The 144,179-nt window shown below is 39.4% G+C and overlaps 7 protein-coding genes across 10 annotated transcripts; 5 read left to right on the top strand and 2 right to left on the bottom strand.

The window, feature by feature from the left end:
* Positions 1-7,398: 7,398 nt before the first annotated feature.
* On the top strand, positions 7,399-19,804 carry zc3h15 (zinc finger CCCH-type containing 15). Its single transcript, XM_056241943.1, has 10 exons — positions 7,399-7,586; positions 8,211-8,312; positions 8,410-8,518; positions 13,072-13,224; positions 13,467-13,558; positions 13,691-13,876; positions 14,004-14,150; positions 14,451-14,570; positions 14,763-14,895; positions 18,788-19,804. The coding sequence occupies exons 1-10, from the start codon at positions 7,509-7,511 to the stop codon at positions 18,976-18,978; spliced, it is 1,311 nt and encodes a 436-aa protein (XP_056097918.1). The 5' UTR covers positions 7,399-7,508; the 3' UTR covers positions 18,979-19,804.
* A 26,401-nt stretch (positions 19,805-46,205) lies between these two features.
* itgav (integrin, alpha V) lies at positions 46,206-85,273 on the top strand. The gene is made up of 30 exons (XM_056241859.1): positions 46,206-46,828; positions 47,437-47,573; positions 50,718-50,809; positions 52,733-52,847; positions 53,183-53,244; positions 53,568-53,613; positions 61,058-61,180; positions 61,378-61,422; positions 61,772-61,815; positions 61,915-61,971; positions 62,392-62,444; positions 69,820-70,025; positions 70,292-70,483; positions 70,633-70,678; positions 71,502-71,609; positions 71,899-71,954; positions 76,154-76,308; positions 76,859-76,996; positions 78,146-78,213; positions 78,325-78,472; positions 79,610-79,702; positions 79,849-79,928; positions 80,407-80,487; positions 80,743-80,848; positions 80,962-81,120; positions 81,542-81,667; positions 82,794-82,907; positions 83,024-83,131; positions 83,217-83,336; positions 84,410-85,273. The coding sequence occupies exons 1-30, from the start codon at positions 46,662-46,664 to the stop codon at positions 84,506-84,508; spliced, it is 3,144 nt and encodes a 1,047-aa protein (XP_056097834.1). The 5' UTR covers positions 46,206-46,661; the 3' UTR covers positions 84,509-85,273.
* Positions 85,274-86,254: 981 nt separating this feature from the next.
* si:dkey-69o16.5 (Alpha-aspartyl dipeptidase-like) lies at positions 86,255-88,794 on the bottom strand. The gene is made up of 8 exons (XM_056241884.1): positions 88,609-88,794; positions 88,202-88,290; positions 88,022-88,096; positions 87,542-87,621; positions 87,291-87,464; positions 87,030-87,089; positions 86,483-86,565; positions 86,255-86,393 (listed from the first exon to the last, which is right to left on the bottom strand). The coding sequence occupies exons 1-8, from the start codon at positions 88,701-88,703 to the stop codon at positions 86,327-86,329; spliced, it is 723 nt and encodes a 240-aa protein (XP_056097859.1). The 5' UTR covers positions 88,704-88,794; the 3' UTR covers positions 86,255-86,326.
* Positions 88,795-89,855: 1,061 nt separating this feature from the next.
* On the top strand, positions 89,856-94,170 carry umps (uridine monophosphate synthetase). The gene is made up of 6 exons (XM_056241873.1): positions 89,856-90,060; positions 90,243-90,396; positions 91,479-92,150; positions 92,783-92,958; positions 93,525-93,639; positions 93,814-94,170. The coding sequence occupies exons 1-6, from the start codon at positions 89,893-89,895 to the stop codon at positions 93,987-93,989; spliced, it is 1,461 nt and encodes a 486-aa protein (XP_056097848.1). The 5' UTR covers positions 89,856-89,892; the 3' UTR covers positions 93,990-94,170.
* Positions 94,171-99,326: 5,156 nt separating this feature from the next.
* cryba2b (crystallin, beta A2b) lies at positions 99,327-102,245 on the top strand. 3 transcript variants are annotated; one of them, XM_056241914.1, is made up of 5 exons: positions 99,327-99,447; positions 99,693-99,875; positions 101,070-101,211; positions 101,367-101,509; positions 102,021-102,245. In XM_056241914.1, the coding sequence occupies exons 2-5, from the start codon at positions 99,715-99,717 to the stop codon at positions 102,166-102,168; spliced, it is 594 nt and encodes a 197-aa protein (XP_056097889.1). In that variant the 5' UTR covers positions 99,327-99,447; positions 99,693-99,714; the 3' UTR covers positions 102,169-102,245. The 3 variants fall into 3 exon arrangements, with proteins under 3 accessions (XP_056097889.1, XP_056097897.1, XP_056097904.1); XM_056241922.1 differs by having other exon boundaries at positions 99,342-99,443; XM_056241929.1 differs by having other exon boundaries at positions 99,370-99,443; positions 99,689-99,875.
* A 1,399-nt stretch (positions 102,246-103,644) lies between these two features.
* On the top strand, positions 103,645-107,695 carry fev (FEV transcription factor, ETS family member). Of its 2 annotated transcripts, none has more exons than XM_056241903.1 (3): positions 103,645-103,723; positions 106,371-106,442; positions 107,098-107,695. In XM_056241903.1, exon 3 carries the CDS (start codon positions 107,157-107,159, stop codon positions 107,643-107,645), a length of 489 nt encoding a protein of 162 aa, XP_056097878.1. In that variant the 5' UTR covers positions 103,645-103,723; positions 106,371-106,442; positions 107,098-107,156; the 3' UTR covers positions 107,646-107,695. The 2 variants fall into 2 exon arrangements, with proteins under 2 accessions (XP_056097878.1, XP_056097870.1); XM_056241895.1 differs by lacking the exon at positions 103,645-103,723 and adding an exon at positions 105,157-105,930.
* A 7,096-nt stretch (positions 107,696-114,791) lies between these two features.
* Positions 114,792-116,368, bottom strand: cdk5r2b (cyclin dependent kinase 5, regulatory subunit 2b (p39)). The gene has a single exon (XM_056242276.1). It carries the CDS (start codon positions 116,001-116,003, stop codon positions 115,098-115,100), a length of 906 nt encoding a protein of 301 aa, XP_056098251.1. The 5' UTR covers positions 116,004-116,368; the 3' UTR covers positions 114,792-115,097.
* Between the last annotated feature and the right edge of the window lie 27,811 nt (positions 116,369-144,179).

Genomic DNA, 144,179 nt, shown 5'->3' with positions numbered 1-144,179 from the left:
TAGCATCTGACACTTGGCCATTAAATACTAGGAATTCTTCAATAACTATCAAAGTAGCAAAAGCCTAGAAGCAGTTCTACAAGTTTTTGTTTTACGTTATGTATTACACATCAACAAAATTGTACATTTAAGGGCAACATGAAATCAAAATAGACTCTGATTTGCTTATTTACCACATGTTTTGGTCTTATTGTGAATTCATTGGGACAAACTCTTGGGACACCTCTTTCACCTTTTGTGTGTGTGTGTGTGTGTTTGTCTGTCAAAATGTCTCAGAAATCCTCTTCCTTGTGGGGACATTTTGATCTCATGCATTTTCCCATGAGGGAAACAGCTTATAAATCATAAAGAATTATGTTTTATTTAAAATGTAAAAATGCAGAAAGTTTTCGGTGATGGGAAGGTTTAGGGGTAGGGCATAGAATATACATTTGTACAGTATAAAAAAACATTATGTCTATTTGCGAAAGTCCCCATTAAACATGAAACCCCAACATGTTTTGGCTGATTTAGTAATGCCATGTTTTTGGCCATAGACCCTTTTTATATTTTAGAATGCAATGACAGTTATAGTCTGTCACACTATATTAGTGTGTAAAGTTGATGTTAGCACTGCTGGACATCAGTACAGAAAATATAATGAAATTAATAAAATAACTGGAGTGTACAGAGACAAGTCTGTTGGTTTGAAAAATGAAATTAATTGCATGGTTTGCTAATAAATATGTTAATACATTGGTTCTAAAATTATGAGTTACTTATAAAAGAGCCTGACCGCCCCCTAGTGGACATTGATGTTATTCAGAACCTAAACTGTTCAAAATCTACTAAGAATACATATTTCTATTGTATTTCTATTGAGGAAATATTTCTATAATAGAATATAGGCCTAGAACTGTCAAATATGTCGAACTCAGACACTTAAATTTAATAATCATGATGATTTACACAATGGCGGATGCTTTCTTGATGTTTTAACTATCTTCTGAAAATGTGATTTTATCAAACAAGATTAAATGGCCTTTCGTTGTAAAGTTAACTAACACCACAAAACATCACAGATTTCATGAAGTCTAGTACATTGCTAATCCCATTGATGTTTGTGTTATTTTCACTGGTCACTTCCTGAAGATGATGTTATCAATAAGCTGGCTTTTGTAAAAGAGATTATAAATGAGTTGTAGGATAGAAAGTGCTAAAAGAGTTAATATTTTGCGCAAAATTATTACCAAATAAAATTAAGATGATTTTAAATTATAAAGAAACATATGGAATCATTCAATTGTATAATGTAATTCATATGATATTGTTCTTATATATAATTTTCCATGATTATAATGGTGGCATGAAAATTTCAAAGTGGAAATATGGAGAAACTGCCACTTCAAAAAGGGTTAATATTTTATGCAATATATTATATAAAATGGTGGCATGTAAATTGGAAAATGAAAATATGAAGAAACATCCGGAATATTTCTAAATAAATTGCCACTCAAAAAATAGTTAATATTTGATGCAATACATTACAAATCATAGTTGGCTCTGAAATAACATAAATAAAAGTAAGATGACATCCTCATAACAGCAGAATGCTGCCTGATGTGTAAAATTTAAATTTTGTGACTGAGTACTAAAATAAACAAGTAGGCTTAAGTTCGTACTTACATAGGCTTAAATTAGAAATAAAACTTATTTTTAAAACTACAAAATAAGTCTAACAACATTCCAGATAACATCAACACAATTCCATCACAGCACATTTAAGCACCACTAATATAATGAATGAGCAGATTTATTTCTGTAGCTGTGATTTTCATTGTTACTCAAGTGTGTGTGTTTATCTCACCTCTCCATGTTGGATTTCTCACAGATAGAGTGTTGCAACATACCATCCATCTGCTGAATCGGCAGAATAGGAATGCAATGCAAAAGGTGAGACAGTCTATACAGTATGAGCTGCTCAGCACAAGACTTCTGCTTTGATTAAACTGTCGGACTGCACACTATACAAAATATGCCGAGATAAACAGAATCAACACATCTAAAATAAGAATGCACAGTGTTATAGGTATTTTTTGAGACTATAAGCCACAAATCCTTCTAAAGCACCTGAGGCAAAGTTAACTAACAGAAGACTCATCAACCTGCCTCTCTATTTGCTGTGGACAGGAGGATCTGATATGCAGCAGGAGGAGAAAGAGCATTTCTTGTAAAAACTGCCTGAGCTAATGATGGCTACTTACAGCAGGGTGTCCATTTGTGATTAGACACTATTCATCACACCGACAAGGGTTGTCAACAACACATTTGGTGTGATGTTGATAAATCAAATCAGCTCCTAATGATATCGCTCACGGCGCCTTCCTCTTCATTTATAGGTGTGCTTATCATCTAGTTAATCTCACCGAAACCTCTCTCCATCCTATAAATGACATTACTTTTAATCATACGTTGCATACGAGCATCACGCTCTGGTCAGTGATTAGGCCTAAATGTATTCACATAAATGTTGATATGCACTGAACCTGTTTAAATTGGATCTCTGTCCTTAATATATATATATATATATATATATATGTGCACTCTAAAAAAAGATGGTTCTAAGGTTATTTACAGTAACAGTTCAATTTAGTAGGCTACCGTATCGTCCTGAAGAACCCTTTATATGCTGAAATGGTTTGTGTTGGAGATTAGGGTTCTTTATTCCCGGCTTTTTGTTTTTCAAATCTGTAACTGTCAAAGCCTCCTCATTACTGATTTTCTGGAGCTCAGCTGTACAACCACAGTTACTACACAGACTGTCAACATACTCTCAACAGGTAAATGATTTCTTTCTTAAAATGTCTATAAATTATAACTTAAAAATTGCAACAATCATTTCCTAACAATCATGTTTTTTTCTCTTTTTAGTTTACATTTACACATAATGAAGGACGTAAAGACATCATAGGGGATTGTGAAAATATTTCCCTGAAACTTGGTCTTCATTACATCTATATCGTGTTCAATGTCAATTGTTACTAATGTATTCAGCTATCAACTGTTGTTAGAGAACGGTCATTTTTGCTACAATCTGCCATGTCAATAAAACATAAAAGTACTAATTGACACAACATGCTGTTTGTTTTTAAATGTAAAACCCAAATAGAGGCAACAATATAAGACCAGGCAGATAGAGGCCTAAACAAAACAATATTAATAAATAATTTATAAATAAATATTAATAATAGTAATATTTATAATATGAAGATACTAATATATTAATATTAACGAAAATAAATATTGTTGAAAAGGTTATTTATGAAACCGTTAAGGTCAAATATAGCACTTTCAGAGCATGGTTCTTTATCGAATCTTATAAAAAGGGTTCTATTTAGCACCAAAAAGTTTTTTATTTTTTATTTAACAGGGACAGTGTATGGCACTCAGCCATACCAGAATTAGCTACAAGCTAAATTTCATCTGTAGTCCCTGGGCAGGAAGAGGTAACATACAATTAACAATCCAACAAACACATATTTATATACCATAAAACGTCATCACGCAAGTAGCCTCTCAGACAACAAAGTTTCACATTCTTAAAAAAAAACACAGTGAAACAAAACAACAGAACAAAATAAAGTGCGATATTAATAAACACAACAATACAATATTAGGATACGACAAAAAATTAGTTTTTTTGAGTTTATGATTAATGAGTACATAATTGTATTTTAGCCATAATTTTACTTTAATTAATTTTACCATAATTTAGAATGTCCATTTATACTTAGATATAAACTTAGATTCGACCTTATGTAGCCCCGCCCCTTTTCAGCGCTGCGCTCGTTCCGGTCTGTATTTTCACAGCGATCTTGCATAGGTATGAATGAACGGCTTGTAAAAAAATTCCCGGTCGACATTTGTTAAGACATCTGCTTTACAATGCTTATGATAAACATTACAATGCTCATGATAACTTTCGTTAACTCTACAATAAGTAAATCCACTTCACCAGCTAATTACTCCTCGACAGCGATGCCATAGAAATATACAGAGTGACCGCAAAAACGGAAGTTCAAAGACAATATTCTAAAGATGACGGCGCGCTTGTTTCTCTGGCGCATAAGGTCTATAGGTTACTCCACATAAAAATGTGAAGAAATGTGAATGTGTAGATTGTTTGATGTAGACACATAATATTAACATTACCTCTGTATGCCTCTTTGTGGCAGCAGAAACTGTTTCTTCATCCCCATCGTCCTGTGAAGATGAGCATTTGATTGAGTAAACTTTATAATACTATTTGTCATAATTTTTGGTGTACTTACAACTGCCTGGGAGGCTCCAAAAGACAGATATTACAATCAGAATATGTTGGGACCAACAAAAAACCCAACCCAAAGTAAAATAAATGGAAATATCAAAAATAGCCTATATAAAAAATAACATATGCTCAGCACCTCTTAAATGTTATGAAGGCCCTTGAATCCTGGGGAGTGACTGGCTCTGATGAAGCCCCTCCAGGAATTCCCTCAGCCATTGGCCTTCCAGCATTCAGGCTCAGGGCCATCTCCATCTCCATCTCCTCTGCATTTGTGGGTGGTGCAGGTCCTCCCCCCGTTTTGCGAGCCTCTGCCTTCTTTCTGTTGGCTGAGTAGTAGTAAAAGGAAAATGAACATTTAATTGTGTGAAAACAGAATTAGACCTATGTCAAAAATGCTGCTGCACTGCTAAATGCTGGATGCTATTTAGTTATTTAATATGTCAAATGTTTGTAAAGTCAGGTAGCACACCTATGATATGCTCAAGCCTTACCTGATTAAATTATGTTTTTATATTTCATTTTCAGCTGCTGCGTTCTTTTAATGCCTGCAGGATTGCACCTACATGCAATTAAAATTAGGTTGAATAACATAGGCTACTATTCTTCCCGTTTCACCTCTAATATTATAACAGTTGGGTAAGTTACTCTAAATTAATTACTAACTACAAATGACATCTTCAACAGTGTAATTAGATTAATGTCATAATCTCTAGAATGTATTGGTCTACTTATTACTAATTACTAAATCCCATATCAACCTCAACCACTTGAACAATGCAAGGAGAGACAAGAAACTGCACTTTTAATGCTTTCAAATTAACAATATACAATTGCATGAATTATTCTTGAATTGACCAAAGTGTGTAGAGGGAGAAGGTAACATTAAAAATATACCTTTTAAAAATGTATGTTAAATCCACTATTGTTTTAAACAGAATTGTTCTATAGTCTATGCAGTATTTAATGCAATTACATCAGATTTTACTTTAAATCACAGAAGAATTAAGAGTAACCCCTGTAATTGAATTACAGTATTTAGATTACTTGGTAATTAATTACACCCAAAACTGTATAACAGTAATTAAAATGTAAACATAAGCATTGACTCCAGCAACTATTTTCTCCCAAGCTAAAACAGTTCTGCTGGTGAGAAATATGCAGACCTCTATTTGTCTGGCGCTGTTGCCATGGTGACTCATAATATCTGCGCTCCATTGATAATGGTTTTTTATAGTTGTGGTGCACGCGCTTAACTCAGAGTCAGTCAACTTAGAGTTGATTGAACTAACTCATTTCAGCTGTTTCTGTAACCGAAAACTCAGAGTTTCCCATCTCAGGGTAAGTCAACTCAGAGTTCAAGTTTTAACTCAGAGTTGGTTGAACCTCCTTATTGAAACGGGCCCCTGATGTCCCTAATCTCATTTGGGACTAATGCCACGTTCCAGGCAACCTGTAACCCGTGTTTTTCCAACCTTATACCCGTGAAAGTGCACTGGAACGGCAGTCAAACCCGTGACTTCCCACCCGTGAACTCGTACTAGATCGATTTACTCCCAGTTACGAGCTCTGACGTCACATAGCCCGCGAAACCATACAAAACAACTATGGTTTGTTTACATCTAGCTACCACAATTCCTTGCGCTCAGGTAGTTTGGCGTGACTGGCCTGGAACGCTACAAAGTCGTGAGTCGTGGTTTGAAGTCGTGATTTACGTGCTCAAAAACCTGCCTGGAACGCATCGATCTATACGAGTTCGCGGGTGGGAAGTCACGGGTTTGACTGCCGTTCCAGTGCACTTTCACGGGTATAAGGTTGGAAAAACACGGGTTACAGGTTGCCTGGAATGCGGCATAAGTTCCAGTACTTAGAGGCTCTGATAGATGCCGCGTTCCAGGCAACCTGTAACCTGTGTTTTTCCAACTCGTAACTGGGAGTACATCGTTCCAGGCAACCTGTAACCCGTGTTTTTCCAACCTTATACCCGTGAAAGTGCACTGGAACGGCAGTCAAACCCGTGACTTCCCATCCGTGAACTCGTACTAGATCGATGTACTCCCAGTTACGAGTTGGAAAAACACGGGTTACGGGTTGCCTGGAACGCGGCAAGAGAAAGGCTGATCTGCCCAACTCAGTACGTCTGCGCTGTACGGCACAGTGACCTCTACTGGTCGCCCTGGTTGTTCTCCGACTATCTGAGAGCAATATTATGAACTCCTCTAATGGGGCCGCAGCCAGATTATTAATTACTCTGTGTACACTAAACAAACATTGGCAAAGCACATAAAATTTTCAAAAGTCAAGAATTTATGCTTTCATTAGTTCTAAGAGACTGCATGGTCATACTAGGTTTTTATACTGTCTCTTTAATGACTATTTTGTTGAAAGGTTAAAGGTTGAAAGGTTAAGGAACTAAAAAATCATATTGTCAATTCATTTGTTTTTTAGAATTTGTATTTTTTGGCAACAAAGAACTTCCACAATATTTTATTACCATCGCGCCAAACCTAAAAAAGAAAAAAAAAGAAAACAAATATTATATATATATATATATATATATATATATATATATATATATATATATATATATATATATATATATATATATATATAGCCTATATATAATACACGGTAATTGTGTTAGAAAGTCTTAACAACACTTATCTAGCTTTTTCTATAAACAATGAAAATGTCCTCCTTACCAAATAATAAATAAATTGTAAAAAAAATAAAAATAAATTGAAGGCCTATCACATCAGATCCTTCACGTGCTATCGGAAATTCACTACTTCCTACTTCTGAAGTACTACTGACTACGAGCTCATCGCATTTAAATTTAGACTTGAGAGGCCGTTCAATGTCCTGTTTTTTTAACTAGGAAACTAGTATTTATGATAATTAGCACGTGAAGCAGCACAATAGCACGTGAAGCAGCATAATTTCAGTATAAATGAGATGAGACATTTTGACAAGATTTCAAGTAGTCAAGAGTGCCAGTAATGATCCACAAAACATGGACAGAATTTTCAGCAGCGACCGCTAGATGGCTCTGTTATGCCACGTGCGCTCACAGCATGCGCGCCCGCTCCTCCCAGAATGCATTTCGGCTGCTAGTGTGGTTAGCCTACGCGTACCTGTGAACATACGGCACTGTACATACGGCTTCTGGGTTTCTTAAATTTTATACTGGTTTTCATTAAGCGACATGCCTCCGAAAAAGCCAGCTCAAGCTACATCAGGCAATAAGAAAACTCAAGAGAAGAAAAAAGAGAAGATCATTGAGGTGAAATTTGCGGCGTTTAGCATACAGCATGCTGAACTCAGGGCCTTGTATTCTGATTCACTTTCTAGCGAATTCCAGCAGCTTTTAATGAAATGTTAAGTCTATAATGAATGGAATAGCGGGATAAGCAGTTATATATATGTTTAATAGGGTTAGACTAAGCTGTCAAACAGTTGTTGTCAATTTAACGGGGAGTAAAGAGGAAATTACTGTGAACAGAGTCAAAGTCTACTGCTAGTAAGACGCATCCAGGCTGTGTTTCAATCTAGTGAGCTGGTCATCTAGATAGCATTTTAAATCATCATTATGGGTCGTTTGTAATTTTGATATGAATGTGACTAAATGAATAACAGTTAGGGTGCTCATTAGGTTTTCAGACACCGCCTTAGTGATCTGAATATTCTTATGTGTCATTAACGTTACTCAGTCTTGAAGTAAATCGTTCGTTTATGCCTTGTTCATTAACAATTATACACATTCTTTATGTAAGGAAAGACTTGCTTGAAACAATATGGATGTTAGTTTTGGTTACGTGTTATCATCTGATTATGTAACTTGTTTGTTTTAATATGGTCTGATTCTATTTATTTCATTGTCACTGTGAATTTGAATCGTTTCTGACAGGATAAAACCTTTGGACTGAAAAACAAAAAGGGTGCTAAACAACAGAAGTTCATTAAAGCTGTGACACAGCAGGTCAAGAGTGGACAGCAAAATGCTCGTCAGGTAATGATCATAACGCTGATTTTAGTGTGCTTATCTTAAGTCTGCATTTCCAAGCCATTGTCCTGAACGTCTTTGATGCATTTTGTTATATTTGTAGGTCGCTGCTGAGTCTGAAAAGAACAAAAAGAAGGAAGACAAGAAGAAGGAGTTGTCTGAGTTGAACGAGCTCTTTAAGCCAGTAGTGGCAGCTCAGAAAGTCAGCAAAGGTAACTGGTCCTTTGAATGAGGGACAAACCCTTATTTTAAACCTTTTTTTTTTTATCTTGCTGCTTAATTCTAATCAGGAGTGCATTTCCCAAAATCATCTTTAGTCATCTGTGGTCGTTATCAACATAGTTTAGTGATTGCAGACAGCATCATAATTATGTATGTTTGGAACTAGTTCTCGATCTGTGGTTAGAAACATAGTTTTTATGACATGTAGACTTAAAATTGATCAGGTTCTTGAGCAAAATAATAAGCTGGCATGCAGTAAAAGCTGTATCTTTTATTATATAAACATATACAGTTATGTGAAAAATAAAGGACACCCTTTAGAATTTTATGGTTTTACTTATCAGAACATAATAAAAATCATCTGGTCGTTAACAGGTCTTAAAATGAGGTAAATACAACCTCAGATGAACAACAACACATGACATTACACCATGTCAGTATTTATTTAACAAAAACTGGGCCAAAATGGAAAAGCCATGGGTGACAAACTAAGTAGAGCCACTTTTAGCAGCAATAAGTTGACAGTATCAGTCTCTTGTATCATTCTAGAGGAATTTTGGCTCACCCTTTGTTGCTTCACTTCATAGATATGTATTTATACTATGGGGCTGCTGAATGCTTGAAACTGATTGGTTGACAAACTTTCTAAGGTGTGCCATTATTTTTAGGTAAGCGCACGGCTTAAATAGTTCCAGGCAGGTCTTGACCACATTACCGTTCCATATCAATTCGCGTAGATAACTGTAATAACGGAAAAAAGGATACAATTCATAACAAGAAAAAAAATGATGGACAATTTTGATTTTCTGGAAGTAAATTTTTATATTTATGGTGAACATGAAAATCTTAACAACTGGGTGATGATGGCAGTATTGGATAGCCAAGATGAAAAAAACAAATAAACGGAAGAGGACATCAAAGGCAGCCGGCAACAACAAAATACTTAAAACAATCAGCGAAGAACAGTTAGACAGACTTGAGGGCGAAAAACATGAAGAAAACCCCCAAAAAAACAACAGCTTGGGCTGTCAATGTGTTTAACGACTGGCATAAGGCCAAAAATACGTCTGTGGACAAAGTAGAGAGAGACGGGGCAGACGCTTTAAACACCCACCTGCGGGCTTTCTATGCCAGTGTCCGAAACGCATCAGCCGCAGAGTATTCAGTGTCAAGTTTTCTCTCCCTACGAGCTGGACTGAACTGCTATATATCCAAATACAACATCATTGGGCAGTCAGAATTCAAATCATCCAACAACGTATTCAGGGCCGTCCTCAAAGTTTCGCAAGGCTGGGAAAGACTCTAGTTCTCATTATCCTCCCATTTTGACCACTGAAATAGAGCACATTCGTAACTCTCCGTATCTGTCACCAGACACAGGAGCCGGGCTGGTTCGCTTCCGCACATCAGCGGGGCAGTCGGGTTATCCAAAAGATACACCAACCATTCATTAAGAAGCACTGCAGTTCAAATGCTGTCAGAGGCAGGGCTGGAGAGCAGGCAGATCATGTCTGTCACGGCACAAGTTTGAAACAAGCCTGAGAAGCTACTGGGCACCTTCGGCTAAAGAAAGAAAGAAATGGAGCTTGATTCTCTCAGGAAACAAAAGTACAAATGAAAATCAAGCCAAGGATCACCAGGAAAAAAAACCCCTCTGCTAACATGCAGCCCCATACGTTTGATCTGCCATTTTCGATGTCTAACTTCACAATCAATGGAAACGTGCAGTTTAATTTGAATAAATAATGTATATAGTCCTATCTATAATCAATAGAAAATTAAACTGAGTATACATAAATTGATAGTCCTGCTGCACGGGTTTTCGTTACTAGCCTATTGCAGATAATATAACAAATAAATAAATAGCCCTTTTAACAAGTAGGCCTATCAATAGGCTGTTTCATTTATTAGGCTACCCTACTGTCAATAATAGAAAAAAATAATTAACGAATGAATAAATAAATTAAATTATATTGACGCACATGCTTTTCTGTCTGTCTAATAATCAAAATGAAAAAAAAACTGTGAAATGCCAACGCTGAATACTACGTGATTCTGCAACAATTAAATGCTAAATAATACAAATATACTTTGTACATTTAATGTCACTTTATTAACCTATGTCTTTGCTGCTGACCTTCGATGACCCAATTCAACTACATTAAGCAAAAACGTTCAGTTAAACGTCACATTTGTGTCATTTTTAGGTTTTTATTTCTTAAGAGTCCTGATCTTTCTTCTGCGATCCAGAATGGCAGCACAGCTGAAAGGGTTTGATCTGTGGCCACTACTGTACAGGCATAACTTTCTTTTAGCCTGAGGCTAAATTCATTTCATTTCACTTTTGATCTGAAAGGGCCTTTACATTTGCCAAAAATAGATTTTTTTTAATTTATTAAAAACGAACAAGCAAGCCCAGCCCAGTTGAGAAAGAGGTATAGTAACACATTACTTTCCATAAAAAGTAACTAAGGGTGTATTCACACCTGCCTTGTTTGGTTCAATTGAATCGAACTCTAGTTTGTTTCCCCCCTTGGTGCGGACCTTTTGGGCAGGTGTGAATACAGCAATCGAACTCGGGTGCGGACCAAACAACCCGAACCGAGACCCAGCTGAAGAGGTGGTCTCGGTACGGTTCCAAACGAACTCTGGTACGGTTCGTTTACGGTGTGAACATGAACCGACCCAATTGCAAGAAAGCACTGCGCCTTTGAGTTAACAGGCTTCCGTAGTCGGAGTTGCGTTATGGGAAAGTGATTGTTGTAGCCTACTACATTACATCTGTTGCACGTCTTTCTGCGCGTTGTGTGTGCATCATTGGAATGGAATGAATGAATGAGTGTGTGCATCAGGACATTCACATACAGAGCATTCTCTTTAATCTAATCGCGCATAGATGCAAAAAAAGCATTTGCAGTTCAAATAATGTAACGATAGTTACAATACAAGGATGATGCTGCGTTAATTTACGTTAAGCCTTTTTTGCACTTCCTGATTTCCCTACTTGAGAATCCTTGTCCAATGAATGGACGACCTTAGCACACGTGTGGTTTTGTTTACAAATTTTGGTTCACTTGCAAAAAGAGCAGTGTGAAAGCGAACCGTACCAAAAAAAAAAAATTTATTTGGTCCGGACCAAAGCAAGTGAACTATCGGACTTTCCTAGTGTGAATACACCCTAAGTAACACATTAGTTACTTTTTTAGGGAGTAACAACCGAGCCGATCCTGACCTCCCTGGGGCCCTAAGCAAAATTCTGTTAAGGGGCCCTACCTGACCCATGAGCCATGTAAACCATTTGCCATTGCCACACAGTCTACCTTACATCCCAGTGCTCCCACTACAATCCTCCCGCTTTAAACTAGTACTAATGAAAATGTAATTCCTGATATCAGAAATAGAAATTGTTACTTGAAAAAGTACATTCTTAATATCAAGAATTCACATTTTAAATAGTACAAACTTAATTATTAATATCAAAAATGAATCCTGTGAATGAATAAAAGCTAAAATGGCTTGTCATAGCATGTCACTGTGTTTTAAATGATAAAAGCAATACTTGATGGTTATTATTTACTGAGGGATGTGCATCCATAATGACCAGTATGTCCAGCCAATCAACATTTTAAATGCAATATAGCCTATAAATCAATAGTCAATGTCAATACATTGCTTTCCATCTTGCTTTATTGCAGAGTTGTAACTAAACTGACTTGGAGACTAGATAATCATTGTCTTGTTTTAAAAGTATGTGGGCCTATAATGAGGAGTGCCATCACGCCCATTGTACTGGTCCCCACAGATGTTTTGCTGGAAAGTGCACGTTTCTGTGCACGCGCATATGAACGCATGTTGACGCGTGACGCGGTTATCTTTTCCGAGCTGCAGTTTAAACAAACTCCGTTGCCCTTTGTCGTTTATCAAACGTAATAAATAGTTGTATTTCACTCTCACTTTTTTTTTGTCAGGCACAAAGTCACAGAACACAGCCCTGGAAGTAGCCGGCATTAGCAAGCAAGACACAGAAATACCAAAAGATGCACTGCCCAGCTAGGTTAGCAAGACAGACAGACTACAGAGAGATGCTCATCAACTTAACTTTACTGTTCTCTGCTGACATCAAACTTGGAGAGGAGAGAACACAAGTCTACCTGATTGCTGTTCCCGCAATTCACTCTCATGGTGTTTTTTTTATTTTTTTTTTATCTTTTTTCGTGACCAGAAGGATAGTTCCGCTTAATCTTCTCATCGATGTTGTAAACTGATTACCTCGCTTTGACACGAGGGGGAGGTGGGGCCTTGAGTAATTTGCGTAGTGTGCGTATAGGGCTGATCAGCTCTGAGTAACAATATTGTAAATTAATTTTCCCCAACACTGTATGTGTGTGGTTTTATATATATATATATATATATATATATATATATATATATATATATATTTATATTTGTCCTGCTTTGATCATTGCCCATCTGTATATTTTGTTCTATTCTTTGTTCTATCTCTGATCATCTTAATTATTTCTGTTATTCTACTTAATTTCAGGTGTGGATCCCAAGTCCGTGTTATGTGCTTTCTTTAAGCAAGGCCAGTGTACCAAAGGTGATAAGTGTAAATTCTCTCATGACCTCACCTTGGAGAGGAAATGTGAGAAAAGAAGCTTGTATGTGGACGGCAGAGATGAAGATCTGGAGAAAGGTGAGTGCAACAGGACTTTCATGGGGCTACACATTTTGTATGATATTAAGTACATTAATACATTTGAAAAAGGATCTTTTAGCATGTTTTGACAAGTTTTCTTTTGGATTTTGGAATTGACCTAGGTGGAACTATTGTTTTTTTTTTTCAAGGGGTCTGTTATTTTGATGCAGTTAATCTCAAAAAGGTTTTGAACTATTGGTTGCCTTCATGTTAATTCTTTTGTTAATTTATGAATGCAGACACCATGGATAATTGGGACGAAAAGAAACTCGAGGAGGTTGTGAACAAGAAGCATGGAGAGGCTGAAAAGAAGAAAGCTAAGACACAAATTGTAAGTTCTGGCAGGAAATATAGTTGTACACTCAAATCATCTTGATATTACCATTGATGTGATTTGACTGGTTGTTTTTTTTCCCTCAATTGTAATCAAGAGGGAAATTAACAAATAATGTTCATTTTTTAGGTGTGCAAGTATTTCCTTGATGCTATTGAAAACAACAAATACGGCTGGTTTTGGGTTTGTCCCGGTGGAGCTGACAGCTGTATGTACCGCCACGCTCTTCCTGTTGGCTTTGTTCTGAAGAAAGACAAGAAGAAAGAGGAGAAGACTGAGGAGGAGATCTCGTTGGAGGATTTGATAGAGACTGAGGTGAGAAGAAAGCGAAGAGATTATTGAGAGCATCGCAGAACATGATTGTGAAGTAACAGTGTCCTTGGATCTGTTAGTGAATTATCAAAAATGTTCATGTTGTAATAAACCGCTGTTATGATTGTAGCGATGTGCCTTGGGAGCAAACGTCACTCGAATCACTCTTGAAACATTCTTAGCCTGGAAGAAAAGGAAAAGGCAAGAGAAAATGGCTAAAGCAGAGCAGGACATGGAGAAAAAGAAAGCCGACTTCAAAGCTGGCAGAGCGTTTGGAGTGAGTACAAATCTTGTCACTGATATTCCTCCTCAGTTTGCCTGATCAGTTAAAACGCTGACCTCAACATAGTCAACTGAAAAAAGGGACTTATTCTTCAAATGTAGCGTGCATTAAAAGCAGTTTTGGCTTGAATGAAATTGATGCTGTGGTTTGACCAGAGGGAGGCAGTAAAGCTCTCAGATCTGGTCTTTGCTGGTGTTTGACTGTGTCCTGGTTCTTCAAGACTCTTCCATGCTGTTCTGAAGCTGTCGTCTGTTGTGTGGAATGACCCTCATCTCATGGTTTCATGTCCTGCAGGTCAGTGGAAGGGAAGTGTTTGAGTTCAGGCCTGAGCTTGTTGACGATGACGATGAGGAGGCGGATGATACAAAATACGATAAAGAAGATGATGATCATTACTCTGAAGTTTCTTACGAGGTGATGCAACACCACCCCTTTAGCTCATAGCTATATAGACATTGTACATACAAATAATGGACTTTACAATTTAACATCATATGACTGATTTATGATATTGTCTGTTGCACATGCATGTAATACTCTGATTTATTTAGATTCACTCTCTCCTTCTTGAGTCTTTCAGCATTATTAACATGATTGTTTGTCCAGATGGAGGACCTAGACGAAGTTCAGGACCTTGACATTGCTGGATTTATCCTTAAAGAGGTGGATAACGCGGGTATAACGATGGCATCAGCGGACAGGTTTTCTGCCAGAGCTCTTCCTACAAATGATACAGATGGTGAGATGCTTCTGAATATCTTCTTTTCTAGTCAATTCTCCTTTATAGCTGTAGAAAAAAAACCCCCAGGAAAATGACAAATGATGCAAACTTCATTAAACATGAGACAAATTCTATTGTAAAGCTCTACAGAAGACAATGGTGTCATTATTCAGCTCACATAAGTTCAGAGTTGATTCAGTTCAATAACTGTAAAGTTTAATTCAGCTAAAACAGCTCTACAGAAGACAATAGTGTTCAACTCAAGTCAGTTCGATGTTGATTCAATTCAGTTCAATAGCAGTGTTGATGTTTCAAAATTCATCAATTTATGACTGAAGTCAATTCAGCTGTAAAGCAGCTCTAAAGAAGCAGGGTACCCGCGGGTCTTAAAAGCCTTGAAAAAGTCTTGAATTTGATCATCTCAAATTAAGGCCTTAAAAGCCTTGAATTTAGTATACAAAGTCTTGGATTTCGTTACAAAGGTCTTATATATTTTTTTTTTGCCTTTGCTAGGATTAAGTTCATACCGTAACAAAATTAACTGTTACTAATGTAGGCTAATTCAAAATGTATGCAGCGTTGAGTGCACCTCGCGCTCCACGTCATAGCAGAAAAAGCGATCGCGTGCGCACCCGTTACTATGGTTACTAGGCAAGTGAGGTACAGAACAAGATAGTACCTACCTAGCTTAATCCGCTGAGGCCACAAATGACATAATTTAAACCCCAAATAAGAGCTTTTCTGTTAAAAGAACATATTTCTACCCGTCTTTTCAATAGTATCTGGCAACCATGCGCGCCCTCTCTCTCTACATTGCTGAAGAAGCGCGGATGATTTGAAAACACAGACAAGCTGCAGTTCAGCGATCTTTATTTAAAATGTTGTACTTAAATTAAAGTGTCATTCAGTCGGTCTGTGTTCTGTCACGAGCCGCTTGCGCTGTTTGTGCGACTAAATCTGCGATCAAAATGCAGGCTGATATATCCACCAGTGTTCATACGAGCAAGAATGCAATGTTTCCCGAATATCCACACGATTTCAAATGTGACTTTGATTTTATACAACAGTAAATAAGAAAAGAAAAAAGGGTAACATTAAGTGATGTACTACATTGAAAACAGCATTATCGGGCTTGCTCTATTTTGCAACGAAATATGTGGCTTTGAACGAATCGTGAGATTCAATGAATGAATGACTCAGACTCACTCATAAAGATAGTGAGTTACTGCCACCTACTGGCGATTTTAATGTTTTTTATCATTGCAAATTTAATAAAAAAATGAAATGGAAAAATTTATTAAAGGGGGCAAATCTTGTCCCTTAATGGAAAGGGTGTGACTGCAGTCTAAGTGGAAGGGGGAACGGCACTCTAAAAAATTGGAGAACCACGGAACTTAGGAAAAGAGATCATTATGTAGAACTGCACAAGTGCTACTGCTAAAGAGTGCAATGTCAATAATTTCTCATCAGCTTAATTGAATTGGCCTAGAGAGAATAATTATGACATTTTCTGTCTAAAGACTACATATAAAATAACTACCAAAAATAAAGTAACTGCAGTTTGACTAAAAGTTGACAAAAAATGCAAAGACTTTTCGTCAACTACAACTATAAAAAACAGGATGACTCAAATGTGATTAAGACCAATAAGCATTTTCGTCTGAAGACTAAGACTAAATAAAAAATGGCTGCCAAAATTAACACTGGCCTACACACACATGCGCGCTACAATGCTGTTGCATATTAAATATGACTGATAATTTAAGTAAAATGTTTTATTTAATTCAAGTAGCCTCCTTGTACGTAATTATTTTCTAGGGTTTAAAATGTATACAGATTTGACATTTTTCCCTCATACTTCTGTCGGAATGGGTACGAAGTTGGCATTGAATTTCAGTTGAAATGGTATTAAAAAGGTCTTAAAAAGCCTTGAATTTAAGTTGGAGGATCCTGGGGGTACCCTGAGAAGACAATACTAGTGTCATCATCCAGCTCAATGCAGTTCAGGTTTTGTTCTTGCGTGTCTTTTAAACCCTTTCATATGACCTTCATATGTTTCATTTCTAATGCTTACTTGTGAGGTCAGTGTCTGTACAATTTTGTGCTTCAATAAGCACTGAAGTATAGAATAACAATATAAGAAAAAGAGAGACATGGAAAAATATTGAATAGAGATGCACCAATACTAAATTTCTTCGCCAATACTGAGTATTCAGAATGATAGCTGCGGCTGATTAGCCCAGAAATCTAGACTCCCCCTTGCGGCTGCAAAAATTATTTTGCAGCCAGTGTAGTCTAGCAACTCTCCGTTGACTTTCGAACTGGAAAAACCAAACTCTAGTCAGGCCAATCACATCGTGAATAGAGTCGGCGGGCGGGCTTAACATAATGACGACAGAGATGCGACGGTTCACTGCTACTTGAAAACAAAGAATGGCTGCTGCTGCTGCTGGCGAGCAGCTGTCTTTCGATTCGGCTTTGGCCGCGACTCTGGATGATTTAAAGTTAAGCTTTTCTTTGAAACATGAACAAAGAACGGCACTTGAGTCATTTTTAAAAAAGGAAGATGTGTTCGGAGTTGTGTGATGTGAAGAGGTGTTCGCTCTGACTACGTCACCTTCTTCGTTGCTCTGGTTGGTTGTAGCGCTATCCTATTGTGTGCAGAGGGAATTTGAAAGACAACCGTTTATCCCGCCCTTCGTATTGAGCCCTGTCAATGGTGAGTTCCTAACATCCTGATGTAGGTCTGGCATGCCAGGCTAGCGGCTGATACCAATAGTTTTGATTTGTTTATTCAAGATTTTTATATGCAAGAAAAGACAAGAAAACCTGAACAGTACAGTATATACAATACAGTCAAAACCCTAACATAACCCATCCCTCTACCCATCAGACATAAAGTATCAATTATATTGTACAAAGACTCAACTAATGCTGTAAGCTAAACAGGGAACAGTTTGGTACATTAATATAATATTGGAGGTTAAAATTAACTATATAGCTATTATATTCAATCGCTATTTATTTTCAGATATAATAATTACTCATAAAAACTGAAATGATTGAATACAACTCAGTTTGCACATAAGGTAGTTTTCATAAACACTTCTCAATGGCAAATTTAAATGTAAATAAGCTCCTAGTGTTTTTTTTTTTTATAGATAACTAACAAACTGTCAACATTGATTTACTTTCCTGAAGTAAATGCAACGTTAATGATATTGTTCACAAGCTGTTTATTGACGTCTTTACGCAGTTGAAGCACTGATTGAATGATTACATGAGACATGATACTTTTCAGTAAGTTGTCTTTCAGCATACCTTTTGATGTTCATGCATGTTTTTTCATGCTATAACTTACTGTATATTAAATTGGAAGAAAAGGTTTGCTGGGATCTGTGGCGTCACATGTTTCTTATTAGAAGTAACAAAGCACAAAGGTCTTTGCGATTTATTGTATGGGAGATGTGCAACAAATAATGTTTGGTGTAGGGGATATACCGCAGACCTGGCAACCCTAGCTTGAACTATGGTTGATTCATGGGGTCAAATAGAGCCTGCTTTAAATCCTGATTTCAGTGTCCTCCATGTTTACCTCCGTATGACCCCGTGCTGCACGCTGTCTTATTGTTCTTTTGCACATTCAGGTCATTTCAGGACTGTGATCCTTTTACATTAGAATCTGATATTTACCACAATTTTAAAAAAAAATAGTGAAAAGCCAAGCATAAAAGTCAGATCTAATGCTTGCAGTGTGAACGTAGCCTTAGAGTATCTGACCTCTTCATCCTAAATGAGTCTAATAACTCACAATCAGGTCTGGTTATTATCCATAAATGTCATTCTGATTCTTTTCTTCATGTCCACATGCTTCTTTCTGATGTCACTGATCTCTGTTTTGTCTCTAAAGACAATAAATTGAGCGAAGCCTCGGGCGGAGCCATGGAGAACGGAGAACACAGCCAGGACCAGTCGCTGGAGGACGGCGATACCAATGAGGAGGAGGTGGCAGAGGCTGTGCCAGTAGATGAAAACCTCTTCACTGGAGAGGACCTAGACGAACTGGAGGAGGAGCTCAACACACTGGACCTGGATGAATGAAGACTGGGACTTTTGCATTATTCATGAACTACACATGGCTTGAAGTGAATGACAATATTTTCACTAATAACTACCACCAGTATTGCCATGTCAGAAACCGCTCTGCCTGCAATATGCACCCTCATCATAAAAGATGTCCCGGGACGCTACAGGAGAGACTGGAGTAGGTGTTCTTGTTCTCTCTAAGATTTAACTTTTTGCCCCTTTTTTTTTTTTAAATGCAGTTTACCCCAAAAGCACAGTCAGGTGAGGGTCTAGTTCTACAGCGGGAACATACTCCAAATATTTATGAGGCTGTTGATTTGATATTTCTGCCTTCTCATTTGAAAGATTTGATTAAATGATCATCTTTGTAAGGTCATGCGTACGAAATGATCCAGCATAAATCCTCTTTAAGACGTTCAAGCACTATTGGAATCTGGTTTCCTCTTCTGCTGATTAAATTTTGCTTTAATGAAGACAAAGGATTAGTTGATCGGTATCATTACAGTTTTTAACATAACCAACTGCATGCCTGTATCAGGATCAGAATGTAAATGCTGAATAAGTGTGCTGACGTTCAAGTGTTCAAAATCAGTTGATCAGATTGAGATGTTGAATGTGAAATCTCAGATGCAAATCTGGCCTTACAGAAGGAGATGTGGACAACGACATCATTACTAGTCAAATTTGATGTTGAAAGTGTTTTCAGGAAGTGGGAAAGTAACAGAGATGAGCTTGTGAGATGAACTAGTAATGTGTCTGTCCTTTTGTATTCAATTGTTTTAAACTGCCCTCACACCAACACAACACAAGAAATTGTAAATAAAAGGATATCAGATACAGATTTTGAGTTTAGATGCCTTATTGTAGCTCTTAATTAAAGGGATCGTTCACCCAAAAAAGAAAATTCTGTCATTAATTACCCTCATGTCGTTCCAAACCCGTAAGACTTTAGTTCATCTTCGTAACACAAATGAAGTCGCTTATCTATGTGAATAAAAGCTTAAATTAAATCTGTTCATCATTTAAACTGATCGAGTCTCCTGAAAAAATTGGATTAAACCGCTGAATTCATATGGATTAGTTTTACGATATGAAAACTTTTTGATGAGTCAAAGTGTCAGTTTCAATGGAGGGACAGAAAGCTCTCAGATTTCATCAAAATATCTTCATTTGTGTTGCGAAGATAAATGAAAGACTTACTGGTTTGGACCGACATGATGGTGAGTAATTAATGACAGCATTTTCATTTTTTGGTGAACTGAGTGGGTTTAAGGCAAAGTGACAGATTCAGTTGCAGATTCTCTGGTCTAGATAGGGACGGTATTGTGCTATACCTGATAATGATTAGTACATTACGTAAAATGACATTTTAAAATATGTAACCTTTTCATGCCCTTTTTTTTTGATTAATTATTTTGGAGAGCTTAAAAGTACATGGATGAATATGGAAAACATGAGACACAATTACATTTAAATAATAAAATAACAGCAAAATAGAATAAACGCGTGACATTGCGCATATAAATATAAGAAAACTATCAACGTTAAATCACCTAATAGATTTTAATTTCATCACTATGTCTCCTCTCCACCAGTAAGCTGGTGTGTGGTGGGCGTTCTGGCGCAATATGGCTGCCGTCGCATCATCCAGGTGGATGCTGCACATTGGTGGTGGTTGAGGACATCCCCCCTTCTATGTAAAGCGCTTTGAGTGCCAAGAAAAGCGCTATATAAATGCAATGAATTATTATTATTAATAGAGCATTAAATATTTGGTAATTTTCTTATTGTTTGTAAGTCTGAGGAATAAAATTAGAGAATTGAATTCAATTAGACATAGTGGAAAACACAATAGAAATGGAACTCTTTGATTATGAATGAACAATTTAGCATATTACAATATAATGAAGTTGGCAGAGATAAATGATGCCCATTGAAGGCAAGAAAAGCAGCGGAAAATTCTTCTTGACGTCACCATGACGTTTCAGCAGGTTGGTGCTTTATTTTCACTTCCTGTCCATACCCGAGCCGGTGTTGTGCCGAATTTCGACCCCCGCCAAATTATTACCCCCCTAGCATTGGTAGGTTTAGGATTAGTTGTGGGGGAGGGGTTAGGATTAGGGGCGGGGTTGGGATTAGGCAATCAGGTACTGACTTCAACGAGGGGGGTAATAATTTGGCAGGGGGTCGAAATTCGGCACAACACCGGGACTACGTCAGTCATCATTACTGTACATCAGTTTTAGTTACCGACATTATTAAAGGGGTCATATAATGCCATTTTTGTACAAGCTAATATGATTCTTTAGGGTCTAAATTAAAAGTTTGTAATATACTTTAATTAAAAATTCTCATTAGTATTGTAAGAAAACACTTATTTTACCTGGTCAAAAACAGCTCTGTTTTCAGCACGCCGTTTCAGTGCATATGACTTTAAATGATCATGAGCTTTGCTCACCCCACCTCTCTGTTCTATGCGTACACCAATTGTAACTCAATAACCATAACGCGTTGTTCAGTAAAAACGTGGGATTATGAATTATATTGAGAACGTCATACATAGAAAACATGCCCATACATAGAAAACATGCCGTAATGTACCCTGAGTGTAAACATTAGACGCATTCATTGTGAAGCGTGCAGCTAGCGATTTGCAAAGATTAATATATTAATATAAAGTTTAATAAAACGTTACACTCACTTCCGTTCTTCTGGAGATTCAGCAGGAACACGAATAGCTGGTACCGATCCTTTTTTCATGAGCAGCTTATTAGCAAATCCAGCTTTATACTGATCCTCGTTTATAAAGCAGTCTGGTGAGTGAAATGATTCGCTCAAACATGAGAGCATTGACGTTGATCGTGGGGAATATTCCCTTCGAAAACAAACTCAGCCACTGCGTCTTCAGCGGTTCGGATTTAGGAACATTAAAATGACTGCTGTGTTCATTATTACACCCAAGAACAGAACACCACAATCGCTTAGACGCCATTCTGCTCATAGACAGTGCTCCAGCATATCAACTATGACCGCGCCGGTCGCGCCGCGCAGACTATGATTGACAGCTCCCTCATGAGCGAGGGCAGGTCTGTGTTGAAACGCTCCTGTCAATCAACAATCGTGGGAGGGGCGTGCGAGCTTGTGACGTCACAGGCTCGAACGGCTCGATTTGAGGCAGGGGAAAACATATAAGATTAAAGCTCCAGTCGGCAAGTCTGGCAGATTGAGTGGATTTAGGAAAATTTTGAATGTTTACAACTCTCATGCCCCTCCCCCACTATCAACGGATACCCTCCCACCCAGTTCATGCTCGTCAGTGCGTGTGCACCAGATTTTCAGTGAACGCCAGGGCTCTCAAATGTCACTCATTTCGGTCTTTTGTCACGCTCTCCCGCCACACATTGTATTTCTCACGCTGAAAAACTATTTGTAATATATTTAATATGCCGCAGCGCCCAAAACTCTGGCCGCGCCGCTCTCACTGTGGAACCGGCATGAATCAAGCGCGTTTCCTCTGGTGTTGTTCGTCGAGCTACATAATAGCCAATCAGAAAATAGCACTATTGTATCTGGGTAAGATTTAACGCAACAACCAATGACAAAAATGTATCCAACCCCCCGTCGGCTGGGTGTCACTCTTACCTGTCTTCAAAACTTGAGAGCCCTGGAACGCGCCCGTCTCATCAGCATCCATCAACACCATGGAGTATTTGGAGTTATGCTGTCCTGTCTAATGTACCGATAGATTGCAATTGCTAACGTCATTTATACTCTAAATGAGCTTACTTGATTTTCCGCCATCACTCTTCGTTACTGCGCGAACTTCAGGCGTGTGCATGTGATTGTAACGTGCGCGAGGGGTGGCGTGTGCCCGATCTGTGATTGACAGTCAGATCTCACACCCCCCTGCGCTGATTGGACATGATGAACCGGGAGCTGTGGATTTTTGCAAAACAAATAACAACCTCCAGGTGGAGTTAGAAGCTCGGGGTTTTTTCTAAAACCACTTTATTTATGTTGTTCTGTCAGATTATAGTGTCGATTTCACTGAATATGATCAAAAAAATGTTGCCGACGGCAGCTTTAAAACAAAACCACTGGATGGATTTTTATTATTATATGATGGTTGTGTACAGACACTGCCAACACACATTTCAGTACAATCAACTTGTAAAAGTGCATGTACCATTATATGACCCCTTTAACGAAAATATTTCTTTGAAGAATTTTGGTTTTGTCAACGATAACATGACGGTTTTAAACGGTGTAAATATAACTTGATATAAATTGGCAAGAAAGGCCTATTATAAATGCAATGACCATGTTTTTATGAGTAAAACTATAAATAATAGGATTGCTTCAAATCCAGTCTTTTTTTTTTTGTTTTTTTTTTTGTATTTTGCGGTTCTCTTTCATCATCTCGTTTCGAGATCCACCTATGGGAAGGGCATCCGTACCTGACCTCTGCAGAAGCATCCAATTGCACCAAGTCTGGCTAACAGACAGAAGCGCGCAGCCAATGCCAGGTGAGGCCACACCCCCTTACCTACGGGCATATCACAGCTGGGCGCGCTGCTATTCCTCAGTTGACATTCGCTTCTCGCGATCTCTGCATTGACACAGTTCGGTTGGATTAACGTTACGCTGCTCACTTTCGAGTCTTCAGGAGGACATATCGCCAGATCAGCCTCCGCCAGACGTGAGTGACAGTCGTTTCTTCAGCCTATCCGCTGTGTTTTTTGCATCCGGAGCCGCCCGAGCTCTCGCTGTCCTTCACCTGCTCCTCCTTTACATGGCTGCCCGCCACGGATTTTTCCGAGTTCTTCACCGCTGGCCCACCCATGGCTATGTGACCGTCTAAACAGCCGCTTCCCCCGGGGAACAGCCTATCACGACGAGCCTGCCCGGCCGCGTGTGGTGCTCTCATCGCCGCTATAAGGACCCTCTCGTTCTGCGCGGTCTGCTTGGGCTTAACACGCTCAAGCTTTGGAGAACCCAGGGAATTGCGGTCATTGTAATTGCTGCCCATGTAGCTTTTACTAAGCCGGCTTTTAGTTGCACGACACAGCGCGCCGTGCTCGGCCTTTCTGACTCGGAGGAGAGACACGGTGATGATGACGCGCTACCGGGGGACTCCCGGAGCGCCACCTCTCTAAAATATTTGAGCTGACATCAGCCCAATCCGCATTCCCTGAAGAGGACATCTTCGCGGGAAAACCTCACTCTCGTTGACGAACCGGTCGGTTCCGGCGACGAGGATGACGCGGTCCTTTTAGCGTTCCCTAGGCTAGCGTTCACGCGGCTTTGCCTCCGTCCATCCTCCTGGAAGTTTGTGAGCGAGCGGCCGTTCGTCTCAACATTGTGTGGCCAGCTCCACAGAGCGCCACCGACCAGGATAGGAATATGTACGACGGGTAAACGCTGGGACCACCGCCCAGTCTGAACGGCTGGAGCGTCCCGCTAGACTGTTAACACGGTCTCACGGGCCTTGATTTATTACGATTACGTGTTGAGGTTTTCAATTTATGCCTTCCTAGGAAGGCGGTCCTGAACGCAAGCGGCCTGCCTGTTGTTCGACCATTGGGAGTAACGTTAACTAACAGGGTCTCCCACCTACGGTCGGTTAATCCCCTCTCGTGGCTGCCCAGCCCGTATGTTAGTGGACGTTGTGTGTGTGTGTCCCCCTCCCCCCCACAACAACAAGTTACGGGGGAGGGGGCTGTCATGAGGAAAAGTACATAGCAGTGTTACCACACCGCACGCACTTGGTTCCCCTCACCCAGTTATTAAAGGCTTCGGCCCCAGTGTTTCCCAACACAAAACACACACATTACTAAAAAACACATTTAATAAACGTATCAAATGAATTCGTGCAGATTTATATATCTGCCAGCGGCAACATAGAGAGCAAATCTCTCTGATCCCATGCATGTCGCCCTGAGTCCGTCCACAAGAGGTCGCCATTGCCTCATAAATCAACCAACTGGGCTCACACAGCTCAGTTGCGGCTGTCCAGCCGATGTGTTTTTAGTGGACGTTGTGTGTGTAAGGCCCCTGTGTTCCCCAACACAAAACACACACATAACTAAATAACACTTAAAAAAAAAAAAAAACGCATTAAATAAATCCGTTACAGAGAGAGTATCTCTCTCCGCGGATATTATTTTTCTGCCTGCACTTGAGACTGCCCAGTTCATGTGTTCAGGACATATGTGTTTTTCCCACTTTTGGGGGCACCTTGTGAGGGAAAGTTCAGCACAGTGGACACCACACTATGTTTCCCTCACTCTGTCAATAAAGGCTTCGGCCCCAGTGTTTGCCCAACACAAAACACACAAAGCTACGAATCAAATGAATTCGTTTTGGAGAGAAGACCTCTCTCCGCAAAGAAAACTTCTCACTGCAGAGAGAGGAAATCCCTCCAAACCTCTGCATGTCGCCTCTAGTGTTCCCACTAGATGGCGCCTTTGCATCACAAATGAACCAGCTGGGCCCATACAGCTCCGCTCCGGCCCGAGCGTCACTTGGCAAGCCGTTTCAGCGCCCGAGTGGGTTTTTGCGTACTGTAACCCAGGGTTACAAGCTGCAGTTTGCAATAAAACCTCCGCATTTCAACGGCGTTCTCTCTTCTCACACAGAAGAAAACGCCTCACACATTCTGAAAGAGGAAATTTCCTCCCTCCTAACAAGGGAGCGATTCAGATGGTGCCACCCAATCTGATAAACCATGGTTTTTATTCCTGGTATTTTCATGTTCCAAAAGGCGTGGCGCCCCCCCGCCCTATATTGGACCTTCGAGTGTTGAACAAACATTTGAGGAAATTCAATTTCAGAATGTGACACAAGCCTCTCTCGCCTGTGCCATAAAGCAGAACGACTGGTTCACATCAGTCGATCTGAAAGATGCTTTCTTTCACATAAGCATCTACCCTCCACACAGGAAATATCTTCGTTTCGCCTACCAAGGCGTTTGTTACGAATTCACAGTTCTTCCGTTCGGGCGCAATTTGAGTCCCCGAACTTTCTGTCTGTGTGCGGAGGTGGGCGTGGCGCCCCTGAGACTATCAGGGCTGAGAATTCTGACTTACTGGCTCATCATAGCCAAATCAAAGGAGAAGGTGTCGCTGGACACCGGCCGGGTGCTCGCGCACATCACATCCCTCGGGTTCAAGGTGAATGCGAGCGAAAACAATCTGACTCCCAGTCAGAATGTCATTTTCCTGGGCTTGGAATTGAACTCAGTCTCCATGCGAGCGCGTCTCTCTCAAGAGCGCGTTCGCTCGCTGATGGACTGTCTGTCTCAGTTCAGTGAAGGGGCGAGAGTACAATATCGCACATGCCTCAGGCTGCAGGATCTCATGGCTTCATCTATCCAAGTTGTGCCATTGGTCTCCTGAGAATGAGAACGTTCACGAAATGGGTTTTGTACACTACATTTCAGCCCGATTTGCGATCTCTGCCGCTCGGTAACGATGACGCGCGCCTGCTCGGCGGCCTTGCGCCATTGGGAGAGCGAGAACTTTTACGCACGGGGAACCCCCCCTCGGGACGGTACGATGCGAAAAGTTTTGACGACAGATGCGTCCTTAACAGGCTGGGGAACCACCCAGGAAGGCAGAACGGTGAACGGTCTGTGGCTGAGCAGACTACGTTCAGCGCACATTAACTATTTAGAGCTTTTACTATTTGGAAAGCTCTGAATCATTTTCTGCCTTGCCTGCAGGGACATCCTGTTCTAGTACGGTGCGATAATACCACGGTAGTGGCTTATATCAACCGTCAGGGTGGCATGCGCTCGTCGAAACTCCACGCTCTAGCTTACAGGCTTTTGGTGTGGAGCAGACAGGTTTTTCTGTCATTACGTGTGACTCATGTCCCGGGCATTCGGAACAGAGGCGCGGATCTGCTATCGAGGGGAAACCCAATCCACGGGGATTGGCGTCTTCACCCGCAGATAGTGGAGAGGTTATGGATGAGATTGGACAGGCAGCCGTAGATCTTTTCGCCTCGCGCGAAAATCACCATTGTCCTATGTTCTTCTCGCTAAAGGACATGGACGCGCCCCTCAGGGCAGACGCACTGGCCCACCCATGGCCCAAAGTGCTGTTGTATGCTTTTCCTCCCCTGTGCCTGATAATTTTCACACTGGCCAGGGTGAGAGAGCACGGCCTGTCTCTCATTCTGATAGCACCCAGGTGGCCCAAAGCCCCATGGCTGGCAGAGATAATCTCTCTGTTATACGCCGAGCCATGGCGCCTCCCCCCTCGCACGGACATACTGTCCCAAGCCAACGGGGAGATTTACCACCCCCACCCGGGCAGGGTGGCTCTCTGGGCCTGGCCCGTGAGAGGACGAACCAAAATGCACTGGGGCTCCCGCCGCGTGTAATCGCCACTACTCAGAAGGCTAGGGCCGTTTCCACGCGATCCCTATATGGCTGTAAGTGGCAAGTGTTCGAAGGGTGGTATGATGGGCGTGGTTTCACATCTTATCAGTGCTCGGTGCCTGATATTTTGTGTTTCCTGCAAGACCTCATGGAAAGAGGCAGGTCCTTTTCCACTATTAAGGTCTACCTGGCTGCGATTTCAGCCTGTCATGTGGGTTTTGGGGCTCCACCGTCAGGCAGCACCCTCTAACCCGCAGATCTATGGAGGGTGCACGCCGCTCTTTGCTGGTCATCAGGAGATCTGTTGAATCTGTCCCAGAGTGGGACCTCTCCATGGTGCTGGAAGCGCGGTCTCTGTATCCTTTTGAGCCTCTGGGGAGTATTTCCCTTAAGCTGCTGTCCCTCAAGACAGCTTTGCTCTCGGCCTTGGCATCTGCTAAACGGGTCAATGAGCTACATGCACTCTCGGTTCACCCCTCGTGCGCCAAATTCTCCCTAAGTGGAGATAAGGTTTTCCTTAAGCCTAACCCGGCCTTCATGCCGAAATGCTTCCCTGCGTTCACGTCGGAGGTTTTGGAGCTATCCGCTTTTCACCCTCCACCCTTTGCCTCCCCGGAGGATCAGGGGCTGAATGCTCTGTGTCCCGTCCGTGCTCTGCAAGCATAATGACCAGGACCAGTGCTTTCCGCAAGAGCGACCAGCTCTTTGTTTCAAGGGCTCCCCTGCACAAGGGGAGTCCCATTTCAAAGCAATGCCTCTCACATTGGCTTGTGGACGCTATACTATGGCTTAGGAAGCAAAGGGAGTGCAGCCCCAAGGGGCATCAGAGCTCATTCCACAAGGGGCTTAGCCGCCTCTTGGGCTTTGTTCAGGGGAGTGCCACTGCAGGACATCTACTCCGCGGCCAGCTGGGCCTCTCCTCATACCTTTGAGCGTTACTACCGGTTGGATGTCACCAGAACTTCGGTGGCACACTCGGTCCTAGGGGTAGGGTCCTCTTAGCCCTTTCCCACAGCCCCGTTTGGTTAACCAACGAGGAGTGAATGGGCCGGCTGGCCATGTTCATTCCTGTCACCAAGCATTCGCATTCCTTCTTGGGTTTAGCTGTGTGCATTGGTGGTGCGGGGGCCATTATCATGTATGTGTCTCATGCATGTTTCATGCCCTGCTTGTCCACAGCAGTTATCGTGGCGGAGAACTTGCAGGGTCATGTTTGTGGGACGTGTCAGGCACCGCCTCTCTGAGGTGACCGTCCTTCTCTGGCCTTCAGAACCTCACTGTGAGTGTATTGGGCAATCGGGGAGCTGTCCATGTCTCTCCCATAGGTGGATCTCGAAACGAGATGATGAAAGAGAACAATAGTTTACTGTCGTAACCCCGGTTCTCTGAAACATCGAGTGGAGAGATCCACCAGCTTTGCCCCGCTTGCCGCACGAGAAGCGAATATACTTACTGAGGAATAGCAGCGCGCCCAGCTGTGATATGCCCGTAGGTAAGGGGGTGTGGCCTCACCTGGCATTGGCTGCGCGCTTCTGTCTGTTAGCCAGACTTGGTGCAATTGGATGCTTCTGCAGAGGTCAGGTACGGATGCCCTTCCCATAGGTGGATCTCTCCACTCGATGTTTCAGAGAACCGGGGTTACGACAGTAACCTATTGATTGCTGCTGTCATGAAGGCTGTGTCATCAGGTGAGTGTTATGCAACCACATTCAAGAAAGATCCGTTAGTTTCATTATAATCTGGGTAACATATGATTCACCCTGCCGCAATACAATTATGTTTTTCACAAAATAAGTTTCTGAAAAAATATAAATTTATGCAATATGCAAGTGGTCAACCTAAAAAATTACTTTGTAACAACTAAACTGCAAAGTCATTTTATAGAGACTTTATATACAGTCTAGTCATGTCTAAAGTGTCTTTCTTTGTCTGTATTGCGGTTATTCTGTAGCAGCCGTTTGACATCAGTAACTACAGGTTAGTGATGCTTTACACTGCTGTTAGATGTTTCCCCAGTGATGAGTTCTACACACAAGTTACCTCTTCTAAACTCTTTGAAAACATTCATTTGATGGTCTACTCTTAACATGACCTTGAAAATGTGTTTTAGGTCAATGTCATGTTCTGAATCCAGTTTGTGAGTCAAAAGCAGAGCACTCTTTAACTGGCTTTCAAGAAATGAAGCTCACAGACATTAAAGGAATAGTTCATCCAAAAATGCTAATTTTGTCATCATTTACTTACCCTCATGTCATGTCGTTCAAACCTGTATGCATTTCTTTCCTCTGCAGAAAACAAAATAAGATATTTTGAAGAATGTTTCAGCTGTGTTTGTCCATACAATGAATGTCAGTGGTTGAAAACAACATTGACTTATTAGTATGGATAAGAAAAAAAAACACTTTTCCAAAATAACTATGTGTTCGGTGAACTTTTCTTTTAATGGCAAACAGTAAGACATTAGAAATGAAATGACAACTTGGAAGATTTGTATAAATATCTTTATTTTATTTTTTTCACTTCAATTAACTACATAACAGCGGTCTGTAAACCCACAACACAGGGTTATTCTAGTTCTGAGCTTCCGTTGTTGTTTAGATAGTTTTGATACTGTACTTAGTTTTAGTTTTTCAACATGTAGTTTTTATTTTAGTTTTAGTGAGACTGCTTTAAAAATGCTAATAATAAAGAAATATTAAGTAAGATTCAAATTTTGATTAACTGACAGCACTAATTTTTAGGTTTAACTTTAACATTTACATTTTGATTATTGATGCACAAATAAGCGCATTACAGTGTGCTGTTTTATTAAGCTCCAGATTATGATATTAAGATTACTTTGATTTACCTTATAATTTATAATTATTATATTTAAATGATGTTTTATTAACAAAGTTCGGGAGGAGCACGTTCAGATAATTAACACAGGTGGAGAGTACTCAGCAGTCAATGATAAGAGGTGTATATACAGGTCCTTCTCAAAAAATTAGCATATTGTGATAAAGTTCATTATTTTCCATGATAAAAATTAAACTTTCATATATTTTAGATTCATTGCACACCAACTGAAATATTTCAGGTCTTTTATTGTTTTAATACTGATGATTTTGGCATACAGCTCATGAAAACCCAAAATTCCTATCTAAAAAAATTAGCATATCATGAAAAGGTTCTCTAAACGAGCTATTAACCTAATCATCTGAATCAACTAATTAACTCTAAACACCTGCAAAAGATTCCTGAGGCTTTTAAAAACTCCCAGCCTGTTTCATTACTCAAAACCGCAATCATGGGTCAGACTGCCGACCTGACTGCTGTCCAGAAGGCCATCATTGACACCCTCAAGCAAGAGGGTAAGACACAGAAAGAAATTTCTGAACAAATAGGCTGTTCCCAGAGTGATGTATCAAGGCACCTCAGTGGGAAGGAAAAAGTGTGGCAAAAAAACGTTGCACAACGAGAAGAGGTGACCGGACCCTGAGGAAGATTGTGGAGAAGGACCGATTCCAGACCTTGGGGGACCTGTGGAAGCAGTGGACTGAGTCTGGAGTAGAAACATCCAGAGCCACCGTGCACAGGCGTGTGCAGGAAATGGGCTACAGGTGCCGCATTCCCCAGGTCAAGCCACTTTTGAACCAGAAACAGCGGCAGAAGCGCCTGACCTGGGCTACAGAGAAGCAGCACTGGACTGTTGCTCAGTGGTCCAAAGTACTTTTTTCGGATGAAAGCAAATTTTGCATGTCATTCGGAAATCAAGGTGCCAGAGTCTGGAGGAAGACTGGGGAGAAGGAAATGCCAAAATGCCTGAAGTCCAGTGTCAAGTACCCACAGTCAGTGATGGTCTGGGGTGCCATGTCAGCTGCTGGTGTTGGTCCACTGTGTTTTATCAAGGGCAGGGTCAATGCAGCTAGCTATCAGGAGATTTTGGAGCACTTCATGCTTCAATCTGCTGAAAAGATTTATGGAGACGAAGATTTCATTATTCAGCACGACCTGGCACCTGCTCACAGTGCCAAAACCACTGGTAAATGGTTTACTGACCATGGTATTACTGTGCTCAATTGGCCTGCCAGCTCTCCTGACCTGAACCCCATAGAGAATCTGTGGGATATTGTGAAGAGAAAGTTGAGAGACGCAAGACCCAACACTCTGGATGAGCTTAAGGCCGCTATCGAAGCATCCTGGGCCTCCATAACACCTCAGCAGTGCCACAGGCTGATTGCCTCCATGCCACGCCGCATTGAAGCAGTCATTTCTGCAAAAGGATTCCCGACCAAGTATTGAGTGCATAACTGAACATAATTATTTGAAGGTTGACTTTTTTTTTTTGTATTAAAAACACTTCTTTTATTGGTTGGATGAAATATGCTAATTTTTTTAGATAGGAATTTTGGGGTTTCATGAGCTGTATGCCAAAATCATCAGTATTAAAACAATAAAAGACCTGAAATATTTCAGTTGGTGTGCAATGAATCTAAAATATATGAAAGTTTAATTTTTATCATTACATTATGGAAAATAATTAACTTTATCACAATATGCAAATTTTTTGAGAAGGACCTGTATAGACTCAGCAGGCTCACCTCAATCCATTGACAGTTTAGCAGCACCCCTCCACCGCCCCTTCTCCATACTTCTAGTCCTAACTACTTACATAGGGGGAGTACTCTGGGTTCGGGCCGAACTCCGGGCTCGGAGCCCTCCCCCCGGACAGCACGCCAAATACGCATTAAACTTTACTCCCTCTAATTCGCCTTTGGCTAAGCCACACCCTAGAATGTAGATTGAGCAATCACAGCGCAGCCAAAAAAGAGCTCCCACAGTGGTCCGACACTTTTTCACAGCGCTCCATTGACTTTAACACAGGCGTCTCATATTTTTGGTCTCGGCCGGCTATTACCGTCGTAGTTTTATAAAAAATATGGTTAAACGTTGTGCCTGGGGCATTTGTAACTCAGATACGCGTTTCCCAGAGAGGTTGGAGGGCGGTGTCTGTTTTTTTCCCTTCCCAAACCGAAGTCAAATCCTGACAAGTGTCGTCTAGCACACGCTGCTAATAAACGTTATACTCGCGTAGTCCGTTTGCTTTGTAATAACGATTATAGAAGTGAATAGAGACCTACCCAGCTTTGCATGAACAGTGTTGCTCCTTGATATTGTTAGTCCCAGCCTCCGTCTCGATTAGTAGGATATGCGGTGGTTCGTTTTTTGACTGTGACCGGTATGCTTTTGTTTTGCCTCTATTTGGATGCCTTGTTGTTCCTTGCGTTTCACCTGTATGTTGTGAATATAGCCTTCGAACGTATATTGCAGCCCCTTTTGCCTACTTCTATCGGACACTTTATTTGCTGCTGTATAAAAGTTTGATAAAATTTCAGCAGGAAGAGCTGTCACAGCATAAGCCATGTTGATACCAGAGCCCAGATGAAGTTTGTTTGTCGGACGTAGCAACAGTAACTAAGGGGGGCGGGGCTTAGCCAAAGGCAAATTGTATGTAAGTGTGAAATATATTTCACTGCTGTAATCTGCAATATTTATGTGATCATAATGGCCAGGCCTTTCTTATGTCCCGGTAATGTTGTTGTTATGTGATCTTCTGCCAGAAACATCAGGTTGATCTGCTGCTGTCCAGAATCAGGTGGTTTGTCTTCGTCTGGCATCTCAGCTGAGACCTGTCCTCTATGGGTGACCCTACCAGTAGTTGTGAAGTACCAGTGGCGTAGCTCTCAGCATCACTGATGCACACAAGCCCTCACAGCACGTCAAGCTGCAAACCGTGTGAGGGACCCTAACCTTCCCTAACCTACAGTAACTGCTTAAAAGCAACCGCATATCAACCAACCAATCTAAACATCCTGACAACCACATAGCAATGCACGAAAAACCAATAAGAAGAGTCTGCCAACCGCAAAGCAACATGCCAACAACCGCACAAAACATCCCTAGCAAATGCATGGCATGCTAAGGAAACAATTCAAAACATCCTGACAGCCATGTGGCAAAGCACCAAAAACCAATTGGAACAACCTAGGAACCGGATAGCAACACATTGACACTCCGGGCTCCATGTGACACTGTGATGACTCAGTGTCTGGGCTTCTTTCTTCGGGGTTCCTCAGGCAGGGGCTCTTCGCTGATGTCCACGTGGATTCGAGGAGCGAAGCTTCTGCTGGTTGTGGAGAAGCTCTCAGTGATCAGGACACGTCCATCAGGATGCTCCGTCTCCACCAGTGAAGGGCAGTTGAGTGTCTCCCACAGTCGCTGCTTGATCTTCAGTCCTAGTTTAAGACTGTAGGGACGCCGCCGACCACTGCGTGTCTTCATCATGGGCTCCACCACAGAGCGGTAGATGTCCTGGTAGGCCTGTACGCTGTAGCTGTGGATGGAGACAGGCTCATCCTGCTGACACACGTCCACTGAAGAGACTGAGACTGCTGGACGGATGTTCGGGAAGGACAGCAACGTTCTTCAGGTAGCGCTCTTCCAAACCTGTGGGTCTTTGAGCTTTGGCAGAGATACAGCTGTAAGTGTGATCTAACCTGACTGACATTACAGCTGCCAGCTGTGAAAGCTCACAGGGGTCTGGACTGGAAGAGAAGTCCTCCACCAAGAATCCCTTCAGGTGTGCGGGAAGAGCCCTGGTTCTTCTTGACCGACGCTGCTCCATGATAATGAATCAAGAAGAACTACAAAGACTGGACAAATCACTAAGACTTACCAAATTGTAGAGTTGTGAAGAGCTTGCAGCAAGTGTGTTCAGGCTTCAAGGCTTCAGAAACAGTTGTGTTAATTTCAAAAATCAACTCAAGCTCCTGGACTGACATAGAATGTTGAGGATCATTTAAATGTAAACAACACTTGATATCAGCAGTAAGTCAATTAGAGCAGCATGAGCTCTATGGTACATGTACTGTTATCTTTATATATATATATATATATTAATTGTAACTCTTTTATGTCAGTAGTTCGTAAACAAATCTGTGTTTTGAGCTAATTTTTTAATTGAACAAATGGCGTAGGTTTGATTTTGAAATTGGTGGGGACGGGGACATCAATGTATAAATATATTTTAAGTTTTGATTGAAATTATTGCTAGGGATATATCAGTGTCACTGGATATTGGTAGGGACACGTCCCTAGCATCCCTACTAAATTCTACGCCCCTTGTATTCTCTTCGGTTCTGTTGTCGAGCCGTGTTCAGTGACGATGCAGATGTGTTATCAGTGCGCCCGAGCTTCGTTTATAGTCTGAGGGAGACGCACGCTGTAAACAAAACAATCTTCGCAAACATGTCTAAGGATTTCGACACAGAGGAAGAATTGCATTTTTTTTGCCCAGCCATATTTATTTGAACCCGAATACACGGACACACCAGATACACGTCAGCAGCGTCTTACGTCATCAGCGTCACTGAGGACTCGTGAACGCGGCTTGACAACAGAACCGGAAGAGAATACAATGCTGAATAAAGTCGTAGTTTTTGTTATTTTTGGACCAAAATGTATTTTCGATGCTTCAAAACATTCTAACTAACCCACTGATGTCACATGGACTACTTTGATGATGTCTTTATTTCCTTTCTGGACAAGGACAGTATACCATACATACATTTTCAATGGAGGGACAGAAAACTCTCGGACTAAATCTAAAATATCTTAAACTGTGTTCCGAAGATGAACGGAGGTCTTACGGGCTTGGAACGACATGAGGGTGAGTCATTAATGACATAATTTTCATTTTTGGGTGAACTAACCCTTTAACAATTTTTTTTAATCTTCATTTTAAAGGCCCTATTTGATTCGATCCCAGATATATGGAGATCTTAATGTGGCTTCATGAGAAAATTTGAGCACATTTTCAGTGGTCAAAAACCAAATGTGGGTCACTTTGCATACAGCTGATAATTGTTTTATTTTGAAGAGGAATATCTGAACATAAAATAATGTTGAAACTAGAAATGTCTCGTTTTTTTCTATCAGCACAATTGCAACACCTGTCTGAGTGCCATAAATATTCCTTTTCCAAAGTTTGTGTGCCTGTAACTCTCAAAGTAAAAATATCTTAATATCCTTCTAGATTATCATTTTTAATACATTATTCTTTTGTAATCTTCATTTTTAAGGCTGTTTCTCAATCGCATATATATATATATATATATATATATATATATATATGGGGATCCCAATGTGACTCCATGTTCAAATTGTTGTATTTTACCCATTTCCAATGGTCAAAAACCAAATGTGGGTGTAAACAGCTGATACTTATTGTGTTTGAAGAAGAATGTCTGGAGAACAAATTCTGAAACTAGAAAGGCTTGTTTCCCTCTATGACAATAATTGCATATTGAAAATAATTTCAACCATTGAAAATGGGTAAAACTCAACAAATTGAACATGGAAAAAAAATAGATGCATAGTTTCAACATTATTTGTTGTTCAGATATTCCACTTTAAAAGAAAACAGTATCAGCTGTATGCAAAGTGACCCACATTTGATTTTGGCCACTGAAAATGTGTACAATTTACCCTCATTAAGATCTCCACATCTCTGGGATCGAACCATAGGGCCTTTCAAATTAAGATACCAAAAGAAAAGTTTGTTAAAAACCAAAATCTAACAGGATATTAACATATCTTTAATACTTCTTGAGTTACAGTCATGCAAACTTGGGTAAAAAAAAAACCCACAAGAAGTGCTTTTTCCCATTTTTGATCTTTCACTGTTGGCATATAGGAAGTGCAACAAAGATTGCTTAAGTCAACAGGTTTAACTTATAGACATACCAATCTCTCGTGTAAAAATAAAATAATTATCCTGCCATCTGTCTAAAGTCCTTTTTACCCCCTCTAATTTGGCTCCAAATCTCAGGTGAAAATTGTCATTTTGACCCCCCTTTACAAAATAGTGGATTACTCAGTAAATATACATCCATGGCATTTAATATTTTGGTTTTCATCACCATTTTTGTTTGCTTGTCTTCAGAAAAAAATCTCAACAAATTCAAAATATTTGAGCCGGGGAAGTTTCCAAAATTTGGTTGCTTTGACATAAAATGACCATACAAGCTTTTTTGTTGTTGTTTTTCAGTATTTCTTTTTCAAATAGATTTGCAGACAACAGACAAGCATTGCCCATCAGCATTGCTCATATTGATCTAGGTTCACTGTCTTGCTTGAGGTTGGTTGCTCATATCATACAATTCTGTTTTGTAACCTGGCTGTATCTTGATTTTGTAATTACAAGACGTCATGGGAAATTTGCATGAACAGAGACTTGAGGAGGTTATGAGTAAGAAACACGGTGAGGCTCAACAGAAGCAAGCAAAGACAATAAATTAAATATGCTAGTTATATTCAATCATTAATGCCTGTTGACATCCACAAATAATATTTATTCATTTTAAGGTGTGCACTTGTTTCCCCGACACTGCTGAAAACAGCAAATATGGTAAAACGTACTCGGTTACTAACGTAACCTCGGTTCTCTCTAGAGAGGGAACGAGTACTGCGTAATAGCTTTACGCTAGGGGGAAAAACTCTTTTCCGCGAGATACTGAAGCCAAAAATTATCCTTAATTTTTTATTAATGTAAAACGCTTTGCAGCAGCAAGCAGACATAGGCGAAACAGCTCGCGCGCCTATTGGTTGCTCTGCAGCAAATGCAGCAGCCTATCGAGAGAGACTCTGCGTGACGTAATGACCAATGGGGGCAATTCGCGCCCATATCGTCACGTCCCGCCAGAAGGGGCGTGGTCTCACCCTATAAATATGCTCGTTAGGCTGATACTAGCTGGTTTTTATCACTGAAGCGAACCAGAGCGTATTCCAAGCACGGCAAGATACGCAGTACTCGTTCCCTCTCTAGAGAGAACCGAGGTTACGTTAGTAACCGAGTACGTTCTCTTACGAGAGTATCTCTCGTACTGCGTAATAGCTTTACGCTAGGGGAACACAATGCAACACGCCGTGCGTACAGGGATCCAACACCAAAGTCCCGGGGGCCGAAGCCCAGGGCTCATGTAATGCATAATCACCATAAACTCACAATGGCCCTCATTTATCAAAAGTGCGTACACCAAATTTCCAGCGTACACCTGGCGTACACCCAAAACCACGGTGACTTTGAGATTTATCAATATGGACGTTGGTGTACGGCACGCTCAAATCCTACGCCAGCTCAGGAGGTGGTGTACGCACGTTTTGAGTTAGTGCGGAAATGTGCAGAAAAACAATTCCCAACACCACAAAACGCACTGACAAACTAAAAGATATTATATATTATGACCCACAGTAAAAAAAAAAAAACAACAACATAGTAATTATAAACTTCAGTGTTTATTTTTGTGCAACATGGACTTCAATGTTTAATTTGTGTGACTTTACCAAAGCATTTGATTTGTAGCCATATGTATTCCTTCAGTTGCGAGCCTGTGCGCTTTACCCTGACGTTTCATGGTTTGGATCGGCAGGTGCGCACGGACTGAGTTCGGTAACGAAAGGCTTTCAATGACCAAAAAATAATTCAGACTGACAAAATAATAAAAAATACATTCTTCTTCTTTTAAATAATAATAATAATACAAATAATAATAATGACATTCTTCTTCTAAATAACAAAAAGCGTCATTAATAATACAAATCATACTAATAATAAGAAGAATATTACAAATTGTCATGCAATTATTAATGTGAATGAATGGTACTCCACATCACATCATCATCATCACTGTTGTACACCCCAATACATGTAACGTGATTCGAAATTGAATGCAAATCATAGACTGTAAGATGCTAATTCAAAAGACGTGCTGTAAAATAATGCATTGTGATAGGTCATTTCGGCTCCACGTCAGAGAAGTTTCTCTTCTTTGCCGTCTTCCGTGTGTCCATGGCGTAAAATGAGGGCGTGGGGGAAGCGGAGACTTGAATACATAGGGGCGTGTTATTCTAATGACGATCGTTTTCAGCCGCGGGATTTATCAAGGGCAGGCATTGCGTACACCTGGATTTCAAAGGTACAGCTTCATAAATCAGGCGGTGAGAGGAGTGTAAGCATAATCTTACGCCAACATATACGCCCGTTTCTATGCAAGAATGATAAATGAGGGCCATAGAGTGGGGGAAGAGAGGCTGGAAGCGTCATTCCCTATAAAAAAGCACCCAGAGGGGCTATTATATGACAATAAAACGCGCAGCCAGGGTGAAAGCTTTCAGCCTGATCTGGGTGGCCATACGTTCAACACTCATGGGGCTGCAGTAAACTCAGCATCTGGGCCGCACAGCGGGGCAGATAGCACTGAATTTTAGACCGCCAAAAGCTTAGCTTGTAAGGCGGGTACCTCCAGGTTATAGTATTTTATAAATGTAGACGGCGAGGCCCAGCCCGCGGCCGTACAGATATCTTGCCGGGAAACCCCGCTCGACCACGCCCACGAAGAGGCCACGCCTCTCGTGGAGTGCGCCCTGACACCCAAGGGGCACTGTAGGCCCTTCGCAGAGTAAGCGAGCGCAATGGCATCCACTATCCATCTGGATAGGCTCTGTTTTGAGGCGGCGAGTCCCTTGGAACGCCCGCCAAACAAAACGAACAGCTGCTCCGTCTGTCTGAAAACAGACGAGCGTGACACATAAGCTCTCAATGCCCTGACGGGGCAAAGGAGACTCGCATCCTCCTCCTCACTGAGAACCGGAAGGGCGGACAGGGAAATTACCTGGGCCCTGAACGGTGTATTGAGGGATTTCGGGACATACCCGTGCTTTGGTCTTTCAGATCTATTGACATAAACCAGTCCCCGTGGCGCACTTGCGCGAGGATTTTCCTGGTCGTAAGCATTCTGAACTGGCGTTTGACAAGCACTCTGTTCAGCTGTCGTAGATCTAAAATGGGTCTGAGACCCCCATCCTTTTTCGGTACCAGAAAATATCTGCTGTATAGGCCCCCTTCGCTCTGAGCCTGAGATAAAGGTTCTATAGCCCCTTTGCTCAGTAGTTTCGCTATCTCGGCACGAAGTAGATGAGACACTTCGTTTTTCACCGTAGTTTCGACGCGCGTCGTATAACGACGCGGGCGTCGAGCGAATTGTAGCGAATAGCCTCTCTTTATAGTGTTCAGCACCCATTCTGATATCCCGGGAAGCTTTGACCACGCATCTGCATGAATAGCTAGGGGCAGAATGAAATCCGGGCTCTGGTCGCGGCAAAACGGCAGCTCGAGAGCCCGGGCATACTGGGAACACAACACCGTGTTTACAGCGTTCGAGGCGGGGGGCGCGCTGATCACAGCGGGCGGCCTGACCGCGCTCAGCTTTTTTATGGCAGATTGTGCAGAAAAAGCGAGCGGGGGAGATCCCGTAGGAATCGGCGTGTCTGTGACAAAATGTGGGCGCGGGGCTGCGGGCACATTTATTACACTGAAAACACTGTCGTTCATGGCCGACTGAATGTGTTTTGGTTTCGTTTTTACAGAAACCAAGGGACACGCAGCATGTAGTGTGAGCGGGCATGGTGACATGGGCGCGTTTACTACATTGTTTGCACAATCGACCGGAGTCGATTTTATTTGTGCTAGCCCTGCACCGTGGCGGGCTGTGTCTGTGTGTGGGAATGGGCACTGGGTGGGCATTCTTACAACACTTATAACACCATCGGCCGTGGCCGGAACACCAGAAAATGCACTCTTTATTGGATTTATCTGGGTAGCCGTAAAAACGGCTTTTGTGCGCAGGCAAACGGGCTGAGACACCGGCTGGCTCACTGCGAAATACACTGGGACAGTCGCGATGTTTGGAACTGACCGAGCGAGAAGTTTTGGTGAAAATCCGGCCGCAGCGGGATCTGAACACCGTCGCTTTCCTAGAATGGCTAGGAAGATTTTGAGGCCTCGGGCTTGATCTCAATCCTCGGCCGGGGCCCGCGCTGAGGGGGGCGGCGTCCAGCAGAGCGAGAGCACGGTCTTTGGTCTCGGGCGTGGCGGCGCTGTGAAGCGGCGGCGGCGGGCGGTGCAGGCTGCGGCTGAGAACTGCGAGCAGACGGCTGTTTTGAGCGGCCTGCAGCGGAGCTCGAGCGCTTCGGAAGGAAGTGCTTCATAGCCTGCGAAGTCTTTTGCACCTCCATGAATCTGTCCGCGAAATCTTTGACGGCAGATCCGAAAAGGCCCGCTTGTGAAATGGGCGCGTCGAGGAACACAGAGCGCTCGGCTTCCGTCATCTCGGACAGCGTCAGCCATAAGTGTCTCTCAGCCACGGTGAGAGAGGCCATGTTTCGTCCTATGGCCTGTGCAGCGGCTTTAGTAGCGCGAAGAGCGAGGTCTGTAGCGCTTCTCAGGTCCGCCACGCAGATCGCTCCGGGTCCTTCCTCGTCCAATTTAAGGAGAAGGTCGGCTTGGTAGATCTGCAGGATAGCCATAGTGTGCAGCGCTGAAACTGCTTGCCCGGCGGCGGTGTAAGCGCGACCGTGCATGGTTGACGTCACTCGGCAGGCTTTAGAAGGTAGCGTCGTGTGAGCGCGCCGTCCAGCGGAGGGCGGGCAGAGATGAGACGCTACAGCTGGTTCCACAGGAGGAACAGAAAGGTATCCTCTGTCCTTCGCGCCATCCACCGAGGAGAAAGCAGCAGAGGCAGAGGTACGCAGCCTGGCGGAGAAGGGGGCGTTCCACGATTTAGTTACTTCCTCGTGAAGTTCCGGGAGGAAGGGCGCGGGCCGCGATTTCGTCGGAGCCTCGTCATTTCCGAGAAAGCGTCCGTCCATTCTGTTGCGCGGCGGCTGCGCGGGCGCCTCCCAATCGAGGCCGATGCTTTCCACGGCCTGAGAGAGCAGACGCATCAGCTCAGTCTCAATGCCGGTTCTCTTACCAGTGGGCTGGCGGGAAACGCTAGCGGAGGGGAGACCAACGGAGCTCGCCCAATCCTCACTATCGGATGCCAGAAGAGAACACGCCTCGGAGGGTTCGTCAAACTCGTGGATGGACGCGGCGGCAGGCGGCGGCCGTTGTCCGTCAGTGAGCGACTCGAGCGAAACCGGCGAAGCTGGCGGGCGAACCGGCGAGCTTTGGCGGGCTGGAGAAAGCTCGGGAGCGCGCTGGGCGCGGCGCTTCTTGCGGCGCGGCACCACGGCGGGCTGCGGTGAAGGCTCGGAGAATGATGCCAGGCGAGTCCTCAGAGTCACCATAGGCAAAAGCTCGCAATGAGGGCATCCGCCGTCAGCGAGCGCGAGAGCCGCGTGATCCTCACCCAGGCAGGAAACACAGATGACGTGCCGGTCTCCATCGCTGAGCGGGGCGCGGCACGAGCCACAGGAAGGCATCTTTAAAAAGACGCAGCTCTTTTTGTGAGAGAAGTGTGAGTCGCGTCAAGTAAGCGAACACACACTCTCAACAGAGTAAATACACACAGAGTATGAAAAGGATATAGAACGCCGGAAAGCGCAGCAGGTACGGCAGTTGAAGGCGGCGAGGCCAGCGACTCCAGAGCTCGTCCCGCTGAAAGGCTTGCTTCGACGGCGCGGCTTCTCACTCCGGATCCAGCGATGCGTGTGCTTCGCTGAAGAGGTAAAAATCAGCTAGTATCAGCCTAACGAGCATATTTATAGGGTGAGACCACGCCCCTTCTGGCGGGACGTGACGATATGGGCGCGAATTGCCCCCATTGGTCATTACGTCACGCAGAGTCTCTCTCGATAGGCTGCTGCATTTGCTGCAGAGCCAGGGCCGTATTAAGACAGTGTGGTGCCCCTGGGCACTATACCTCAAAAGGCCCCCTATATTCAAATGTGTCAATTAAAAATGTACATAAATTAATTGACAGCGTCAATTCACGTTTGCCCAAAAATAATAATAAATCTATCAGGTTTCTTACCTCTACAGGCATGAAAAGGGGTCAGGGGTGAAAAAGGTGAGAAGGATATTACCCCTCTAGGGGGGTCCGGGGGCATGCCCCCCCGGAAGAATTTTTTTAAATATTCCATATTTTATAGCATCAATCTGATGCATTTTGAGATGCATTTTTTTGCCAACCTGGGGAGAGTTGGAGAAACTTAACTTCAGCCATGAGTCAAAAATATTATGGCCTCCGTAGCGTTAGCTAATAATTTCCCACCAGAGCTTTAGCTAGCTGGCTAATGTTGCGTTCTCTCCTGCTGTGTTCAACTCAATTCATCAAGCTGTAGCTAACGTTAGCTAAGCCTATGTCAACAGAGCTCCCGGGTAACTTAGATATAGCCTACCAGAAAATATTAGGGATGTCCCGATACCATTTCTTCTGAACCGATCCAATCCGATACCATACCGATCCGATACCAGCGCAGTAAAAAAAAAATAAAAAATCAAGTAGAATTTCTATAACTCTGTGTGTTGAACTGATAATCACTATTTTCTGTTAAACATAATCTACTTAATACAGACAACTTCATTATAAAGAAAAACAACAAATAAAAAAAAATATGATCATAACCTATGACAAAAATTCTATTATATAAACTAGATTAGTGGGTAACTCAGCAGTAAAATTTAGTCTAGAAAAATCACAAGTGCACAATAATTGTATAAAATCGAACATTTAGTGAAAAAAAAACCTTATTTAGTGAGGAACAAATAAGAGACAATAAGTGTAGCACTAAATCTGGTAAAACGTTTTCATGTATTAAGTTTAGCAGAACTGCTCCTTCCTTGATTTTGCGCAAGCAAAGGTGTCAACTACATCCCCAAAGTCCATTTCTTTGTTACCGTCTCCACAGTTAGCTCCGGCTTCGTCAGACTCAGCGCTGCTAGTGATAGCAATTCCCGTGATGTTCTCACAAAAAATCTTTCGATACCTGGAACATTGTGAATTGTAGCTACGTCTAGCGTCCTTGTCTTTCTTTAACTTTCTTTTTGCAAAACCACTCAATTGACGTCTGTCCAGTTTTGATTTTAATTCATTTTTTTGTAGCCGTTAAAAAAATGACACATTTGCACGTATTTGTTGTGGACCAACGCAACTCTGACAGATTGGGGAGGGGGGAGTGATAGTGGTCATGTAATCTTTATTTATTTATAATTTATTATTAAATCATTATTGTTATTATTATTGTTAAATTAGTGTTCATAAACGATTTATTTATGGTCTGTCAAGAATTTCAAGTTAATAATATAACAATTTACGAAAAATATTTTTAAAGCTTGACTCATGTGGTGCCCCCCTAGTGGTTGTGAATGGTTGGTGCCCCTGGGCACTGGCCCAAGTGCCCTTATGGATAATCCGGCTCTGTGCAGAGCAACCAATAGGCGCGCGAGCTGTTTCGCCTATGTCTGCTTGCTGCTGCAAAGCGTTTTACATTAATAAAAAATTAAGGATAATTTTTGGCTTCAATATATCGCGGAAAAGAGTTTTTCCCCCTAGCGTAAAGCTATTACGCAGTACGAGAGATACTCTCGTAAGAGAACCACTCTCTTCCAGTGGGTTTCGTTCTAAAGACAAGGAGAATGAGGAGATCTCGCTGGAGGATTTGATAGAGACAGAGAAGACGCGACAGAATAGTCACTAGAGTATACAAATCATGTCATTGCTATTCCTCCTTAGTTTGCCTGATTTTAAAAATTGTGACATCAACATTGTCTCCTGAAATAAAGGGACTCGTTCTTAAAATATAGCAAAAGCCAGTTTAGCTGAATTAAATTAGTATTTTGACGGTGATGCTGTGGTTTGACCAGAGGGAGGCAGTAAAGCTCTCAGATCTTGTCTTTGCTGGTGTTTGACTGTGTCCTGGTTCTTCAAGACTCTTCCATGCTGTTCTGAAGCTGTCGTCTGTTGTGTGGAATGACCCTCATCTCATGGTTTCATGTCCTGCAGGTCAGTGGAAGGGAAGTGTTTGAGTTCAGGCCTGATCTTTTTGACGATGAGGAGGCGGATGATACTTCAATACACTAAAGAAAAAGATGTGGCGTCAGCGGACAGGTTTACTGCAAGTGCTCCACCCACAAATGACACAGATGGTGAGAAGCTTCTGAATATTTGACCTGTTTCAATTGGACACTAGTCCTTTTTTCCCCAAAATTGTGAACAAATGGCAAGTAAAGCTAACACACTGAATGAAATTGTAAATTGCGTAATTGTGTAAAATTCTCAAGAAATCTAATTTAAATAAAATTGAGACAAAAAAATCGTGTATGTGTAAACATTTCCCCTTCTTAATTCAGTGGTGAGCTTGTCACCTCAAAGCAATCGTCTGTTTAATCTGAAATCATACAGTTATATAATGTACCAAGCATCAAACGAATTTGTCCATATGTTCAGCAACAGGTCATAAACATTCTTAACACTAGGCCTACTCCACTAATTGCTTGGCTTGGGCTGTTGAGAGATGGCCAACATGGTCAGAGGACTGGCATTTCCTATGATCTGCCTGAGAAAGTATGATCTCCCTTGCCTCGTTCACACAAATAAATAATATATTGCAGTGTATGTATAAATCACTTACAGTGCTATTAAGGTTCAACAAAAGAATCCCAAAAATTGTGCCAGTTGAGAAACCACATACAAAGCCCTGTCCTTATAACAAAAGCATTTAAAATATAGACAGACAAGATTTATTGCAGCGGCTGCAGAGAATTACTCCGTTTTTATAAGGACATTGACCTGAGGGTGGGCTATACCTTCCCCATCACCTAGCACCTTGTAAATGTTACAAATTATTTATATTTAAAAAAATGAAATTTCTATTCATCAAAGAATCCTAAAAAAAAATCAAAAAGTATTAAGCAGCACAACTGTTTTTAACATTGATAATAATAAGAAATGTTGTTTGAGAACCAAATCAGCATATTAGAATCATTTCTGAAAAATCATGACACTGAAGACTGGAGTAATGATGCTGATAATTCAGCTAATAAATTGCATTTTACATTCATATATATATATATTATAATGATATTTCACAAAATTCAATTTTTTTCTGTATTTTTGATGAAATAAATGATGCCTTGGTGAGCATTGGACACTTTTTTTCCCAAAAACACTTAAACAAATCTTACCCAACATTTAAATGGTAGTGTGATTCTGATTCTGAAAATGCACAACTTTCTGCTAAATAAGACCATGACTGCTTCCTGTTGAAAATAATTTGAAGGCTTTTAAAGCTACAAAACATTTGCCCTTGATGGCATTTTGATAAACATTTAAACATTTGCTTCTGTCCCTCATTCCTGTTCTTTTAAGCACCAAAACGCCAGGCTACCTTTGGAATGAGAAAATGACAAAAAATCATTCAAAAAGTGAAGAATGTTTTTAAGGGTTAGTGTTTAATGTTTTAAGTACTTTAGTATGTTTGTTGGATGCTCACCAGGCAAACATAATTATTCTGCCACTCTGCCATGCATCACATGATCCCAAAAGCCCCTTTGACCACACGCATGACCCGTCAGCTCTAAAACAAAAGTGACTTTGTTCCCCAGAGAGTGAGAATGTCGTTTGTGCTCCAATTTGCAAATGGTGCCTTTTATTTCCTCAGGAAACACAATCTTTTCAAGCCTTTTACTCTATGACATAAATGCATACTCTATACATAAAAGACCAGTTGTTCCATGTATACATTTGAGTTTACAGTATGTTAAGGGATTAAAATAATAGGCCTATGTCTTATAAGACAAGCCAGGCAGACATAAAAATCACCCAATGTTTCCTTTTCATACAAAATCTATGAGGGATCCCAGGGGGATTTACAGACTGCATTCTTGGAGACCTACTTCACTGCATTTAAGTCATGAATCACTGACAAGTCCATATAGCCTATGAATAAAATATCCTCAGGCTCTGAATAGTAATTTGTAATTGTCACAGTTATCTGGACCTTGTGGATAAAGTGTGGCTCAAGGACTCGGCTTACTGATAAAAAGCTGACAGCTTTTGTTCGCATTTTTAAAATGTTTACCAGTTCATGCCCATTTAAGTCATGCAGGCTATGCCCGCTGCGCGGAAGTTTCTCGTGACGTCACTGTGACGTTTCAGTAGGTTGGTTTATTTTCACTTCCTGTTCAGTGGGACATCCCGCGGCTCCATTCGAGCTGGACTACTTCAGTGTCCCTGTGTCCTACTTTACACTTTTGCTTCCATTTTACTGGACAGGCTAGAAACGAATGAGCTTTTATTGCAGCGGCCGGCCTGCAATAATGTAACGGACATTTCCGTGACTTGTTAGTGTGTGAGTGTTGCGTGTTATTATGGAGTGCGGAATCAGTGGCGATCATATGTAACTTAGGATAACGTTACTGCTGATCAACACATCCACCCACAAACCGCGCGATCTCCATCTACTCTCATACTCTACAGAGACACAAAACATGGGCAAACATCTCATCTGTTGTTGGCTTTGGGCTCTAGTGGCTCTTGTTTACTGGAAACGAGCACTTTCATTTAATCTGGACATTAGTAAACCCTCAGTTTTCTCTGGACCTCCAGGAAGTTACTTTGGATTTTCTGTGGCTTTCTTCAATCCTGATAATAAACAGTGAGTAGATGAAGTTGTGTGTAGGCTAAACCTAGTGAGGTGGCGAACTACAGACAAACTTGTTTGGATATCATAGGTGCCTAAGTTACTGTATTGCTTTTTATATGTTATTTTTTTGTGATGAAGATATGAATCTCAAGAATGCATGGATATTCTGAAAGAAACATGTATTAACATAACAATGCTCATTTTTATTGTAGGACTTACAATATAGAAGGCTCGGTCACCTTTTTTTGGCATATATAAAGTTAAATACAATATATATATATATATTAATTGTATTTAACTTTATATATGCCAAAAAAAAAAAAAAAAAAAAAGGCGAGCCTTCTCAGTGGTTGTTCCTAATCTCTGGAAAAGTAAGAACATATAAGAACAGCTCGGACTGCTGAAAATTTTAAGTCGATGCTTAAGACCCACCTGTATTCCTTCGCTTTCATTTCGAGTTGAGTTTTGCTACTGTGACATTCTCTACTGTTTGTTTTTGTTTATTTGTAATGAATAATATGCATTGTATATAATTGAAAGAAATATGTACATTTTAAAACTGTGTTTTAGTGTATTTAACAAAACAAATCATTAAAAACACATTTTCCCTCTGATTCCAGATTAAACATACTGGTTGGTGCACCCAGAGCAAACACATCTGATCAAACCCCATCGGTAGTCACTGAGAGGGGCGCTGTCTTCAGCTGTCCTTGGCAAAAAAGCGGCACATGCACACAGATTGAATTTGACAGCACTGGTAAGACGCAGCACTGTGTTTTTTTCAGACATCATAGTTTAATCTTTGCTCCTCCATGCTGTTATTTAAAGCTTTTTTGTGTGTATTGATTCACATTGCATGCTAGTGAAAGAGGTAGGGTTTGTCAGAGTTATTATAGGACCTTCTGAGTAGCCCGTGGCTCTTTAATGATTTATTGGGTCATATATCAGCTTTGCTCTAAATATTTTCAATAGGTGGAGGAAAAATAACAGGAGAGGGAGCCTGGGGTCGTTTCATGGCTCATCTAGGATTGTGCGATTGTTATTACAAAGTGTTTTGAATTTGAATTCACATGCTTGGCAGTGTCCTGCAACAGACAATGGAGTTGCTTTACTATTCATGTGCTGGCCTACTAACTAGATTGCAGATGTACACAAACAATCTTCACACTAACAGGACTTTGTTCAGGCTTATGTGTACTTGAGTATAGGCACCGTTTCTTGTGCCAGATCTCATTGGCATTCAGTGGCGGTTATAGACTAGTCTTGCGTGATTTACCCTGCCAGCCAAGCTGGATTGCTTCAAGAGGAACTACCAGACAAACAAAAAGATCTTCAGTTGGATTATCTCAGTGTGTTTAGAGTTCTCACCAACAACTGAACTATTCCTCTATGTGTTCTTTTCACCCTTAAAGAAGTTCTTGGGAAAAGAACCATGTATAGAGTAGCTTTAAATAATGCTGTACATCTATGGCAGAGTAAGCAGACAAGTTTGGAGTATATAATAATATTTAGTGGTATATTTTATGTATATTTACAATATTTGTATTTATTTATTTATGTATTTATTTATATTAAATACCAAGCCAAATGACAATGTAGATTTAGTATATGTATACAATTTAAATGCCAAACCAAATAGATTTGGGGAATTGTTTTTGTAAACATATTTTACAAATATATATTTAAGTTTTAGTAAATGCCAAACTAAGACATAGGCTACAGTTAAATGGACTGTGGTTACTGCCAAAGACTATAACAGTCTTAAAGGGACTTTGTTACTGCCAAGCTGTAAGTATCTGTTATAAGTGTCTGAATACTTTTTGGGGCCACCATATTTTCCATTTACCTCCAAGATTTTTATTAGTTTCCTCTTGCTTTCTTTGTGCACTTACTGCACTAGCGTAGTGTTTATATTTGTTACTCCATAACTAGTATTGCATGAAAGAAGCTTAAACATTCTTCTGTTAAATAACTGCCAAAGCATAACTGTGTCCTGACATGTTTTTACTGTGAATGACGTGTCCGTACAATAGTGTTCTCTGTGCTGGATGACCTGCTGGCTGTTTGAGGAGCAGGCACAGTCTAGATTAGAGAGAAATGTCTGAAGTATGAGATGGAAAACACTGTGTGGATCATGTAAAAACATTAATGCTGAACTGTTACAGCATGGTTGCACAACTGTGTTTCCACTGGGCCTTTGTACTGTCAACTCCCCGTTTGTGCTGTTTGGCAATAATTAAGTGCTTAATTCTAGTAAAGCCTGGGTGTTGTTGACCAGCTGTATGACTGTGTTGACCATGAGAAACACTGGGAAATTCCCAGCTCAGTAGCACAGACTGATGAGCAGCTGTGGCTTCCTGAGGCTGAGACTGTGGCTGAGATGAACCAAGGCAGCAGGGAAGGGATATCTTTTTTGGCTATATATATATATATATATGTGTGTGTGTGTGTGTGGCCTACTAAACCCTACATTATGGGGACAAAATGTCTCCACAAAGATGGCAATATCTGAAATACTTGTCCTTGTGGGGACATTTTTGGTCCCCATGAGGATAACAGCTTATAAATCATACCAAGTTTTTATGAAAATGTAAAAATGCAAAGGTTTTCTGTGATGGGTAGGTTTAGTGTAGGGAGACAGAATATACAGTTTGTACAGTATAAAAACCATTATGTCTATGGAAAGTCCCCATAAAACATGAAAAAACAACGTGTGTGTAGGATCTTGCAGACCTAGGAAAACTTTAGAGCATTTTTGGAAATGTTTACAAATCACATTTTAAAAGCTTTTCATTCATTTTGATTTCTAGGGCGAATATTATGGAACTAAAGAATGATTTCATGATTAAAATGACACCAGAATATTTTTATAATTAATCTGGTGCTCCTCATTTGGGAGTCACACTTGTTTATCTTCAGGGTCAAAAGTGACCGGACACCTGGAAATGAAACTTCCTCCTCCCCATCCTCTCCCTATTTTGAGAGGAATTGATGGCACTTATTAATATTTATGCAATAATTATGGTCCATTTTTGCCATTGAAAAAAAATTCTAATTTTTAGAAATATTTTTTCAATTAATGCAGTATTTCAGATTAATATAGAGACTAGGCCTTTTAAATCCAAAGGATTGGATAAAACAAAAATTTGATTTGAAGTGTACTGTACACGGTTTTGCATTATTATTACTACAGTCAAACCTGGGTACAGAGCATTTTATCTGCATCGTTGCCGATTTGTAGATTGTACCATTCTCAGATTCTTTGTGCTTTTGTCGATTTCCCATTCATTTTCCTATGGTCGGTCACAATTTTTTTTACGACCACTTAGCCTCCTCGAATCATGCCCTGCATGTTGTGTGTGTGTGTGTGTGTGTGTGTGTGTGTGTGTTCACATTCCAAATGCCATAAAAGTCGTACCATTCTGATGAAGCTGTGATTTTTAAAAATTCAAAACAGAAATATTTTCAGTCAAAAGTGACCGAAGAACACCAGTAAATCACTGACCTTTCTGCTGAAGCTCTGAAAACCCCTTTTTATTCACCATGTTCTACAAATATTCCATGCCTTGTTTGTGTTAATGAAGTTGTTTTGCTAATTTGATTATGTCATGAATAGATTCAGCTGTCCATGTTCATGACCTTGGATTGAACTTCAGATGGTTTGGTAATGAAGAGGATGAGAGAGTGCGGCGTTGCATATCAGCTCAACTTTTTGATCTATGAACTCAGATGCTTCTGTCCAGTCCTTTTGAAATCAGCTGGAATTAGAGGAACACGCCAGTGGATGAGATTGTAGTGATTGGAAGAGCAGTGTAGTCTACTACAAAGGACATGATGACAGTCTGACTAACTCTTATCTCTTCCTTCCCCATACCCCCTTCCTCTCTCATTCCCATCACAGATGACAGGAAGAATTCCAATGGACAGCAAATGGAGTTCAAGTCGAATCAATGGTTTGGGGCCACTGTGCGTTCCTCTGGGGACCATATTCTGGTGAGTCAGGGTGCACGTGTAGAAATTTGTTCTGAAATAAGATTGAAAAAAAAATTTGACCGCACTAATATATATATATATGTGTGTGTATACTACATACCGCACCATGTATACATATACATACATACTTTGAAATAGTTTAAAATTATGCAGCTGTTAGGTAACTTTATGATAGCTGTAAATTTATAAAGAGCGATGCTAATATTTTATTCGTTTGTTTGTTTAATTGTTTATTTATTTGTTAAATTTGAATCTACTTTTACTTATGCTTCCATAATCTCAGGAGAATCAATCAGGAATCAGGAGGAATCGCAAGTCATTTGCACAATTGTAACACAAACTCGTCTGTCATATTTATATTAGCAGCAAAATATCACACCTTTTTTTTTTTTCAAGTGACGTTCCATCAACTGGTCTTTTACACAGGGTTCCTTCACAGTTTGTAAAAGTCTGGAAACTTATGGAAAAATATTTGTTTCCAGACTATATCTCCTATTCAGTTGTCTAAAATATAAAAATTAAGAATTTGAAAGAAAAACGTTTTATTTATCATACAAGCAGAGTGATGTCATGGCAATAGTTTAGTGATTGTCAAACACGACTGAATGAATTCAACTACACTAAATGAACGTGCGTGTGCCACTCAAACAGGAGTAGATAAAAGAGCAAATGATCATCTAAATCAGACTGTACGTTACAGTTTTTTGATTGTGCAATGTTAAACCACGATTAATATTGTTTTAGGTTTCTGTAACCACGATTACAGTTTCAAAGCGATGTGTCAGGTGAATATATGCTCGTTATAAAGCGTTTTAGGTTTCTTTTCATCATGTTAAGCGCATGTCATCAGTTCGAGTAAACCAATGAAAAAAGCCTGAGAAAATATTAACAGATGATTGTACTATATAGTATACCAAATGAAATGCTGTATGAACCATTTATGTTAAAGGAGCCGTATGTAAGATTGTGGCCAAAACTGGTACTACAATCACTTTCAAATTACTGTAGAGCGGTGTATCCCCTCCCCCTCCCCCCTGACTCGAGGTTGCCAGATAGGCTGCAGGATTCGCAACGTTGGCGTCTTCAAATTCTTCTCCGTTTTCAGCCGTCTCCATCTTTCAAATTCATCTCCTATACAAATCCTTGTTTTATTTCGGACTTTGTCACAAAGTATTTCGGAATCACAACGAGTTTTTTTTTTTGATTCGTAACGTTAGACATTTGTTTATCCGACACGTTTGTGGTAACTACAGCAGAGCTGGCAACCCGGATGCCGCAACAGTACTGACTTCGTGATTGGTAGATAGGTGGTGGCGCATCAGTCCAAAACACAACATGACAACATCAACATCAGTTGAGGGCTGCAACTTCACTTTTTAAATGACAATATCCTGGCCGGACTACTGTTGTCAGTGATATAAGTATTTGAAATGAACATGATTTCTTCATGTCTAGTGACATATCAGGGCCATTTTATGATTAATTGAAATACATTTCTTACATACGGTTCCTTTAAGTATGGTTTGAAAATCTACAGAGATTTGGAAATTTGAGTCTAAAAAAGTATGTAATTTTGAAATTGAAAATGTGTAGGAAGGAACCCTGTTTACATTGACCCTGGGATGTCCTTATTGTTAAGCCCTGTTGTATATTATAAACACGATTCTATATGAAAGAAAATCCTAGATTAAAACAAGTCAGATATAAAATTGAAATTAAATATTCTTTATTGTATTGTTGTAAGAGGCCGCTTCCTTTATTTAAAAGTACTTTGATCTTGACTTTCAATGCTGATATGGCACTTAAATTAAATGTTTAAAGTATGTCTTGCTGGAATATGTAAGCAGATATTTATCAGCATATGGTTTAGAAGAACATAATTCCTACTCATGTACTGATCTGCACATTTTTCTCTCTCTTCAGGCATGTGCTCCTCTCTACCAGTGGAGCACGTATGGATTCTCAGAAAGGGAGCCTGTCGGGACATGTTACCTGAAGAAGGGCAATAGCATTGTGGAATATTCGCCCTGTCGCTCTAGTATGTACTTGAACACAGCGCTTTACCTCACCTCAGGCTGCTCATGCCCTTATTGGGTCATATCTAATAGCCTTCCTCAGAAATGTCTTGACTTAGATTTATGGGATATCATACTTGTGTTGTGTATCATCTCCTACACATATATGGTTTTAAGACACATCTGAGTTAACACGTTATTCAAAGTCGGTGTGCCAGTTGTCATATGGTCATGACAGTTCCTCTGTCTGAAGTTTGTCTTCCTCTTTCTCACCTTTCCTTCATGTTGATACTTCCTCAAAACTATATCTGCTAGTTCTGAAGACCTTAATGACTTTGAGTATTTCTTTTTTCATCAGAATCAAACTCACCTGAGGGACAAGGATTTTGTCAAGCAGGTTTCAGTGCTGATTTTGTGAAGGTATTTTTTTCCCCCACAGAAATTTTCTCCCTTATATGTTTGTGCATTTATGTTTTACATTTTCTATCATTTATTATATATATAAACAATTAATATCAAACCCCACTATATCTGATGTTTTACCATTTTTTTACCTACACATTTATTTTTCTGAAATGTTTTATTCAAAAAGTGTGCTGGTGCTTTTCTTGCCACTTAATTTTTTTTTATATTTAAATTTTGATATGCCGCTTTCACCCTGCTGTTTGTGTTTATTGTATTTCCCATTATTGCCCAAACTTGTGCCGAATGTACCAAAACATGTTTTTTTTTGTCTCCATCAGAAGAACCGTGTAGTTATTGGAGGACCAGGAAGCTTTTATTGGCAAGGTAAACTGTTTTATTTTATTATCCTTCTGTGAATTTGACACTGAAAGGCACTGAATGGGGAAACAACAATGTTGTCCTTTGTCAGGACTTTTTGGTGACTCAGAGAATGTCTGCTGTGTCTTGCTTCCAAGGGCAAGTTCAGATATAGCATTGACACAAAACAGGCCAGTGAATGTTTGCGCAACCTCGACAATACTTGTTAAAATTTACAAATGTGTCTCGGGTCCCCGCCTGTGAGAGAAATGCTGCTCAGAAGAGAGGGAGCTGTTTTGAAGTCAATAAATAATGCAGAATCATATGCTGTCTACTGCAGTGGAGATGAGTCTGTGGTTTCATTGAAATGTTTTGTGCTGTGCTGTGTGATGTTGAAATGCTTGTTTACTGAGTCGCAGATCTGTTATGACCTCATAGGGTGGGGTTATTTTAGGAACCGTGCCCAGAAAAGACATTTAAACACATCTTTCATGAATTTCATGACCTGCGGTGATCGTTTTTAAAAGTTCATTTTAAAGGTGTTTTTAGTTTTTTTGTTACTGTGTTTAGTTTTTCTGCTGAGTGTCTCTTTTGTAATGGTATGATAATTATACTCCCTGCTGAGAGTAAAATGCTTTCAGAAATGTGAATGTGATGGTGTGATTGATAGTAACTTAAGCTAACCTTGGTTAGACTTGAAGTAAGTCTTAAGTGTTAGAAAAGTGATTGAAACTGTAAGCGGAATTGTTAGTTACTTTGTAAGGTACAAAAAAATTCTACATCATAATAACTTTTTAATTAAATAGCCTAACTTGTGAGTTAACTAAACTAAATTACTAAATTATTTTGCTAAGAAAAAAGTAACTTATGTGGGGGACTTTTGGAAAGTGCTTACTCAAATTTATGTTTATATATATATATATATATATATATATATTATTTAATCAATTTTTAGTGGTACATTTTGTGGTACACTGATTCCCTGAAATGAACTTGAGAGGTCATTTGAGGAAAGTGTGTTTGCTTCACTCTTGCTTCACCCTAAAGGTGATGATACACAGGGCAACTTTTTGAGCAATGTTGCCGTCAACGGGCAACCAGATGAGACACGGCCCACGCCCAATCTAAATTATCCAGATATAAATTTATTGCCCATTTTCAATGGGAAAGTGCCCAAGCAACAATCGCTCGGCAAGATTGCCCAGCAACATTGCTCAAAAAGTTACCCTGTGTATCATCACCTTTAGGCTGTGTGAGCAGTATAATGTGACAATTTTTTTGATTGATATGCTGTGTTGTTAAATCTGGTCTTGGTAAAAAGATAGATAGTTGCTTAAAAAAGCTACTTTGTTTGAACAAACTGAGCTCCTATTCCACTACTGAGGGTGTGTTCACACTTGACAGGTTTGGTTTGATTAAAACGAACGCTCTCGCTATGTTAGTGCGTTTCATTCGAAAGTGAGAACTCTGCCATTCGAACCCTGGTGTGCACCTAACAAGTGGATCAAGACTGCCGAACTCTGGTGTGGTTCGTCAGAAATATGAATGCAACACGGACCAAAGACATCTAAACGAACCAAAAACTGGATGTGATGTCACAAATTGTGACCCTAAAAAGGATGCTAAGGCATACCTGGTTTTTCTCGTCATAGGAGCTTCGTTGTCCATTACAGTTCGGTACAGGCGTCAGAAACGTTGTCTTCTTGCAGCAGATCTTCGTTTTATGTTACTCCTTTACACATCTTATAGCTCTTCACGAGTTCTCAGCTGGTCAAAATGCCATCATATGTACGTACGCACATACAACAAGGGCATTTAGCCCAGTACACAGCCTTGTTTTAGATGTTTGGTAAGTTCCATCACAAAATTCTTTTTTTGTATCTTTAGGTTCATACGTAAAAATGACAGTGTGAATGCTAAGCGAACCAGGACTAAATGTATTATTTTCTTTTTTTGGTTCGGACCAAGAGAACCGAACTACAAGTGTGTGAACAACACACCCTGAAAGTAGCATCATGACTTGTAGTTAGTTATTCCCTAACACTGAAAGTCTGTAAAGATTACAGACCTTAAACAAGACCAATATTACCAACATACAACCATATTAAAAATAATATTACATGATTTTACTTTTTGTTGAATGTTTTTACTTTAAACGTTTACATGTATGCATGTACAGGTCCTTCTCAAAAAATTAGCATATTGTGATAAAGTTCATTATTTTCCATAATGTAATGATAAAAATTAAACTTTCATATATTTTAGATTCATTGCACACCAACTGAAATATTTCAGGTCTTTTATTGTTTTAATACTGATGATTTTGGCATACAGCTCATGAAAACCCAAAATTCCTGTCTCAAAAAATTAGCATATTTCATCCGACCAATAAAAGAAGTGTTTTTAATACAAAAAAAAAGTCAACCTTCATATAATTCTGTTCAGTTATGCACTCAATAGTCAATCCTTGGTCGGGAATCCTTTTGCAGAAATGACTGCTTCAATGCGGCGTGGCATGGAGGCAATCAGCCTGTGGCACTGCTGAGGTGTTATGGAGGCCCAGGATGCTTCGATAGCGGCCTTAAGCTCATCCAGAGTGTTGGGTCTTGCGCAGAGGTGGGTTGAGTATCCAAAAACTGTACTCAAGTAAAAGTACAAGTACTTATAGAAATATTTACTCAAAGTAAAAGTAAAAGTAATAATCTTAAAAGTTACTTGAGTAAGAGTAAAAAAGTATCCAATGAAAAAACTACTCAAGTAGTTAGTTACTAGTTACTTTGGAACACATAGGCCTATATATATATATATATATATATATATATGTATATATATATTGTATATGTAACATGATATTATTTAGATTTTTTTTTTTTCATTTAAATGACTATTATTATCATAATTAGATAAGCTATCTTTGCAACAAAAACAGAAGAGACAAACATTATTTCTGTATATCTGTACCCTGAAAACCATTGCCTGTCCTTTGGTTTGTATAATAGTATAGTAATACTTAAACAACTACATTTGGATTATTAGACAATGTCGGAATAAAGTGACTTTATGGAGTTTTGCATTCAAGGGATGGGAACCATTGACAGATTAGAAAGAGTTAAAACTCTGCATATGTGCTCGCAGTCATGTCATGCCCAACATAAACAACGATCAAATGCACGGATCTTCTTCTGTCTGTTCTCCAAAATGTATTTAAATGTAGGCTATATTTATGAAAGCATCTTTAAACTGGTTAACTGAGTCACATAAGGCAGGCAAAGGCATTCGTTTTCAAGTCGAGTTCGCACGCCACTGCGCAATACACACTCATTGTGTGTGTGCACTGTGTACAGTACACACATTCATAAACTGGACGATGATAGCTTATTTAATGTATAAAGTAATGTATATGTCCGAAAAAAGGGTAATGTCATACTTTGTAGTAGTGCTATATGGCGTAATAATCTGTTTGGTTGTAAAATGTATTACCTGAATGAAATCGAATGTATCGTCGTGTGGAATCATTCATTCACAGACAGCTTACGAAGTAGCTAACATACGAAGATGTTCAACTAATAAAGATCTTCATCGCTGGCAAAAAATATGATGCATTTGCAGATTTACTTTCTAGACTGTACTGTAGACTGCCACTTCATACAACGCTCTTGATGTTCTTAAATATTCCTGTTACGACTCCGAGACGATTCAGATTCAGTGCGTGCAGTAAACTGAACAGATCATTCAAACTGATTCGCGAACCGATTTAGACAGATCTGCCCAACTTGTTTGATGAAGTCTTTGAACAGAATCGACTCAAAAGAGTGATTCATTTGTGAATTGAGCATCGCTCATGCCCAGAAAAAAGAGAGAGCGCGCGCTTAGAATAAACTACGCTTTTAACAACATATTGCATTAAAATAAAGTAACGAGAGGAACGTCGCCAAACGTAACGAAGTAAAAGTACAGATTTTTCATTAGAAATCTACTCGAGTTAAAGTAAAAGTACCCACAATTAAATCTACTCTTAAAAGTACAAATTTTCCAAAAAAATACTCAAGTAAATGGAACGAAGTAAATGTACTTCGTTACTACCCACCTCTTTTGCGTCTCTCAACTTTCTCTTCACAATATCTATGGCGGTATTATCCTGTCAGATGTCGAGAGCGCATTATTGTAGCGCGAAAGTACATTAATATTATGCGCGAGCGTGAAGCTCGTGCGCGGAATATGATATGCCGAGCGCGAATCTCTCTGCTCGCGCGCGGAATATGATATGCCGAGCGCGAATCTCTCTGCTCGCGCGCGGAATATGATATGCCGAGCGCGAATCTCTCTGCTTGCGCGCGAGAACTGGGCGCGTGCTCTCAGATACACTTCTCTTGTAAGAATTCTCTCTCTGGGCTGAGTGAGCTCGCTGCCTCGCTCAGAGAATATGCCTGCACTTAAAAACGTGTTCAGTGCAATCGCGAATCGCTCCTCTTCCCCAGCTAACAATTTTAGGTTATAAGAACGTTTTCATAACGTTCCCATTAAGTTATAAAAACGTTATTTCTGAATGTTCTAGGGAATTTCAAAAAGTCCCGTTTTTTAGACGTTGTATTAACGTTATTTCTTGGTTATAAGAACGTTAAATTCTCCCGTTATGTAAACGTTGTATTAATGTTATTTCCTGGTTATAATAACGTTAGAACGTTAAATTCTCCCTTTATATAAACGTTGTATTAACGTTCTTGCTTGGTTATAAGAACGTTATTCAAACGTTCAATTCTCCCATTATATAAACGTTCTCTTAATGTTTTTCTAAGATAATGAAAAACGTTTCATTCAATAAAAAACATTAAGAAATGTTTTAATAATTATTAAAACCTTTCTTAATGTTTTTAATATAACAAGCCTATATAATAGGCCTAGCCTATATGAAGAACCTAAAACAAGAACTTTCAGATTTTAAAATTAAGACAAAATTTTTAAAAAAGACCCATGAATCATGTCTATAATATGTGTAATGTAGTCCACTGAAGTTGAGTTGAATTGAACCCAAGTATAGTTTATTCCAAAAAACCGATTTGGGTTGAAGTGACAATATGAAATTAACATGAACATAAACTTGGACTAAACATAGAATCACCAACAATGGTACAGGGAACAAAGCTAGACAAGAGACAATGGGAACACAAGGACAAGGATAATGACCAAAAACAACCAATGACATTCACAAGTTAAAGTTAATTTAATTTATATAGCTCATTTTTACAACAATTTCCAAGTTTATGTTCATGTTAATTTCATATGGTCACTTCAACCCAAATCGGTTTATTGGAATAAACTATAGGCCTACTTGGGTTCAATTCAACTCGACTTCAGTGGACTACATTACACATATTATAGACATGATTCATGGGTCTTTTTTTATTTATTTTTGTCTTAATTTTAAAATCTGAAAGTTCTTGTTTTAGGTTCTTCATATAGGCTAGGCCTATTATATAGGCTACATTGTTATATAAAAAACATTAAGACAGGTTTTAATAATTATTAAAACATTTCTTAATGTTTTTTTATTGAATGAAACGTTTTTCATTATCTTAGAAAAACATTAAGAGAACGTTTATATAATGGGAGAATTGAACGTTTGAATAACGTTCTTATAACCAAGCAAGAACGTTAATACATACAACGTTTATACAAAGGGAGAATTGAACGTTCTAACGTTATTATAACCAGGAAATAACATAACGGGAGAATTGAACGTTCTTATAACCAAGAAATAACGTTAATAAAACGTCTAAAAAACGGGACTTTTTGAAATTCCCTAGAACATTCAGAAATAACGTTTTTATAACTTAATGGGAACGTTATGAAAACGTTCTTATAACCTAAAATTGTTAGCTGGGGAAGAGGAGCGATTCGCGATTGCACTGAACACGTTTTTAAGTGCAGGCATATTCTCTGAGCGAGGCAGCGAGCTCACTCAGCCCAGAGAGAGAATTCTTACAAGAGAAGTGTATCTGAGAGCGCGCGCCCAGTTCCCGCGCGCGAGCAGAGAGATTCGCGCTCGGCACATCATATTCCGCGCGCGAGCAGAGAGATTCACGCTCGGCACATCATATTCCGCGCGCGAGCAGAGAGATTCACGCTCGCGCATTATATTAATGTACTTTCGCGCTACAATAATGCGCTCTCGACATTTGCTAGGATAATAACGCCATAAATATCCCACAGATTCTCTATGGGGTTCAGGTCAGGAGAGTTGGCAGGCCAATTGAGCACAGTAGTACCATGGTCAGTAAACCATTTACCAGTGGTTTTGGCACTGTGAGCAGGTGCCAGGTCGTGCTGAAAACTGAAATCTTCATCTTCATAAAGCTTTTCAGCAGATGGAAGCATGAAGTGCTCCAAAATCTCCTGATAGCTAGCTGCATTGACCCTGGCCTTGATAAAACACAGTGGACCAACACCAGCAGCTGACATGGCACCCCAGACCATCACTGACTGTGGGTACTTGACACTGGACTTCAGGCATTTTGGAATTTCCTTCTCCCCAGTCTTCCTCCAGACTCTGGCACCTTGATTTCCGAATGACATGCAAAACTGAGCAACAGTTCAGTGCTGCTTCTCTGTAGCCCAGGTCAGGCGCTTCTGCCGCTGTTTCTGGTTCAAAAGTGGCTTGACCTGGGGAATGCGGCACCTGTAGCCCATTTCCTGCACACGCCTGTGCACGGTGGCTCTGGATGTTTCTACTCCAGACTCAGTCCACTGCTTCCGCAGGTCCCCCAAGGTCTGGAATCGGTCCTTCTCCACAATCTTCCTCAGGGTCCGGTCACCTCTTCTCGTTGTGCAGCGTTTTTTGCCACACTTTTTCCTTCCCACAGACTTCCCACTGAGGTGCCTTGATACATCACTCTGGGAACAGCCTATTTGTTCAGAAATTTCTTTCTGTCTTACCCTCTTGCTTGAGGGTGTCAATGATGGCCTTCTGGACAGCAGTCAGGTCGGCAGTCTTACCCATGATTGCGGTTTTGAGTAATGAAACAGGCTGGGAGTTTTTAAAAGCCTCAGGAATCTTTTGCAGGTGTTTAGAGTTAATTAGTTGATTCAGATGATTAGGTTAATAGCTCGTTTAGAGACCCTTTTCATGATATGCTAATTTTTTGAGACAGGAATTTTGGGTTTTCATGAGCTGTATGCCAAAATCATCAGTATTAAAACAATAAAAGACCTGAAATATTTCAGTTGGTGTGCAATGAATCTAAAATATATGAAAGTTTAATTTTTATCATTACATTATGGAAAATAATGAACTTTATCACAATATGCTAATTTTTTGAGAAGGACCTGTATTGGCACTGCTTCTTTCTGTTTTGCTTAACATCACATGCAGGTTCAAGACATCTATTGCTTGCACACTTCATTTCCCAGTGGAATAAAAAAAAACTTTTGCTGCTTGTGTTCTCCTAACTGTTTTTCCCCATTCTTTTTTCAGGTCAGCTGATCTCAGATGACGTCACTGAAGTCATCAATAGATACAATAAGGAGTTTTTTACTCCTTACAGTAACCAGTTATCAACCAAGTCAGCCGGGGCTCAGTATGATGACAGTTATTTGGGTAAGCCTTTTTGCATCTTTTGTTTTTCGTGGTGATTTATATTTGCACTGTTACTTGTAAATCAGGAGCTCAATATAATTTTGGGTTGCACATGTAATGAATGTTTGTGTGCTTTGAGTTGCAGTGATCAGAATGTAAAAAGCAAACAAGCAGAAATGCAGTGCAGATATTTATGTCATCGTTTAATTCTGTCTTAGGTTACTCTGTGGCTGTTGGTGATTTTAATGAAGATGGTGAAGATGGTAAGACATTTCGATATGTTTCATTTTTTGGAATTACATTATTACTGTATTTTGCTGATTTTTAATTTAATTTTTTATTTGAGCCTTAGTGAGCATAAGAGATTTTTCAAAAACATAATAAAATTATTATTGACCGCAAATTTTTGAATGGTAGTGCAATTTTAAGCAGCCCACAACCATGAGTTGGTCTGACCTGCTCTAAATACATTGCATTGCACTGCAAACTGAAGCAGTGCATTATATGAGTGGCTTAAGTCTGATTTTTCTATGTAAATGGATCAAGAAGCTTCATTGCTGAATGAAAGCATTGTTGTGTCCAACTCATTTTTAATTCTTCCTGCCTCTCTAGATTATGTCACAGGAGTTCCTAGAGGGGAGAAGGCTCTTGGTTATGTGAGTTTAATATTATTTTTGGTCAGGAATCTGACAAAAACCCATAAAAGTGATGCAACCCTGCTTGAAGCAGCTCTTTGTCTGGTTTTGTCTTGTTAGGTCAACATTTTCAATGGGAGGAACATGGAGTCTATGTATAATTTCACAGGCACACAAGTGAGTGTTACAAAAATCTTTACACCACTTAAACGAGCAGTCTTGCCTGTGAGCAGCCTGCAGGTCACATGACATGCCAAATCTTGTGGTCATGGCACAGTTATGTTCAACATTTGTTTACGAGCAGAGAGTTCAGGTCCTAAATCCACTCCCACATCTGGAAGCTATTGACCGCAGTGTCGCCAGCACTCAAGAGCGAGAGAAGAAAAGAGCATGAGGTGTGGCATCGACAGGCCCGGGTTTTTGGCTGCTTGTGATTGCTGCCGTTGTGATACATCAACAGTTATCACATGGTTTAACAGAGATTTATGAGTCTTAAGCTCAAAAAATGAATCAATATACTGTAGGCAGCACCACCAAAACCAGCCATAATAACAATTAAGAATAATTATTTCCTTTTTCCTTTTCTGTCCACATTAGATGGCTGCTTACTTCGGTTATTCTGTAGCAGCCGTTGACATCAATAATGACAGGTAAGTGATGCTATAAACTTTGCTGTTTAATGTTTTCCTCACTGAAGGGAGGTTGAAGATGTCTACACACATAAACAAGCTTCATTAAAGCTCTTTGACAATCTATTCCTTCAAGAAAGTCCATTCATGGACTAATGGATACTTTAAATAAGTGTTTCTCAACTGGCATTTCTTGGTCATGAAAATGTGTTCAAAACTGACAACTGACTCTTAACCTGGCCTTAGAGAAATCAAGCTCACAGACATTAAAGGGACAGTTCATTCAAAAATTAAATCCTTATGTACTCACCCTCACCTGTATGACTTTTAACTTTTTTTGTTCCACAAAAGAAAGTATGTTTCAACTGTTTGTGTCCATTCAATGAAAGTCTGTGGGGTCTAAAAGAAATTAGACCAAAACATACTATTCCATTACTGTCCCTTTAAAAGTTAAGATAATAATATCTTGCCCTTTGTCTTGCATTAAGTTATAGGATATATGTATGTGTGTGTGTATGTATATATATATATATATATAATAAATCAGACATTAGAAAAGAAACTCAGAAAAATAACAACTTGATAAAATGTGTATTTTATTATTTTTTCACTCCAACAATGCTCTGGAAACCCACAACACAGGGTTATATTATAGTTCTGAGCTATTGATTTTGTTTAGATAGTGTAAAAACTGTGATTGTTTTAGTTTAAGTGTTCTATAGCTTGTTTTTCTGTACATTTTAGTTTTTAATTTAGTTTAGTAAAACTTTGTTTGGAATTTATTAACTTTGTTTCTAATTATTTAGTTTTCTTTTTCTTTAGAAACAATGCATTTTGACATGAAATGAAAAATTCATATTTCAGGAATCTTTTATTAACTGTGAAAAATGCATTTTATTTTAATTATAATCTTTAAAGTAATTTAATCAACTGACAGCTCTAATTTTAGTTTAAATTGACTTAAAGCTGCAGTCCGCAGTTTTTCCTCTTTGTCGCCATCTCTGTTCGAAATCTGCAGTTGCAGTTATTTGCGGAATTATTAACCCTCTGGGGACGGATTGGGCGGTACCGCCCAAAATGGCATACTTTTACAAATGTGTAAATATCTTAAAAACTATTAATGATAGAGAGGTGCGGTCTTTTTTACCGTCTTCCTCAGATTCCGCTGAAAACAGTGATAACTTACCCGGCTTGTAAATATACACACTTCCTTGTTGCGCAATACCACTATGTAAAGGGCCAATGAAATCGATGTTGTTTGGCAGATTCCGCAAGCAACAACCAATGGAAAAATTGCCGATGGCGAAATATTTTTCTTATCCAATCAGAGGAAGGTTACCATGACGTATCTAGCAAATCAGAGGACTCTGTAGCCTTGCAAGGGGTGGTACTATATAGTTAGGGATATGACGCAAACAGCGTTGAATGGAGAGGAGGAGAGAGAGCGAACGGAGGCTTACGGAGCGGATTATCAGAGAAATATGAGAGAGAGACAGAACAATTATAATATATATATTTATATACATACAATTATAACATTATTTATTGTTTTAGCACTTTTATGATGGCAAGCAGTAAAGATTTACGGTGGAACAAGCTTTGGAACAATTACTGGAGAGAGACGAGGAGAAAGCATTGCTTAGAAAATTCTAAGCATTCCTAAGAAAAACGCCTAGGACTATTTGTAAATAAAGTTAAATTTTTCATTGTTCTTTACACATTTTATTTAACAATTACACATGTCTGTCAAGCAAAGGCTTTGACAAATATATTTTTTGTTCAAAAACTGTTCACTATTGTTGTGTGATGTGTGATTTTCAGAAATAAATGACAAAAATCGAATTTCCGTTTTTGAAATTCTCTAGTTTATTGTACATTTTTCACTCATACTTCCTTTATAAACACATTACATGCATGCTTATGTTAGCTTAAGGTCTTCTGAATCCATAGATACCAAACACATAGTGTTCCATCTACATTACATATGGTTTATAAGCCCAAATGTAAAAATAGAGAATACAGACCAAAAAGGGCTTAGTCCCCAGAGGGTTAACTCTACGTGAGTTGTAGTTCGACACGGCACAGCACGGATGAACACAATGTTTGAGGAGACTGTGAGGCTGTCAGTTGGTGTGGACTCTGGCATTCAGAATCACAGATTATTCTTTTTGGAAGTATGACCAACATAATAATTTTCACCGGAAAATGTCATCTGAACAAGTAAGTAACATCCACTTTTGTTCTGGTTCTGACATTGCAGTAAATCGTGCTGATTAAATCTAAAAATCGCTTATCATATCATGTAAAACCGTGCAAATAATACTTTGTTCTCAAATTGTTAATGTTAACAACGTCAGCATTGCGTGACTACATGTAATGTCCTTCCGATATGTATCCTTGTTTTCGCATGGGTCCGGTTGCAGTCTCTTTTTTTCTGTAGCCACTCCGAAGTCCGAACGAAGTCTTTCGCATTTTACAGCGGGTAAATCTGTTGTCACTGGTGATTGTCGTTTGAACCTTTCTGGATCCGCCATCAAATTGATAAGTTTAATTATATCAAGTGCTGTGAGAAAAGGCTATAAATCTCCACCTCCAACATCCTAACACTCATAGCCTACTAGCCGAGACTCCTTCTTTATGTTTACAGATGTGACGTAATGACGCAAAGACATGCTCGAATCTCCCGCGGAAATCCACCAGTACCACTGGAATTAAAAACATTATTACAAGCTTACCGTTTTGAATCGAGCTAAGGCAAGCAGATAGTTTTGAACACTGGCTGGTTATGTATTTTCTCAAATATGTACTTTGGATAATTTTAACTCAAAAAAGCTACGGACTGCAGCTTTAAAGGCACACTATGCAGGAATTCCGTTTTTGTCAAACAGCGACCCCTAGAGTCGCTGTGGAGTACTTGTATTTAACGTTACTGTCGTAAATGCCACTCATGCAGAGCGTCTGCCATAGACTGGTCTCTGCACTCACGGCCTGATACCCCTTTGAAGCTGTTATATTAAGGTACAAATCTTGCATAGTGTGCCTTTAAATAAGAGATCTAGCGCTAAAATGTGTTTTTGAACTCAACCGGAGCGCTCGTGTCCGCTGCTATCAGTGTCATGGATACATACATAGTAGGGGTGGAACGGTACATGTATTCGTATTGAACCGAAACGGTACGGGCGTCACGGTTCGGTGCACGAATTTGCACGCAGAATACACGGTACAAATAAAAAAAAAACCCTCTTAAATAGCGATAAATTTCGCTCTATTCGCTTTTGGTGTGACTGTTAACGCAGCAATGAACAGGCTGCGATCAAGATTGCAATGCAGGAGTGTGTGTGTCTGTGTGCGCGCGCGAGAGAGAGAGAGAGAGAGAGAGAGAGAGAGAGGCGCGATGAACAGTGTGTGTGTGTGTGTGCGAGAGAGAGAGAGGCGCGATCGAACAGTGTGTGTGTTTGTGCGCACGCGTGCGAGAGAGAGAGAGAGGCGCGGGCGCGAATCGCGCGATGAACAGTGTGTGTGTGTGTGTGTGAGTGCGCGCGCGCGAGAGAGAGAGGCGCGGGCGCGAATCGCGCGATGAACAGTGTGTGTGTGTGTGTGTGTGTGCGCGCGCGTGCGAGAGAGAGAGAGAGGCGCGGGCGCGAATCGCGCGATGAACAGTGTGTGTGTGTGTGTGTGTGTGTGTGTGTGTGTGTGTGTGTGTGTGTGTGTGTGAGAGAGAGAGGCACGGGCGATCGAACAGTGGAAACGTAAAAACATACTCCGTCATTTTTTTCATACAGGACATCATTAAAACTGCAAATTGTTTACTTATATTTGTGTACACTGGCAATAAAACACAACATTGTGCTTTTGTCACACTCTAAACTCTTGTCAAACTGTAACCTACAACTGTTAACAAAAGTTTTTATGGTAGTATTATTTTATACGGAAATCAATTATTTATAATTCAGATGAGAATAAAGTTAGTTAATTAAAATGAAGGAAAACAAATATCTTGATCTGAAATAGCAAATTAATTTTAAATTCATTCAGGTACAATTACCAAACATATCTCAAGGTCTTTTCGTCTTTTTAATAATTTAATTAATAAACTAATTATATAAAACTACTGTCAGTGCACTACAAATAAACTGGTTCTATGCCTTTATTAATAAAACTTATTTAAAAAAATACAAGGTTTAAGACATTTATGAAAATGCCTTCTGCATTTTTGCTTTGCTTTTCACTCCATTGTACCGAAATCGTACCGAACCGTGATGTCTGAACCGAGGTATGAACCGAACCGTGACTTCTGTGTACCGTTCCACCCCTAATACATAGTGTCTCTTGTGGCGGCACGCGCGCAGTCTTCACTCGGACGCGCTCTTCAATCTATCGCCGTTGCGGAGACTCTCTATTCATTCCGGTGAAATCACAAAATAAAATGCACACAAACTTAGAAAGATTTACTTACTAGTCCATCAACAAGATCGCCAGGTAAGCATCACTGTTGCATCCAGTGCTGCTTTTTAGCTCGCGCCAACGAGTGAAAGCCCGACCGAGTGGGACTCTTGTCCGGTTCCTCACGCGGTCAGATTCTCTTTTCCTTTTCCTAGTCTCTTCCGACCGCGTTTTCTTTGCTTTTTCCATCGTCGAGTATCACGTCTGAAATGCGCGCAAGTGTGTTCGTGCTTCAAATGTTGCTGTTGATGTGTGTGACGTCGTTGTTGATGTGTGTGCCGTCGTTGCCGTAAAGCATGTTGTCATTCTCGCGAGATTTGTCGGGGGCGCTCCTCTCAAACTTGCATTGCTGGTTTTTCCAGCGGCGTCCCCCCCCAAGCTTTACTACCAGAATGATTCGCCCTACTATGAGTTTGTTTACCACCGAAATGACTTTGAAGCTGTTATATTAAGGTACAATTCTTGCATAGTGTACCTTTAAACATGTAAGTTTAGATTTTTCTTTTAATTGAAAAATACAATATAACATAAAGAATAAAATGCTTAATTCATTATGTTACCTTATTCTGTTCGAGTCGTTTTTACTTGGAGGATGTTGTTGCAAGACTGATCTTCTGCCAGAAACATCAGGTTGATCTGCTGCTGTCCAGAATCAGGTGGTTTGTCTTCGTCTGGCATCTCAGCTGAGACCTGTCCTCTATGGGTGACCCTACCAGTAGTTGTGAAGTACCAGTGGCGTAGCTCTCAGCATCACTGATGCACACAAGCCCTCACAGCACGTCAAGCTGCAAACCGTGTGAGGGACCCTAACCTTCCCTAACCTACAGTAACTGCTTAAAAGCAACCGCATATCAACCAACCACTCTAAACATCCTGACAACCACATAGCAATGCACGAAAAACCAATAAGAAGAGTCTGCCAACCGCAAAGCAACATGCCAACAACCGCACAAAACATCCTTAGCAAATGCATGGCATGCTAAGGAAACCATTCAAAACATCCTGACAGCCATGTGGCAAAGCACCAAAAACCAATTGGAACAACCTAGGAACCGGATAGCAACACATTGACACTCCGGGCTCCATGTGACACTGTGATGACTCAGTGTCTGGGCTTCTTTCTTCGGGGTTCCTCAGGCAGGGGCTCTTCGCTGATGTCCACGTGGATTCGAGGAGCGAAGCTTCTGCTGGTTGTGGAGAAGCTCTCAGTGATCAGGACACGTCCATCAGGATGCTCCGTCTCCACCAGTGAAGGGCAGTTGAGTGTCTCCCACAGTCGCTGCTTGATCTTCAGTCCTAGTTTAAGACTGTAGGGACGCCGCCGACCACTGCGTGTCTTCATCATGGGCTCCACCACAGAGCGGTAGATGTCCTGGTAGGCCTGTACGCTGTAGCCGTGGATGGAGACAGGCTCATCCTGCTGACACACGTCCACTGAAGAGACTGAGACTGCTGGACGGATGTCGGGAAGGACAGCAGCGTTCTTCAGGTAGCGCTCTTCCAAACCTGTGGGTCTTTGAGCTTTGGCAGAGATACAGCTGTAAGTGTGATCTAACCTGACTGATGTTACAGCTGCCAGCTGTGAAAGCTCACAGGGGTCTGGACTGGAAGAGACGTCCTCCACCAATAATCCCTTCAGGTGTGCGGGAAGAGCCCTGGTTCTTCTTGACCGACGCTGCTCCATGATAATGAATCAAGAAGAACTACAAAGACTGGACAAATCACTAAGACTTACCAAATTGTAGAGTTGTGAAGAGCTTGCAGCAAGTGTGTTCAGGCTTCAAGGCTTCAGAAACAGTTGTGTTAATTTCAAAAATCAACTCAAGCTCCTGGACTGACATAGAATGTTGAGGATCATTTAAATGTAAACAACACTTGATATCAGTAGCATTGGCTCTATGGTACATGTAGCCTACTATATGGTTCACCAATTTTCATTATCAATTTCGTTTACAGTTTCATATATGTATATATATATATTCCTAATCTGTGTCTCTGTGTAGTGTCTGCTAGGCCAGCATCACTATTTGGAACTGCTCTGTTAGTGTTTCATTAAAGAAACTGTGCTTTTGAATGAATCTTTCAAGGGAACATACCATTCTTGTACACTTTCTAGCACTCATAATTTATTTAAGTGTCTTCCCAATGAAGCATACAACTGCTTTGGTGGCTTTTTCCCCTGCCTCCAAAGACTGACTTTAGTGTAAGCAAATAGGCTACTCTCTTACTATTTCTATCTTTTTATAAAAAAGTAGAAATGGCAGTAGTATGCTTTTCTGAATTATGCCAGTGTTTTGAGTCTGAACGAGATTTCGAGTGGCATTGAATGAACAGATTCATGAGTGAATTGAATTTGTGACATGTCATTTGTGAATAAGAATGTGACTGAATGAAAGCAGGCATGTCATTCACTCAGTAAGTCAATCTTGTTTATCAAGGAGAGGGAAATATTTTGTGTGCATTCACCTATGTTTTGGACATTTTAATGTTTTTTAAAAAATGCTTTTAATGCTTAATGCTGCTTTTTTTTTTTTTAACCAGTTGAGAACCACTGCTTAAAATTATATTAGTCTACACAATCACTTTTTATGACCCTGTGCCAAGTAAACCTACCCTAAATATATGCACAGCAATGGTTTGAGAGTGTTTGTTCATTCTCTGGCAATATCTCCAAAAAAAAAAACTAAAATGAACATTGTGCAACAGTGAAGATAAAGTTTCCTGATAAGTTGCTCTGTGACTGAACTTGTTGACCATTTTTGTGTTCAGAAAGGCCCTGTTTTTATAGTGAGCAGAAATATGTGTTGTGATCAGCTTATCTGTTTCAGTACTGTGCGCTTATTACGATCACTTCTGTGACATATTCAGCGATTATTTTCAACATGAATTTCCCCGCTGGTGAACTTGCTGTGATCTTTTCCAATAGGATAAACCTTTTATTTCCGTCCTGCAGGAAGATGGATTTGTTGGTGGGGGCTCCTCTGTTCATGGACCGTGGCTCAGATGGGAAACTGAGGGAGGTTGGTCAGGTCTATGTCTACCTAGGAAAAGGTGGCTTCACCTTCAACAGTGTCATCAAACTCACAGGCTCTGAGATCTATGCTCGATATGGAAGCTCAATCTGCAGTGTGGGAGACCTCAATATGGATGGATATAATGGTACTTTTTTTACTCTTCTCATTTTATTCTTTGTATTTGTGTGCTGTGTTGTGTGCAACATCAGACAAGACAGAACATACATAGTCATTTGTGGTCATGGTCATGCTGCTGTTGTCATTGTCTTCTTTTCCTCATTGTGCAACAGTAATCATGACTCATGAGCTTTTTGAGCAATGGCTGTACTAGCATATATACAAACAATACTGCCCATGGCATTTATCAATAACCAGACCGGTTTTATGTTTAATCCCTCTGTATTTTCTCAGATGTGGCTATTGCTGCCCCATATGGTGGGCAGTTCCACCGGGGCCTGGTGTACATCCATAACGGGCGTCCCACAGGGCCGAATCCTGTGGCCTCTCAAGTTTTAGAAGGAACATGGGCGTCTGCTTCCATGCCTTCTAGCTTTGGTTACGCCATGCACGGAGGCACAGATGTTGATCAGAATGGATATCCTGGTTAGATTTCAACACTCATTGCTGTTTTACACATTCACTCATCTTCTGCAGTGTTTCACAACTGATAAGTTCCTGTCACCTAAATTCAAAGTTACTTCCTCTCGTTTACTCTTCTCATTCTCTTTCTCCCACTCTCTGTCCTTTTGTAGACCTGATTGTGGGGGTGTTTGGAGCTGACAAAGCTGTTCTGTACAGGTACAGTATGCTTATTCTGCACTTTGAAATCACACGTGCGTTTGATAGAATTTTATGATCAGGACGGATAAGCTATTGCAGGTGGTCTCATTTAATTCAGCAGCATTTAATTTGGTTTATGTGCAAGTAGTGAAGGCAATTACGGCCTGAATTAAAAGAAAATAACAGTGGAACATTTCCCATCATCTATATTTGTACATGGAAGACCACCAGGCATTGATTGACTCTGTACTACACATAATAAGCCATATACTGTATATGCATATGCATAATAAGCCTGTAAAAGGCATTATGGTACAGTCAGCTGGTCACTGTTGCAAAATAAGCTCTGAATAATGATAAACAGCAGTCAAAAGGATAGCGGAGTCACACTCTGATGTTTACAATGATAAAACTCCCTTCCCAGTCCAGGCCATTAATGCACACTAAGCTCCAAAAATGGGTGATTCAGAATCCGTCACAGTATTGATGTCACAAACATAAACATAGTTATATTACCAACCACATTTTTATATCTATGGTGCTTTAGTATTTTGAAGCTTGACCCGCCCTCATGAATGGGTCTGTGAATTAGGCAGTGATTTATATGCAGTGTGGATAGCCGATCATAACATAGGTCTTTTACATATAGACTTCTTAAAGGTACAGCAACAACAAAAGCCTGTTTAATTCTCAGGGAGTCATGTAAAGCTAAACTAAAATGATCCTTTAAAACTAAATTGCAGTGTTTTAATGATTTTTCTGTGATTTTTCTGCCATCTTACACTTTAAGGAGCCTTCTAAAATGGCAGACTGATGATACCTGCTTGTTTTGTGTTGTTAGGGCTCGTCCCGTCATCAGTGTGAACACCACACTGGATATCAGCCCACAGATCCTGAACCCTGAAGACAAAAGCTGCACCCTACCTGGAACAACCACCACAGTTTCCTGGTGGGTCAAGGTTTTTTCATCAAACAATTTCAACCAAACAGCCATCGTAGCCATTTAGATGCAAAATGTTTCATGAATGATGTAAACATAATGGCCAAATAAAAGTGCATTACATCACCTGCAAAATCATAGTAAAAATATTTTAAATATCCCTAATATATCACTAAACTCAACCTTTTTCCTGTTTTTTTTTTTTTAAACACGTAGTTTATGCCTTGACTATTATGCATTGAGAATATCATGGAAACAATGTGCATTAACACAATTCTACTCTAATTCTTTCCCTTAGCTTCACTGTGAAATACTGTCTGAAGGCAAATGGAAAAGGAGCAGAGTCTTCCCTTCGTAAGTACTTACTTTTTCATATATGCAAATTATTGAAACATATAATATTCAGGGCAATGGAACCTATTATTGCAAGTAGCAGAAGCACATTGCAGCTGTAAACAGAGTCCTGCTGTTGCGGTGTGTGTTATGAGCATCGCTGCGGGGGGAAACTAGAGCTCGTAGTGTCAGGCATCAGTGTGTTTGGAGCCGGACATACGGTGCAGAGCCATTAAAAGTCCAGCGTCCGGTGCTCACAAAGCCTTCACATGGATCTCACAGTCTGGGGTGTAATGGCTACCAGACCTGCAGCCCACTGTTCAGAGACCACAGACCATGATTCCAATTCATTATTTCTCTGTGTGCTTTGAACTTCTCCTATGCTCTGGTTAAGCTAATGGCTGCTGTTATGCAAGTTTAAGGTGCGGATGTGTATGGTGCAAGGCTTGCTATAAATGGATCTGCTGCTTACAGTTGAAAATCACAAATTGTGTGTCAGTTGTTTTGATTTGAGAGTAGGTAAATACACTACTGTGCAAAAGTTTGAGGTCAATTTTTTTTTTTTTTCAGCAAAGACATTAAATTGATCAAAAGAGACAGTAAAGACATAATACTTCTATTGTAACTAAATGATGTTCTTTTAGAGCTTTCTGTCTATCAAACAATCCTGGAAAAAAATGTATAACTTTCCACAACAATTTTAAGCAGCACAACTGTTTTCAACATTGATAATTATAAGAAATGGTGTAATGGATGCTGAAAATTCAGCTTTGCCATCACAGGAACTTATTGCATTTTAAAATATATTCAAATATGGTTGTCATGATTCCTCAATTAAATTCGAGTCCTCTATTTTAAAAAATCCTTGATTGCAGTTTACCCGCTTCCAATTAACAGCCAAAATACCGGAAGTGAGGTATTCCATGAACAAGAATCCATGAACCGCATTATTAGGGCTCGTTCACACAGAACGTGTTTTTGCTTTGAAAAATGCAAGACGCGGGCAGTGGAATGGGAAAAAACTTAAGGTCTCGAGACGCGTTTAAAAAAAAAAAGTTGACTTTATTTTAACTTGAACACCATGTTTTGAGAACGCTGTGTCATGCGCGAGACGCTAAAAAAAACACACAAGATGCGAGCGCAACGGTTATACACGTCAGTCTAGCGCATGTTTACATAGAAAAACAATGTGAAAGTAGCATTTTGTAATGGAGCCCTGTAGACCATTTTCAAAGGCTGCATGATATATAAAATCCAATTATAAAAAAACATAATATAGCAACTAGAGGTGGGCATAGATTATTTTTTTTAATCTAGATTAATCTAGATTAATATTGAAATTAATCTAGATTAATCTAGATTAAAATGGCTAATTTGAATTCTCCCGAAGGCATTCAGAATATGTGTGCTACCCAAATAATGACTAAAAGTAAGTCTTTGAGAATAGTTTGCCTCGCGTAGGGATGTGCATTTCTGCCAAAAATGCCATTCGACAATCGAGGAGCAAAAGTCGAATATCGTAAAAAAAATAAAAATAAAAAAACGCAATGACAGAAAGGGAGGCCAATTTCATCTTTAGCGATTTGTCATCAAACACACTGTTTATTAATTGAACAAGTAACATGTTTTCGTCCTTTTTTTAACATAGTAGGCTAATTGGAAGAAGAAAAAAAACAATACGCACGACAGTCCGTTTTTGCATCGCCAATGCTCGTTAGATCAAAAAATAATGTCATCATATGTCATAAGAATTTTATGTGAACCTGCCTTGTTACTGCAATAGCCTCATTTTTAAACAAATTAGTTTCAATCAATGTAAACTATTCGTGTGATTATGCCACTGCGCAATAGCCTACACGCGCAATACACACACAATGCTGAATGAAATGAAATCGAATGTATCGTCCTGTGGAATCATTCATTCACAGACAGCATACGAAGATGTTCAACTAATAAAGATCTTCATCGCTGGCAAAAATATGATGCATTTGCAGATTTGCATTCACTAGACTAGACTGTAGATCGGCCACTTCATCCAACGCTCTTGATGCTCTTAAATCTTCCTGTTTCGACTCCGAGTGTGAATTGAAAGCGCTTCAGACGATTCAGTGCGCGAGGAACTGAACAGATCAACTGATTCGCGAACCGATTTAGACAGATGATCTGACAACTTGTTTGATGAAGTCTTTGAACAGAATCGACTCAAAAGAGTGATTCATTTGTAAATGAGCATCGCTCATGCCCATACAAAGGACACAGCGCGCTTGGAATAAACTCATTTAACAACGTATTGCATTAAAATAAAGTAACGAGAGGAACGTCGCCCAACGTAACAAAGTAAAAGTACACCTTGTGTCCCTGACAGGAAAATACCCTACTGCGCGATCTGTGACAGTAGGCGCGGCGTCATACTACACATTAGAATTGCGCGAAAATATAACGATATTCGAAAAAGCTATTTATGATCCCAACCCAACTTTGATTAACGGCGATATTTTTTTTATCGCCCGATAAGAGTCTCACGTTAACGCAGCACGTTAACGCCGATAACGGCCCAGCACTAATAGCAACGCAACGTGCCTGTGATCAAGTACTTGCGTGGAGCGCATCTGTTGCTTATATCTGGGAACGCAATGTGTGCCATTTTACTAGATTTGTAACGCAAATCATTTATAAGCCTATGCCAACAGAGCGAAATATCCAAATATGCTAATTGTTGTTCATCATAGTTTCAAGATAAAAGTTTAAACCCTCACCCAAAAACAATTATTTTCATTTTTAATAATCATAAATATTAAATATTTAATAATAATAAAAATAATCGCCCAATTACTCGATTACCAAAATAATCATTGGTGCCAGCCCAAAAACGTATCCGATTACTCGATTATTTGTCAAAATAATTGACAGATTACTCGATTACCAAAATAATCATTAGTGACAGCCCAAAAACAATTATTTTAAGTTGTAATAATATTTAATGTCATAAAGGCAAAGTCAAAAAACCACCTGGCACCTACAGTATGTAAACTCCTGTATTTGAAATGAGTATCAGTGATTATACATGCTTATACACAGGATGTGGAATAGCTGTGTAGTGCAATATTGTAGAGTAATAGATAGTCACTAGTTCTGTCCTATTTTGATGACCTCACCGTGACTAGGCAGACCAAGTTTCTGAATACTTACAGTAAAAAGCGTTGTTGACCTGCTAGTGTGGGTGATCTGTCTTATGTCATTAAAGGGGTATGGTTCACCCAAATGAAAATTGTCATCATTTACTCATCCTCATGATGTTCCAAAACTGTATAACTTTATTTATTTTGTGGAACACAAAAGAAGAGATTCTGAGAAATGTCTCAGGGTTTTTCATACAAAGCAATCAGTAGGGTCCAATATTGTTTGGTTTCCAAGGTTCTTTAAAATATCTTCAGAATAAAGATTTATTTTTATTTTTGCATGACTCTCTTCAAAGAAGGATGTTTTGAGTTTTAAAAGTGTTTTTTCAAAGCCAAATGCTCATATCTTGCTTTTAAGTTCAGACATGTTTACGTAAATGTGCTTGTATCTCTCAAAAGTCCCTAATTAAACTCCATAAGGGTTGATCCAAGAGCCATAACTCTTTAACCCCAGGTTATTTCAGGCAAACTGAACCAGAGTTTAAAACAGCTGAATGCTTTCAGAGATTCAAGGGTATCACAGCATTTAAAGGTTTCAGGGTTGACTGTTCTAAGCAGTTTAATTTACAGAAAAAAAAATGTTTGCTTGTTGCCTTTAAATTGCCTCTTTTCTTTTTAAAAGAGAAGCTCTGTTATGTAAATAAAGCCCTGTTCACACCAAGAATGATAACTATAAAGATAACTATAACTGTAAGTATATTAGCGTCAACACCAGCGGACGATAACATTATTATGAGCGCGCTGCAGTTCTGTTGTCTGGTACTTTATATACTTGAGCTCTGTAAAGCTGGATGGATTCTGATTGGCTGTCATTGGTTTTATTGTTCATCAGCTCGAAAAAAACATTCTGAAAGTAATTACAACGATATTGTTACTTTGTCGTTATCGTAATAGTTATCATCCTTGGTGTGATTGAGCCTTAACTCCTGCATTCCTTCTGAATGTATTGCTTTTTTTATTAGTATTTGTGTTTCTCTAACTCCCATTTGGATTGAAATGAAAAAGGGTACTGACTGACCTGGAAAACCCTTTCATTCACAGTTTTCCAAGTGGATCTGACCCTGGACCGCCTCAAACACAAGGGAGCCACCAAACGGGTGCTGTTCCTCCACAACAAGATGTCTCATTATTCAAAGAACATGACCGTCTCCAACAACCAGGGGCCGGCCTGTGAGGAACTTCAGGCTTATTTAATAGTGAGTGAATCATTCACATTCATGCATTTGACAGATGTTTTATCCGAAGCATCTTGCAGTGCAGGCGAGGTATACTCTATAATTTATAGGAAATCAAACCCATGGTGTTCCTAACGTCATGTTCTACCAGTTGAGATACAGGAACACAGAGATTTCCTGTGTGACTCTTTCCTCACTTTTGCTGGTACTGGGCTGTAAAAAGTTTAGTGTAGTTTTGCTTTTCTTGGCCAGCTGAAGAAGTGCTGATGCCTTTATGTCATCAAATATGTGTTTGCGCTGCATTTAAAGCTGTGGTGGCAGATAGCCCAGATGTTTGGCACTGTAATATGCCGTTATTTTGTTTTTAAAAAGGAACAATGTGTTACAGAGCTAAAGAAGGATTTGACCTGGGAAGCCAAAGCTCTCTTTTCTGGACATAAAAGAGCATGTTGTAGAGCTTGTAAGCTGGACTGAAATTCCCCAGCCTTGAGCTCATTGATATAGAGGCCCCATTTCTCTCTCCGTCCACTTTTGGCTCTCTACCTCTCTCTCTCTCTCTCTATCTTAACAGGATGACTCAGAATTCAGGGATAAGATCACACCCATCTCTGTTTTTATGGAGTACAGCTTGGATTACAAAACAGCAGCAGATAAGACCGGCCTGTTGCCTATCCTTGACCAATCTGCACCTACAAATGTCACCAAGCAGGTACAACAGTTTCCCATACTAGTTCTGGTTACAGGGGCACTGCATATACACTATCGTTCAAAGGTTTAAGGTCGGTAAGATTTTATTTAGGTTTTTGAAAGAACTCTCTTATGCTCACCAAGGGTGCATTTATTTGATCAAAAGTACAGTCAAAACAGTAATACTGAGAAATATTATTACAATTTTAAAAGAATGGCTTTCTGTTTAAATATATTATTCCTGTGCTGCAAAGCTGAATTTTCAACATCATTACTCCAGGCTTCAGTGTAACATGGTCCTTCAGAAATCACTGTGCTAATTTGGTGCTCAAGAAACATTTCTAATTATTATTATCAATGTTGAAAACCGTTAATATTTTTGTGGAAACTATAATAGATTCTTTGGTTACTGGAATGTTCAAACGAACCGTGTCTATTTGAAATAAAAAATCGTTTGTAACATTATAAATGCTTTAAATCTTCATATCTATTACTTTTGATCAATGTAATGCATCCTTGCTGAATAAAAGTATTAAAATCTTACTGACTTTTTTGAATGGTGTTTGCTCAATGGGTGGGGTGGTGGGGGAGATGCATGTTTCATATATTCCAGAAAGATCTCAGTGTCTGTTGGAAAGGATGAGAGTAGAAAAGATGAATGAGGTTCATATACTATATATGGCTGCCATGGTTGAGTTAATGATTAATGTCTTTCAGGCTTTTAACAACGTTATATTTCTTTTATACTAGCAGTGTTCCCACAGGCATTGGCAAACAGGGAATTTTAAAATGGTGTTTTCTAGGTTTGGAAAAAAATATGAACATTTTTTATGCATTTGAGTCACTTCTTTTCAAGGAATTGATTGAAGCAATTTGCAAATTGATCTTAATGACCCAAGTCTAAATATGTCGTGAATCGATTTACGTTATTTTAGTTTTTGTTTGTTATCCATTTATCATAAATGACTGGAAAACCATGGAGATTCATTGAGTACGAAGTTTGGGAACCAAGAACTACTAGACGATATATTGTGCAGCAGCCACTCAAAAGATTAAATCTGTCTCTAACCAAAGACTTGCATGCTGACTCCTCAAACAATCACCATAAAATAGCATTGGATAAACATAGAAACTGTCTTTTAATATTCCATAATCCCTTGTGATTTTCCAGGCCCACATACTCCTGGATTGTGGCGAAGACAATATTTGCAAGCCAGACTTAAAACTGTCTGTTGTGAGGTGAGTCATTGGTTCATCTGAGCCTTAAATTCCACTGTGTTGTCTGGAGGCGTAGAGCTGGAGATTAACTCTGTGTGCGTCTGTACGTTTGATTGTTGTTTTGTGATCCAGTGACCAGAAAGAGATCTACATAGGTGACGATAACCCCCTGACCCTGGACGTCATAGCAGAGAATGGAGGAGAGGGGGCTTATGAGGCCGACCTTATCGTCACCCTACCATCTCAGGCAGATTTCATTGGGGTTGTGCGTAACATTGAGGTTAGCAGAGTCAGATCACTTAACTCTTTCCCCGCCATTGACGGAATTTTGCGGCTTTCTGTGTTTTCACTGTTATATGGTTATTACATGGTTACAGGTTTTCACTGTTATATATGCGCTATTACCCATCTTCTGAAAGAGTAGAGAATCTCCTGATCAAGACAGACAAAAAGGATCAGAAACAAGTGATAAAAGCATTGCTTATGCATGTTGTAGTCATTGAAAAAATAAATCTTTTTTTTAAAAGTTTTTTTTGTTGTTTGTTTGATTGAAACCAGAGGCTCTGTTTTTTTTTTTTTTTTTTTTTATGTATTGAATGTTTAGATATTCATACAACAAAATATTCTGGGGCCATGACATTTTTGTGAAAATTATCAAAAATACTGATGGGGAAAGAGTTATAGGAAGATCTATGAGTGCTTTAACCAAAATACAGAAAGCTTTTCCCCTTTAAGACCATTTAGTGTAATTTTAACTTCAGAATTATTATTGATGAATTATTTGATGTGGCAATCAACAGCATGTTGATGAAGCATACTTTTCTTTTCTTTTTTAAACCAAAAGCATTTCTTTGAATGTTAATGCAGAAAAAAGTTTGGGGTCAGTAAGATTAATACATTTATTCAGTAAGGGTGCATTAAATTGATCAGAAGTGACAGTAAAGACATTTATAATGTTATAAAAGTTGTCTATTTCAAATAAATGGTATTCTTTAGAACTTTCTATTCATAAAACAATCCTGAAAAAAAAAAAAACAGTTTCCACAAAAAACATTTCCACAAATGTTTTCAACATTGATCATAATAAAAGTTTCACCAAAATCAGCATATTAGAATGATTTCTGAAGGACCACGTGAGACTGAAGACTGGAGTAATGATGCTGAAAATACAGCTTTGCATCACAAAAATAAATTACATTTTTAAAATATATTAAAATAGAAAACAGTTATTTTAAATTTTAACAATATTTCTACAATATTACTGTTTTATTATTGTTGTTGTTGTTTTTTAATCAAATGCAGAAAACATTTAAAAAATCGTTCCACCCCCAAACTTTTGAATGTGTGTGTGTGTGTGTGTATATAGTGAAGTTGTTTAAGATACTTTTAGGTTTCATCTGTTATTTATGTATCTCAGACATTGTCTAGACTGTCCTGTGCATTCAAGAAAGAGAATCAGACCAGAGTGGTGGTGTGTGATCTTGGGAACCCAATGAAAGGAGGAACTAAGGTGACCAACAGACTTTCCGAGCTAAATTATCTGCATATTTATCTGTACCAAACGTTATTTATTTTATTTATATTGTTGCGTACTGTAACACATAAATTAGCTGTTTTATTTCATTTGGAGTTTTTCTGTAAAATTGTGTGGTTTAGATAACAGCAGGCTTGCGCTTCAGCGTGCACCAGCTCTCCGAACAGGACACAGAAGTCAAGTTTGACTTGCAGATAAAGAGGTATTTTAATTCATGCTTGCTATTACAATAGTACAGTTGAGAGAATCTTTGCTTTGTGCAATACTAATTAAAAGTCGTCTGTAACCCAACAAGGGCCATTAGAAACAAATGTTAAGCAAAGGTTTTCTAAACATACAAGTATTTCCACTTCCTGTCTTTTTTATTTAAATCAATAAAACTTCAAGCAGTTCCCTGCTGACTGCCCGTGACTTTTTTTCACATGTTAATTACAGGGAACAGCTGTCTTTGTCTCTCTTTGAGGACATCCTGCTTTGCTTCCTGTCTCTCACTCTTTCTTCACACCCTCACATCTATCTGAACCTTAATGATATATACTGCATATTTATAACTTAGACTAGTCCATGGTATTATTTCATGGATTTTTGTCTCTGAATGAATGAAATGTCTGTCAGTATTTGAAACAACAGCGCCACCTTCTGCTCAATTGTGAAAGTAAATAAATCGCCTTTGTTTTCAGCTCAAATCAGTTCAACAAAACCAGCAATCTGGTCTCTGTTGTCACAAAGCTTGCGGTGTTGGCCAGAGTGGAATTAAGAGGGTATGATGCTTTATATGTTATCTCGGTTACATTTATGTGACACATATTATGTGAACTGTTTATTTTATTTTATTATTATCTCAATTTTAAAATCAACACAAAATGCCATTCAGCACACATTTTACTTTGCAGTTGCAGTAAGTTATTAAATTTAGATCAAAGTTTAAAAAGGCTGATTTAGAATAACGTGGAATATGGAAAAAACTGACTTAATAGACTTTCTCATTGTGTATGTATTGGCTCTATCTTGTGCAGGGTGTCTGCACCAGAGCAGGTGTTTTTACCCATCGCTAACTGGCAGCCAAAAGACAGTCCTGTTCTGGAGGATGACATTGGACCTCTTGTACAGCACATCTATGAGGTAAAAAAATGCTGTGACTATTATTGGTAAAAAGACATTGTACATCTATTAAGCTTCTGCGGTGCATAGTTTACGATTTTGTTCCTATCTTCTGTAATCACTGATCGTCCCAGCTAAGGAACAGAGGACCCAGTACATTCAGTAAGGCCATTTTGGATGTGCAGTGGCCCTACAGATTCAACAACGGCTCTCTGCTCTACATCACCAAGTTTGAAGTGGACGGAAACATGAATTGCAGCTCAAACAGGGAGCTCAACCCTCTTAATGTCACTGTATGTATCCCACAATCGATTCATGAAAGTATTTTTTTTATATGTAATACTGTGGTTAATTAACAGGATCTAAAATTTAAAGGGGATTGTTCACCCAAAAAGTAAAATTCTGTCATGTACTCATCCAAGTTTCTGATTTACTATATGGAAGTCAATGGGCCCCATCAACTATTTGGGTTACCGACATTCTTCCGAATATTTTCTTTTTTGTTCAGCAGAAGAATTAAATTCATACAGGTTTGGAACAACTTGATGGTAAGTAAATGATGACAGAATTTTCATTTTTGAGCGAACCCTCCCTTTAATTACACAGTATTTTAACAGTGTGCAGAGACAAAACTTTGCTTGTTCACAATTCGATTGTATTTAGGATCTCATATAATATTCCAGGGATAAAAATTATGCTTTTGCTTTTACCTAGAATCCCAGATTAACTGACAAAAATGAGACCTCTGCCAGTGGAGACAGAGCAGAGGGGGGGAACAGACACAACGTCCACCGCAGAGACCTGGAGGACAAACAAGGGGAAGAAAACCTGGAGATTCTGGTATTGTCACACCTTTAACAGCTGCCACTGTCTGTGAAGTGTTTGCAGCAGTTTTACACTGCATTACTATATCATACTATTGTTCAAAAGTATGCGGTCAGTAATTACTTTCTCAGCAAGGATGCATTTAAATGACAGTAAAGACATTTATAATGTTACAAAGCATTTCTATTTCAAATAAATACTGTTCTTTTGAACTTTCTATTCATCAAAGGATCCTTAAAGGATTATCACAATATCCAAAATAATATTAAGCAGCAGCACAACTGTTTCCAACATTGATAATAAGAAGAAATGGGTATCACTTTACAATAAGGTTCATTAGTTAGCTACCTTAGTTAACATGAACTAAGAATGAACAATACTTCTACAGCATTTATTAATCTTAGTTGATATTAATTTCAACATTTACTAATACATTATTAAAATCCAAGGTTGTGTTTGTTAACATTTGTTAATGCACTGTGAAGTAACATGAACTAACAATGAACAGCTGGATTTTTATTAACTAACATTAACAAATATTAATACATACTGTAAAAAATGTATTGCTCATTGTTAGTACATGTTAGTTAATACATTAACTAATGTTAACTAATGAACCTTATTGTAAAGTGTTACCAAGAAATGTTTCTTGAGCAGCAAATCATCATATATGATTTCTGAAGGATCATGTGACTCGGAAGACTGGAGTAGTGTTGATGAAATTTCATCCTCTTGCCATCACAGGAATGAATTACATTTTAAAATATATTCAAATAAAAAAGTTTTTTTTAGATTTTAAATTGTAATTATATTTCACAATATTACTTTTTTTACTGTATTTTTTTTTTTTAAATCAAGTGTTGACTAGGTGAGAGTTTTTTTTTCTTTTCTTCAAAAACATTTTTCAAATCTTACGGACCCCAAACCTTTGAATGGTAGTGTTTATTTAAATGTAATTATGTATTATAAATTATTGTTCAACTATTATCATGGTTGTTATACCATCAAACCAATTTTGTTTATGGGAACCATTTCTCCCCACTATACATGTGTACCACTGGCACTGTCAGATATGCCATTGAACTGTCCATCTCATCATTATGCATGGATTTAAGTCCAGTTGTATGTGTGTACCCAACAGGATTGTGGGAATGCAGAGTGTCAAGAGATTAAGTGTTGGGTTGGTCGTCTGGAGAAAGGCCAGAGTGCTATTCTATTTATTTACTCCAGACTTACCGTGAGCACGTTTCTCAAGGTAAAAAAATCCTATTCCTTCCCCCACTGCAAAGTCTTTTAAGATCTAAAACATCCTGTTTTCACTGCACAAATGCTAAGATATTAAAACACAGTGGTGGTTTTCTTTCCTTTCAGGCTGAAAGTCAAAACAAATCGTACAATGTTCGATCCTCAGCCTCCTTCAGTGTCATAGAGATGCCATATAAAAATATAAATTCTGAGTTACCAACCAGCACAACATCGGTAAGTTCCTATTACATTTGTTCACTGAATTTCAGTGTTCAGTGTTTGTTACTGACTGCACTGACCCTGTGTCTCTGTCCTGCAGGCTTCTCTGAAGGTGATCTGGAATTCAGAGAACCCTCAGCCTGTCCCAGGATGGGTGGTGGCTCTGGCTGTCCTGGCTGGACTGCTGCTGCTGGCTCTGCTCATCTTTGTCATGTATAAGGTAAACATCTGTAAACTTCAGGTTACAGGGCTTAGATTAAGCCTGTAGGCCTTAGTTCAATTAGGACATTTTAAGCAGCTTTTATAAATGTGAAAAAACATTACTGGTGTGCATCTTGAGACAAAACAATGGCACTGATATATTTTTAAGATATATTAGTGCAATTTGCTTTCAGTTAAAACAGCTCAAACATGCATTTTAGTCTAGAACTAGGCTTAAGCCTTGTCTATGACACCGGGCATTAAACTAATTGATTGATGGCTGTTATCTCATCCCAACAGTCTCTATAGGGATGACCAACAAATATAGATGTCAGAAGTAGTAGTGGTTTTAAGTCCTTACCGTAATCAATAAAATGTCATTAAATATTTGTATATAAAGAAGTGTGTGTATATATATATATATACACTACCGTTCAAAAGTTTGGGGTCAGTGAGAATTTTATTTTTATTTTTTGGAGGAAAGAAATCAATACTTTTATTTATCAAGGAATAATTAATTTGAATCGAAAGTGACAGTAAAGACATTTATAATGTTACAAAAGTCTTTTGAACTTCCTATTCATCAAAGAATCCTAAAAAAAAGAAAAAAAACTGTACAACTGACAGACCAACAACTGTTTCAACATTAATAATAATAATAAATGTTTCTTGAGCATCAAATCCTCATATTATACTGATTTGTGAAGGATCATTTGACACTGAAGACACTGACACTGGTGATGCTGAAAATTCAGCTTTGATCACAGGAATAAATTACACTTTACTATATATTCACACAGAAAACAGCTGATTTACACTGGAATAATATTTAATACTATAACTGATTTTTGTTGTATTTTTAATCAAATAAGCGCAGCCATGGTTAGCAGAAGAGAATTCTTTTTAAAGTATTTAAAATCGTACCGACCCCAAACTTTTGAACGGTAGTGTATATATATAATTTTTAATAAAAATAAATAATTCCTTTATTCAGCTAGTGAGTGACAGCTAAACATAGGTCACGGAATTGCAAGCAACAGATAGATAGTTAGTTTGCTTTAGATGTCTCATCTTGATTTCTCTCCCCCTCAGCTGGGCTTCTTTAAACGCGTGCGGCCGCCACAGGACGATAGTACCGAGAAAGAGCAGCTTCAGCCTCAGGAGAACGGAGACAGAAACACAGAAGCCTGAGATCTTTACCTTCACCAGTGCCACATCCACAGGAGTGTGCCTGATTCACAGCAACTCTCTCATCTTTATCCGCAGCATCGGAGTGTTCATCCAGACAGCCCAAATGAGTGATGACTGTTGTCATTTTAATGGTACTCAACTCAACTCAACTATGCTGTTCTGGTAATAAGACTAAAGCCCCGTGCCAATCCTTTTCCCCTGTGCTCCTATCCTTTTTTAACTGCACTGAGTCTTAAAACAAGATTTGATTTTCAGTTGGGTTTAGAGATCAACCATTTAAATCGTAACACATTTCAAGTTGTTTACATGTAACAACAATAAAGGTGATGAACCTTAAATAATACAAAATGTCATCATGATTTTTAAATGTTTTATTTTGAGGAAAGACATGACGTAGTTTGGTACATCATTCGATTGCTGGTTCTGCTGCTTCTGTTGGAGAAACTTTCATGTTACTTTATTTAGTGGTGATCAGTTTCTGCTGTTTGGAGGTTTTCTGCAGGACTTTTAGTTCCTATCTGGGGTTTTTTTTCAGCTGTTGGGATTTGGACTCTGGTTTCTTATTTGGGTGTAAGGTGTATTATTTTGAGAAAATATTCTTATGATTGTCTACTGTAAACGCATAATTTTAGAGCAGGGTTATGTTTCTGCATTTAGAGCATTTGGTCGAATTTGTATTATAAAAAGAGAAAATAATCAAAGTCTTTGCACAATAGAGCAATAAACTGTAACATTTTTTGTATTTTGAAAACTACCACTTATGAACAGAGCACCTTTATAATGTATTAATTTACCTTTAGTTTTAAGATTCAGAAGTATTTTTTATAGATTAAAGACTAATCTGTTTTTTAAAGGTACATGTTGATTAGAATAGGAAAAAAAATGCATTTAGTGTGATGCATCCCAAGTAATATTAATTGATCAGAATCAATTTTGAATAGAAATTACAATCAGTTTGATAGTATGGGGGGGGACGGACTAAATTGTGCAATTTGGAAAAATGAGGCTGGAATCCTTAGGAGCAATATTGGCCTTTTGGGAAAAATATTTATATATTAAAAACAGTTATTTGACTGATGTTAATTTGATTTTGTGGTTTAAAGGTTCCGGTTCATAGTTTTAGGTCTGAAAAACACAACCCAGAACACTGAAAACACCCCTGGATTTCTTATGTTGCTGTATTATAGTAATGCTGCTGCCCATATGAATTTACCCATATTGGGTTGCCATAATTATGTTGTCTAAATGAAAATGTGTGTACTTCAATCAAAAATATGCATTTTAAAATGATCCAGAATATATTCTCTTTTGTTTTGTAAAGTTTGTAAAAAAAAAAATAGGACATAAGCATCATAGCAACAAAAATATGTATTTTTGAGAATCCACCATGTTTAAAAACAGATTACTTACTCTTGACTTTTTTTCCCCCTTGATTTTGTTCAGCAATATGTTGTTAATGCTTCTGTAATTCAAATAAACACATATACTGATGTACGGTAGATGGATTTTTTGTTTTTGCCTTATTTATGAATATACCAGGTGTCCATACTTTGTCCTTGACTTGAATGTAGTACCTATTTTTTAGTGTCTAAAGTTCATGTTATCATAACAGGATTTCTGTAACTGGTAACACTTATCTGGTTGATGAATAACCAATTGCAGACTTTAAATTCAAGAATAATCATCTTTAGAATCTACAGTGCTCCTATAGCTTTTGTACTCAAAGCAAAATAAACAGCTGTAAATAAGTTGAAAGATGAAGAATTTTTTTTAACAGTATTTATTGTAAAATGTTTGCATTGTGCATTATGTCGCAACTCATTGTACATCTGTCAGTAAGAAGCTGAGATCACTTCCCGGTTCATACTCTGTGGTTTGCTTCCCTCTGAGAAAGAAAAATAATCATTTCACTTGCTGTGCCTATTTGGCATTATTATTTTTTACTTCTATATGTTGCAGGAGTCTCTACATTACCTATGGAATAGTCGTGCATTTGTGCTTCCAAGTAAGGTGGCTTTGTTTCCTTCCACTAAAAGCATTGAGCCTTCCCGAAGACCCTGCCATCAACAGTATAGGTGTGTCTTAGTGCTCAACTGATGCTAGATTAATAACATTTTTAATGACTATAACAACAGTAAGATTTGATATATATATATATAGATATGAATGAATCTTCTGAATGAATGAAAGATTTTAAAAAAGGGTGTTTTGAACTTTCTATTCATTGTATCCTGAAAGAAAATAGTGTTACAGGGTTCCACAAAAAATATGAACAGCAAAACTGTTCTGAACATTTATAATAATAAATGTCTCTTAAGCAGCAAATCAGCATATTAGAATGATTTCTGAAGGATCATGTGACTGAAGACTGGAGTAATAAATGCTGAAAATTCAGCTTTGCATCACAGGTTTAAATTACATTTTAAAATATATTGACAGAAAACAGTTTATATATGTATATATCTCGAACTGATCCCAAACTTTTAAACAGTAGTGAGTAATGCATGTTAACTTGACATACCAGCACACATGGTGTGTCCGACTCCTCATGGTACTGGGTGATTCTCTGTTCACGTGTTTCCTGTAAAATGCACAATCAAATCTACGCTCATGAAGCCTAAAAGATCTACCTTAAAAGTTTTTGTTTATTATATTTGATAGATTTAACGTTTTATCTCATGGCATCAATTTCCTCACAATAAAGCAATGCATATATTTTTGGATTTTTATAAGAGAAAAAAAAGAGAATTGCTTATCAAGTCTCTACAGCACCAGTACGTACACCCATGTGTCTGCTGTTGGGATCAGGATCCAGAAAGTGAGGGTTAATGTTGAAGGGCACTAAAGCAATGGCAGCAAAAGTGGGTGGATAGACGATGGGCATGTCATTGGTGGTGTTGATGCTGATGGTGGAGACGTTGGTGCCTGCACTTGATCCCATGTAAGGTATTCCATCCTGTGAGATAAAATCCACACCTGTTACAGGCAATTGCAGTATATTTTAGATTTTGGTTAAACAAGACACTAATTCACCTGTAAAACTCTCTTCCTAATCTCAGTGACCACATTGTTGTCATAGAGAGCTTTCAGCAGGCGGAACGTGTTGCCGCCACCTAATGGACACAAAAATAGACATCAGATTGAGAGCCAGTCTTTCTGAATACATTATAAGTAAATAATGGCCACGCATTCACAGACATGAGTACAAACAGTATAGTAGAGACCACATTGAAAATTGCAAATTTAAAGCTTTAGGATTTTGACAAATGTATACAAACAAATGTTGATTTCTGGGTCACTGATTAAATGTAAGCAAATTTGTGACATTGTTCATGTGAAGTCCTTTAAGCATAAATAGGGGGACAAACCATATACATAATACTAAAATTCTTGTAAATCTTATAAAAAATATTTAAATTATTATTATTAGGTCTTTTTTTTTTTTACTATTTTTGTTCATATATATACTGTGCATTAAATATACTGATAATTATATAAAAAAATCCTTCATACCAATGAATATTCCTTCAGCTTTCCTAACAGCATCCACAGGGTCTGGTGTCTCGTGGACACTGTCCACCTCATAGCCTGGAGACAGAGAAAAGAAGAGTACAGCAGAGATGAAGGGCAATGTGGCAGTGACTGTCCTGTGAGATCAACGTACGTGTGTGTTCAAATCAATAAGACACAAACCCAATGTCTTGAACTTGTCTCTGGCAGTCTTGGCATAGGCATCTCGATCATGCAGTGCATATGGGACAAACAGGATCCTCTTTACTCCTCTGTTAAACAAAGAAGTTATTCATTTTTATAAATGGGTTCAATGTAGGTCAGATTCATTTGATTCCAAAAACACAAACTGTCATATTTTGCTCAATACAAACACGTTTAAAAATACCATAACTGGTGTTTATGTTCAAAGAATGGACTTGTACTTTGCATTTATCCAGTAACAAGCCTGCATACAGATATAAAACCAGGAAACGACTTCAGAATATTAATATAAAGGACTTTATGACTGTATTGCAACAATATTCTTAGGACTGTAGCATTCCGAAGTTTTTATTCCAACATTCCTGGTTAAGCTGCAGGCAACTTACTTTCCAAAAAAGTCTTGGATGTGCTGCTCACAGTGTTGAAGATATCCTCCTCCATGAAGTGTGGAGTTAGATACCAGCAGAAGTCTTCTCTTCATGATCTTCCTCAAATGTGCTGCCAAAGAAATGTAGAAGTTGATCAGAGGACAGACAGCTCAGCATATGACCAGCGCCTTTCTGCTTACACCACATATTCTCAGATCAGTGTGGTCGTAATCTTCAATACATTACCTTTGGACAGACAGTATATCACTCTGATTATTCCACAGATGATAAACATTCACAGGAACAAGCCATGATAAGAAACGTCACTGGAATCATGTGATATTAAAGCAAAACATGACTTTCATGAAACAGCAGAGGCAGATCAGAAACTAAAGAAATTGTACTGATCACAACTACGGAACCTTTAAAACACATTAAACCTCTGTTTTTGTGTTTAACCTTTTTATTTGTAGTTTTTTTTTTTTTGTAGTTACTCGCAGGCATTGTTTTCAAAATAAAAGCCCTATAAGCTGCCCCCGGACAACTAGAACACGCTTTTTATTATATTGATTTCTATATATTCATCTTGTTAAAATTATGGCATATGTTAATTCATTACGATAACGTTATTGATTTTTACAGATGAAAATGTAATAATTTATTATTATAATGATTTATTTTTGTTTCTCAAATACAATTGGTCTGAATAAAGTAAATAACACATACACCCTAAGTACCCTAAGTACCAATTTAAGTTATTATTGTGTGAAACAGTGAAAGTGTTTTATATCTTAAACTTAAAATTAAAAAAACACAGTCCCGTAATTGTGTCATTTCCACCATAACAAACATTCTTACCATTTAATGAAGTTTTATCAAACTGTTGTTATCAAAACAACAATAGTGTCACGGACAATATAATTTGTGAAAAACATAGATTTACATGATTTACAACCAAGCTGCATTTTGTCAAATGGTCCAAAACGTGTGTAAATATTATTTTATTGTGCGTGTGGGATGTGTAAAACTCTAGCTATGCAGTATGCATTAGCAATTAGTCTAAATAAATTAACTGTTTTTAAAATGTGTTTTGAAAAGGGTTTTTTTTTCTGTTTGTTTAAAGATGTTTGTTAAACAAACATCTTTAAATGCTTTTATTTTGTCGACGAGTAATCTCAGACATGCGCAAGTTGGTGTATCACGTGTGTGTGTGTGTGTGTGGCTTGCGTCACTGAAGCGGCATGAGTCTCGCGCGAAAGAATCACTACTACCCGCACTTTACTTTACACTGTTTAGCGGAACATGACTGATCAAACTGAAATGGATGACACAAGTATACATAGTTTAATCCTGAAACTACACGACATCCAAGCAGTCAAGTTCGGAACTTTTAAGCTTAAAAGTGGACTCACTTCGCCTATCTATTTTGATCTTAGAGTAACAGTGTCCCATCCAGCGTTGATGAACCAGGTAAACACGTGCTCACTTTGAGTAATGATATGATAATATACTGTTATTCCAAAAGTGTGTAATCGTACATCATATCCTGAGCATTTTCCTACCAAGAATGTTTTAGAAAACAAGTCCTTCAGATCCTTTTTTAATTGGATGTCATTCGTTGATCATAAAATCATATTTTTGTTTGTGATCAGGTGGCAAGCCTTCTTCACAAGCGTGCTGAGGATGCAGGGGTTCAGTTTGATAGTGTGTGTGGTGTCCCTTACACGGCTCTTCCTCTGGCCACAATCATCTGCTCTACCAAGCAATACCCCATGCTTATTCGACGAAAGGAGGCGAAGGACTATGGTATAATAGTGCAAATTTAACTCCACTCCATCTGTAATCCGTTTACTGTTTTTAAATATGACTAAACCAAAAATATTTGGACACTAAAGACACTTTAAAATTATGTTGGGTAGCAACATATCAAACCAAGCAGCATTCATCAAAAAAACAAAATCGTAAAACAATCCTCAAAAAAAGTATAATGCAGTAGATTTGATGTTCCAAACAATAACTGGTAGAAATATATATACCTTAAATACAATGTAAGTCGCTTTGAATAAATCCATGTGCCAACTACGTAAATGTAAAATGAATGCAAAATTGATTTTCTGGTTGACAACATGGAATGTCATATGGTTTATTTGTGTCTTTAGTGTCCAAATAGTTCTCGAGTTGCTATATTAATCATTTAGATTTACAAATTTATATATTTCATGGTGTGATTTGCAGTGTGAATCTAATATTATAGTTTACTAAAAACTAAAATCATAAAAAAGCATTTTCGTTACTTGAAATAAACAGTTTTTCTATTTATCGTCTATATATATATATGCATTCATATATTAAATGGAAATAAAACATTAAAAACTATTTTATTTCAGCTTGTTGCAAAGGCAGCATTTCTCATTTCCATTTAGTTTAAATTGAGGTACTGAAATAAAAAAAAAACTAATACGAATGACAAAACAAATATTAAATAATATAATAGTAATATATTTTGGATATGCATTGACACATTAAGCTTTTACTGCTCATTATTTAATGTATGATGTTCAGAGTTTACATGAAGACAAAATGTTGACATCCTCTTGCACATTTTACACGTACTGCAGTCAACACACTTCTGGTGTCCTTTTTGCTTCTGTATATTTGTTGTGGTTTACCAACTGTTTTTAGCACCTTATGGTGCTTGTTATCTTGACTTTTGTCTCTCTATGTTTGTTGTCGATTTGAATGTTGCACCATGAAATGGCATTTCACCCCCTCTGTATACTTGTATAATACCGGTCTGACAATAAAAGCTCTTGAATAGTAGTTTTATTTATCTTAATGATACTAAAATAACACTAATCTGAATTGACTTGTGTTTTGAAATTCCCCAGGAACGAAGCGTCTCATCGAAGGAACCATCCACCCTGGTGACAGATGCCTAATAGTAGAGGACGTAGTGACCAGTGGCAGCAGTGTTCTAGAAACCGCTGAGGTACTAGAGAACGAAGGCCTGAAGATCACAGATGCAGTGGTGTTAATGGACAGAGAGCAGGGAGGCAGTGCCAGGCTAGCTGACAGTGGCATCACTCTACATTCAGTCATTTCTGTCTCCAGACTTCTGGATGTGTTACTTAAATCTGGCCGAATAGACACGGCCACTTCTCAGAACGTTGAGAGATTTGTTCAAGAAAACAACACCTACGTATCAGCAAAGAAAAATGGCTGCTCCGCTCCTAAAAAGGGCTGTAATTATCTCGGCTATGGGGCTCGTGCCGGGTTGCCAGACACTCACCCTCTCGCCGCCCGCCTGCTGAAGACCATGGAGGACAAGAAGAGCAATCTGTGCGTGTCTGCAGATGTGACTCGTTCTGAGGAGCTGCTGGAGATCGCTGTGACGTTGGGGCCACTGATTTGCGTGCTGAAGACTCATGTGGACATCCTGCAGGACTTCACTGCAGACGTCACCAGCAATCTGAAAGAGTTGGCTATAAAGCACAACTTCCTGATTTTTGAGGATCGCAAGTTTGCAGACATTGGGAACACAGTCAAGCATCAGTATGATGGTAGGTGTTTGTTTCACACGGTGGTGGTGGATGTGGAGCTCTTGGAATTGACTAGTCTTAAATTTAACTTGTATAGTCTGCACTAGATATTCATAGACCAAAGTGTTTGTGATTTACTGGACAAGGTTTAAGAAACAGGGTTTATGGGGGTCTATAAAAGTCTTAATTCACCCATACAAAAATTAAGGCCATAAAAAGGTCTTAAATCAGAGCAGAATGTCGTCTTGTTTTTTGGGGGTTTTTTGCGCTACGCAGTGCTTGTTTGTATGTCTGTATTCTTAAAGGGATAGTTCACCCAAAAATCAAAGCTCTGTCATCATTTGCTCTCCTTCATGTCATTCCAAACCTGTATGACTTTCTTTCTTCTGTGGAACAATCTTTATGCAGAAGTTCACCATGCGAGGACATTTAAGAGAGTCCAAAAAAAAAGCTTTAAAAAAAAAAATTTAAAGTAGATCTTTATTTCTAGACATATGTTCAGATTCCTTGTATTGTGTTCCACAGGAAAAATAGTCATACAGTTCTGGAATTACTTCAGTGTGGTTAAATGACAGAAAAGTGAACAATTTCTCTAAATATGATTTTAATTTCTGCACAAATGTTGTTCACATAAAATATTCTTGTTTTTAAAGGTGGTCTCTATCGGATCTCCTCATGGGCGCACATCATTAATGCCCACGCATTGCCGGGTCCGGGTGTGCTGCAGGGTCTCGGTGCCGTCGGCAAGCCTCTGGGTCACGGCTGTTTGCTGATTGCTCAGATGAGCTCCCAGGGTTCCCTTGCAACAGGGGATTACACTCGAGCAGTGGTACGTCTTCTACTCTCTGTGAAGAACTAGATGCGAACACTTCCTCACTTCCAGTAACCCTTGTTTATTATTTCGTATCAATAATATCCTTTAATTGCTACAAGAGCTCTACTTTTTTTTTTTCTCCTTTAAATGTTTCAGTATTTTAGGATCAAGGTGGTGTTCTTTTTAATTTTTGTCCTAGCTTTTCTTCCCTATTGTGACATATATCTAAGTGAAATGGCTTCTCGAGCAAGAAAATAATGTAGGCCGGGACTTGATTTTGTCCATTGGGAATTGATGGGATCATTGTGGTTTGCTATTGCTGTGATGTCATGTGAGTGACAGGTTCAACCGTTGTCCCGCCCTCTCGCCAGTAAACGTGTCATCAGAGAAGAGATGTTGCTGCAAGAGGGGAGGGAAGTTACTTTGATTAAGGATTACGAGGGCACATGTTATTTTTAAATATAATTTCAAAATTATAAAAACAAAATAATCGTCCATTTTGATTTCATGGTTACTTTAAGGACCTTCTGTATCACTTATTATTTAAGCCACTTATTTGAGTTAATTGAAATGTCTTTTAGGTCAAGATGGCTGAAGACCATTCTGATTTTGTGTTTGGATTTATAAGTGGATCGAAGATCAGTGACAAGCCTGGTCTGATTCACATGACTCCAGGAGTGCAAATGCAGAAAGGAGGTGAATTTTATTACTGAATACACATTGTTTTGGCATTAGCTTTCCTGTGTCTCCAAGTGTTTGGTTGGAGAAAGGGGATTTTTACAGAAGAATTTAGAATTCTGTTTATATTTGCCTGTTTTTAGCGATCAGATACCAGTGTTGTTTTTAATGTAGTTCTCTTTTATTCTCCAGGGGATGGACTTGGACAGCAGTATTCAAGTCCAGAAGATGTGATCTGCACTAAAGGCTCTGATATCATCATTGTGGGACGAGGTATTCTTGCCAGCCCAGACCGGCTCCGAGCTGCAGAAGAATACAGAACGGCAGGCTGGGAGGCATATCTGAAAAGACTCTCACAGGCCAGCTAAGGAAACCCCTCAGGAAAGAGGAAGAAGAATTTGGGGCCAGTTAAATCATGTCTAGTCTTTGTAGCTCAGTCATTCCATCCACTTTAATACTACTAACCTGATTCAGATTACTCCCTCCTTGTTTTTGTTCACTCGGTAATAAAATGTTGTTTAAATACTTATCAATAAAAGTGTTGTTTGACATGCCAAATCTCATTTTTTAATAATTGTAATATTTTAATTCAACATTGAACAGGGGAGCTTTGAATATATTTTAAAATGTAATTTATTCATGTGATGCAAAGCTGTATTTTCAGCATCATTACTCCAGTCTTCAGTGTCACATGATCCTTCAGAAAGCATTCTAAAATGCTGATTTATTGCTCAGGAAACATTTCTTATCCATGTTGAAATCGGTTGTGCTGCTGAATAGTTTTGTGTAAAGAAAAAACTTGGATCAATCTTGGATCAATGGAAAGCATTTATGTGAGAGAGAAATATTTGTTATATTACAAATGTTTTTACTCTCTTTTTACTCACTGCATCCTAGCTGAATAAAAGTATTAAAGTATTTTAAGTTTGTATGTAGTATTAATACAGTAAATTACTGACCACGAATTGCAATGGCACTGTACCTATACAAAATTTTACTAAAAAAAATAAACCCTGATAAATGAAAAGTTAAAAGTGTGACAACTTGCCTCCATTTCTCTTCTGGCTTAAACCATAGATAGTAATAGAAAGCCTTATAAACACGTAAGGCATTTCCACCATTGTAAATATTACACATTTTGAAAGGATCTCTAATCTTGTCATCTCCTGTCAAATCCAGTAGGGGGCAGAAGCACACCAGCTGTTTTATGCCAGTCAAGTGTTTTGATAGCCTAAATAAGAAAATGACAGGACAATAATATTATAATTGGATAACAAGTCGACCGTATCATTGAAAATATGGCCTTTCATTTTTATTTCGATTTGCCGTATTGCCCATAGACTGTAAAAAAGGTATTGCCCTATTTTCATTGATAATTGTTACGGTTTTATGACATTAACAGTGAGACATGCTATTGCTACCCCATCTAAAATTTGCAAAAGCTTTTATCTAAATTCTATAATAATAATAATACAATTAAGTAGAATATGGTATGCATTTATAAAATTCATTTGTCACTCTATAGCCTATACTGTTTAAATGAACAGCAAAAAAGGCTACGGTGATTAAAATAATGCCTGATCTTTGCATCATAGTTTATTTAGGATTTTTTTTTTTTTTTTTTTTTTACCATTTCTTGCCGTAAAGAACGAAAAACATGTACAAATAAATAACATGAACTGAACAATATTCAATAGCATATTTTGTTCGGAAGATTATAGTTTTTTTTTTTTTTACCGTTTAATGCTCCATTTATATTTATGAAATCAACATTAAGCATTCACCTGCAATACCCCTTTCTTTCTTTCTTTTCTTTTTTTTTTAAGTTTAAGTGCCTATAAGAGGTCATCTTTGTATACGTCCTCGCCTGACCTCACGCGCCCATCCGCTCCAGATGTCTCAACGCGTTGTATCTCGACGAAACGCGAGGTGGGTTTGCACTGAGCGACATGATTGACATAATAGAGAGAAGTAATGTACTGTGGACCTCCCATTTGACTCCCTGTGTCAATATTGGATGAGAGGAAAGTGCCGTGTGACAGGTGTCCTGGACAGAGTTCCGCGCGCTCAAGACAGAGAGCAGATCGATGCATTTACTCGCGTGCACACTATATAAAGCTGAAGGCCTCAGCAGGTCTGTGTGCATTAGCAGTCGCTATTATAACGCTTCTGGTGCGCCGAACGACACGGTAAGTTTTGACAAGTTTTTTGTAACATTTTAGTTAATGCACATCGACATAGACTACTTTAAAATGTCATGAACTGTATATTTTCATGTTCAAGAACATGTTGTTAATGAAAGTTACCTGAGAAAATAATTGTTCACATGATCTATTGTTCTTCTTTACTGATTGTCAGGAAAGAGGACAAGTCATCATCAGAAACCGAATGAATTAATGGACGTCAGAATGGATGTTGTATATGTGCTTTCTGTACTTGTATCACGTTGAGCCACACGCACAATACCTGCAGATGAAATGGTTTTGTTCGTTCGGCTCGCGTTACGCAGATGCAGACACGCGTCAGTAAAACACCAGAGCAGCGGGAATCGGGATCCACGCAGAGACTGCCATTTCCACTGCTGTCACAGTCTGTTCAACGAAACTTGACCGTGTTAAAACAATGAATAAAACGCGTATAATTTGCTGAGTAACTATGAATGTCGATATAATGTCTTATTTTCATGTTATTTATTTGGTATTTAGAGTTAGACAAAAGGAAAACTCTGCTTGTTAAAAGTAGGCTTAGTTTTACCAGTAGGCTATAGGCTACACTTGTAACATCATTTAGGCTAGTTTATGAATTGAACCTTTATTTTTCGTCTTATAGGCTATGACCATGTGATTATATTTTAAGAACATATAATAATCAGTATATTGATCGTAAAACATTTCCATTAAGCTGAATTACAGAACTATTTTCTAGTCAAATCTTTGAGAGAAGCCCAATTGTTGAAGAACCAACGTGAAAATATCTTAACTAAATATATTATTGTCTTCCTTTTCATAATGGAGGCATGCAATGTACGTTATTCTGAATTGTTACATTATTTTAATAAAACAGAAACAAAATTAAAAAAACAAAAAAAGTGCTTTCTCAATTTGTATTTTTAGTATTATTTGAAACATTTACCGCTCTACTTATGTTGCAACAGACAATACAATTGTTTCTGAATTAAGCATATAGGCTATTGCATTATTCTTGGTAAGTACTTTGCAAACAGATAGCCTGTATACCTGCTGGACAGGAGTTGCCTGTTGGCTATGTGGCAGTTAAAAGGGTTACTGTTGAAAATGCAAATTGTGTTTTTTTTTTCTTGCCCTTGGCAGTAGATTAGATGGAAATGTCTGTCTCTGTCTACCATGGCCATGTTCTGCAGAAGCACCCGTCCTTGTGTGCTCAAACACATAAAGGACATTATCAGAGCAGATGTCACCTGCACTAGCTGTCTGGACCTGTCCACATTTGCCCTTAGAAGGATTAGTTTCCATGGCACCCTAAAGAAAACATCATCCAGCACTAACTATTCAAATAGCACCGACCAGTTTCACTGCACCTTCACACCTATTTGTAAACTGGCTAAGTAAATGAATGACAATCAGGAAAAACAAAATGCACACCTATGGTTTGATGGTGTTGTGCACAACACACAACAATAATGAACATTTAAAAAAATGTATTTCATGAAGTTTATCTTCGCATCGAAATAAAATGTGGCCATATTACAGTTCAATTCGTGCTCAAATGAAATGTAATATGATATGTTAAATCCTGCTTTTCTGAGCAATGACACCTTACTCTGGAGTGACACGGAAGCATCACACTTTCTGATTTGCAACGGATTGATTTGCATGTCAAATCACTCTGACAGTTACATTGGGTTTTGCATGTGGGATGTTTACCTTGAACACACACACTTTAGTGCTCATCTGATGATGTCATCAATTCCTTATCTCTTATGCTCATTAAAGCTGCATTTAGCCTATTTAAAAAGATACAGTATCAAAAGTACAGTACAAACAGTAATATTATAAAATATGATTGAAATATGCATATTCTGTTTTAATAGGGTTGTAATTTATTCCTGTGATGGTAAAGCTGAATTTTCAGCATCATTACTGCAGTCTTCAGTGTCACATGATTTACTTCAGAAATCATTCTAATATATTATGCTATATGCTGATTTGGTGCTCAAGAAACATTTCTTATTATCATCAATGTCGAACACAGCTGTGCTGCTTAATGTTTTTGTGGAAACAATGAATTTTTTTTTTTCAGGATTTTTTGATGAATAAAACGTTTATCGACGAACAGCAAAATAAATATACTTGAAAAATAAATATTTTGTAATATTATATGCCTTTTGATTAATGTAATGCATCATAACTCTCTCTCTCTCTCTCTCTCTCTCTCTCTCTCTCTCTCTCTCATATATAAAGAGAGAGAGGGGGAGAGATGATGCATTAAAGAATGCATTAAATTTATCAAAGGGATATATTAAAAATGTATATATATATATATATAAACACACGCATACACTAGTAGCACAGAAAAATTGACATAAATTCAGATTATGTATATATATCTGTGTATGTATGTATGTATATATATATATATATATATACAGTGTGTTGCCATATAAATGTTGCCTGAATTAATGTCATAATTACAGTATGGATGCAACTTAATTATAATTATATTATTCCTCTTTTTTTGTTTCAGGGCGTGTGGGATGTAACTGGCTATCCTGAGAAAATGAGTGTGAGCTCAGATCTGCTAAATCAGGATAACAGGACAACAGCTGTGCTCCCTGCATCTCTACAGCACCTGTTCTTACGCAAACAACGCCTAACAGGTGAGAACAATCACATATGCATGCACCGACACACATATTATTCATGCCTTGGCTTATTAGAATATTTAATAGGGTTTGGATTCCAACATAATTGTCTATGTCTTGTCTATGAATAATAAAACATAATGCTCTAGTGATAAAGGTCATACAAATGTACTGAAATCCACTGGTCATGCAATAAAGCATCACACCACAAGATGTCATCAAAAGGGCTGACCAATGGACTAATGTTCAGTTTAAGTATAAAAATAATGTCTATTTTTTTATTGATCATGTTCTAAATTACATGACACTTGCTTGATATGATAAATCTGACTATGCTTATCACATTTCAAAAGTTACTTTTATGATGTATTATTAAAGTTGTTATCTAAAACAGCTGTATGCCCTATTCATCTGAACAGCTACAATTATTATAGATTTAAAAAAGGATGTATATTAAATGTGGTGACCCCACCCCCTTACATGCATATGTTGTTGTCCAAATGATCTCAGAAACAAAAAGAGAAGATTTGTGTTCTGTATTCTGTGTATTACGTTTTCTGATATGATTAATGTTCAGCATCATTACTATAGGTCAACAACAGCCAGGTCTGCCCAGGGAGAGCATCCACAAGCAGGCACCAGAGAGTGACCACGGACGGCTCAGCCTAATCTCCAACAATTCTGCTATTATCTGCCCTATCCAATCAAAGTCTCGTGTCAAAGCATCGCCATTGTGAATAGCCAAGGGTCCAGCGTGGGGACAGAGAGTGGCGTTTTGATGAGTCAGTGGGTCTAAGACCTCCACAATAGACCGCACAGGGCTCCACAATAGTGAAGGCTAATGCGGTTTTTCTGTTGGCTGCTGCTGAGTGTGCAGGCCTGATGCGCATTCTGCACTAAATGAGGGGCCCTGTGCTATAAAAACACTGGACAAGGGCTTGGCCACCACATTGATTATACTGGATCTGTCCCACCTCAGTACGTGAGTATGCCACTGTCTTAGCCCTTCAAAGTCAAACATCGGATTCCTGTACAATGATAAAGAGCACAGACAGAGAGAAAGTGATCTTATTGAGCAAAAAAAAAGATCCTGCTACAAATACTGTCGAAACTTTATCCTGCAGGAATCATTTTTCACTTAATCTACCCAGGAATGTTTCACAATGGTGCATGAATTCACGCTGTGGTCTTGGTTATGCCCCTCTCCTCTCCTTGTTTTCCCGGTATAGAGAGCGCGGTGATCGACAGCAGCCATGAATCCGCAGCAGCAGTTGGAGCAGAGGGGGATGTTTAGGATGACTGTGTTCGAGGAGGAGTTCTTCCAGGGAAAGAGCTGTGAATTCACGTTTGAGTGCCAGAACATTCTGGACAGAGACTTCAGAAAGATTCGCTCCATTAAGGTGGAGACCGGCCCGTAAGTGTAACCTCTGGATGTTTCAATGTGCAAAGGGTGAAGCAGGGAGGATATATGACTGCCATGTTTAATATTGGAGATATATTTTGATTGATTAATACAGTGAGATATTTGTAAAATTAGAAGTAATATGTGCTCAGATATATTGTTCAAAAGATTTGTTTCTTTTGTTTAGCAAGGATGCATTAAAATGATCAAAAGTGGCAGTAAAGACATTTAGAATGTTACAAAAGATTTATATACCAAATAAATGCTGTTCCTATTCTATATCCTGATATCCTGAAAACACAAAAATATTTACAGCACAACATATTTTAACATTGCTAATAAGAAGAAATGTTTCTTGAGGACCAAATCAGCATATATATATATATATATATATATATATATATATATATATATATATATATATATATATGTACAGTAGTGGCCAAAAGTGATGTCCAGCCTATAGGAAAATTGACATCTTTACCCTTTATTCAACTATTGTTAAATATTTGTTCAAATATTATTAAAAAATAATATTAAAAATGTATTTTGTTAAAGATTTTGTATAATTGTGCTTGGAGTGAATTGTTTGATTTGTGATAACGCAATGAAACATGCAAAATTGTGCGACATTATTTTTTTCCAAGCTGTCATACAAAGAAACTATGAATGAACACATGCAAAAACAACAAAATATGCTTACAATGTATGCTTTTTTTCTGCAAGCTTTGTCTATGTTTATAATATATATATAGGCCTATTGTTGTTGTTGTTTTTTATTACTTAAACATGCTTATATTAGAATAAAAGTGACTATTTGCAACTTTCATAACATACATTTAGCAACATACTTAATAGCCAAACATTATGCCATCTGCACAATGTCCCACAAAACCAGCAATTTAATTGTCATAAACAGCATTTCCATCTACTAATAGTCTGAATGCCGTTTTTTAATATTTATATATATTTATACGAACTGGAACAATGACAGAGAGATAGCAGAGGTAGTGTGTGCGGCTGGCAGCTGCCGGCTGTCTGTGATGATGACAGATGAGCTGATAAAAGAACACAGAGCCGCTCATTCAGCCCTCACCATCGTGTTTGCCTTTGCCTTTGCCTTTGTGTCCTGATCAGCAGCGATCATTGCCATGCAAAACGATGTTGCTTCATGGTTTGTGTTGACTATGACATTCTGTCTCTCAGCTGGGTGGGGTACGAGTATCCCGAGTTCCAGGGCCAGCAGTTTATCCTAGAGAAAGGAGACTATCCCTGTTACCAGGCCTGGAGTGGCAACAGCAGTTACAGAACAGAGCACATGCTCTCTTTCAAACCTATTAAATGTGCTGTAAGTTGATCCCATTATGTCAAATCCGCAAAGACTTTCTCATACGGCTTCTTTCATCATCTCAGCAATCTCTTTGTTAAAACGGCACATTGGGTTTACATCATAACAAATATCCTCAAATCATCTCTTTCCCATACTCCCCCTTTCCCTGACAGAACCACAGTGACAGTAAGATTACCCTCTATGAGTGTGAAGAATTCATGGGACGTAAATTTGAGATGTGTGAGGACTATCCCTCCCTCCAAGCCATGGGTTGGTGCAGCAAGGAAGTTCCCTCAATCAAAGTCAACTCAGGAGCGTAAGTCACCTCATCACTCTTAGGGAAAAAAACCTATAGTTCTTGACTCGTTGTTACAACCATTTTAGCCAAAAGGGTTCTATATAAGAAGAAATGTATTAAATGATTGCAGATACTTTAACAGGTTTTTTCTATTTTATTTCTAGTCACAAAGTATTCATAAAAATGTAATAATGAATTAAAACAAAATTAATGAAGTCCATAAAATGATCCCCACCTGACAGAATCCTATATTAATATAACTATATTTAATAATTTTGTTTTTAATAATATTTTTAACAAGATATATGTACATACATACTGTGTATATATAGGCTATATATATTATATGATCAATAAGTTATGACAACATATGTTTTTACATTGCTTTAACAAAAAATTTTCAACTTTTTTTGTTTATACAAGATTCAACTCATTATTTAAAGTCAGCTTAATGTAATTGAGCACCTCCCTGCACACAGTCTTATTAGTGTGCGGTGCAATAAATGAGATTTGCCCTTTTCTCTGGCAGCTGGGTAGGCTATCAGTTTCCTGGTTACCGTGGATATCAGTACATCTTTGAGAGAGACAGACGCCAAGGAGAGTACAGATGCTACAACGAGTTCGGCACCCAGGCACACACCAATCAGATCCAGTCTATGCGCAGAATTCAGCAATAAGACCCCACACCATTATGTACACATCATGTCATGCCATGTCATAGGCAATAAAGACATTATTTAAACAATGGTAAAAGAGTACTTTTTTTTTTTTTTTTTTTAAATAAAACAACTTCTCTGCTCAAATCATGGATCTGCTAAGTGGTAATTCTTGATGTAAAAAACAAGCAGGTCTGATGCTTTTTAAAGCTATATGTTATTAGAGCAGGCCTCGCACATTTTAAAAGAAATGTAATCATGCAGAAATTTTGGCAAGATTTTTTTTTTCTGAGATAGACTACACTTTCAATGGAGGAATAGGCCACTTTGTTACATTTAACAATTAGGATGTTTTACACCAGATGAACACCACCCAAGTCTTGCTTAATGATGTCCTAAACCATGGGGGATGTGAGACTGTGATATTTCTAATAAACAAGAGCATGAGTACATTCAGGTTAGTGTCATGTTATTTTTTTCTTTGTGGACCTGTTTTTGGGGGATTTTAGCTACATTTACATATGCTACATTTATACTAAATAAAATAAACATATTCATATATGTATATATAGGCATATACAATTTCCTATAAATTACACTGTAAAAACATATTGTTGGTGTAACTTAAAAAAAATAAGTTAGGCCTACCTGGTTGCCTTAAAATTTTGAGTTCATTGAAATTAAAAATGTAATTTCATATAATGAAGGAGACTGGTTTAATCAACAGAAACCAAACATATTAACTAAACCACATTAATTATCTAAGTTGATTTGACAGAAGAAAAAAAGTTGTGATAACAAATCATGGAAATATTTTTTAGTGTAGAAATATAAAAAGTGCTGTTAATAAATGTTTAAATAAATGTATCTTTAATGTGTATAAAAATGTAATGAAAACATCTTTCTATTTTAACAACTATTTTATTTTATATATTTTATTTAAATTATCTTGGCCTATATATAGCCCATTAGTATGGAGAATTAAAAAAAATACTGCAAGTTTATATATATATACTTGCAAAATTAGCCTTTTTTTTATTATCCATGGGCTGGGGTGAAAGTTCTCACGTGTTGTCACCGGTTTGGGTTTTGTCTGGAGCTGTCCGAGGTCCTGACCTTTGTGGATCAAATAATTGCCGTACATATTCTTGTTTGAATAGGCCTATAAAGTTTTTCGTTGATGAAAACAGCCGAGGTCTAATGCAATGGACGGATCTTTTATTGATGAAGGGGTAAAGGAAGTACGGTTTCTTTTTCGCCCAATCAAATCGTTTGTAACACTGGGATCCGGGTGTGATTCCGTCTCTTATGTTTGTTGTGTGTAACCGTTCAGTATTTGGCTGCACACACCCACTTTCAGAATAAGGTGTAGTTGCTGTTTGAAAACTTGCTCCCACACCCAGTCCAGGATCTCCTAATAAAATGTTCAACTGTACACACCTTTATCAAATACACATTTCCCTTCGAGCTTATTAAAAGTGTAGTACTGGTTCTTAGTGCAGTGGTTATAAGACAGACAAGAGTGCTGAAAGCAGCTGGATCTGGGACAGGCTGCAGTCTGACATAACAGGACGGGGTAAGTAATATATTGAGGGAGCAAATCAGGACAGGACAGAGATAAGTTAGTATTTAGAAGGAAATGGCAGATATGAATCACAAATCCAACCTTATAAAACTGCATTGTAAACATGTTTTATTAATTAAACTAAACGTACTACCCAAAATTTTATTCAAGTAAAATTCGTATTTAATAGGACTGAATCAACCTGACTAAGGTTACATATCAACAACAGAAGGTGAGACCCGCGTAAAACATTTTGTTCTTTGTAAAATAATGTTTGTGCTGTGTACTTTCTCAAACTTTTATATAATTGATTATTCCAAGTTTGCCTGCTATTACTGATCCCTGACTTGAAATTATTGTCAAAAACAAAGAGTGCTTACAACGTGCCTACCGCCTACCGGGAAGAGTTGTAAGTTAACGTCAAATGAAACGTGGTTATGGTGGTAATCGAATTTACTGTTAAATTAACTAATATCCCCCAATCACCGCCCCATTTCATTTTAATCATTTTAAATAAAATGATAAACAAACAAACATTTGACTTTTTTTTATTTTTATTTTTTACATGTAGCCTATTGATTAAAGAGAATCTGTTGATTCAGTTAGGCTACATGTAGCTACAGTGTATAATCGTGCAGGCAAATTACAGTTATCATTGGAAACACAACTTATCTTTAGACTTATTCCAGATTTAATCCTTTCTCTTTGCATTTTTATATTCTAGATCTCTTCTTTGATTGGCATATCGCATTTATCTTTAACTATTGCATTTAGGTGTTTTAAATGTATTCATCAGAAGGTCCAAGGCCAGCATGAAATATGTCGAGACTCGAGTGCATGGACAAACTCAAGCATTGCCTTGCATCCGAGGCTTGTTTAAGTTGCCTGCGATCTCTTTAATGACTCAGGCAGCTAAAGCAAGTCTGGGACGCCTGAGTCTGAGACAACACGACACAAACAACTACAAGATGACTCGCCCGTTTCATCTGATATTAGTGTGTGTTTGAGTTAATGATGCTACTCTCACAGTTGACGCTGCCGAGTAGTCTTTATTTGTGTGCAATTAATACAGATTAAATATACAGAATAAGCAGACTACAGTGTAATCACACACCACTGCTTGACTTACAAATATTACATTTGTATTTCTTATAAACAAATATTTATTACCCCTTTCAGGTTTGAATCAAAAACACACACCCCTGTACAGATGGACAGCATTAATATGTTTGCATGGGCACAAAAAAAAAAAAAGAAAAAAGTAATAAAGCATTTACCTTCTTTGTCTGTTTTTTGTCACTTCATTGGTTCACGTGTGTCGTATGGGATTACTGTAAAATATATGGTGAACCTAAACTGTTTTGTTGTCGTCCACATTTATCATAGTATTTTTTTTTTTTTTTTTTTAAGATTTGGTTTTGTAAAAAGGTACATGAAATTCAAGGACTATAATATAATAAAAAAGGTGTCAAAATAAAATTTTTACCCTATATGTATACTGGAGTTATTTATAAAGAGAAAAAAAGGTTATTTTGGGTTCTATGTAGAACACTTGGGTTCTTGACTCAGTTTAAAAAAAAAAAAACATTTTGTTTAATGACAACCAATGCATTATGTGACAGTATAACTGAAACGATCATAAGGCAGGGCACATGGTTTACAATACCATCAATTGCGCATTAAAGCAACTTACGTTTGGGATAAAATGTTCTTGTTTACCAGTAATCACTGAGGCATGATTAAAAGGTAAATATTCTCAACCAACATGGAACAGGCCTTTTTGTTTGCAAAGAGGTAAAAAGGCGGAAAAGAAAGAGGATCTGAACCGGTTTCCATGTCAAACACTTCAATTCTCCATAGAAACTCTGATCTTAACGCAGAAACTTTATTAAACCTTGATGGTGGATTGATAAGGCCGAATTTCTATCGGTTCCTTTTTATTGTGGAGACGGGGAGGGATGGCAGAGGTAAATTGCTCTTTTAATTAAACCAATGCACCGAAGGAAATTGCTGTCTGAATATTGTCTCAGAGATGGGGCTTGTGACAGTTGCCTGGAAACTTCAATCTGTCTCACATTTATTCCAGATCACAGTTTTGAGATAAAGTTTAATAAAAATCTTTGCGCCAATGAAAGCCTACCCTTTCACGTCCACCACCACCACCACCACAATGCGACAGAACTGCGGAGGAAGCCTTATGTTTAACATGTATCTCTCAGGTACATAGTCTTTTTGTGCGTAAAATGAGAAAAACTGCTGAAATGAGTGAAAAGAATAGGGCGATGCTAGGGGTCTGCGGGTGCACGCTGCGCACCACCGCCGGTGTCTCTGACTTCTCCATCTGGAACGCATGTCCTCTTTTGTCGGAAATCGGATATCCTTTTTCCTGGACGCGTTTCCTGACCTCGGCGCTGAAGTCTGGGCAAATACATCGAGCAGCAACACGACGATACTCATACTATTTAACCTCTTTTATTGCGAATTCTTATTTATAGATGGATGACATTACGTGTTTTTCCTCTAAAATTATTACAAATAGGCCTATACACAAACAAGGGGAAATATGTTTCATGCATATTTTGCTTATTACTCCTTTGCAAAGTACATATAGAATATGAATTCTGATTGTCAGACGTATTTCTTAAACGTTTTCTTCCAGACCCCACAGAAAATCTTTTGAAGGAAAGCAAAAGCTCTTCTTGGACCCCCATCAACACAGGCGTGCAGAAAGGTGAGTGCTGCGATGAATTGTTGACGGACGAATTTTCTTTTGTGCAAAAAAATAAAAGGTTCTTTCATAATAATAAAAAAAAATAACTATTGTGCGCATTCCGCAAAATTGTATACACACTTTTATTATGATTATACCTAAAAAATAAATCATTAAATAAAAATAAAGACTCTAATTAGAAGGCTATAATATATGGGCTGTCAAGAACTATTTTGTGCTGCCAAAAGAACCTTTCAGAGAACATTTCAGTTTTTCTGAATAACATTATATAGTCTAAAGAGCCTTTTTACACAACAAAGAACCTCCAATAGAAAGATTCCATGGATGTTTAAAGGTTCTTCATAAAATCATGCCGATAAAGAACCTTTATTTTTAAGACTGCAGAACCAAGAAACCAATACACTGAATAATCTATAATAAAATATCAAATGTTTTTTTAATCTCCAAACGACCATATAACCAACTCAAGAACTCTATACAGTAAAACTGATTTTAGAAGGGTGATTTTAACTTCAAATAACTTTTATTTTCTATTTCTATTTCTCTGTTCTCTGTTTATTCTGTCTTCACTGAATATTGATAAAAAAAAAGGTCGGTCTCCTTGTTTGCCCTACAAAGGCTACACGTAAGCCTATACTTTCCTTCAATTTTATAGGAAGTGGACAAATCCAGCTATGGCAGTTTCTCCTGGAGCTGCTGTCTGACAGCGCCAATATGACATGCATCGCCTGGGAGGGGACCAATGGAGAGTTTAAACTCATAGACCCGGACGAGGTGGCCCGACGGTGGGGGGAACGCAAGAGTAAACCGAACATGAACTATGACAAATTGAGCCGCGCTCTGCGCTATTACTACGACAAAAACATCATGACCAAGGTGCACGGAAAGCGCTACGCGTACAAATTTGACTTTAACGGCCTGGCGCAAGTGTGCCAGCCCTCTTCAACTGAACAAGCTATTTATAAGTTCCAGAGCAACTTCGCTCCCATCCAGTTTTCAGGCATTTCCAAACTCAATCTGGTTGCGCCAGGTGTTGGTCCGTCGGGGTTCTCCTACTGGCCCGGATCTCCTCCCACCCTCTACCACAGCCACAACCTGCAACCGCCAGGACCCTTCGGTGCCGTGTCTGCGTCACATTTAAGTTGCGTAAACAATATCAATACTTTAAACAACCTGAATAATATCAACACTCACTATAACTGATTTTTTTTTTTTATTTGCCTCGGGAGTGCGCGCTGATAGGCTATAGCCAAAAGCGCTGAACTGATTCATAGCCAACTAGCGCAACCACTCCAGATAAGACCGTAGCCTAATAATTTACAATAGGCATTGAATAGGCCTTAAATTCTTTACTCGATTGAAAATGATAATTGCGGCTTAACGTTTGGAGGACTGTTATGTTGACCACATTAAGATAAGAAAACAATTTAGCGCCATCTTATGGATAACAAATAACATGGCTAATTTGCCTTACCTCCCAAACCTTTGAGGTCAACAAAAGAGAAGACAAAATTAACGTTGGAGAAAAGACTACATGGTACGAGAACAAATGTTTGCTGGGAAGAAGCAAAAACGTGTTCGCACACCTGTGCAATCGAGCATATAGTTCCCATATAAAGCGTTTTGAATTTCGTTATTTATTTACGACAGTGACTGTGGGTGTTGGTCGAAACATTGGGCATAGGGTGGACGTTGTGGGTCTGAAAATTAGGCATACATTTTCAAAAGCGTATATGTCCTAATAAATCGTAAATAATAACTATGATTTTTTTCCCGTAGCCTTGGCTATACGGTCTACTTAAACACGAGATGACTTCCCTTCTTTTTGCTCTGTTGATAATTTGGTTATAATGTATTTTGCTTGTGATAAAACATTAAAATTGTTAAACAGTCTGATCTGTTATAGGGTTATTCTTTGTGTGTGTTTCTAACCGCGCTAAAGTCATTCTGGGTGGTATTTGGGAGTTATTTTATTTAATTAATTCTGAAAAAATGCTGAATTTCATTCAATTGATTTTGTATGAGGGTAGAAATCTTTTAAATAAAGCCTCAACATTTAAATTCTGTCATAATTTACTCACCCTCAAATTGTTCCTGAATGAATTTCTTTGTTATGTTGAACAATGTTATGTTTTCTATTATCGCTGTATGCTGCTTTGAAACAATCTGTAGGCTATTGTAAAAAGCGCTATATAAATGAAGGTTACTTGACTTGACTTGGACATAAGAAATTATTTTGAAGAATGTTAGTAACCAAATAGTTGTGTTGTACCATTGACGTCCATAGTATTTTTTCCCCTCCATAATGGTGCCTCACAACTGTTTGGTTACCGACATTCTTCAGAATATCTTACTTTGTGTTCAGCAGAAGAAATAAATTCATACGTTTGGAACAACTTGAGGGTGAGTAAATAATGACAGGATTTTCATTTTTATGGGTGAACCAAGGGGGAAATGCGTTATCACTCTGTCTCTGTGCTATTTTTATAATTATATATTTTTTTAAATACAAAGTTCTATTTTGTGGATATGATTAGTCACTAACTAAAAAGTAAAACTGAGTAATTTAAAAAATTAAATAATAATAAATTAGCAGTAGGTTTATCCTTTATCTGACTAAATGTCCCCACAAGCAAAAGCTTAAATTGGCTATGCTGTGGCTGCCCGCCATCGGTACGCAGCTACGCACTAAGAAAACAGCATAATAAACGTTAACAAAAGTTTAGAGAATGGAAAATATTGTCACAGTGTTATAAAACGGTCGAGTGTGTAAAGCCTCTATGGTTCCTAACCACATTCCTGGGGGCCCCCCAACACTGTACATTTTGCAGAACGCTTCGTTCTACAATACGCAATCAGGACACAAGAGGGCGTCATGTAGCTATTCCAATTTCCACCATGCCTACAACTGCGCCGCAGGACATTCTTTCAGCTTCATATGTCAAAAAATACTAAAAGAGGCAAACTGGGGGAAGTAAGAAAGAAATCCCAACCTTGTCCTAATGTATCGTGACTAACTAAGATATATCCATGGCAATGCAGTTCAGTTGGCTAATTTGTGACAAATGGCTTTCTTGTATGCTAATTGGCTATAGTTGCATATTTGATGTCATGATGAGGAATTTCTCCAGCATTGCTGTGTATTGTGAGGAGACCCATAAGTCCCATCAGTGTGATCTGCATGTCAATAGCAGCTCTACTGGGGTCCGCCATTTATGGCAAGATTTGTTTGCACACTGGACTTATTTTAAATAGGCTCTATAGTCTGTCCAACAGATTCCAGCTTAGAGAAAAGGTTTGTGCAAGGACAACCAAAGCTATATCTGTATGTGAGTCTAGCTTAAGGAGTCTCTAACGTTTTGCTCACTGTAGGGGAGATAGAAGTTACACTTTTTGCTCCAGTGAATATTTCTCTGGCTATACTTTTTTTTTTTTTTGTGTAGATACAGACCTTGTTCACTTTCCGTCTTTATTGCCCAGATAAGGATACAGCTTATTTAACAACACATAATATGCCCCAATAGTGGATGGATGGGGTAAGTTGTCACAATAGAACCTATTACCGTATAAGCTTTAATTTAAACAGTACAACAATTATGAAACACTTGAAGCATGTTTTGACAACCAACCGTAGCCTCCCCTATATTAAGATTAGGCTACATAATGATTTTCTTCTCTAAAATAATCAATACGCATCGGTGCATTTGTCAATAATAATAAGGTACCATAGCTCATGTTCTTAATATGGTTTTAACTTTTTGTGACTTTATGATTTTTAAAACCATTGATCAGCTTGTATGTAATATAATTCAATTAAAGTAGTAACTGCACAATTCTTATTACTTAACAATAGTAATCTTTTTTTTTATTCAAGAGCAGTAGTGAAAGTAAAAATGTAAGCCAATAACAACAACAAAGAGCGTCTGATCTATATTTCTGTAGGTCTTCCTCAGTACTCTACGAGCTAAATCACACTTATAATAAGTTATTTTCAGCTGCAAGGTGTCACTGAGTGAATGTACAAGAGTTAATCTGGACATTATGTGTGCTTAGTCCAGTGCAGCAGCTTTTGCATAACACACAGATGGGAGGAGAACATTTCCAATCTCTTTTGTCCTAAACAAGTAATCAAGCAAAAACACTTCCTACTTTTGCCTTCCTTAAACTCAATCACACACACTTTGTGTTAATGTTTTAAGGCACTTAAAAATGCCCAATGCTTTAGTTTCTTATCCTAACCTGTGTTTACAAGCATGGTGCCAATCTCAAAAAAATCACTGCTCAAGGATAAATGCTATAATTGAAGGAACGTGAAGAGCGATCAATCTAAGTCAAGTTTGTTAATAGCGTTCTAATTGGCTGCTGAAATCATTGTGAGGCATTCTTTCTGGTAAACACAAGCCTCTGTGACAGGAGAGGAGTGTTGGCTGGTGGCCCCTAGAGAAAGCTTAATGAGCAGTACTGCTTTGAATCTGTCAGTGTGATCTAGTGACTAACTCCCAGCCAGTGGGTGGCTCTGAATGTATCATCCATTCAAGTCAGTCACGGAACACCCACTCTGACTCTATATATAGTCAACATCCTCCATCTCGCTCTCCCACAGAGAGACTGAAACAAAGTGAACATGTTACTCATTATACAACTAAAAAGTTTAGACAAATAATTTGCAACATTCTATATTATTCATCTGGTATAGGTTTTACTATGGATTTCTGTTTTCATTTATTCACCTTCATGTTATTCCAATTCTGTATGAATCATATGGACTGTTTCTTTATTCTATTTGGAGCTTGACTGGTCACATTCTTTTATTGTATGACGAAGAGCAGCTTGAACAATCTTTAGAATTTCTCATTTTGTGTTCTAAAAGAGAATAATATTAGTTTGGAACTGAGGGTGAGTAATCAAAGTAATTTGCTTTTCTTTTTTTTTAAATGTTGGGTGAACTATTCCTTAAAGCAAAGGAAATATATTCTTCACAAAAAAAGTAGTATAACTTTAAGTCATCTGTTTGAAAGGGAGAGCTTTTGGGAAAGATGTTTATTCACTGACCCATCGGTATTACTACTGACACTTTGATTTCCAACCCGATATAACCTATTTCCACTAATCTGGGATTAGCTGGTGGAAAGCCTTAGGTAAGATCTCTTATACAGTATATATAGCCAGGGCACAGTGTCATATGGTCAAATTGATGGTGACTACAGAAGAAAGCCTCCTGACAGATTAAGGAACAATTATAACAAGTACAAAAATAGAACTAATCATTCTTTGTTTGGCTCTTTGGTTGGGGTAAACACTTATATACTAAGGATTCAGGAGTCTTCATAGGTGCAACTAATAAGAAACATTCATACAGCAGACAGAACATATTAGTGTCCACTGATATTGCTTGGGATTATTATGAACGTATCACTTGTCCACCATTCAGAATTGAATGGAGAATTCCATCGTTTTAATGAGCATTTAATTACAGTTTTTCTCAGTCGCTTTGGTGCATTTCTCACATCGCTATTTACATTTGCACAACAGTTAGTTCAACCTCCACAACATTTAGTCATTTGTGCACATCATAGTAGCAGTTTCTCATTCCTTCCAACAAATTGCAAATGCTTTTGGACATGCATCAATTGCTTTCATACAACTCTCTGCTGTTTTATAACATTATTATGTCATGTCAAAATTAACTATACTTGTGAATGCTGAATAGTCATTCCATATAAAACTAATAGTCCTCATTTCATTGCTTGAGTCATCACATACAAAAATGTTGAACTAGTTGTCAAAATCTGTCAAGCAAATTTTATCTTATAATATATATTTGTTTATCCTAAATTGAACAATTTCTGTCAGGTGAACCTCAGCTTTCACTGATGAAAAGGGATGTGCATGAATGATTTACAGTACTATGTATGTTGTATGTTCAGTTCCAATATGTACTGCAATATTGTTTACAGTAAGTGCACAGCTCTACTCAAAGGGAGTTTATGTTTGTTGTAAATAAGGGTGTATTTTTTCTTTTGCACAATGCTGTGAACAAATTAGAATTGCAAAGAGCATATAGTAAAAATGTGAAACATACATATTCAGTGTCTTGTAATCAGTTACCTCACTAAATGCACTAATGTGTAACTTTACTGTAGTTTTCAAATGGCTGTGCAAATATAGTGCTGTCTTGAGCATTTTCAGGTAGTGTCACCAAAATCTGACTTTTTTTGCATTGGAAAACATTTACAGAGTAAACTCTCATAATGAAAACATGACAAAGCCATTTGACTATCTTGTTCACAAACAATGGTGTCAGGACTTTTCATCTTGATGACACTGACACTTTCATTGACATGAATACTTGCTTTTGAGGAATGAGCTATCCATTTTGAGCATTGACACCCCTTTGCAGGTTATCAACTAGGTTTTGCAGTTTGTACAAATTGTTTTGAGAACTGCATTAACTGTTATGTAAATGTGAATAGTGATGTGAGAAATGCACCAAGCGACTGATAAAAACTGTAAATTTAAAGTAGAACTAAAACTAACTGCAATTTATACAAAAGCAATTATGTGATTTTAAAACAGAAAAGTAAAGTTTGTCAAGACAAGCAGATGATAGATAGATAGATAGATAGATAGATAGATAGATAGATAGATAGATAGATAGATAGATAGATAGATAGATAGATAGATAGGCCTAGATCATTAAATATATGGTCAAGGCCTGGGAGCTGGAAACTAGAGGTAGCCTCATGTTGCTTACAACAGAAGCTTTAAAAATAGTTCCAAAACTAGGACATGTGTTGATTGTGAGCTAATTTCCTACTCGAAAACTATTTGAGGGCATAGCCTTCTTGACATATTCATAATGTTCATGTGGCCACGCGCTGCTTGAAGACAAAGCGCGTGAGGTTCTGCAGTGCTGTGAATGGGCGATCCTGCGGTTACTATAGAGACCGACTGGAGAAACGAAGCCCCAGTTCACATGTATTCCGCTGACCCAGAGAAACACATCTCACAGACTGCAGCAAATTCCGGCCAATGAACTCGAAGATCATTCATGTCAAGTGTTTTATTCACAATTCCGCGAGACTCGCTCATTCTTGCTTTCAGCTGAACGGGATTGGCTGATGATCTCAAAAAGTCCCACAGAAAATAAATACGTAGCCTCGAGTGAAGTCATAAACATGATTTATCCATCTGTTAATTGTAGACTAATAATTAGGCATATTATATTATAATTATATAAATTACCATTTTCTCTTTCCTTTTTCTAAAAATATCATTCGGAATCAAAGGGGAAAGGATTAAAAAGGTAAAATAACCCATGCGTAAATCACAGAGAGAGAGAGAGAGAGAGAGAGAGAGAGAGAGAGAGAGAGAGAGAGAGAGAGAGAGAGAGAGAGAGAGAGAGAGAGAGAGAGAGAGAGAGAGAGAGAGAGAGAGAGAGAAATAAAAGTAGCCTGTTAGTTGTCACACTAAAACTCTTAACATGGTTGTTTTAAAATTGAGTTCCCTGAATTAAAACATTTGAGTTAATACAATGGAGATTGGTTTAATCAACCGAAACTAAAAATATTATGTTTTCTGAACCACATTATATTGTCTGAACCACATTAATTATCTAAGTTGATTTGACAAAAGAAAAAAAAAAGTTGTGATAACAAATCATGAAAATAATACTTTAGTGTAGACATGGTGGATAGATGCCTTGTCAGTGTACAAAGCTTAAATGGATGCTAGTATATGAGCTTATAATAGGCTTATTTCGTCAAACGGCACGTGCATGCAGTGCATTAATAAACTCGATTCATGAATTATCGATCAACAAAACCAGTCAGACTGTGTTTTATTTAATTCAAGCAAGAGCACTGAAGAATCATGTCAAAAAATAAAATAATCTCCAAGCAAGATCTGCCCATTTTTTTCTGAAATCATTGTGAATATAATAATAAAAAACCCGTAGTTTCCTAAGATCACACATGAATTGGCACATAGAACATCTCAGTGGAGAGAAAACGCTTTCAAGGTTCACATCCAGAATGGCGTCTGTTAACAGTGCAACATGAGCACATGTAAGTCAGGTCAGCACCTTGGATAGTTCCATTCACATCTCTTCAAATGTAGCTTTATCCTCCTGAGACCCACTCACTTGTCCACTGTAATGTTTTGAGAGATACATTAAGCCTTGATAGCAACGTCCAATCTTTAATAATTTAGCCAATATAATAATATAAACTGTACACAATAACTCAAAATATGAATAGTAGGCTTATACACCAATGTTATACACCAAACACTTAAATAGCCTACCTAAAAAAAATAACTCTTTTCTTTGGGTCTCAGGAGGATAGTTACCCAGATAACCTTAGTAATGACAGCTGAGACAATTATATAGAATAAACGTTCATTTGTTCTTTCCCTTTTTATGTAAGACTGTGAAGCAACAGATACAAATCTATATGACATGCATTAGCTAAACCGGTGAAGCCATGTTGACTAAATCACCACTTAATACTGTTAAAACAAAGCCAACAAAACAGTGTCATAAATAGGCTATTAAATTGGCTCGTGGCGCAACGCAACAGTCACTCAAGCAGAGCTGACTACAATTGCATCCAATAAATCAGTAGTAACTGATCTCTGCTCAGATTTCGATCACAGTCAGCGGTCCAGTTCGCTTCCACCCTTCTTACAATCTCCTTCGTTTTTTAAGTCTTGGAAAACCTCTGTGAAAAAGTGCGGATCCATGTTAATCTGCAGCATTTTCCCGCTCAGTTTATCGATGACATCTAACGAACGTTCAAAGAACGCGTCCGCATTGGCGTCAACCATGAAGGGCTTGAGAGGATACGAGATCTCGTTTCCGATGTAGGAATACGCCAGATAGAGGCAGGTAAGAAAGGTCCCGTGGAGTTCACGTGGATTGTCAACATCATCGGTTACAGTTTCCCTAACGAGCAGATAGACGAACACGAGGTTGGATGGCGTGATGAACCCTTGGTCCTGCCAGCCCTGCAACAGCAGAGTCCTGTCCACGTTGCGGAACCAAAGGATGACCTCATTTGAGGTTAGTTCCTTGACTTTGCAGCACCGTTTGCACAGGAATTCACCCAGGCAACGGAGCAGCTCCCCGGTGGAGGCCTGGACGATCACGCGCCGTGGCGAGAGGAGCGACCGGTTGCTGGGCTGCTTCTGAACCGACACCAGTTGCTTCGGCGCTGGATTGAGCTGGTCCTGATTCTGATCCAGATGGGGAGGAACCGTGGGGATGGGCACCGCAAGAGGTCCATTTTTCGTTTTCCGCTCGGTCGATTGTTGCGATTTCCTGAAGTTCTCCTGGTTCAGATTCTCGACCTGACAGTCGCTGCTCTCTGGCAGCGGAGCAAGATTCGGATTTACTTTCTTGGCACATTTTTTCTTACCCGATGCAGTCACTAGCCGCTTAAATGTGAGCATGGACACGACTACTGACTGCTTTTTAAGGCTTTTCCCATTGGCTTCGTCTTCTCCATCTTCCAGAATGGCCCCTTTAGTCACTATAGGGGATACAGATAACACGGTACCCATATTGCAGAGCGCGCGACACGAATGTTACGATACGGCCCTGCGCGCGCGGAGACGTCGCAATAGAGTTTGAGCGAATCCGATCACAAGTGCAGATCCATTTGGTGAGTAAAACAGGCAGGTTAGCAGGTGGACTGACAGACCATCATAAAGGAAATTCCAGAGCAGTCAGACACTCCCTCCACTTCTTCTGCAGTAGTGACTGCAAGCTAGACCCGCATCGCCAACCTCAACCATGAAGGGATTTGTGGTAAACCTAACCAATCTGACATCAGCTTCTGTTAACCGGGATTATCCCATCGTGTCTGTGTAATTAGCCAACCTCAGGGCTACAGAAGACGAATGACAGTCTAATGCACCAATAGAAACAAACGTGTCCACATTATCACTTCAGAAGGTAGAATTTGTAGACCGCATGAGCCAAGTATAGTTCTGCTATTCCCAGACAGGGTACAATTCTCTCCTTAGCTACTCCATTTCACCGTAGCACTGAAATACATCATGTGTTATATCAAATTATTAAACAATGGCATGAGATCAACCAAGATTATTGTATTGTATTGATAAATGCACAATAAACAACAACAACAACAACAATAATATAATCATCTTTGACCTAGAGGGTTTTCTAGTATATATTTTTTAAATCGTATAAATAAATGACAATTTTCCTAACCCACTGCACGTTTTGATGTTTGAAACAGCGTATTGAAAGCAAACTGATTACTCTTTCTTGGCATAAATAGGTTACACGAGTAATCCTCCAAGTTTCCACGAGATTGGGAAAAGAAACCCAAATTCATTCCAGAATCAAGCTGCTCATCCATCTTAAATCGGGATTAAAGCAGTCAACATTATCATTTGCTTTATGGTTGGCCTAGCTATAACTAATCTTCATTCACTAATATTTGTCAGAATATATATGCCAGGCACAGGTGCAATACTGAGATTTTACATTATAATATGATGCAACAGACTGAATGCAATCCAAATTTGAAATTGATTAATTCCCAAACCCTGTTTATGTGTTCCTGTGCAAGTTAAATGGTAGTGTTTTTTGTCTGCTAGCTACTGACCCCATGCTGGTCTCCCATCTGTGGCTCTGCCGAATGACAAAAAGGCCTGTCTGATCATAACAGCTGGCAGGACAGATACACTTTATACACTCTGAAGTACCTATGAATTATACAGAAAAAATAATAATAATAATTCCAAGTCTTGCACAACAACAAAACCAAACAATGCAATTATGCACTACTCATATTGAGAGTATTGTCTTTGAAAATACTGCATGTTCCATAATACAACACAGGGAATCTGTGAACCCCAGAGGATTTGCCCACAATGCAGCGTCACAGTGGTAGAACTGACAGTACTGCAGTCAGAGCAGCATGTCTCTCTTATGAATATGCAGGGAGAGGGTTATGAATATTAACCTCTTGCAGCAAACCTCGCACTGTTACTGTGAAAAGCAGTGTCTGAACAGAAAGAATCCCTTCTCTTTACTTCTCTTGTCTATGAATCCAGTACTTTTCTACTAAAGGACAATGAAATGATCTGCTTTTAATAATAACAAACCATCTGTATAAATGTAGCGCCTCTCTGTTTTAAATCTTTAAGCATCTATTCGGTTTTAATAACATCTCAAAGTCAGAAGCGGCAGTTGCCAAGTTTGTCAATATTACTTAAGATATGAATCTGCATCATTGTATGGCAACAGTTGTGAGGCAAGTAAGTAGCCTGCTTTATGAGTCAAGGATATGTGAATTAGGTCATATATGCCAAAATCAGAACATTATTTAATGGAGCCAGATGACTAGATATAGCAATAGAAGTTAAATCAAGGTTGTTTACTGCCACTGTCCATAATGTATTATTTTAGTCACTCCCTGCACTCTCTCTCCACCTTGTGGTCAGTCATATAAAAGCAGTCTACAAATGTAATAAAGCAAAATTGGTTAAATGTGTGTGTGTGTTTGTGTGCGTGTGTGCTGTTGATCAATAAAAAAAAAATGAATCACACTTTTTTTCTGTAATTAATCGCACATAATATTTAAGTTTTTAATATATTTTATATTGATAATAATTTCACATTTAATCTCCAAATTAGTGTAGAAACAACAAAGACAGTTTATGATATTTGTTTAATGGCATATTTTTATGAATGACGGCCAGTATCACTGATACCAATACTGCTGATGTCTCCATGAAATATATGTTTTTTTTCCTCAATTTTAGCCATTAATTAGCCATTCAACATTACAGTATAATTGAAATCTACCAATCTTAACATTTGTTAGGCTTTAAAAAATATTAACTTTTAATTTAACTGAACTTAAAACAATCTTAAAGTGCCCCTATTATGGATTTTTGAAAATGACCTTTCATGTAAGTGTGTAACATAGTTCTAAGTGAATGAAAACATCCTGCAAAGTTTTAAATCTGAAAGTTCACCGTATATAAAGTTATTGTCTTTCAAAAGTACAAGTCGACTCTGAGTCAATTAAAGGAATCGTTTTTCAAACGAGTCATAAGCCGTTTCGTCGTTACGTCAAGACGAAACATTAGCATATTGCGTGTGCAGACATCAGGGAAAATTTGAACCTCAAACACTGCAGCTGATTCCTGTGGATACTGGATAGCATCATGTTGAGAAGGCTGTGTTCTACAATGTGAAGGTAAAGCCAGTTTTTTGTCACTGCCCAAGGACGAGCATGTGAAGAATCAGTGTTTTAAATTAATCTTTACCATGATACCACAGCAGTGTAATCCTAAACTTTTGCCGTGTTCCATTTATTTTACTGACGACTCTCAAAACTTGGAGTTAAATGCAGGATTCGCAAAACGCTTGCTCTTGAAAGATGGTGTTCAAAATACTTAGTTTTGAGTTTTATATTGTGTAGGTCTCCTGCTAACTGGTTAACTCACATTATTACTGTCTTACTGAAATACTTCTGCTAATCAGTTGTGGCCCACTATTACTATTACCTAAAACGGTGTCTATTAGTGCAGATTGTATGTTGTTCTCACTACTTTGAGGAAAGATTAAGCATGGAGCAAGATTTGTTTTACCAACGTTTATGTTACATCAGTCATTCACTCTAGAGCTCGGCTAATGTATGCACTGTTACAGTTCCCTTTCGTCCTGGGAACTCTGACGTGTCGTCGGGGAGTTCCCTGACGAATTGGGATCACGCTAGGGAGCCTAATTACCTCTGATAGAATTAAAAACGAGCCAATAAAAATTGGCATGCAATCTTTGCATTCCGCGAGCCGCCTACAAACGCGGATATAAAAGCGGAAGTAAAACATTGCATAGACGCTTTTTCCTTCGGAGCCTCTCAGAGCTTACCTGCTGTTCTGAAGTTTGGAACGAGCCTGGAGAAGAAACGTTCGGTGTGCTGGTGTGACGGTGCTTTCAGTGATCCTCGTCTCAAGTGCAGCACGCGGTTGCAGTTTCCGGCGGTGTCTGCGGCGGTGATCCCTCGGCGCTTCAGCACTGGAGAGCAGTTTCTTTTTTATTTTGTTTTGCTAAAAGAGCTCCACGGTGTGTTCGCGTCCTTTTCATGATGTCGACTCGCCCGTGCGTTTCTGGATGCGGTCGACTTCTCCCTCAGGCTGATGGCCACAAACACTGCTTCACGTGTCTGGTCTTAGCACACAGCGTTTGTGGATGAGTCATGCTCTCATTGCGGGAGTATGACTCTCGCGATGCTACGTTCGAGACTGAGATCCCTGAAACATGGGGGAGTCCCTTCAGAGAATCTCCGGTCTAGTTCGTCTGCTGGTTCAGTTCAGCAGACGGCTACTTCGGTGATTCCTGTTGGTGAGCGAATGAGGATTACTGTGAGAAACGCGACAGGTGAAAGATCCTCTCGGGCGCCTCACACCTCTAGTTGCACGCTGCCATCGGCGCTTCCGGTGGAGCGGCCGGAGCCCCCTCGGGCGGTTCCGGTTGTCTCCTTCGGCGCGCCACCTGAGGATCAGATGTCGATCGCGGCATCGGAGGAAGAGCGGTCTTCTGGCGAAGACTCTACGGTGCTGCCCCCTTCGGGTGTGGTGGCGTCGGTGGAGCCTGACCCGGAAATGGCCGCTATGCTCGAGCGGGCGGCCGAGAATGTCGGGCTTGCGTGGAACCCTCCACCGGGTCCCGAACCTTCGCGGCTAGATGATTGGTGTCTCGGAGCGGGTCGTGCTGTTGGCCCGCTCCAGTCCCTTTCTTTCCCGAAGTGCATGAGGAGTTGAGGAAGTCTTGGTCGGCGCCTCTGGCGTACAGGCGGAGACAACCTCGCTCCTCCTTCCTTACCACTCTGGACAGCGGGGCGGCGCACGGGTACGAGGGAATCCCCCCAGTGGAGCGGTCTATCGCGATGCAACTGTGTCCGAAGACCGCTTCCTCCTGGCGGGGTGCCCCTTCACTCCCCTCCCGCGCCTGTAGGTTTTCCTCTGGTCTGACCGGGGATGCCTACATGGCGCGTGGAGACGCCGCCTCCGCCCTGCATGCCATGGCGTTGCTCCAAGTCCATCAGGCTAAAGCACTCCATGACTTGCAGGCGGGTGGTCCCGACCCAGCTTTGCTGCAGGAGCTGCGCCGGGCGACGGACTTCGCCCTCCGGGCGACGAAAGTCACCGCACGTTCGCTGGGTCGGGCGATGTCCACTTTGGTGGTCCAGGAGCGCCACCTGTGGCTGACCCTGGCAGATATGAGGGAAGCGGAGAAGAACAAACTTCTCAACTTCCCCGTATCCCAGGGCGGCCTCTTCGGCGACACGGTGGAGAACTTGGCCCAGGAGTTCTCCACCGCTCAGAAGCAGTCGGAGGCTATACGGCATGTCCTGCGTAGGAGGCGGCCTGCTGCGGGTCCGTCTCCTGTGGCTGTACAACTTCCGGCTGCTTCCCGTCGCCGAGGTCGTCCTCAAGCACCAGCTCCTCCTCCAGCGCAGCCTACCACCTCTGGAGCGAGGAAGTCTGGTCGCAAGAGGGCGGCCCAGCCCGCTCAGACGCACCCGGCCCCTTCCCGTAAAAGGAAGGGAGGGAAGCGCTCCTGAGACGGGCGACCTGAAAGAGGACCGGACAACTGCTCTTCAGGAGGGTGCCCCTGCACGCCTCCTTCCCCCGGGGGAGGGCCGGTGGGAGAATATTCTGTTTCATTTTGTTTCTGTTCCCAAAGAGTCAGTAAAAGAGCAGTTTCCTCTTCCTCCTCCAGGTCATCCTCGGTCGAGACTGACGGGCACTCAGTTTCCTCCACCCAAGAGGGTCCGAACGACGGTGGATGCTGTCTGCGAGCAGCATCGCTCTCGTTCCCCTCTTCCCAGTCTGCAGATAGCAGATAGTCGGCGGCTGGGCCCAGAGGGGCAGAGACCAGTTCACGAGGAGGCAGGGCCTCGTGCCTCGTCTCTTCCCCTCCCCTCGCCACGGGGCACCCCGCAGCAGAAAGCCTACGAGCTCTCTCTGCCGTCTGCCCCACGGTGGAACACCCAGACCCCACTTCCACTGGCTACATTGCCACTGGAGCCGGGTCCCGGCCTTCCACCTCGCTGCCCCTCCGCGGGTACGCCGGTGGTTCGGGTGGGCTTATTGGGTCGGTACCTGGAAGCCTGGCTAGCGCTTCCGGGTCCGTCCCGATGGCTCATCCGCACCATTCGGCTCGGCTATGCAATTCAGTTTGCACGCCGGCCTCCCAGGTTCAGGGGCGTCCACTTCACCCGTGTGCGGTCAGTGGATGCCCCTGTCCTGCGGAAAGAGATCGATGTCCTGCTGGCGAAGGACGCGATCGAGCCAGTCCCTCCTGCCGAGATGAGGTCCGGGTTTTACAGCCCCTACTTCATTGTACCCAAGAAAGGCGGTGGGTTACGGCCAATCCTGGACCTGCGAGTTTTGAATCGGGCCCTGCACAAACTCCCGTTCAAAATGCTCGCGCAGAAGCGCATTTTCGAGTGCATCCGTCCCCAGGATTGGTTTGCAGCGATCGACCTGAAGGACACGTACTTTCACGTCTCGATTCTTCCTCGACACAGACCATTTCTACGGTTTGCTTTCGAGGGTCGAGCGTATCAGTACAAAGTCCTACCCTTCGGGCTGGCCCTGTCGCCCGGCATCTTCACGAAAGTCGCGGAGGCGGCCATTGTTCCCATGAGAGAACAAGGCGTTCGAATTCTCAACTATGCTGTGGTTTTCACAGATGCCTCTGCCATGGGGTGGGGGGCCACGTACAAAGGGCATGCAGTCTCGGGTCTGTGGACGGGGCCCCAGCTGCATTGGCATATCAACTGCCTAGAGTTGCAAGCAGTACGCTTGGCTTTGTGCCGCCTCAAGGGGCTTCTCAAAGACAAGCACGTACTGGTCCGTACGGACAGCACTGCGACCGTTGCGTACATCAACCGACAAGGTGGTCTACGCTCCCGCCGCATGGCGCGACTCGCCTCCCACCTCCTCCTATGGAGTCAGAAGCATCTGAGGTCGCTTCGCGCCACTCATGTTCCAGGGGAGCTCAACCGTGTGGCAGACGAGCTTTCACGGTTGCCTCCCCTGCCAGGAGAATGGCGACTCCATCCCCAGGCGGTTCAGCTGGTCTGGAGTGTTTTCGGAGTCGCACAGGTAGACCTGTTTGCCTCTCCGGACACGACCCATTGCCAGTGGTTTTACTCCCTGTCCGAGGGGACCCTCGGCACGGACGCCCTGGCTCACAGCTGGCCCCGGGGGCTGCGCAAGTATGCGTTTCCCCCAGTGAGCCTTCTTGCACAGACACTGTGCAAGGTCAGGGAGGACGAGGAGCAGGTCCTGTTAGTGGCGCCGTATTGGCCCACCAGGACTTGGTTTACGGAACTCATGCTCCTCACGACAGCCCCTCGTTGGCCGATTCCTCTGAGGAAGGACCTCCTTTCTCAGAGACGGGGCACTCTATGGCACCCGCGTCCAGACCTCTGGAAACTCCATGTCTGGTCCCTGGACGGGACGCGGAGGTTCTAGGTGATCTACCACAGGCAGTGGTAAACACCATCACTTCTGCTAGAGCCCCCTCTACGAGGCGCCTCTATGCGTTGAAGTGGAACCTATTCGTCGAGTGGTGTTCCTCCCACCAGGAGGACCCCCGAACTTGCCCGATCAGAGTCGTGCTTTCCTTCCTACAAGATGGGTTGGAGCGAAGGCTGTCTCCCTCCACCCTCAAAGTGTATGTTGCCGCAATAGCCGCACATCACGATGTAGTAGAAGGTAAGTCCGTGGGGAAGCACGACCTGATCATCAGATTCCTCAAGGGTGATAGGAGGTTAAATCCACCTCGTGTTTTGCACTCTGTACCCTCTTGGGACCTAGCTCTGGTACTGAGAGCTCTTCAAAGTCCTCCCTTTGAGCCCTTGCTGACAGTGGAGCTTAATATCCTGTCCATTAAGACAGCGCTCCTGTTGGCATTGGCCTCTTTTAAGAGGGTCGGGGATCTGCAGGCTTTTTCGGTCGACGAATCGTGCCTAGAGTTCGGGCCGGGCTTTTCTCGTGTGATATTGAGACCCCGGCTCGGATATGTGCCCAAGGTTCCTACCACTCCCTTCGTGGATCAGGTAGTGAACCTGCAAGCGCTGCCCCAGGAGGAGGCAGACCCAGCCCTAGCTTTTCTCTGTCCAGTCCGCGCCCTGCCTCGTGAGTTCCTCCATCACCCCTCCGGTGCCAGGCGTGACGGACCGCCGGCGCCAGGCGTGGCGGACCGCCGGCGCCAGGCGTGGCGGACCGCCGGCGCCAGGTCTATTACCTCTAAGGGAGTTGTTGTGTAGACTGGGTGTTATGTCCAGTGGTCTCTTCGGTGACCCATTATGCCACGTGCAGTCCAGCCGTGTCTTCCCCTTGACAGACTCGTTCTGTCGTCCCTGTTGAGTATGCTCCCACTCCCCTTGGATGGGACTACCTCAGGGACTGCCATATGTTTCGCTATCCCCCTGGGCTAGTACATATGTGTATTCCAGGCCTTCTTCAGGCATCTGGCTTCCGCAGCGTTCCCTTCCCCTTTTTTCGGGTTGGGCACGCTTTCCCAGTGTTATCCAATCCACTGTGTGGGTCTTGCGGAACAGCAGTGCGACTCCCTTGCTAGCTCCCGTAATTTGTGAAACTGCTTTGGGTAGGTTAGCTGGGCGCTGGAAGGGGCCAGCACCATGGCATTTTGTTAGGGATCCCAATTCGTCAGGGAACTCCCCGACGACACGTCGGAGTTCCCAGGACGAAAGGGAACGTCTCGGTTACGTATGTAACCCTCGTTCCCTGAGTACAGGGAACGGAGACGTGTCGTCCCTTCGCCATGTTGCTGTACCTTCGCGGAGGGCTGGACTCTGTTCGGCTCCTCAGCGAAAAGCGTCTATGCAATTTTTTACTTCCGCTTTTATATCCGCGTTTGTAGGCGGCTCGCGGAATGCAAAGATTGCATGCCAATTTTTATTGGCTCGTTTTTAATTCTATCAGAGGTAATTAGGCTCCCTAGCGTGATCCCAATTCGTCAGGGAACTCCCCGACGACACGTCTCCGTTCCCTGTACTCAGGGAACGAGGGTTACATACGTAACCGAGACGTTTCCACATGTTCACTGCAATAAATTAGAAAAATACTCTGTAAATAAATAAGTACAAGTAAAATAATCGGTTTGTTGATGCACTTGTTAATGCTGATGGTGAGGAATTACAGTTGCAACATCTCATAATGTACCTCAACCTGAGTAGTGTATCACTGAGAAACGTCCTGCTCGAGTTGTCCTTGCGATGGAGGTTCGGTTGAATGAATAGTTCTTCCAATGTTTCATCATCAGACTCGCGCTCGGATTGATATGGTAAAATCGACGTCATTGTTCGTTATGTGTTTAGTTTATGGTGTAGGAAGCATCAGGACAAGCAGAGCTGACGTTGTTATGGCAATGGGCGTTTTTGTTTTCGACACGCGCGCTGTATGCGGTAAACCTGTTGTAGGAGACTCCAAAACAACATTAGGAAACTTTAAAATAGCATAATAGGGGCACTTTAACATACACCCACTGTGATAAATGTCACATTTACCTGCCCTTTAATATAATAGGGCTCAACGCTAAGGATTTTTTTCTATTGGCCCAGTTGGGCCGGTTCAGATTTTTACTTGCCCTGCCAAACTGCACAGAAATGTATTGTTCTCTTTGTCTTTTGTTCTTTGATTTACATTAATGACAGACAGCAGAAGGTTTATTTGGCTGCTGTCACTTCAAGACCTGATGCACATGACGCACACGCATCCTATTTTCTCACAACTCTTTGCGTTCATCTGCTTACAAGTGTACTCGACAAAACTGTCATTTTGGCATAATTTTTTTTTTTTTTTTTTTTTTTAAACGGTAAAGAGGGATTAATAGAGGTGACGGATTAATAGAGCAGAGGTAGGGGGGACATAGTGACCAAGGTGGCTACTTTTTATCTTTTAAGTTTTCCTTTCTTAAAAATAAAAGTATGTTCAGAATGTCTTCCAGGCATGTGGAATTGCACACACAGACCAACCACTATATATATTACTAACTTTCCAATCTCTCTGATACATATAATGGGATGCACCAATATCTCAATTCTATATTATATTAATTTATCTAAATAAACAATAAAAACACACTAACTAAAATCCACTGTTTTTAATGCTACAAGTAAATTTAGGCATCACAACATTTTGTAACATACTATACAGAATAAATAAAAAGTAAATTCATTTTGAGATTTGCTTATAGGATTACATTTAACAGTGTTATTATTACATTATCAGTGTTTTAAAAAAATATCTTTGAGTGTGAGATGACAGCAAAGGTAATCTAAATATCAAAATAGGGGAAATGAACATGCACAATTGATTATATTGGCCTATACTAATAAATAAAAAAATTCTAATGTCGGCCCATAAGAATATGATACGGACATATCATGAATTCTTAATTATACACCCTGTCTTTCTCAAAGTTTCAGAAATGCACATTTCAGTTTGAATTTAATCTATAATATATAAGGACAGAAGAGGGCACCATCCACTAAGTGTCAGGGGTGCAAGCATTTGGAAGAAGCGCAAAATCCTGATGATAGGGAGAACTGATGATAGCCCCTGTCAGCAACGCCCTTCAGCACCTCAGGCTAATATTTAATAACCCCAGGCAAGAGCTAGCGAAATTATACACCCTCGGGTCCCTATCTGTCTAATATTCTCACTCATGACAGAATCCTGCTTTCAGCCGAGGCACTGCTGCCAACAGCCAAATCTCTGAACAAATGCTGACTATACCTCCCCAGCTGTTAGAGGAAAAAGCTCTTCATATGAAGGACAACCGTTTATTCAATTTGTCCACATTTAGGTGGAAATACTTGGAAATAGCACAATCAAGGTGTTAAATATATGGCAGTTTATGGAATTATGTAATGGATATTTTAGAAATGTTCTCAATGCTCGCACAACTGAATGTGTGGATAATAAATACAATCTTACTGCAGTTAGTTATCAAACATGATTTATGGTAAATAACTAAATGAGCATTCCATGCCAATGTTAATAAAGAGAAAAACTCAATGAACTCAACTGTCATTGTGCACAATAGGCTGTGGCCTGTTTCATTTCTCTCTTGCCCTGTGAAGCACAAGAATCTGTCCAGCTCTTTGTTGTGGGTCACATCAAAAGCAAACACAGAGATCATGTTGCTGCTCTTATCACAGGGTTGTCTATCAGGACTCCAGAAAGGGCTTAGCGGCACAGCCAGGGGCAGGTGGGCGGCACAACACATCACTGATACTGCAGCTGGACAACACTGAGATGATAAGACCGATACTAAACAGAAACACACATACAGTACAGAGCATGAAAAAAGTGCTCATTTTCAAACGGATACACTCTTAAAAAAAATCAAGATTCTTTTATTAGCCTCGATGGTTCCATGAAGAACCTTTAGTCACCATGCTTTTTTTTTAATGGAATATTATCAATTATTTGTCGGTGCACATCATTATTTTTGTTATTTCATGTGTCCTCGTAATCTTTAATCAAAATAACTTCCCCACTCTCTTGCAGCAAACATCTCTTCTCTTCTCTGATGTATTTACTGGCACGAGGGCGGAGCAATCTGTCACTCACATGACATCACAATATAGCAAGCCATAACCATCTAATCAATTCGCAATGGACAAAATCAAGTCCCGCCCTACATTTTTTTCTTGTACGAGAAGCCGTTTCACCAAGATATATGTCACAGTAGGGAAGAAAAAAATGATTGCAACTTCCGTTTCATGCTGACTTTAACATCAATGTAACCTTTCCATTGCTGGTTGTTTATAGTGGAAAAAAAAATTTCTTTAGATTGTTAAAATGCTCTTCACACTAAGAAACAAAAATGAAGTATTTACTGAAAGGTTCTTTGGGGAACCCAAAATTGTTCTTCTATGGCATCACTGAACCCCTCCTCCTTTTTTAACCTTTATTTTAAAGAATATACATGTCCTTAAAAAGTATACATATTCCATAGAATGAAAATACAAGGTAAAAACGGTAAATAAGCACTATACTCTTACACAGATAAAAGACTAAAGTTTACCACACTGGCCCTGTCCCAAATGCCACATCACCTGAGGTGAGTAAAATGCTGAACAGTTATTAGAAAGAACAAAACTAGAACATAAGAACTGTAGTTCTTATGGAAAAAAAAATAAACAAAAGCTGCCAGCTTTGTTTAACCTTACCGGTCTGAATGAAGATCAAACACTGGTTAATACTAATAAAGGCTCAATATGACTGGCCGAGCTCTCTTGAACACAGACACACCTGCCTTTGATCAAAGCCCTCTGCTTGAAAGCCACGCACAGTGCGACGCGACAAAGTCCTGTCATGCAAACAAACCTGATGCTAAATTCAACTGGGCAGCTATCACTTGAAAGGCCTGCTTGTTTTTATCTAAAGCTGAAAGACATCAGACGGCATCTGCTGCCTCAGGAAAATAAGGGGAGGAAATCGGTTTTACTGAAAGCGAGCAACGTAATGTGATGAAACTAGAACTTATAATTATCACAGCTGTTATTTTATATAAGTTTGTTCCGGCCCTCACATTTTATTGTTTGCGGACTTTCTGTAGGTTACATCTTTATATCAGTAGGTGGCGACAAGTGACTGTCTTTATGAGTGAATCACTGAATCATTCATTCAACCGATTTGTTCAAACACACAGATTAATTTAGGTTCAATTTACGTTCATCATCATCATCATCATCATCATCATCATCATACAAAGCATGCCTTGCAGCACCAAACTTGATTCCAATAAATCCAAATAGCAAACACATAACTACTAGTCTATTAAAATATAAATTAATAATAATAAAAAACAATGACAGAAGACTCCAAAAGATACACAACTTTTTTCTTGTTATGCATACGTTTTAAGGATTTGAAGATCACACATTTCTTCTGTAATGCGAGAGGATGGGAGGCTCTGCATTTATTTTAAAAAATCTGTATTTATGCTTAAAGTAATTGGCCATAACCAAAAAGAAGCGAAACATGTGACTGTCTGTTTGAGTGAGTCATTGAATCATTCACTGAATTGGGATCAGTGATTTTGAACCGAACAATCACTGCGTGTTGCTTGGAGACGTCTTTGTTGGCAAAGCAAAAACAGGCAAAGAGTATTTGGGAAATGTTACTGAGTTACTCAGTGTTACACTTGCTCGTGTGATATTGCTTGATTTTCCCATCAAAGAACCTTTTTCAAAAGGCCATCTCTAATTCTGTTGTTTACAATCATGTGCTTCTGGGTGCGGAGCTGAGAGCTCGATATTGATACTCGAACTGATCTCTAATTATCCCACTGGACTTATCTTTTTCAGTTTATTAATAAGTCGAGGAGGGCCACCAGAAGGAATGAGGTAAGCAGCTGTTTACCTACGATATCTTGTAATTGGTTGGAATTCTCCTCCTGAATTTTTGACTACTAAATGGTTAGATTATGATGGTAGATGCCACAAATACACCATCGTAAAAAAATTTTTTTCTCCATTTATAGTCAAAGTAGCCATATTTTGTGCATATATTTTTAAATATTAGTATAGGCAACATGTAAAACACTAATGTTTTTAAGACTTTTAAGAGTGAAATGGACTTTTTTTTATATTATTTGCCATTTGTCACAACTCAGGATAGCCTCGCTCATTTGGCACATGACCAAATGGTGCCGCTAGTGGAATAGAAATTATGTTGATGAATGTCACTTTACAAAAAAAACAGTTCCAGAAATCCAAGCAAACCGCTTAAATATTACTGGAGATATAACGTGGGATTTTGTGTATTTAAACTCACAGTAAATCAATATATCTTTCATATGCTCAGTGCAAATGGGCTACACATTAACAAACTGCCTCAATGTCCCACTGATGAGTTCTTGCTGATGGTCTTTTGGGTGATTGGGTGCAGGTGATGCAGAGTGAGACCCCCCAGCTGGTGCTGTATTTAAGCTCATGTCTCTAACCACCAACAATGGAAACTTGAACCATAGCATAGTCATATTTTTCACTTGATTCTTCCTAAATGTCTCTATATCAGCTGTACAGGATGAACAAGTTCTAGAAGCTCAAGAACAGATGTTAGGGGGTTATAGAGGGGTGTTATAAATATAAAATATAAACAGTGGTATTTCCTTCCATCACTTATTTCTGATCTGCACTGATATCTACTCAGTAGAGTGAGGCCAGAACAGCTCAGATATCCTCAAACTAATAGTTAAGTGTATTGTTTTTGCATAATTGTTATAAACAAATTATTTTGACAAGGAGGTTTCCATGTTCTATTTTTGTTAAATCAGACGAAACAAGTAGTTGTTACAAGTAGTCAGAAGTGTCCTTGTAAGAAGAATCTCCCTTATATTAATATTTGTAATATCAGACAAGCAAATGCAAGAGTTGTGTCTTCATTTGCAGTAAGTTTACTCTTACTGGAGTAAAATTGAGTTTCACCAGCAGATGGCATCGTTGTCTGTTTATGGCGAGTGTTGAGTGCTATAAATCACTAGACAGCATGGGTCATGTGTTTGGGGACAGGGTCATTCTGAATGCTGTGCCACTGCCAGAATCAACAGATGGATCCTTGATTCCTTCTAAGTAATGCGGCTCATGAAAGGCCAAACCCCTGTGATAAATCCATTACACACAACTCCTGTTGTCATTGTCCCACCTCTCACTGGCCTCCCAAAATAAACTCTAAAATCTTCCTCTCCCAGGGCTGGGAAACTCACTCGGACGTCCGATCAGCCGGAGAAATGTTCAACGCTTCATTTCAGGGCAAATGAATAAATACGTTTATAAGATCATCACTTGGTGTCCTGTGGTCTTTTATGACACCAATGAATGACAAAGTGAGGGTGAGAGACACAGTGAGCAGATTCCTGCGCCCCAGGCCCATTTATCAGCACGTTTGAAGTACCAGATTGACATGGAACGCACATGAAGCACAACCACGTGTGTCCAGAAGTGAGTCTTCAGCAAGGAATTGTGATAGCATTCTGATACAACTCTAAAGAAATTTAAACATTTTATTGAAAGCACACCCAATTTAAAGTAGTACAATAGTGGGTGGTGCAGCCTATTGGTAAAATACAGGGGCTGCTAACTGGATGGTTGCAAATTCAAACCCCATCCATAAACTATTAATCCCTTAGAGTAAAACACTTGACCCCAAGTTACTCCAAAGGGATTGTGTGTGTGTAATCTGTATCCTGTAAATTGCTTTGGATATAAGCATCGATGAAATAAGTAGTTTCTAAAGACTTTCTCTGATTGCCTTGTAAAAAGAAGTGTGCTTAATTGTATTAAATGTGCACTTATAGTGTACGTCAAATCCTAAATTTATTTTTAAATAACTGAACTTGCAGATATATTATCAATGAAATAAAAGGGAGTACATAAAGAGAGTAGAGTTGAATGACTCTTTCTTACATGTAAGTGCATTTTTAAAAAGTGCACTTTGTAATGTCAAATTATTTACTAAAGAACATTTTAGATTAATGTTTCAATAATCGTTTGTCATGCTTTAAAGAAATACATTTTTATGTGCTGACTAACATACTGAAGTACATGTAAAGTACTTGATTATAATTGCAACTGTAGTGTGTTATTCAATGTAAAATTTACATACATAACATAAAAGTTTAAATAGAAATCACATTAAAGTATAGTTTGGTTTTCCATAAATGCTTGTCAATAGAAGTAATTATGAAATGACATGTTATTAAGTCCTATGTAAGTAAATCAAAACAGCACTCTAAAGTTAGGCTAATTGCATTTAATATAAATGTAAAATAATCTTTTTTAAAAAATTGCATTTACGTTAATGTTAATTTATACATATACTAATACATTTACATAATACAGTCCAGTGCTGTTTTGGACCCCATTGACTCTTGTTATGTGCAAAAACATTGTAAACTTTTTCTTTTTCTTTTTTTTTTTAACAATATCTTTTCTAGAGAATAACGAAAGTAGTACAGGTCTCGGACAACATGAGTGTGAGTAAATTATGCCAAAATTTACAAAATGAATCTTACTGTAAAGTGTTACCCATTACGACACCAGCCCAGTCTTAAAATACAGTGAACACACCACTTATCATTTCTTCAGATCAACAAGATTCCTGCATTCCTGTCGTCAGGTGGTGGAACCGACCCCTGAATCGCTTCTGGCCTCACGCTGGGTTCTCTCACTGCCACAGACGGCAGGCTCGTTCCCTGGACTGCAAAGTACTTCATACACCTGGTCCAAAATCAACAGCACATGTTGAAAAGCACTAACAGCGGCCTGTTGCACGCTGGGTGATGATGTCACCTGAGCCTGCCATACTGCAACACTATGACTTGTCAAATTAAAGAGAGAAAACCACAGAGATGTGTACCCCTTGGAAGCGACGAGGCCTTTTTCTGCTTTCCTTCTGGGAAATGGAGATTGTGTGTCAGGAGGCCAGTTTCCAGAATCCACCTGCTGCCAAGCTTTAATGGCGTGATAAACAAAGAGAAATCGTTAGAGCACATTAAAAACAGCCCCTAACTCGCATGCGACTTCGGTTTATGAGAAAGAGGCAAACGTTCTCCTCTCTAAAAGCTAAGAATAGAGGCTCTTTGTACTGTTTATATATCGTTTTACAATTTATACAGTGCACTAAAGCGGAGAAATTGCAACCTTGTAAACATTTTCATTAAGCATCCTTAAAGCAGCTAGAATTAGAATAAACTTTCACAACGGAGCAGCTACACAATATGGTCATAAAACAGCCTGTATAGTGTATGAAATAAGGCTCTGAAAAGTAAATACTAAAAACAGCTTGTGTATTGACAAAAAACACTCGCTCTTAGCACTGTTGTGGCTATTAGCATGGTTAGCATTCTTGTTTCTCCAACAGAGGGCAACACAGGCTCCCATATCAAAAGGATGTACATACAACACGGGCATAAACCTGCTTCATAACCCTATAATTGAGTCTCTATAGTCACATAAAATGACATTTCTTAATTTAGCCATCACTCTTCTGCCCACAAAATTGATTCATACAAGTTGCTTGAATAGCAGCTCGATATGCCAAAATTTTATCCATGTCAAGTGTACAATATCGAATAAAGCCAATAATTTCAGCATCTGTTCTCATTACGTGTAAATGAAGAGTAATTGCTTTCAAATTTGAAAAATGTGGTGATGGAGCTCTCAGCTACTGCTAATGTGGCTGTTGTTATTTCTGTGGGACCCAGAGGAGTATTTAGGCAGCTGCCGAGGCCTCCGTCCCAGCCCTGGTATCATCCCCCCATCAGGCACTCCTTGAAGTGGTTTTATAAGACATGACGAGGGAGCCCGGGCCGAAAGTGATCAGCGGGCGACGCACATCTGAAACCCATTTCCCGCAATTAAAGGGGAGAGACTATCAGCTCTAAACATCGCCTGTTTCCACGGTATCGGTTCAAACATTCGCCTCGTGCACACATTCCCATAAACAGTGACAGAACATTTCCAAATATATTTGTTTATAGAAAAAACACAGTGACTGTTCCAGCTGGGAGCTTCTATGGATAAATCTGTTGTTTTTTTTGACACTGGTCTGAATGTTTGAGAGCGGTCCCAGCATCCACACCTGGGATGGGACTCTATGTGCAACGGCGTGAGTGTGTATCCAGTTCGAGCCCTTCACTGGTCGTTTTCTCTCTATTTGGGAGCTCATCAGACTTCAAACACAATAAAACAAATACCAGACATGCAGCTAGTGGTATGGCAGACCTGATTGCTATCAGAAACTGCAATCAAGCCAATTTAACTTGAAAATGCATTGTTATAATTCCAACACGCAAAGAGATAGTAAACAGTTTTGACTTAGCATTGTTTGGTTCACTGCTCCTCATGCTGAAGTCTAAAAATGCTTTGGCTGAGAGCATAAGAACATCTAATGATGGTTTTGTGAGATAAATAATATGTGTGTTTGCTGATGAAGCGCTGCAAAAGACTCTTATACTCTTTCTTTGGTGCGTTTTGGTCCATATTAAGGTGTTTATTTGAATGTGAGTATGATAATGTCCTTAGGGAAGGTTTATTATTACATCAAAAACTAAGGGCAAGAACAAAGTGATCGTGAAATGTCTCCTTACGCATATCAAAGCAAAACATCATTGAAAAGAGTCATGTGATCATGGTTGGTGTCCACCTGAGTTAATTCGCCACCGCTGCTTTTTCAATGATGTATGATTTCTATTGAGAGGGGAATATCCGATCTGTCCATTTACATGGCAGACGCAAATACACGTATCCGATTCATATCAGATTTGTTTTTACAAATCAATGAGGCCTGAAACCGATCCGAGAATATCGGAATACATGTGTTTTTTTTTTTCCTGCTTATATGTTCGTGTGTCAAATCCGATCTGTCCCATATTGGAGGAAAAAAATGGAATTGGGTCACATGAACCATGTAATGTAAATGCGGCCCAAGAGGTTTTATCTCAGTCATATGAAACAGATTTCCCTGTGGTCAGACATGCTCTCCTCGGTGGTGGGCAGATGTCTCTGTGGACTCAACCACTTGATATTGAGAGACAGAAATGTCAAAAGCCAAATTGTCATGGGGGGATGATCCTGGTTCATCTTTGGGCCAAACGTTGCCTAAGCTCATTACAAATATTAGACAGGAGCTGTTCTTCGGCTACTTAGACTTGTGTCTGGACTAGACAGAAATGCAGAGAGGAGTCCTGTATAAGGCCTGACAACTTTAAAGTAAACTTTTTTGCTAAAGTTGTCAAGTATGCACTGCAACGTGTGGCTTGTAATGAATTGTTAAGAAAGGAGCAGGATTTAGATCTGTATCATACACTTCTGAAAAAGACCTAAATGAAGGGCAAATTAAGATAACTAAAGTGTCTCAAAAATTATAACCACTGTTAAAAATGTGTAAATTACATCAATCCAAACCGATTGTCCCATGAATGGTATACTGAAAAACAATGATAAGCATTTCACAATGTTTCTATAGTATAGTGGAAAACAATGATGGTTCTGGTGCTTGCTGGACACTGGGATGTCCTGAAGCTTTCTTCACTGCATTTGAACCTCTTTCCTTGAAGTTCTTGATGATCCAGTAAATGGTTATTTCAGGTGCAATGTTGTTTGCAGCCATTTCCTTGCATGTGAGGCCATTTTGATGCAATGCGATGATGGCTTCACATCTTTCTTTGGAGGTAACCATTGCTAACACAAGAACATAATGATTGAAAGCACTTCTTTCCTCCTTTTTTTTACCAGTCGGTCTGCTCTTATAATCCCATCAGAATGATAGAGTGATTTCACCTGACTAGTATACTAGTTCACACTTTCCCATGTGCTGAAGATGTGATTAGTGAAATGATGTTAGCTGGACATTTTGTGTCAGGGCCAAAAAACAGTGAAATTTGGGTTAATTATAAAGCTTTTTGCATTTATTAAAAGTGCATCTGAGCACTCTGCACAATAATCTAGAAACAATGTGAATCAACGGCACAATAACTAAAGCAGCAAACTTCGCGAAACACAAAAATTGTCACTGCCATTACTTTTGGCCATGACTAGAGTTCTGTCAGCTCCTTAAAGTCGACATTCCTGTGATTACGATGACACCAAAATGACTCCATAAGACATTTTTGCAGTCTTTGGAGGGCTGCAGTATGTGCCAGTGTTAGCCCATAAAATGGCTACCAGTGAGGCCTCTGGTCGCTGTAAGGCAATATGAGCATCTCAGCGAGAGCCTGCTAGACTCATCCATCTCTGTCCGGCAGCATTGTCTGCCTGCTGGCTGGAGCTGCATCTGGTGTCACCGTCTCTGGGAGAGTCTGCCTGTAGCCCCATAAACATACTAATCATTAACACAACCTGCTTTAGCCAAGAGTGCTACACTCCCACAGCTGCTGAGAGCACTGAAGGAGAACATAAATCTGTCCTGGGAGAACCAAGCAGAGGACACGCTCTCTGGTGGGCACTGGGAAAATGGACATTTATTTGGGAGAGTGATGCCGTTGGGATGGTTGCCGTTGCTGACGGGAACAAAGGTAACCTTTTGGACTACAGAGAGGGTTAGGTACCTCGTTTGGCCATATGGTTTCATGTGTTTATGCTTACATTGAACTTTCCAATGAGTTACCAAGCCTATCTGTTCCAGACCAAAAATTTGGAATGATACATGTCGTTAAAATACACGCAGATGCTCCAGATGTTGATTATTTTTGTGCTGGACTGAGCGATGAAAAATGGGTCAAGGGTAATGCAGCATTTTGCCCCACTGAGAATTACTTGACTCTTTCACATTATTTGATTGTTTTCCGTATTTTCATAACTCCGTGCCATGCCATGCTTGGTTGGCAGCCAATACTATCATTATGAAGCAGCAATAATTGGAGATGCACAGAAGGAAAATACAGCTGCATAAAATAGCACAGAGACACGCATATCATTAGATTCTGCTGGAGAAAATTGGACCAATCAGAGGTGATGAGCTTAAATAGTTTGTTTTTGCGATTTCTTAAGGCACCAGAATGCAAAAACGTTGCCAGTCTTGGCACGATATCAGTAGCATGCTTTGTGCCTCTAGGGTTTCTGTGAAGCTCTTGTTATTGTGCAAAATACAAATTGTGTACAGTTTATATATTAGTTTATGTGTTACGTAGAGCACGCAACATTCAGACTGCTTAATATGTTCATTTTTACTCCACTATTTATGGACAGTCAGCTAGAGATGCAGTTTCTTCTACTAGGCCAACTGTTTCCAGTGATAAGGAAAAGTTTTAGAGATGTAATGTTCATTATGTCCTGTAGAGGGAGCACATCCTAAAGCTCTGCTGTGAGAGCCCTCCAGTGATGCTGAAACCCACCTGCCTGCCAGATGTCATTGTGCTTGTCCTCCGTGATTCATAGAGCTTGTGTTTTTGTATTCTCTTTCTGCCCTAACCGCTGATGGTATTTCTCTTACCCTGGTATATGTTTACAGTAGTGTGTTAACCTTGAAGAAGGTGAGGCGAGGTGAGGGAAATTACACCTGATGACAGGACGGCTTTGGGGAATCCCGAGTACGTCACCTTGCTGAGGTTACATGGTTATGGTATATAAAACTCTCCACACTTACATTTACACACCTAAAAGTTATAGGGACACTTATATATCTTTTGGCACATACTTATGACTAGCTGTATGCTGTGATTATTGTGGTTGTCATGGAGATCCAGGTGTGTATAATATCTGCAATATATTTATGTTGGATTTTTAAGTCGCTTTGTTTAAAATCATACCTCACCTTAATTTGGAGGTGGTCCAGATATTGATATTATTTTTTTAAAATATGCACTATTTTCTCATCAATTTCTCATCCTCATAAAGTTCCATAAGACTTTCATTTATTGAGTGTTTTTTATTCCTTTCATCAAGCATCTTTTGAAAAAAGACTTCTTTATATGATAAACATATACTAAACATTCATCAGCGCACATACCTAAAGCACATCATATATGGTCAATGGAAGTGCAAATGTACGTGCAAGATGTGCGATAACAAACCTCATGGGTTAGCCTATTATGCGTTACATACTGTACGTGTGAGCTTACATTTGCCACATTTGATGTGCATATGTTTGTGCATTGATTTTGAATGATATGAAGGTGAATAAAAGGTGAACTATCTCTTTAAGTTGTTGGCTGATATGGTGGTTGTCTTAGGCTTATACTGACACCTACTTGTGTGGATGCAGCATCACGTTAAAGCAAGTTTTTGTTACGTAGAAAATTTACTTTTTGCAATCAGCCAATTCCTTATTTGTTCCACTTGTGAAAATGTCCCAAAACAGGTGGATTACTGAGATAAAGCGAGCAGTATTCAGCAGGTCATGTGATTTCAAAATGGCTGCTCCCATGAGGCAACCAGCTCCATGTAAAGTAAAACAGCTTTTACTAGACTACGGATATGACTAGATTCTTCATCTCATGTGAGTGTACATCATTTTGAAAGTTATCTTTATTATGTGTAAAGTTTCTTTTTTTTTCTTTTTAATGAGGAAAAAATAGTGAGTGCACCTTTAAGAGGTGATGCCAGAATATGTAGGACAGCGGAAACCCCAGCTACTGTCTGGCTTGTACAGGTGAAAAACAGTTTTGTTAGCTGGTTGAAGTATAAGCACAGGCTCAGAGTAATTATCCTGTTTACTGATGGAAGCAGCACGCAGTACAGCGACTTGGAAAAGAGGCAGAGTAATCCGCAGAGCGTTTTACACTACACTATAATTGCTTGCTTACTGTCAAGGAAAAATGCCAAACATAATACTAAGTTGATTACCTGTTTTATGAAGCCACTTAAAGTTCGCTTAACTTTCTGTATTAGCGTCCTGTAACTCACATACAATTTGGCAGCCAAAATCAAGGGAGCCAGAGGTATAATTCTGACTGATTCACAAAAGGGATGGTACATCAATACATGAATTGGTTACACAAACATGTTCCATGTTTTTTTGTGTGCCGAGCATATTAGTATTGAGATACGTTAGTCAGCATGGCGTACTTTTAGAACATCCGTTTTACACACCATATGAACAAGTATGCTAATACACATTTTTTGTTGCGAGTCAAAAGAAGGAAAAACATGGAAAAGCAAAGCAGAGTGTTGCCAGCGAAAGTATTTCTGCAGCTGGTAAACAGAACATGTGCATGTTTTCTTGTGTATTTTGAGATTTCACTAGATTCTCAGATATTAAACGCTTAAATGAATGAGTCCATGGCAGTTTTTATTTACACAACCACAAACTGGCAGGGCTAGAAAGAGCAGCCCTGTCCCTACGAAAGAAACGGTCTTTAATATTTGTCGAGAAAGCCACAGCGAGGGTGTTCCCCCCAGATCGGTGGCCAGCTGTGGTGGCTGGAGCATATAGGCCGTTTGATCCCTGGTAAAGCTGAACTTCCCTCTGCCTTCCGAGTTCAAATGCTCCGGGTCGCCTGCTGGAAACGTTACGGTTCCGTCAGCAGCAGCGGAACGGCCCAGCTGCTCGCGGGCCACCGCTGCCAGAACCACGCCAGATTCTCGACATGTGTCATAGCCACAATTTACTGAGAGCAGTGTTGTGTAACAGATATATGATACCACAGTACTTATACAGTTATTTTTAACATGGTCAGTCTCCTGCCAGCAGCAATTAGGAACATCACATCTATGGGAAGCCCAAAGATCCACAGTGGCTGATAGGATTGCTGATGTTTTCTGCCCTGCGGGACAAACAAAATGCTTTTCTCGCCATCTCCCTATTAGCCTCACGCAAACACATGATTGGATTTGATTGGATTTTCCTGTTGTTCCTTTCTGCTTTCTTTATCAACAACAAACAGTATTTCAGTTTGTCTTTATCATATTTAAAATTTGCTCTAATTATCCAGATGACAAGAACAGGGTCCTTTTTTAAAGCTGCAGTCCGTAGCTTTTTTTGGGTTAAAAATTATCCAAAATACATATTTGAGCAAATACATAACCAGCCAGTGTTCAAAACTATCTGCTTGCCTTAGCTCGATTCAAAGCGGTAAGCTTGTAATAATGTTTTTAATTCCAGTGGTACTGGTGGATTTCCGCGGGAGATTCGAGCATGTCTTTGCGTCATTACGTCACATCTGTACACATAAAGAAGGAGTCTCGGCTAGTAGGCTATGAGTGTTAGGATGTTGGAGGTGGAGATTTATAGCCTTTTCTCACAGCACTTGATATAATTAAACTTAGCAATTTGATGGCGGATCCGGAAAGGTTCAAACGACAATCACCAGTGACAACAGATTCACCCGCTGTAAAATGCAAAAGACTTCGTTCGGACTTCGGAGTGGCTACAGAAAAAAAGAGACTGCAACCGGACCATGCGAAAACAATGATAAATATCGGAAGGACATTACATGTAGTCACGCAATGCTGACGTTGTTAACATTAACAAGTTGAGAACAAAGTATAATTTGCACGGTTTTGCGTGATATGATAAGCGATTTTTAGATTTAATCAGCGCGATTTACTGCAATGTCAGAACCAGAACAAAAGTGGATGTTACTTGTTCAGATGACATTTTCCGGTGAAAATTATTATATTAGTCATACTTCCAAAAAGAATAATCTGTGATTCTGAATGTCAGTATCCACACCGGCGCGGTGACTGACAACTGCACACTCTCCTCAATGTGTTCATCACCGCTGTGTCGAACTACAACTCACGTAAAGTTGATAATTCCGTGAATGACTGCAATTGCAGATTTCGAACAGAGATGGCGACAAAGAGGGAAAAATGCGGACTGCAGTTTTAATAATGCAACGTGTGTGATACACTGAAAAGAAAAGAAAACAGCACATAGGCTAATGCTCCACTGAAATTAAGACAGTCTGCAAAAGAAGCAAAACAACTATGGAATGAATTAAAGAGATTTAGGAAACAAAAGAAGGCTTAAATTATTACGAGAAAAGTTAGGTTTGACAGCAATATAATAGAGCTACATCCGATCGTAAATAGCAAGAAATAATGATATTTCTATATTAAATGAATGACACGGGTCATTCTGACACAATGCTCATTTGTTTAAGTCTGGATCTATTAATTTCTAAATAAAAATAAAACATTAAACATGTAGTTCATACATCCAGCGACTTAAATACACAATTTCTATGATGAGCATGTTTTTAATTTCTGAATTAAAATAGAAATTTGTTTAATTTTTACATGTTTTAAAATTGATGGTCACACCACATAACTCTTTTTTTTTTACAATTACACTTCCAACAAACCAACATCAATACAAAGAGTACATTTCTAAGAACTTGGCACATGTGCTCTTGAAAAAAATTAAAGTGCTAGATTTTTTGAAGATTTTTCCTTTTTTGTCTCTTTATCATGGACACTCTCATTTGTCACTGACCCACTTGTTACAATAATAACTCTGTAAATGAAGAGGTTAGTGAAGGAAGCTCGGTCGTCTGGACACAGGCTGAGTGGGAAGTGAATCATTGCCTACAGACCACAGAGCATCTCACACTGATGAGTGTGTGCACCGACCCCTCGTGTTCCCACCGATTCATTCACACACACTCTCTGCCTATGGACGTGTGTGTGAAGCATTGTGTTACCACATCAGTCCTGGCCCAGTACAGCCTGCCTACATTCCCCTGACACACACACATCTGAATGCTGGATGCCCCACCCAGCTAAAGACCAGAGGCAGTATTCAGACCCAAACGCCAAACCGAACTACAACCTGCTGTCGTAGGAAGTTGCGCACGTAGATCTGCACTAGCATGCAGTCTACTCAGTCGGTGAAAGCATGGCAACAAACTGAGATGCCGTCTAGCACTGAGTTAGGAGACAGAGCCACCACAGTATGGGAGAGTACACCTCCATCTTGTTGCCAAATTCCACGGGTGATAGTAAAAGACAGATCCTGAATCACTATGTTTAGAGGTGTTATGAGGCGCACACCTTCAGAACAGCAGCTCTGAAAGGCATTCAGCAATCTGATGATACTTTTGCTTAATGCGTGGCTTGATAGTAGAATGCTTGATTCTGATTGGTCAGTCGAGGCATTCTGCAGTCAAATAGTTTTTGTACAGTGACATTATACTGTTTACAAAGCTGTGAAATGTCTCTTGTATCACTCTGTGGTCTCTTTCTAAAGAATTTAGTACTTTTATTCATCAAGGATACACATTAAATTGATAAAAAGTTACAGTAAAGACATTTGTTTCAAAGTATTTCTGTGTTTTAAAAAATGCTGTTCTTTTGAACTTTCTATTAATTAAAGAATCTAAAGCAATGTATCACGGAGAGAGTGATGAAAGACCCCCCCACAAATGGGGTCCTGAGCGCTCCGCTCTGCCTGGGTTTGTTTTGCGATAATGTCCAGCTGACTGCACATTATCCCATACTTTTCTTACAATAGACTGTGGGCCTCTTATCAGTATAATATCTGAGTACTGAGCCAGAATAAGCAGCAAAGTGGAGCAACCTTTATGCCTATAGGTATAGCCAAAGGTTTGTCTCAGCAAGGCTAAATAAAGGGTGAAAATGAATATATATGGGGAAGAAAGGAGACAGCATCATCTAGTGTGTTACTGCTAAAGCCTATTATAAGTGTTTATATTTTAGACCAGGTGGAATGGTTTTCATGGGAAATTGCCTGTGTGTGTTTCATATCCGTAAATAAAGAAAAGTTGCTCCGGTTTGTTGAAAAATCAGGTTCTCCAGGAAATCGGGTCTTTTTTAGGACCCCAAGTGATCCCATTGGCTCAAATTACTTAGGTACTCTCTTTAGCGCCTGATTACAATTCCTACAAAATCATTTTATGATAAATGCTTTTTGAATGCTTTTATTAGTTATGTACAATCTCATACAGATACCAAATTAGCCTGAAAGCTAGTTTATTAAGCTTACTTACATGCATTTGCACTTGCCCTAACTAACGTGTATTCACAATAATCTTTAATCACTTGTGAAATGTCCAAATATTTCAGTTATAAAAAGAATGTAATGATTTATTCAATATAATAGGCTAGTGTTGTTATTATTATGAATTTATTAATTAATTAACAGTTTATCAAGTGAAAGAAATGTTACATTTGTTTTATTATATAAAATTGACTGCTATTCCAGCATAAATTGTTGTAATTTCTTAATGAATTTGGAACGTAGTGGTCAGTTTACTGAAAGGAAGCAGCCTCAATGACATATGCGGCCAACAAATGTGACCTCCGGATGACGCAGCCTTCGAAATGAGATACAGAAATAGGTTAGTTGTCGACAATGAGCAAGAAAGGTTGACATGGAGCACGCTAAATCTTGAACCTCCGGGGAATCGGCCATTTAAAAACAAGAAACAAACAGGCAGGGGCTCTAGAGAGTCTGCTGGCAAAAATAGAACGCGACAGAGCTAATAATAAAACGAGAATCAACACTGGCTCTTCCGCAAAATGCATGCAGTATTGTTTTTTAATCGCTATAGGGCCAAAAGTTACAATAGTGCACCTTTAAATAATGGCAGATAAAACAGATAAGAGTCTCAGTCAAAATAACTTACAATGTGTAATTTTATCAATTATATACAAATATAATGTTATATACGAATGAACTATGGACGTAAATCCTACGTTATGAGGACAAAATGTCAAAACATTTTTTGATCCCCATGAGCAAAACAACTTATAAATAAGACAAAATTATGTTTTTTGAAAATGTAAAAAATGAAGAAAGTTTTCTGTGATGGGTAGGTTTAGTGTAAGGGGATAGAATATGCAGATTGTACAGTAAAAATCATTATGTCTATGGAAAGTCCCCATAAAACATGAAAACACAATGTGTGTGTGTGTGTGTGCTGGAAAAAGAGTGTCAGTTAAATGAACTGCAGAAGAATGATGAACCTCTCTTGAACTCTATAAGAACAATATCATTGTTTTTAAAACAGTTGTGGCAGATTTGTAGCTAATAATTAAAGTTAAATATTACCAGCTCAGTCCAGCTAAGTGTTAATAGGTATTTTATGAGGCAATAACACACAGGTGTACTCTGTGTAGTCAGACACAATGACACTCCAGAAACTTCTCAACTCTCCTTCTGCATGGCGAGCTGCCAGCGATGAGACAGGAAACCTAACTGTAAATTAAATTTTAATTAACGTTAACGGGACCGTCGATAAGTTAAATAGAAGAAAACCTCAGACGTAAAGCTGAGGCGCTGCCATTGTATGCTTTCTCTGAGTCTCCCGTCCCTTCTTGATCTGAGACTTTCCCCCATGCGAACAGGTCTGCCTTTAATGTCCTGCTCCAAGCACAAAGCGCTGCCTTCATTTGATCTTTCTCCACTTCAGACATGACAAAGGAGCTGTATGGTTGTAATTAGTGTGAGGAGGAGAGGACACACCTCCCTCGCTCTCTCCCTCCTCCCCAGCTGCCGTCCAGGAGCTCAGATGAAAGGCTGGCTTTAGTGATTCAGATCTAAGTGATGTGGTCCAAAGCGGCACCAACAACAGCAGGTTCACATGCCGGCCCCATAAATTGGCACCGAAGCGCACGTGGAGCGTGGCGCTGGCTGATGAGTTATAAAAGACCTCGGCTTATCATCTGGATACAATTCTATCATTACAGCTTTCTGCTGTCTGTGAGTGTGGGCACAGCTAAACATCCAGCTGATAACGGTTGGAGAATGGCCCTCGTCCACCCGTGCACATGAGAGGGCGAGATTGCGAAGCCACACAAGATGCGGTTTAGTGGGAAAACGGGTCTGCTGCGTGAGCCTGTGACGCGACCCTCCTGACCTCCGGTTCGCCTGTAGGTCGGTCGCGAAATGACTAAATAATTCACACGGGCGGTTACCGTAAAATCCACTCCAGATAATTGAAAGAGGGAAGTCATTCAGCTCTAATTATGTTTGGACAGTGATTGAAAGCTGAGCTGCGGACGGATGGCAGCTGGAATCACACAACTACGGCGGATAATATTTACAAATATATGACAAATCTATAAGACAGCGAAATGACCGATATGCTGCTATAAAAAGATGAAAATGTAGGCCTGTTTTAGGCTCAATCCACAGCATTTGTGGCATGATATTGATTACTAGAAAAATTACTTTGGTTCCATGTTCCTGATTTTTTTTTTTTTCTTCAAAAATCAAGATTAAGATTTAGCACTCACA

This window comes from Rhinichthys klamathensis, unplaced genomic scaffold (genome assembly GCF_029890125.1).
Source record: "Rhinichthys klamathensis goyatoka isolate OS25496 unplaced genomic scaffold, OSU_Roscu_1.1 h1tg000021l_1, whole genome shotgun sequence".
Lineage (NCBI taxonomy): Eukaryota > Metazoa > Chordata > Actinopteri > Cypriniformes > Leuciscidae > Rhinichthys > Rhinichthys klamathensis.
Note: the sequence above shows the minus strand (reverse complement) of the source record. Positions and strands in the feature narration are given on the sequence as shown.

What these genes read in the sequence shown, in the direction of transcription:
- umps (XM_056241873.1), top strand. Translation starts at nt 89,893, where the DNA reads ATGACTGATCAAACTGAAATGGATGACACAAGTATACATAGTTTAATC. An exon ending in AGTCAAGCATCAGTATGATG is followed by an intron (nt 92,151 to 92,782) that starts GTAGGTGTTTGT and finishes TTGTTTTTAAAG; the next exon opens with GTGGTCTCTATCGGATCTCC. An exon ending in AGTGCAAATGCAGAAAGGAG is followed by an intron (nt 93,640 to 93,813) that starts GTGAATTTTATT and finishes TTTATTCTCCAG; the next exon opens with GGGATGGACTTGGACAGCAG.
- zc3h15 (XM_056241943.1), top strand. Translation starts at nt 7,509, where the DNA reads ATGCCTCCGAAAAAGCCAGCTCAAGCTACATCAGGCAATAAGAAAACT. An exon ending in AAGCTGGCAGAGCGTTTGGA is followed by an intron (nt 14,151 to 14,450) that starts GTGAGTACAAAT and finishes CATGTCCTGCAG; the next exon opens with GTCAGTGGAAGGGAAGTGTT. An exon ending in ACTCTGAAGTTTCTTACGAG is followed by an intron (nt 14,571 to 14,762) that starts GTGATGCAACAC and finishes TTGTTTGTCCAG; the next exon opens with ATGGAGGACCTAGACGAAGT.
- itgav (XM_056241859.1), top strand. Translation starts at nt 46,662, where the DNA reads ATGGGCAAACATCTCATCTGTTGTTGGCTTTGGGCTCTAGTGGCTCTT. An exon ending in GACAAAGCTGTTCTGTACAG is followed by an intron (nt 70,679 to 71,501) that starts GTACAGTATGCT and finishes TTGTGTTGTTAG; the next exon opens with GGCTCGTCCCGTCATCAGTG. An exon ending in TCAACCCTCTTAATGTCACT is followed by an intron (nt 81,121 to 81,541) that starts GTATGTATCCCA and finishes GCTTTTACCTAG; the next exon opens with AATCCCAGATTAACTGACAA.
- si:dkey-69o16.5 (XM_056241884.1), bottom strand. Translation starts at nt 88,703, where the DNA reads ATGAAGAGAAGACTTCTGCTGGTATCTAACTCCACACTTCATGGAGGA. An exon ending in AGACAAGTTCAAGACATTGG is followed by an intron (nt 88,097 to 88,201) that starts GTTTGTGTCTTA and finishes CTCTGTCTCCAG; the next exon opens with GCTATGAGGTGGACAGTGTC. An exon ending in CGGACACACCATGTGTGCTG is followed by an intron (nt 86,566 to 87,029) that starts GTATGTCAAGTT and finishes TGTTGATGGCAG; the next exon opens with GGTCTTCGGGAAGGCTCAAT.
- cdk5r2b (XM_056242276.1), bottom strand. Translation starts at nt 116,003, where the DNA reads ATGGGTACCGTGTTATCTGTATCCCCTATAGTGACTAAAGGGGCCATT.
- cryba2b (XM_056241914.1), top strand. Translation starts at nt 99,715, where the DNA reads ATGAATCCGCAGCAGCAGTTGGAGCAGAGGGGGATGTTTAGGATGACT. An exon ending in ATTAAGGTGGAGACCGGCCC is followed by an intron (nt 99,876 to 101,069) that starts GTAAGTGTAACC and finishes TCTGTCTCTCAG; the next exon opens with CTGGGTGGGGTACGAGTATC. An exon ending in TCAAACCTATTAAATGTGCT is followed by an intron (nt 101,212 to 101,366) that starts GTAAGTTGATCC and finishes TTTCCCTGACAG; the next exon opens with AACCACAGTGACAGTAAGAT.
- fev (XM_056241895.1), top strand. Translation starts at nt 105,840, where the DNA reads ATGAAAGCCTACCCTTTCACGTCCACCACCACCACCACCACAATGCGA. An exon ending in GTTTAACATGTATCTCTCAG is followed by an intron (nt 105,931 to 106,370) that starts GTACATAGTCTT and finishes GTTTTCTTCCAG; the next exon opens with ACCCCACAGAAAATCTTTTG. An exon ending in CAACACAGGCGTGCAGAAAG is followed by an intron (nt 106,443 to 107,097) that starts GTGAGTGCTGCG and finishes TCAATTTTATAG; the next exon opens with GAAGTGGACAAATCCAGCTA.